Source organism: Ciona robusta, chromosome 10 (genome assembly GCF_009617815.1).
Source record: "Ciona robusta chromosome 10, ASM961781v2".
NCBI classification, from domain to species: domain Eukaryota; kingdom Metazoa; phylum Chordata; class Ascidiacea; order Phlebobranchia; family Cionidae; genus Ciona; species Ciona robusta.
The window spans coordinates 2731985-2873379 of NC_143244.1; the positions used below are offsets into that span (position 1 = coordinate 2731985).

The 141395-nt window shown below is 34.9% G+C and overlaps 16 protein-coding genes, 3 long non-coding RNA genes and 1 pseudogene across 29 annotated transcripts in view; 7 read left to right on the plus strand and 13 right to left on the minus strand.

Moving 5' to 3' along the window:
• Window positions 1–4993: 4993 nt before the first annotated feature.
• Window positions 4994–28917, minus strand: LOC149729523 (nitric oxide synthase 1-like). Of its 2 annotated transcripts, XM_089886707.1 has the most exons (31): window positions 28746–28917; window positions 28068–28178; window positions 27423–27599; window positions 26844–27042; window positions 24332–24488; window positions 23785–23933; window positions 23290–23452; window positions 23115–23206; window positions 22718–22859; window positions 19083–19148; window positions 16021–16166; window positions 15361–15532; window positions 14848–14949; window positions 14145–14339; window positions 13769–13851; window positions 13399–13543; window positions 12963–13067; window positions 12684–12733; window positions 12296–12430; window positions 11917–12091; window positions 11479–11617; window positions 10692–10770; window positions 10340–10449; window positions 9817–9900; window positions 9395–9564; window positions 8862–9072; window positions 7820–7907; window positions 6775–6896; window positions 6440–6588; window positions 6089–6283; window positions 4994–5695 (listed from the first exon to the last, which is right to left on the minus strand). In XM_089886707.1, exons 1-31 carry the CDS (start codon window positions 28879–28881, stop codon window positions 5582–5584), a joined length of 4161 nt encoding a protein of 1386 aa, XP_089742833.1. In that variant the 5' UTR covers window positions 28882–28917; the 3' UTR covers window positions 4994–5581. The 2 variants fall into 2 exon arrangements, with proteins under 2 accessions (XP_089742833.1, XP_089742834.1); XM_089886708.1 differs by lacking the exon at window positions 19083–19148 and having other exon boundaries at window positions 28746–28916.
• Window positions 28918–33600: 4683 nt separating this feature from the next.
• LOC149729524 (uncharacterized) lies at window positions 33601–36449 on the plus strand. Its single transcript, XR_016385848.1, has 2 exons — window positions 33601–35739; window positions 35809–36449. It is a non-coding gene; the product is annotated as an uncharacterized LOC149729524 (long non-coding RNA).
• On the minus strand, window positions 36377–38049 carry LOC149729525 (uncharacterized). 4 transcript variants are annotated; one of them, XR_016385847.1, is made up of 5 exons: window positions 37675–38047; window positions 37395–37605; window positions 37165–37339; window positions 36992–37067; window positions 36377–36787 (listed from the first exon to the last, which is right to left on the minus strand). XR_016385847.1 is itself a non-coding variant. In XM_089886759.1 (5 exons), exons 3-5 carry the CDS (start codon window positions 37222–37224, stop codon window positions 36577–36579), a joined length of 378 nt encoding a protein of 125 aa, XP_089742885.1. In that variant the 5' UTR covers window positions 37225–37339; window positions 37395–37578; window positions 37675–38049; the 3' UTR covers window positions 36377–36576. The 4 variants fall into 4 exon arrangements, 3 of the variants coding, with proteins under 3 accessions (XP_089742885.1, XP_089742884.1, XP_089742886.1); XM_089886759.1 differs by having other exon boundaries at window positions 36961–37067; window positions 37395–37578; window positions 37675–38049; XM_089886758.1 differs by having other exon boundaries at window positions 36961–37067; window positions 37675–38049.
• A 3676-nt stretch (window positions 38050–41725) lies between these two features.
• On the minus strand, window positions 41726–43969 carry LOC149729526 (uncharacterized). The gene is made up of 2 exons (XM_089886914.1): window positions 43760–43969; window positions 41726–43519 (listed from the first exon to the last, which is right to left on the minus strand). Exons 1-2 carry the CDS (start codon window positions 43967–43969, stop codon window positions 41726–41728), a joined length of 2004 nt encoding a protein of 667 aa, XP_089743040.1.
• A 1212-nt stretch (window positions 43970–45181) lies between these two features.
• Window positions 45182–75844, minus strand: LOC149729527 (uncharacterized). Of its 3 annotated transcripts, none has more exons than XM_089886765.1 (3): window positions 75465–75844; window positions 72871–73035; window positions 45182–45294 (listed from the first exon to the last, which is right to left on the minus strand). In XM_089886765.1, exons 1-2 carry the CDS (start codon window positions 75594–75596, stop codon window positions 72901–72903), a joined length of 267 nt encoding a protein of 88 aa, XP_089742891.1. In that variant the 5' UTR covers window positions 75597–75844; the 3' UTR covers window positions 45182–45294; window positions 72871–72900. The 3 variants fall into 3 exon arrangements, with proteins under 3 accessions (XP_089742891.1, XP_089742890.1, XP_089742889.1); XM_089886764.1 differs by lacking the exon at window positions 45182–45294 and adding an exon at window positions 56939–57285; XM_089886763.1 differs by lacking the exon at window positions 45182–45294 and having other exon boundaries at window positions 72255–73035.
• LOC149729528 (uncharacterized) lies at window positions 45243–54238 on the plus strand. The gene is made up of 4 exons (XM_089886746.1): window positions 45243–45494; window positions 53041–53185; window positions 53543–53631; window positions 53844–54238. The coding sequence occupies exons 1-4, from the start codon at window positions 45243–45245 to the stop codon at window positions 54087–54089; spliced, it is 732 nt and encodes a 243-aa protein (XP_089742872.1). The 3' UTR covers window positions 54090–54238.
• Window positions 54362–56272, plus strand: LOC149729529 (uncharacterized). Its single transcript, XM_089886747.1, has 4 exons — window positions 54362–54693; window positions 54867–55011; window positions 55507–55598; window positions 55943–56272. The coding sequence occupies exons 1-4, from the start codon at window positions 54442–54444 to the stop codon at window positions 56180–56182; spliced, it is 729 nt and encodes a 242-aa protein (XP_089742873.1). The 5' UTR covers window positions 54362–54441; the 3' UTR covers window positions 56183–56272.
• LOC149729530 (vascular endothelial growth factor A-A-like) lies at window positions 65416–70677 on the plus strand. Of its 2 annotated transcripts, none has more exons than XM_089886745.1 (5): window positions 65416–65840; window positions 68743–68936; window positions 69011–69093; window positions 69155–69397; window positions 69593–70677. In XM_089886745.1, exons 1-5 carry the CDS (start codon window positions 65573–65575, stop codon window positions 69621–69623), a joined length of 819 nt encoding a protein of 272 aa, XP_089742871.1. In that variant the 5' UTR covers window positions 65416–65572; the 3' UTR covers window positions 69624–70677. The 2 variants fall into 2 exon arrangements, with proteins under 2 accessions (XP_089742871.1, XP_089742870.1); XM_089886744.1 differs by having other exon boundaries at window positions 65422–65840; window positions 69155–69439.
• Window positions 75845–76267: 423 nt separating the features above from the next.
• LOC149729531 (glutathione S-transferase 1-like) lies at window positions 76268–79038 on the minus strand. Its single transcript, XM_089886750.1, has 4 exons — window positions 78903–79038; window positions 77595–77797; window positions 76733–76828; window positions 76268–76469 (listed from the first exon to the last, which is right to left on the minus strand). Exons 1-4 carry the CDS (start codon window positions 79036–79038, stop codon window positions 76305–76307), a joined length of 600 nt encoding a protein of 199 aa, XP_089742876.1. The 3' UTR covers window positions 76268–76304.
• A 10823-nt stretch (window positions 79039–89861) lies between these two features.
• On the minus strand, window positions 89862–91170 carry LOC149729532 (glutathione S-transferase 1-like). Its single transcript, XM_089886749.1, has 4 exons — window positions 90962–91170; window positions 90651–90853; window positions 90365–90463; window positions 89862–90289 (listed from the first exon to the last, which is right to left on the minus strand). The coding sequence occupies exons 1-4, from the start codon at window positions 91089–91091 to the stop codon at window positions 90122–90124; spliced, it is 600 nt and encodes a 199-aa protein (XP_089742875.1). The 5' UTR covers window positions 91092–91170; the 3' UTR covers window positions 89862–90121.
• Window positions 91171–98136: 6966 nt separating this feature from the next.
• On the minus strand, window positions 98137–99820 carry LOC149729533 (uncharacterized; annotated as a pseudogene).
• Window positions 99821–99963: 143 nt separating this feature from the next.
• On the minus strand, window positions 99964–103973 carry LOC149729534 (large ribosomal subunit protein eL34-like). The gene is made up of 3 exons (XM_089886761.1): window positions 103815–103973; window positions 100343–100484; window positions 99964–100097 (listed from the first exon to the last, which is right to left on the minus strand). Exons 1-3 carry the CDS (start codon window positions 103891–103893, stop codon window positions 99983–99985), a joined length of 336 nt encoding a protein of 111 aa, XP_089742887.1. The 5' UTR covers window positions 103894–103973; the 3' UTR covers window positions 99964–99982.
• Window positions 103974–104251: 278 nt separating this feature from the next.
• Window positions 104252–113024, plus strand: LOC149729535 (clathrin heavy chain linker domain-containing protein 1-like). Of its 2 annotated transcripts, XM_089886723.1 has the most exons (12): window positions 104254–104605; window positions 106161–106364; window positions 106664–106806; window positions 108533–108660; window positions 108925–109069; window positions 109281–109366; window positions 109648–109814; window positions 110272–110400; window positions 110799–110900; window positions 111401–111558; window positions 112015–112159; window positions 112406–113024. In XM_089886723.1, exons 1-12 carry the CDS (start codon window positions 104391–104393, stop codon window positions 112737–112739), a joined length of 1956 nt encoding a protein of 651 aa, XP_089742849.1. In that variant the 5' UTR covers window positions 104254–104390; the 3' UTR covers window positions 112740–113024. The 2 variants fall into 2 exon arrangements, with proteins under 2 accessions (XP_089742850.1, XP_089742849.1); XM_089886724.1 differs by lacking the exon at window positions 106161–106364 and having other exon boundaries at window positions 104252–104605.
• Window positions 107626–109048, minus strand: LOC149729536 (uncharacterized). Its single transcript, XR_016385850.1, has 2 exons — window positions 108910–109048; window positions 107626–108696 (listed from the first exon to the last, which is right to left on the minus strand). It is a non-coding gene; the product is annotated as an uncharacterized LOC149729536 (long non-coding RNA).
• Window positions 113025–113252: 228 nt separating the features above from the next.
• On the minus strand, window positions 113253–118180 carry LOC149729537 (WD repeat-containing protein 43-like). The gene is made up of 9 exons (XM_089886755.1): window positions 117990–118180; window positions 117651–117740; window positions 116753–116881; window positions 116162–116302; window positions 115716–115834; window positions 115411–115474; window positions 114022–114199; window positions 113750–113805; window positions 113253–113570 (listed from the first exon to the last, which is right to left on the minus strand). Exons 1-9 carry the CDS (start codon window positions 118143–118145, stop codon window positions 113505–113507), a joined length of 999 nt encoding a protein of 332 aa, XP_089742881.1. The 5' UTR covers window positions 118146–118180; the 3' UTR covers window positions 113253–113504.
• A 4178-nt stretch (window positions 118181–122358) lies between these two features.
• Window positions 122359–126920, minus strand: LOC149729538 (WD repeat-containing protein 43-like). The gene is made up of 6 exons (XM_089886743.1): window positions 126709–126920; window positions 126013–126147; window positions 125122–125243; window positions 124904–125024; window positions 124508–124656; window positions 122359–123035 (listed from the first exon to the last, which is right to left on the minus strand). The coding sequence occupies exons 1-6, from the start codon at window positions 126901–126903 to the stop codon at window positions 122867–122869; spliced, it is 891 nt and encodes a 296-aa protein (XP_089742869.1). The 5' UTR covers window positions 126904–126920; the 3' UTR covers window positions 122359–122866.
• A 695-nt stretch (window positions 126921–127615) lies between these two features.
• LOC149729539 (mitochondrial import receptor subunit TOM20 homolog) lies at window positions 127616–128819 on the plus strand. Its single transcript, XM_089886754.1, has 4 exons — window positions 127616–127788; window positions 127916–127962; window positions 128060–128284; window positions 128530–128819. The coding sequence occupies exons 1-4, from the start codon at window positions 127659–127661 to the stop codon at window positions 128620–128622; spliced, it is 495 nt and encodes a 164-aa protein (XP_089742880.1). The 5' UTR covers window positions 127616–127658; the 3' UTR covers window positions 128623–128819.
• Window positions 128760–130537, minus strand: LOC149729540 (endoplasmic reticulum membrane protein complex subunit 7-like). The gene is made up of 3 exons (XM_089886748.1): window positions 130309–130537; window positions 129747–130005; window positions 128760–129312 (listed from the first exon to the last, which is right to left on the minus strand). Exons 1-3 carry the CDS (start codon window positions 130461–130463, stop codon window positions 129100–129102), a joined length of 627 nt encoding a protein of 208 aa, XP_089742874.1. The 5' UTR covers window positions 130464–130537; the 3' UTR covers window positions 128760–129099.
• Window positions 130538–131027: 490 nt separating this feature from the next.
• Window positions 131028–141395, plus strand: part of LOC149729541 (uncharacterized) — a 17977-nt gene continuing 7609 nt past the window's right edge. The window contains exons 1-2 of the long non-coding RNA XR_016385851.1: window positions 131028–134932; window positions 135037–141395. The exon at window positions 135037–141395 is cut by the window's right edge and continues 7609 nt beyond it. This is a non-coding gene — a long non-coding RNA (uncharacterized LOC149729541). The remainder of the gene's footprint in view (window positions 134933–135036) is intronic.
• Window positions 133313–141395, minus strand: part of LOC149729542 (unconventional prefoldin RPB5 interactor-like) — a 14671-nt gene continuing 6588 nt past the window's right edge. The window contains exons 4-9 of one of the 3 annotated variants that reach the window (XM_089886734.1): window positions 141305–141395; window positions 140860–140997; window positions 138654–138730; window positions 136462–136537; window positions 135649–135825; window positions 133313–135557 (exon numbers count right to left, since the gene is read on the minus strand). The exon at window positions 141305–141395 is cut by the window's right edge and continues 56 nt beyond it. In XM_089886734.1, the coding sequence (XP_089742860.1) occupies window positions 135450–135557; window positions 135649–135825; window positions 136462–136537; window positions 138654–138730; window positions 140860–140997; window positions 141305–141395 (667 nt within the window). In that variant the 3' untranslated portion in view covers window positions 133313–135449. Of the gene's footprint in view, window positions 135558–135617; window positions 135826–136329; window positions 136538–138653; window positions 138731–140859; window positions 140998–141304 lie in introns of all 3 variants that reach the window. The other 2 variants (XM_089886732.1, XM_089886733.1) reach the window with 2 other exon arrangements.

Here is a 141395-nt window from a genome sequence, read left to right on the forward strand (position 1 = left end):
ACCTGTACAGTTATTTGTTTTAAGCAATAAAAAATTAAAATTTTAATAAAAAAAAATTTTAACATTAGTTTTTACAACAATTTTTTATTTTTTTGCAAAAAAATTTTAAACAAATTTTAGGTTTAAAAAAGAACAATTACATTTTTTATGCAAAAAAACAAAAAAAAATCAATTTTTTCATATTTTCCAAAGGAATTCAAAAAAATATTTCAATTAAAACTGTACAGTTATTTGTTTTAAGCACCAAAAAAATTAAAAAAATTTAAAAAAATTTTTAACATTACTTTTAAATTTTTCTTTTTTTGCAAAAAATTTTTAACAAAATTTTAGGTTTAAAACAATACAACTACATTTTTTACGCAAATAAACAAAAAAAAAACATTTTTTTCATGTTTCCCAATGGAATTAACACCGTACAATTATTTGTTTTAAGCAAAACAAAAGTAAAATTTTATTAAAAAAAATTTTTTAACGTTACTTTTTACAACAATGTTTTTATCTTTTCAAAACATTTTTAAACAAAGTTTAGGTTTAAAACAGTACAACTACATTTTTTATGCAAAAAGACAAAAAAATCATTTTTTTCATGTTTCCCAAAGGAATTCAAAAAAATGTGTTAATTAAAACTGTACAGTTATTTGTTTTAAGCAATAAAAAATTTAAATTTTATTAAAAAAAATTTTTAACATTAGTTTTTACAACAATTTTTTTTTTTTTGCAAAAAAATTTTTAAAACATTCTTAGGTTTAAAACCGTACAACTACATTTTTTATGCAAAAAAACAAAAAAAATCAATTTTTTCACGTTTTCCCAAGGAATTCAAAAAGATGTTTTAATTAAAACTGTACAGTTATTTGTTTTAAGCAATAAAAAAATAATTTTTTAAAAAAAAAAATTTTTTTTAACATAACTTTTTACAACAATTTTTTTTTTTTGCAAAAAATTTTATACAAAAATTTTAGATTTAAAACCGTACAACTACATTTTTTGTGCAAAAAAACATAAAAAAAACATTTTTTTATGTTTACCAAAGGAATTCAAAAAAATGTTTTAATTAAAACTGTACAGGTATTTGTTTTAAGCAATAAAAAATTGAAATTTTAGTAAAAAAATTTTTTAACGTTAGTTTTTACAACATTTTTTTTTGGCAACAAATTTTTAAAAAATTTTAAGTTTAAAACCGTACAACTACATTTTTTATGCAAAAAAACAAAAAAAATCAATTTTTTCACGTTTTCCCAAGGAATTCAAAAAGATGTTTTAATTAAAACTGTACAGTTATTTGGTTTAAGCAATAAAAAAATAATTTTTTAAAAAAAAAAAATTTTTTTAACATAACTTTTTACAACAATTTTTTTTTTTGCAAAAAATTTTATACAAAAATTTTAGATTTAAAACCGTACAACTACATTTTTTGTGCAAAAAAACATAAAAAAAAACATTTTTTTATGTTTACCAAAGGAATTCAAAAAAATGTTTTAATTAAAACTGTACAGGTATTTGTTTTAACCAATAAAAAATTAAAATTTTATTTAAAAAAAATTTTAACATTAGTTTTTACAACAATTTTTTTTTTTTTGCAAAAAATTTTTGAAAAAATTTTAAGTTTAAAACAGTACAACTACATTTTTTATGCAAAAAAAACAAAAAAAATCATTTTTTCATGTTTCCCAAAGGAATTCAAAAAAATGTTTTAATTAAAACTGTACAGTTATTTGTTTTAAGCAACAAAATTGAAAAAAAAAAAATTTAACATTAGTTTTTACAATAATTTTTATTTTTGCAAAAAAAATTTAACAAAAATTTTAGGTTTAAAACAGTACAACTACATTTTTTTTATGCAAAAAAAACAAAAAAAATCATTTTTTTTATGTTTCCCAAAGGAATTCAAAAAAAGTTTTATTTAAAACTGTACAGTTATTTATTTTAAGCAATAAAAAATTAATATTTTATTTAAAAAAAATTTTTAACATTAGTTTTTACAACAAATTTTTTTTTTTTTGCAAAAAATTTTTGAAAAATTTTAAGTTTAAAACAGTACAACTACTTTTTTATGCAAAAAAAAACAAAAAAAATCATTTTTTTCATGTGTTCCAAAGTAATTCAAAAAGATGTTTTAATTAAAACTGTAAAGGTATTTGTTTTAACCAATAAAAAATTAAAATTTTATTAAAAAAAAATTTTAACATTACTTTTTTTAGCATTTTTTTTTTGAAAAAAAAAGCATTATTTCCTAGGAATTCTTAAATAAAGCCAATTTAATAGAACGATAAGCCAATATTTAAATAATTTCACTTGTAGCAGCACTAGCAGAGTAGCAGGCCACTGAAATTTGTGGTTACCTACATTTGTTATTGCTGTTACTTAAGCTGTTAACATAGTTTAAAACTGTACAGGGACTTGTTTTAAGCAATAAAAAACTAAAATTTTATTAAAAAAATTTTCAACATTAGTTTTTACAACATTTTTTTTTGCAAAAGAAATTCAAAAAAAATTAAGGTTCAAAACAGTACAATTACTTTTTTTATGCAAAAAAATCATTTTTTATATTTCCAAAAGGAAATCGCTAACCATTATGCCAATATGCCACGGCGCTACGTTATTTGTGATATTATCCAAAATACTGATGTATGTGTGCAGTTAAGTAACAAATGTGCAATAAGCCAACATACATAAACATTTTATGTATTCTTTGTCAAACTATAATGTCCCAACCCCCAATAGGTTTATTTGCAATATAGTAGGGTGGGAGAAGATAGGACACTTTGTCAGCCGAGACTCTGTTTTAATTTTCTTTTTACGGACTCCCATTTAATGATAATCAGGAAAATAAAGTTACAGAATTATTCGACAGTATTATCACCACTTTATAAAAACGCCCGTCATAGCTGATCACTGTTTTTTATATTAAAAAAAATATGTAGAATAGAAACAAAATACTTTGAACAGGTAAAAAAATGCGAAATAGTAAGGTGCTATTCTTTAATGCTCACTAAATCATAGTAAAGCCAATGAATTTTTTAGTTTGCGTGTGCGAACGATTAAACTAGTTTCATAGCTTTATAAAAACAACCTTAAATATTTCGTACAGGTTGATTTTGTCTCATAAAACTAGTTTTAGTTTTGTAAAAAAACACTAAGATATAAGCATGAAGAAAATAGGTAGGGGTCAAGATGACTTTAATTTGAGATAAAAACAACAAAAAAATATCGGTTTAACCTTATATATATGAAGTTTACACGGCAAAGAAACTAGCACAGCCTGTTAAACTCGGTAGGTTAACTACAAGTTGCAGAATACTGCTACTGTAAATATATTTCAATTTAGAGTCCCATCTCCCCCCACATTGTAGTTTTGTATGTTTTCATTGCGAAACTTTTAAAGATTTGCTTTTAATTTAGTAATTTATACTTCATGGGATATTCAACTATAAGATACTGATATAATAAAAAGATAATATTTTGAAAATATATTCGAAATTTGATCATTTGCACTTGGTGATAATTTAAAGGGAAGTTGCTTGTGCCAAAAAACAGAGTAGTAATACTCAATTTGTAGCAAAAATAAAAACTATTAATAGTAATAATCAATTTTTTGTTATTACAACTTTATATACACTTGTTGGATACAATATTTATCCATTGATGTTCGAACATTACCCATTGTCGTTCAAACAATACCAATTGTTATGCAATAATATAATGTATAAGTAACATGTTAAAAACTATAGCAGTAAGCCGGAGTAGGGCAAGAAAAAGATTGTTTAGACTTAATTTTCAAAGCGTACAGTATTATTTCGTGTTATTTACGTATATTCCTATTTATAAATACACTTAATAATCAAAATTAACAATGATTTTAAACTGTCCCATCTTATCCTGTGTGTTTTCGAATTTGTAAAATTTCACTTGTTGTGCGGGAAATTAAATAACTTCTCGTGTGATTTATTATATTTTATTAAATTGGTGTCAATTAATAAAGGAATGATGGTACTAATTCGTGGTATTACCAAAAAAACGTCATCTATTTTGATTTTGAAAATATTTGTGTGTCCTATCTTCCCCCATTGTACTATATAACAGCAGTGGTGTCGATTCTATAAAAATGTAGGGGTTGCGACATTAAAATACGTTACCTGGAAGTCGGTTTGTAAACCACGAATTATTATGTTGTAGTAAAAGTGTAAATTATTGCGATCTATAAAGATACCAAGGTAAAATTCCATAGAAAACACAAAACAAATGTATTCTTTACAAAGGGTACCGGGCGAATATTTTTTTAATTATACAAATACACTCCCAATTTAATTGAATTTGAAGTAATCAATTTGACCTAAACTATTTTGTGAGGTAACTGAAAAATTCAGATTTAGGATACATCTACTGTTTATTTTTGCAACATCTCAATAAAAATCCCCAACAGCCAATAGAATATTATGTAAAAAGTAAATTGAGGTAAAACTTGGACTGTACTCCACAAATTATTTTGAACTAAGCATAGTTTTTTATGACGAATATTAATATTTATAGTTAACATAGCTTTGAATTGTTAAAATTTTATTTTAGAACTGGTACCGCTGGGGTCTAGTTAGTACAGTGCTCAAAATTTATGTTGGTAACACCAGTAGAAGGTATCGAAAAAGGCCGCTGTAGTTTTTGTATTCTAGGATCACCTTCGTTATTATATTGACAAACACCGTCGCAAACCTACTATGCTGACATTTTGAGACAAACCTTCAGATGCAAGTATCAGGTCATTAAATGTTTCAACAGAACTTTTATATTGATAGGACATTACACTTTTTAAAAATATCTCAAATGCATATTTAACACACAGTAATCTATTCGCCCTAATAACCTATACTAGCCAATTTAATAGTCCAAACCAATTCATTGTCTACATTGATCACTATAAATCAAAAGAGTAATCTACAAATGTCGATATGTCACATCCACATGCCTCATCGTGTTAGGTAAGTATTCTAGTCTCTACTGGAATTTGGCAAAACATATATTTTTACAAATTGGTATAGTGGGTCGGCATTAAATTGATAACGATGTAAAAACTTGTGTTAGTGCAGTAACAAATATTATTTAATAATAAAACAGAAGCATTAAAATGGTCTTTATAACAGTTAGTGTACAGTCAAGCATGTTTTTCTAGTGATGTTGGTGGTGGTATGATCTAAGATTGTTGTTTCCTTTTATTATTTTAAAAATATTTAGAACCACTGGGGGATGCAGTAGCGGATTAGGTATTGGTTCATGTACTGGTTTTATAATATGTGTGATAGTTACCAGGTGATAAGAGTTAAAAAAGTGATACAAACAGTATTACAGTATGGAATTTACATTTGTCCAAAACATCTATTATGCAAATTAGGAGTTACAGGTAATTTTTATTAACAAATGAGAAATTTATGTACTGTTTTTGTTTAGTGTTTAATATATTATACAAACCAATGCGGTGGTTGTAGAACCAATTACCAAACTTATAAAAGCAAAACTTAAAGTGCTTGCTAATAAGAAGGGTTTCAAAATAAGTTTTAATACAAGTGGTAATCTCTCAAAAACGTATGATTCACTTATGCGACAGGCTTTCACTCTTTTCCTTTCCCTTGAGTCTCACACTTCTGTTGACTTCATAAGTACGAAGCGTGACTCCAAATATATCTTCGTGATACCTCTCTTCCGTCTGTTATGAAACATAGCATTTATTTTGGAACACATTTGTCAAATAAGAAATCAACAAAATACTTGTGCAAAACAATGCATAGCATGGATCATTATTGTCTACTTAAAATGTTTTTTATTTTTATTTTTTAAATAAAGTAATAAGAATCAGAAATCATATTAGTTGAAATTACTAATGGACATAAAAAATACTGGCAAAATTACCATTTTAATTAGTATGGAAAAATCTATTCATCCAATTAATCAAAAAGATTGTATTTCGATTGACTCGTAGTTGCAAATCGTGAAATATATACAGCAATACAGTCAGAAACATGATTACATAGGTATTTCAAGCTTATGTCACTAAAATTCCTTGAACATTTTTTACACCATGTTTTATTTGAATAATTACCTTCATTGAGTTGATAAACTCCTGAGCTTTTTCTTTTGTCATCTCTCCTTTTATACAAAGGATTTTTAGAAGTGTTTTGTTTACTTCTGTTGCCATTGTGACATCACCACACACATAAAAATGGCCTTTCTTTTCATGAACAATGTCATAAACAAAATCTGGAATCTCACTCATAATCACATTTTGGACATATCGCTGAAAAAACAAACAATTTATTGAACAAAAATAAACGGCTTTGTTTGCCACCTTAATTAAGGACATATTAAAGATAAAAACTTTGCAAAATCTTGTAAGTTACATGTAAACAAAGGTAAATGTGTATATTAAGCAAAGGTAATTTATTAACAGTACCTTTGGTTTACCCTTTTCCCTTGAAAATGCAGTGTAAGCATGAGATATGGCTCCTTCTTTCATGGCAGCCGCAACTTCTTGTTTATAGAGGTGATCATGATTTGGATTTCTGCATCCGAACAACAACGCCATCGTGCAGCCATTGTGAGCTACAAGATGTATGGAATTAACTTAAAATATTGGTGCCGATACTGCCATTATGTTTCTGGAGTAAAAAATGCATTTCACATTATAACATTTTTTTAAACTCAAATAGTAAACTATGTATTTTTTATACACAAACTTAAATAAATCATTAAACTTTTTTAAACTTTTTAGGGACATATTGGCATTACCTCCTTTTCTTATCTCAGCTAATCTCTGTTGCCAGAAACTTCTAAACGGAGCAATTCCAGTGCCAGGTCCAACCAGAATGCAAGGGATGTTGTCTTTAAGTGGAAGGTGAAAGGTTGGTGCCCTGGAGTATATTAAGATTTCAAAATATATTGAGTTAATGAACAGTGGTTTATTTGGCAGAGGTGTATGTATGCTATCTTAAAACATTGTGTGAACACAGTAGATTCATTCATATGAGATCGAAAATTACTTTTATTTAAAGCATGAGTATTCTATTCTGTATCGGTAAGATCCTCGGGCTTGAGGACCTGGGATTTAGGCCAGATTCAGCCCATTACCCAACACCCTCATGCGTTCAAAAGTGAACATCACTTGGTGACACATTTAAACACACTTTCGCATAATGTTTATTCTCCTCTGAACAACAAGTCAACACATGTGTAACTTCGTGGATAATTTTTTCTTTGTATGACTGTTAATTTGGACATCCTGTTTTGTGACTCCTGAGTTGAAGCAATGTTCGTTGGGTGTTTTGCCCTAGAACACATACGCCCACAATGACAGCAGTGAGCATTAAACACGGCACTGTTCCACTACAATGCAAGTGCCTAAACCACTAAGCCACTACGCCCGATTAAAGCAGAGTAAGAATAAAGTGTCACGACTCTTGTCGTTCAATGTTACAAAACGATTGTAATTCATGGGTGTTTTGATTGATGTTGTTTTAAATATAAATATTACAAGCGCTAAGTATACATAAGAAAATAAAGATTGGCCAACTCTTTCCAGCAACCCAGACATTAAACCCTTTTATAGAACAGCTGAATAAGATACTTCCTGTTGCATGATTTACACTTAGCACTAAGCCATACATCAAACTTACATGGGAATAAAAGATTAACTTTTACACAGTTACTCAGTGCTTTTTCATGTGTATTTCATTTTAAAGCAGCTATATTAAAAGAACTTTTATTAACGCACAGCAAAGGTTCAAACTTTGGTCTAAACTTAAATTTTCAAATAATTTAATAACATGGGGCTTACGTGCGAACAAAACATGCAACTTCCTCATCATCAGTTATTGAGTTAAGATAAGATGAACACACTCCGTGATGAAGAGGACCTGTTCCTCCTGGGGGGATAATTGATAAAAGTTTCATAACGTTACAGTATTGCAAAGAAAATATCAACTTCATATCAAAAAGGAATTCTTTCTACAACAAGTTACACAAACGTCATTAGTGCGGTTATCCATCATCATATGGTCCCATTTGGTTAAATGTAAAAAATTTTGAGCAATTTTGTTGTGAAAGTTCATAATGATCTTTTGGCATATTTAAGTGTTGAATGTGAATGTAACTTGCTTTATCTTTGCACGGCTTAAAAAAGACAGTTATAAAAACACTTATGTTTTGTTTTGTACACCTTGTGCCAGCTTACGAGTTATCATTTATGTAACTTTGTGGGTGATAATATATTTTGGACAACCCATTATTGACCACTGGGTTGGGGCATTTCTGTTAAGTGTCTTGCCCAAGGACACATGCACCCACAAAGTTACCAGCGACGAGCCTTAAAGCCATTACTTCAGGGTTAGAGGCATGCGCACTAACAAACTGTGCTCGCTAGTGTTACTTAGAGTTTGGTCCCCAGTTTTTCCACAAAGCTGTTTTGTACATGAAATTATGTAAGGACAGGTATCTGAGGTATGTTGTACAAAGTGTACGGAAGTCGTTCAGAAACTGATTAAGTTTGTAATACATTCTTTTTTTATATCTCTATTTGTGTTTGAAATATTTAAATATCTAAGATTTCTTATGACATCAAAAGGTTATAATATTTATATTATTTTGCTTCACCCAAGCTCAAATATAGAGAAAAAGACTACTAATGTATGTTCACCGACTAATCCACATGGACTAATCTTTATTAAATATGCAATCCTTTCCAAAGTGACATGTTACTTATTTCAAGATTCTTTAAAGCAAGTTGCAATAATAGTAATTGCAAAATAATAATAATTGACAAAAAATCCTGCTAAGTATATTACTTCATAACAGTAAGTTATTACAAATCAGTACATTACCTCTGGTATGATAGGTTACTACACTAACGGTGCAGTGAATTTCACCAGGAAATATTTCAGGTGAACTGCTAATGGAGTAATATCTTGCTTGAAGAAGTGGGAGTTGTTTTAATAGAAGGGCAGCTTCAAGTTGAATGGATGGAAACTGATTTAAAACTTCAATAAGGTTTGGGTTGTTCAGAAACTTCCAATCTTCATATTCAGATTGTCCCTGGTAGTAAACATGTTTAATATTATTCCATGATATTCTGTTCCTCATGTTAGGTACACTTTGTTCCACAAGAGTAAGTGTTCCAATTAGCAACTGACTACATATCACCTTGCAAACAGAAAACTACAGTGTTACACGGTTTACACAATACTTACACCACCAGGTTTAAAGCATTAACAGAAAACTGTACTACTGTATAACAAAAACAACACTATCACAGCGAGTTTTGAAAATTTTAACATCATTAATCTTAAAGAAAGGTAAGACTCTTAAGGTTTGGTGAAAACTTTAACACTACCCTTGAATAGAATAAGCAAATCACCTGACTTAAAACTTCCAGTCTCTTGCTTTCCTCTTGGTTTACGTCACACTCTGAGAACAACTTGAGAAGTTGTGGAGTGGGAGGTGTTGTTATATCAAGATACCTTGAGAAGGCCATGTTCAACGTGCAAGGGGGGAGTCGTGTGTCTTCTTCCCAGTATTTTAAGTTGCCTGTAGAAACATCACGTATCTTTATTTAAGCAATCATGTGAAATACTCACTAACAGAATAGGCGTACTACTTAACAAATATAAATTACCGATTTCTCGCGAAAGGAAAATTAAAAATACTTGGTTTTCCTAGTAAAATGAAGTCAGATCGTGAAACAAAATTGCCAATTCTACATTCATTTTAGGTATATATATATATTTGAAAGACACACAAAGTTACTGGTTGTAAGTGAATTTTGTAAGTAATAATCACCAATAATGCTTCTTTTTTCTCTCTTAGCTTCCAACACAACAACAGTGTTTTCATCAGTTGCGTCTCGAATTTTTGAAAGAAGTTCTTTTATGAAAATAAAATGCTGGTAATAAAACTTAAAATTTAATCCTAAGATTCACAGCAGCCAATTTAATTAATTTCTACTGTTGTAAACTTGCAATAATATACCAAATGCTTTGTTTATCTTTTAGAACACAGTAGCTAAGATTAATTTAATGAAAACAATGGAAATTAGCACAGAAACTACAAAATCGTGGTCATTAAAACTGCTATATGGACAACATCTTTTTGAGTAAAAGTGTCACATAGGAGCGTCGCTGCTATACCAACCATAAAGTTTATTTAAACTTACACTAAGAAAACAAATTAAGATTGAATTGGAGGTAAAATGTACATAGAAACATCAATTCCGTAAGATTAAATTAAATGCAGATTGCAAATGGTGATGCAATTTACAGAGATGGTAAACAAGATACAGCTTTATATGCCGTTCTTTTCTTACCTTTAACTAAGTCTGGATCATTGCGTGGATAGATACCTAGATGATCTCCAGGGCAAAAGTTTAAGTTTTCACAATTTTTTGTTTCAAGTTGGATTAGGATGGTGGAACGACTAAATAAAAATATAAAAAAAAATATTATGGTATAATTATTTCAGAAAAAAAAATTAAATTAAAAATAGTTGTAATGAAACATTTTTTTATAACTCATTTTAGACTATGTTTCTTCCTTATTTAAAAAAAAGCATTTGTTAGGATCTACATATGATATAGAAAACTCCCATAAATTAAATGACATATATAATCAGTAATGATCACATTTCAGCAAGCAACAAAATCTATAATCCTAATATACCCAGATTCTTCGGATTGTAAATTTTTCCGCCTGATTAATCGACAAGATGATAATTTTTTTCTATGCATCGTTCCAAGTGCTGCAACAATCAAATACAACTCTGATTTATAGAAATATACATACTTACATATGCACGTCAGTTGTAACTTTTTCACAAGACTAATACCCTTTTGCATGGTCACTTTTATGCGCGTAAGTACTCGCATATTTACTCGCAAAACAAAGTTAACACGCATAACGTCATAAGCGTGTTACCTGCTGTAGGAGGTTGGTTGTTACTCGCATTATGCGAGTAAAGAAAAGTATGGTGGAAGTACAGTTTCACTTTTAATAGCCTAATCTTTTTCGGGTATTATTTTTACAGGATTTAGTTGGTAATAGCACCATGAGGTGTTAAAACTTATTTTATAAACTAGATTTAACAATATTGCGCTAAAATAAGCTTACTGAATGTTGATACGCGCATAAACAAAATGACCATGCAAAATAACGCCGTTAGCGAGTTATCATATGACGAGCTAATGCGGATCGCTATTCGCATTAACTTTTTACCATGCAAAAGGGGTATAATTAAATTTGTTCATAATCTTACGCGGGGACTAAGACGTCATTTTTACTCATGTTTTCACAAACTAATTATTGGTTATTTTTTAACAAATAAAATTGCCACTATTTTTATATTTATTAAAGAAAAAAGTAGTAACGGTATTAAATAATGCAAATAGTCTGTTGCTGTTGCTTTTTTATTACATTACTATGTTTAACATACTATTTCCATGTTACATACTTTTAATAACATTAGGTTGCACTTGTTTGTCATGAACAACAACTCGGAAATCTGTTCTCTCAAACTTAGAGGTTGACAATGAAGCGTTTGCATCTTCTAGGTTTACTTGCTCACGCAAACAAAATGTGTCACAAGCAGACTAGAATTAAAGAGCATGGTTTATTGCTTTTGTCCAGTTTATTTTTATTTAAGGAACTTCATGTGTATGGTTGTTGCTTTATCTTTATTTCATGCATCTTTAGTTACAATCCCCATACTCAAATTTACACATAATAGTTAAGTCTTTTTTACTGTTTTACATAACTTTGGACTACATGCAATGCACATTTACAAAGCTTCTAGAACATCTTATTCTTATTGCTAATACTAGACATACTTAAAATAAAAACTGTATTAACCATACTTAAAAACGAGTTTAAGAAACTTTTCTCAACATACAGTGAAAACCTCTTGGGCCCATCTCCGAAAACTTTCTTCCTGTCCACATAATTCATCTCCCTCCCCAATCTCCATCAACCTTTCACCCTCTAGCTCCCCCAAGAATGTGTCCATTGCATGAGCAAATGCGCAGAAATGTGGATATGCACGAGACCCAAGACCAAACACAGCAAATCTAAAAAGTAAATAAACCTTAAACATAAATAATACAGCACTATAATAGTATAATAGAAAGGGTATAAGTGCATGCAATAAACCATAGAAAATTAAAGATATTATTTAGTAATTGACTTTTACTACGTTGGTTAGATTGCTTGGTGTAATAAATTAGTAATCATTTACACTACAGTTATAATTTAACTTTTATAAGCTCACTTACTTTACATTAGCCAGCACCCCTTGAGTGCTGGATTGGATATCATTGGAAAATGAGTTTTGTTTTGTTGAAACTCTTCTAGACATAGGAGTAGCAGTTGCAACACTTTGAAAGCGTCTCTTTGTTTCCGCTTTTTTCCTGTGTTTCAATTCAATAAATAAAAGCCCAGATAAATAAATTTTAATCACATAGGCAAAAAAATAAGATACATTTATGTATCTTATTTTTTTCATTTAAACCAAAGTATATTTAGATAACTGTTGTTCTGCTAATACTACAAATTCTACTACAAAACATTTGTTTAAAATATTATACGAACTCTAATGCTGATCATCCTCACTTAACAGAATTGTTCGTTATAAAAATTAGAATATTAGTATGGTGTACATACTGGTCTTCCTTGCTGTCTCTCACTATTTTCTGCAATGCTTGGGCCAAATACTGAAAAAAAAAAACAATAATAAATTTAAACAGTACAATTAAAGGTACAAATACTTTATAATAACATAAAAATAATGGATAAAGGTGTGATTCTATTTGGTGATATTTAAGAGCACGTAAAGATACACTGCGCATTTTTGTAAATTCTAAATTGTACAGGTCTTAGCAGAATAATAAGGGAAAAATATATGATTTTGGTGACAAAAAAATACTATACACATAGGCCTACTTCTCCATTTTCAGGTGGATCTCCATTTCCAAATGTACTTGTAACAATAAGGACTAATGCTTCGTATTCCAAGTTACAAATGTCATATTGGTCCATGGGTACAACCTGGTTAAATAAAGTTGCATGAAATGACATTGATTGCCGTTCAATAAAAATAGTGTATAGATTACAACACGATTTTGCCTAAAGGGTGCTGCTATACCCGTAATTTGGTATTTACTAACAGCATAGATGAGGGCATGGTTTGTATAAACACCTAATACATTGGAACAAGCATAATTTGAAGCAACCCGTGCTTTAAGGTCAATAGACATATTAGGAATCAATAGACCATTATATTGTAACTCGACAAAGGTTATGATGTGTGTAAACTGATGCCATAATAATGGGTATATCTACCACGTTCAATCAATGTTTAGAATACGCAGTCACTGACCTTTGCATCAAATGCATGATTAAAGATCTCCTGCAGTGATTTACTATAAGCGTAAGACTTCCCTGTCTCACTCGCGTACAGTATTGTTGCTTTTATTCGATTTGCCATTGCTTTTGTCATCATTCGTGATGTCATAAGGACAGATCTGTTGGGAAGTTTTAGAATTAATTTAAAGAAAACATGGAGAGCATGAATACACAATAACTGCTGCTGTGGTTTTAAATAGTATATATTGTTCATACCGGGCCGGCTTTGGTTTAACCAATTAGCCCAAAACCAGGAAAAAGTTCAAAGCTCGATGCTGCTAACCTGCTACCATACCGCGTGTAAGAATAATAACAATAACTTTGAACCAATGACTTTGATATACCTTGCCAGTTCTTTAAAATGAAGTTTATTTTTTCTTTTTTTCATCACAGAGTCTTTCCATTTGTAGTAGTGCCAAGGATCAGGCTGGTATTTATATATGTTAACGTTAAAACCCAATTAAAGCAAGCAGCTTTAAAATAGAAGTCCATGGCTAGAGTTTGGTAAGAATGTCATTCCAAAGTCGCAACAAAAAAATTGAATTTGCATGTAAAAGTTTTATAAATTCAGTACTTGAATACCTAATACTAATTTAATAAAGCGTTGTACTGCATTAGTAAGGAATCTATAGAAAACATACACCATCAAAGGCAACATGTAGTTACAAATGAATCTATCAAAGAGCAAATTCAAGCAACAAAATTAGTAAGTTGACTGACCTGATATAAACATGCAGGGTTAAGCGTATAGTTCAATATCTCTTGATGAAAAATTGGGGTCGCACTGCCAGATACTGGGGGAACTAGCCACACCCAATCTCCAGGGCAACCCCCTCTCAATTTCATTTCATTTGAAAAATGTTTCATAAAGGATTCAGTTGCGACATGGTGGTCCATGATAGTAACGTTATCATCCTGAAATATAAAAATAAAAATAAACAAAAAAAATAAACGGAAACAAAATAAAACGAATAAAAATTAAATACTCATATTATAAATAATAAACAAAGGAAAATCATAAAAAAACTGTGACCATATAAAAATTTAGCATTTTTAAAGTAGTTATTATGTCAAATTGTAAAGAAAAGTTCCTTTACATTGGCGGTTCTTAAACTATTTTGTATGCTTTACCCTTTTAACAAAGATGCTTATCAGATTTACCCAAAATATGTAATATGGCGCTCATTCATTAAAAAGCAACTAATTACATCGGTTATATTTAATGCGACGGATGCGCTTCATTTTTAGCAACAAATTGTTTAATGTCTGGTAAACTACTTAAATTGGCATAATTTTTCTTTTGGTAGCTGATTTACCCTCTAACAGAGGAATTTACCCCCAGGAGTAAATTTATCCCAGTTTAAGAAACACTGCTTTAGATCTTAAATGAAACTAAAACAATGAAAACATTTTACTATCCCACCTGGAAGCTATGTAAAACAGCAATATTCAGCTCCAAAATTGCTTTGTCTTTCCATAATGAAGCTGTTTTTTTTGTATTAAGACCCATAGCCTCGGCAACTGGCTGTTAGGTAAAAGTTTGGAAAAATTAAGTCACTTAGTAATAATTTTGCTTATATATATAGGTTTAAAATTGATCATTGTAAAACAAAAGTTTTAATTAAAATACATTATGTCTGATGCCGGTGGCAATAATTTAAAATAAAATTATTTGATATAGTTTTCTGGGGTAAAATGGATACCTTGGCAAACAAACTATCATATTTTCTAAAACTGTTTTTAACAAAAACCTTTGTTTTTTGAAGTCGCAAGGATACAGATATATAGTTCTGTAAGTATTGTTTCTTTACTACCAAATAAAATGATAAAATAGAATGAAAACATAGAATATCTTAAGCTAACCTAGAACCTAGTACCATATATATATATAACAACCTCGAATGCACGATAAATAATAAACGGTTCAACAACTTACAAGAATCAAATTATATCTCGCTGTATCCAATAAATCTCTTCCTATTTCTGTTCCCATAAACCATCCATTAAAGGGCACACCAGGAAATTCCACCCCACCAATGTTAAGCATTATGTTGCTCACTGCAGGCACAGCATACCATTTCAAGTTCATCTTTTCAAGCCATTCCTGCCTGAAAATTTAAGACTTAACGGTTAAGGTTTAATTAAATTTTTCTTTGTTAAAAAATAACTGTAAGTTTTCACTTTTTGACAGATTTCACAAATGAGATGGTCAGATAGATACCATTAGCACATTATATCTCATATGTCCTTGTTGTGTTTTTAACCATAAACAACGACTTTTTATAGCTGCGAAGATAGGGTTATTTAATTTACTTTTACTGTATAACTTTTATGATTTTATACATCCACAAGACACCACCAATGTATCTCAATTAACATCACATGAGACATATAGTAAGTTGGACAATGTTTATATTCTCCTGCATCTTCCTAATCGGCAGTAAAGAAGTAATATTTACAGAAACATATATCCTCACAAATCTAAAAGGGCGTTGTTAATTAGTAAAAACGCGATAGGTAAATATACGATTTTTGCTCATGGTATCCATCTCAGTTCACAGGAACTAATATGTATAACTAAGTTCATATGACTTACCCAGCGTCAGGGTGTCGAAGTTTAACTTCAAGCACAAGATTAGATGGAAGTTCATAAAGTTCAGGATCCTCACCGTTTGCTTGTAGCAGCAGTGGAAGAAGATCAAACCTTCCACCTTTACCTTTCCAACCCAAACGTTCGCACAGCTAAAATAGGAGTAAAACTAACTGAATAAATAAAATTTATTTATCCTTGCGTGGCAACGAATGTTCTGTCTTATATACTTTATTTCACACGAAACTCCCTTTACTGTTATGCTTTATAAACCTCTGTCTGGTTACAAATTACCACGTATGTAATTTGTAGATAATATTTTGGGGAGGATTTTATATTTGTTTTGTAATGTATGGCTGACTATTTAGACAACTTGTAAGGACCGACGTTGGTAAGGACCACTGGATTGGAACAAAAACTTTTATCCCGTAAGGGTAGACGAAACACTGAGGCAGGTGCGTTAACCTGATCAACAGTGCACGTAACTCTAACAGTGATTATAACACGGGTGTTCTGATCCATACAATTACCTAACAAAAATGTAACTTACTTTATTCTCTCGTGGCCGGCAGTCGTTATAACACGAGTGTTCTGTTTCATGCTCCTCGTGCCAGCTAACGAGTTACCAACTATACACTTTGTGAGTAATAATTTTTGTCATTTTTTTCACTTTTATGTGTGGCTGATAATTAGGACAACTCATTAGTAACCATAAGTGTGTTGAAGCAATTGCCATTAAAGGCCATACCAACGTATAATCTAAACTCGTATAGATAAGATAGATATGCTCAAATGTGATCTAAAGGTACCATCAAAGTTTTAAAATACAAAACAGCTTTTAAACTATAGGTTAAAAATTAGTTTTAAAACCGCAAATTCAACCGCTTGAGTAAAAATGGCAGTGGCGCAATGCATCGGATTTTCCATAAGAAACTCAACCATAATCGTTTTTAGTTTCCAAAAATCCGAAAAAATCAAATTTTAATTCTGGTTTTGTATAGTGCAATGGGGGAAGATGGGACACTTAAGCACATACTGCCAAATATTTCCAAAATCAAAATAAATGACGGTTTTTGGGTAACACCACGAATTAGTCTTATCATTCCTTTATTAATTGACACCAATTTAATAAAATATAATAAAACACACGAGGAGTTATTTAGCGATCCGCACAAAAGGTGATTTTTTTTCAAATTCGAAAAAAACACAGGATAAGATGGGACAGTTTAAAATCATTGTTAGTTTTATTATTAAGTGTATTTATAAATAGGAATATACGTAAATAACACGAAATAATACTGTACGCTTTAAAAATTAAGTCTAAACAATCTTTTTCTTGCCCTACTCCAGCTTACTGCTATAGTTTTTAACATGTTACCTATACATTATATTATTGCATAACAATTGGTATTGTTTGAACATACCATGGGTAATGTTGGAACATTAATGGATAAATATTGTAACCAATAAGTGTATATAAAGTTGTAATAACAAAAAATTGATTATTACTATTAATAGTTTTTATTTTTGCTACAAATTGAGTATTACTAATCTGTTTTTGGCACAAGCAACTTCCCTTTAAATTATCACCGCAAATGACCAAATTTCGTGCGAATGACCAAATTTTGAATATATTTTCAAAATATTATCTTTTTATTATATCAGTATCTTATAGTTGAATATCCCATGAAGTATAAATTACTAAATTAAAAGCAAATCTTTAAAAGTTTCGCAATGAAAACATACAAAACTACAATGTGGGGGGAGATGGGACTCTAAATTGAAATATATTTACATTAGCAGTATTCTGCAACTTGTAGTTAACCTACCGAGTTTAACAGGCTGTGCTAGTTTCTTTCTCATGTAAACTTCATATGTATACCGTTAAACCGATATTTTTGTTGTTGTTTTTATCTCAAATTAAAGTCATATTGACCCCTGCCTATTTTCTTCATGCTTATATCTCAGTGTTTTTTACAAAACTAAAACTAGTTTTACGAGACAAAATCAAACTGTACGAAATATTCAAGGTTGTTTTTTGAAGCTAGGAAACTAGTTTAGTCGTTCGCACACGTGCAAACTAAAAAAATTTTCGGCTTTACTATGATTTAGCAAGCATTAAAAAATAGCACCTTATTATTTAGCATTTTTTTTACCTGTTCAAAGTATACTGTTTATATTTTATATATTTTTTAATATTTAAAAACAGTAATCAGCTTAGACGCGCGTTTTATAAAGTCGTGATACTACGGTCGAATAATTCTGTAACCTTATTTTTCTGATTATCATTAAATAGGGTCCGTAAAAAGAAAATTAAAAAAAAGTCTTGTCTGACAAAGTGTCCCATTTTCCCCCACCCTACTATATATTGTAAATCGGGCGTAATATTAAGTTTTTTTTATTTAAAATGTTTAATATGTATTACTGGTACCGGCTGTACCATTTTCTTTATAAAAAGTCAGTTTTTCGTGTTGAACATTAGGTTTGAAATATTACTAAGTCAGCATAATCTGGTATGTAGCTAGGTTCAATCGAAAAATTAAAACATAATACAATTAAAATTTTTATTTTAGGCCCATTTTTTATATATTCGCAAAGAAGAAGCATTTATTATACCAAATCCAAAAATAAAATTTGAATTTTCTTCAGTAGTTTAGAAACTATAGAAACGGTCAAATTTCTGCGTCTTTTGTTCTTATATGGGAAATCCCACGCATTATCGAAACAGCCGAACAGTACCTTTAGATCACATTTCGGCATCCCTATTCATATACAAACTTTCATTTTTCGTTGGTATGCCCCTTTGAGTGTCTTGCGACTCTTGCCCACAGAAATAAAAAAGCCTTGAACATATTACTTCTGGGTTCCAAGCAGGCGCGCTAAGCAACTGTGCTGTGGCGTTGGCACATGTAACTACATAGGTGAATTTTTTATATATAGTATCCAAGAGTGTCAAAACTACGAATTTTACCACAGGTTAAACAGGTATATTACAGCTTATATACGATTGCCGCAGTATAGCATTTAGCAGATCGTTAAAACAATGAAAACTCGCAATAAATACCCACCTTTAGACTTAAAATGTTTCTCACGCTATTAAGTGGATTTGGTTGATCTGTCAAGCATCTGGAAATCTAAACCCAAACTAAGAGGTCACGACACATGCGTGTGACGAATAACTCTATATATGTTACACTTCTGTGGTTTCCAGGTTCGTAAAACACCCGTGGTCGGATAAAATCGTAATGTAACGTAAAAGCAGCATAAAATACAAGGAACGTCCGAATCTTAACACAACACAGTACATACTCGCTTTACACTTTGACCACGTCCGTTTCCACGTTACTCCGTTGGAGACTAAAAAAGTAATTAGCGTGGGAGATTAAGGCAGCAGGAGGAGCGCATACGACTCAAGGCATATAGGGCGAGTTTCACGAGCAAAGACATTGTAACATATATAGTGGGTGGAAAATAGGGGACACCTTTAGCAAATAAAATCCAAAAAGTCTGACCATGTTTTAAACAATTAACTACGGTCTATGGCAGTTTGAGAATTGTTTACTACCAAATCGAACAAAAAAAAACTCTCCCGACACTACTATACAATTTACCAGCCCAGTGGTTTGTAAACCAACGATAAGCAAACAAATTGTCGGATATGTTACAAGCAAGGCACCGGATCCTTAGATAAGCAACAGTCACAACAGACACTGCACCAAATCGTGAAATGAACTCATAAAATAAACGGGCGCACCATTTGCTTTTTAAATGAAAGTGTACAAAAAGGTGGAATTGAAGTTTTTACACAACATGTTTTCATTTCAAAACATAAAGAAGTGTGTTATGCCAGCTGGTACTACTATTGTATTGCTGTACGTAATGTGATGAGTAATGGTATTATTATTTTATTGCGATTTAAATAATAATACACGTTGGCCATTAAAATTGAAGCATAGCAACGAAACTCAAAAACTCATTTGAAATTTTATTATAACCTCAAGGCAAGGTGGTAACGCGTATAGAGTCACGTATGCATTTAACTGACTTAACCGAGTTGCTTTACAATTTATGGCATATGCGACCTTTTTATGAGGTAATGGGAGTATTCAGTCGCCCTTTATCCAAATAATACGTTAATTGCTGCTCGTTGTAACAGAGGGGTGGTATTTTATTCATTCGATTTCAAACCACAAAGTTTCGCAACAAGTTTTAACAAAGAAACAAAACCAACTAAAGCAATCAAAATTTCGGTTTTAAGATTTTGGAATTCCACTCTTGCATTTTACTACTCGTGTTGTAAAACATTACGACGTAAATCAAAGACCTATAGCGTTTGCTCAATCGTCTTTTTAGGGTTTGGTTTTTTCAATTCCGGTTTACTTCTGATCAATTTTTTAAAATCTACTGTTTCGATTTCGTTGCAAACAATTCAAATCTGGTAACATATATTCATTTTTTATTTCCTGATTCCATTATTTCCTGAAATATTTTACCAGCAAATGTGACGAGAATAAAAATAAAGTGCGTGCCCTATCCTACCATTTATGTTATAAAAACAACGAAGATCAGTTAGTAAAATACAATTGTTCTGGACTTGCTAAATCGCGGGTTTAATCATGTCTTTTTCGCGTTTTTAATTTGAGCACCGGTAATAAATTAAAAACCTCTGTTTAATAATGTATGAGTATAACACTGCGAGAAATGACAATGTGAGTAATAGGTATAACGAACCGTGAATGTACTGACGTTTTCCATCCATATATAACGTGTTAATTTTTTCTTTGAAATTTATTTAATATGATATGTATGAAGTATTGATTCTTACGTCACATTACGTCACGAATAAGAAACAAATTAAATATTGTATCCATAGTTTACAAAAGGGGCTTGCTCGAAACATTGACTCGGGTATAAGATCACAATAGCCGACAAAATATGCCACAAGCAATCAATATTGGAGACACATTGCTGAACATATATAGGCTACGTATAACAACTGGTAATACCATATCCGCTCGCGAAATAACAGATAAAAATATATAGGCTAAACATCTGTGTATAATATTGCCTTATATCCATAGGGTGGGAGAAAATGGGACACTTAAGTACATATTGTCCAATATTTTCAAAATAAAAATATATGACGTTTTTAGGGTGATACCACGACTTACCAAATCATTTTTTAATAATTGACAACAGTTTAAAAAATATATTAAAACACACGAGCAGTTATTTAGCGATTCGCACAACAGATGTAAATTTACCAAATCGAGAACACACATTGTAAGACGAGACAGTTTAAAACCCTTGTTACTTTAATTAATAAATGATTTTTTATGAGAAATACTCGTTAATACCACGAAATAATATTAAACGCATTGAAAATCAGGTTTAAATATTCTTTTTCTTGCTCTAATGCTATATGGTTTTTGACTTGTTATCTATACAGTATGAAAAACAGGTATTGTTTGAACGGTGATAGGTATTGTTCGAACACCAATTGATAATTATTGGATCCTACAAATGCATATGTAATGAAGAAAAATTGGTAATACATGTTAACAAAGTTAACATTTTTGCTACGAATTGCGTATTGGTACACTTTTTTTCGGACATATATAGGTTATATTCCAGTACAAGTGACTAAATTTCGAATGTATTTTTCATATATTATCTAGTTATTGTATCCGTATACTATATTAACCCTGGAGGCATAAATTATTGAATTAAAAGCAGAAATATCAAAGTTTGGCAATAAAAACCTACAAAACTGCAATGTGGGGGAAGATGAGACACAAATTTAAGATATTTTTATATTAAGAGTATTCTGCAACTTACAACTAACCTACCTGTAAACGTTATATGTATACCCTTAAAACGATATTGTTTTGTTTTTCATTCCTAATTAAAGCCAAATTGATCCCTGACTGTTTTCCTTATGTTTATATCTCATTTTTTTCCCAAAACTAAAACTAGTTTTATTCGACAAATTCCACAAAATATTCTAGTTTTTTTATAAAGCTATAAAACTAGTTTAATCGTTTACACTCGCAAACTACAAAATGTCATCGGCTTTACCAAGATTTAGCGAGCATTCAAAGTTAGCACCTTACTATTTCGTATTTTACCCTTTCAAAAAATACTGTTACTATTAAACATATTTTTTTCTGATTACCATTAAATAGATGTTCGTAAACAGAAAATAAAAAAAAGTCTCGTCTGACAAAGTTTCCCATCTTCCCCCACCCTACTTTAGTAAAAATGGCAATAAACATATCCCATGGTTTATTTGCGGATTGTAAGTAGCAGCTACGTCACCGAGATACAAGATCCCGAACAGGCATAGCTTATCTGGACAATGTTTAACGCCTTACGTTAACATTTTAGCAACGTCAATGTCGGTGTGTTTGACTTAGCAGTGATAATTCTTTTCAAAATGCTTACTAGATTCCGACATGATTCCTTACAATGTATAGTAGGGTGGGGCAAGATCAGACATCTGTTCAATCTATTTTCTGTCTCCTTCAGTATTAAACAAAGAACATACGAAACCGTTTCTTTGCAACTCCGATTTTGTTGTTTATTGTTTAAAACACGATAGGAATATTCGGATATTGTGTGATAAAGGTGTCCCATCTGCCCCCACCCTATTATATACCATGACTAGATTATGCTTTATACCAGAACTCTCAGATTGTTTTACCTCAGTCAGTTCCAAATTTGCAGGATCACCGACCAAGCTACCGTCTTCCTGTCTGTAGCAAGCGTATCTTATTAGCTGCGAGTTCCAGACACGAAACTCAGTTTTGACGTCATTTCTCGGCGGGAAAAAAGTGATGCATGATCTAAATCAAACATTAAGCCAAAATAAAAACATAGAAAGGATATTTAATCAAAATTTACAAGAAATTTCAGACCGATTATTCTAGATTAATAAATCTGTCACGAACCTTAAACTCGAAGCGTAATTTTGGATTGTATAAGGCTTTAGGCACAAATCTCATATAATTACACAATATCAGTCAAATATCTATGTATTAGGGGCTTGACGCCAATTACGTGGTAAGGCGGTCGTCTCGTATTACACAGTTCAACAATACCTGATATTTCCTTTGTTCGTCGCGTATTTTAGATGGGAGCATATTGCTTCAAACATCTCGTACGTACTAGTCACTTTTCGGCAGTCGAATACCTTGCAAGTATTTGTTTATTAAATTACCCCCAAAGGTTAATAAATACAAAATTATAATACATATATGACGTCATGAAGCATACATGTAACTTGTTCCACTGAATACGACCGATGCACCGCGGTGCATTCCTCCAGGCTGTTTTTGCTCCAAATATCAACTCGTTTTTGGTAAGTTCGTAAGTTCCCGTAGAGTCAATTGAGTTCATTACTTCATCCAATCGAGCACCGTGCGCTTCCGAGTCGTTCCTTTTGAAAAAATGATAACATTTTCTCAAATCATCGCTTATCTTTAAAGTAGGTTTGAATAAGATGATATGTTCTAAACCTCTTGTATCGTTTCAAATGTTGGTGTTTAGAGCTAGGCCAAAACTCGTGACTGGAGTTAGTTTATAAAACGGTTTCTCTCGATTTAAATCTGCGGAGACTAATTTGTTGATGCGTGAAGGTTAAGCTTTCAAAAAGTAAAAGCAGTTTTAAACCGGTTTGTTTCTGTTATTCAAGTGCCAGTAAAGCAAAAACCCACTATAGCATATTTGACAGTATATACATGTGTACATACACAAAATCCAGGGTCTCACCTTTTCATTGAAGCGAAGTACTGGTCTATAAAATCTTTGGCCAGTTTTCTTACAGATTCGACACTCGGTTTTCCATCTCTGGGGTCACATACCATGTTGCTTGGTTGCATGAGGCTGCCATTGCATTTCTTAGGAGCGCAGTGATTTATCTAAAACAAATATTTACGTAAATGGTAACCGTACACGATTGAGTAGCTGTAGAAAACAGGAACTATAAAATAATTTACCCGTAGGCCTAAAAAACATAACATCTTTCCAGCATGATTGTTCCTATTAGTTATACCTTATCTTTTTCGCTATTTTTTCGTTAACGAAACACAAGTTGTGTTAGTACACTGTTAAATTAATACAGTTTCTAGTATATAGTTCACGTGGTAGGAGTAACGATGTCCCAAGCAGCCATATACATATTGTATACATGCATATCATGCTTATGCAGAATGTCAAACATCTACATAGAGCCCAACACTCAGGTAATGTTATTTATATATAACATACGACTGAAATATCTTTTAAAAATGCCGTTTCGGTATATATACTATCCTACCGGGCATGCTTTTAAATAAAGTGTTTCTCTGTGGTTTTGATCCGTCTCCCAATTTTTGAGATTCGCAAACTCCTGTTTGTTGTTCGGAATCTGAAGCATTTCTGACACAGGTGTTAAAGCGACTTTGTTTCGAGTATTCGTATCTTTATCAACAGTTCTGTGAAAGCTAAGATATGTTATCTCGTTCCGGCTATAATGTTATATCCACATACACGAAATGCAGGGTTGTCTGCTACAAGTCTGCTACCATGACAAACGAACAGCGTTTTGGGACCGAAAAAACAAAAAAAACTTGTAAGCTCGGCAGTGCGTATCATTTCTAACACAAAACTAAACTAAATTTGAACCACACTTTATACTGTGCTGTGTATCTATTTATTTACTTTTACTTGCAATAAGCTAAGTATGCGCTATTCTAAAAAGCATGTGCTTCGATTTTGAACGTAAAATAGCAAAACCTGTGTTAGCGCCGAAACAGCAAAAATCGTGCACTGTCTCTTACACACTTTATAATACAGTCAAAAACTAACCGACACTGGCGGTCTGTCGGGCCCTGAAAAACCAACAGTCCGAGTAACGCAGTAACTGTGCTTTATAAAAACCACTTGAACAATTTAAAAATAATTAAACATACTAGCAAACACTTCAATGACATCAGATAATCTGTACACAGGGGCCCAGGGCCAAATGTATAAAGGCGAAGGAGTTGTCGTTAACCACAGCGGGTCCTTCCGAAACAAACACAACGGTAAAATATCACCGTGATTGTAACATTTGCGTGACTTTTACAGCTTAGATTATAAATTCATAAACAACTGTATTTTTCATGGAATATATATCAGTTTAAGTTTATGTTATATTATATAGGAGGTCGGAAGAAGATAGGAAACTTTTTCATTTTATTTTCTCGTCCCATTAGCTAGTAAACATTCAAAGAATTATAAAACTGTGTCCTCACGACCCCCATAGACAGCTATTATTTGCTTATAAATGCGGAATATCTACGTGATGGAAGTAACTATATGGTAACGTTTCAATCTGAAAGAGAAGCAGTTCGGTTTACTGCAAACAGTACCTGCCATTAGCGTTAACCCAAAGGTTCAATTTTGAAATAGTTGGCGTACATATAGTAACACTTTTCCCTAAACTGCCAAAAAGCAAGCCGTAACACAACCCTGTATATCAAGCTCTTAAACTAAATTCTTGCTAACCGATGTAGAGTAACTGCCCTAACCTCTGTAGTTCAAATAAGGTGTACTTGGAACATTATGGGTTTAGTAAATGTATAACGGTTATAGCAATTTCATTTGGCATGTTGGCCGCCATATATATCTCATCTTTGTTTGCGGTTTAATAAACGGCCTTTATAACGTATTGTCTATTCGCTATTCAAGCACGCAAGTAAACTTCGTCATAAATTTGCTTTACTAAAGAAAGGCATACAAGGCAACAGCGTTACAAAACATAGGTTTTGGTTGAATTGTTACGAAAAATCTCGGTTATGTACCATTGGCAAGACTACCTTAATTGCCTATAACCAATTGCATAAAGACTAAAAACAAAATTTACTTGGTATTGCCCTATCTGCGCTGCAATGCCTAATACAACCTTATATATACTCGGAAACGTTATAAATATGAAAATTTTATACAGTTCACTTCAATTTCTGTTTCTTACGTATCACGGAAACGCGAGTTTAAGAGATACTATTGTGACGTCATCAAAACGTGACGCGAGCTTTTAAGTCAAGCGCCTTACATTTTACAACATCTTTTTTAGAATGCAACTGCTGAAAACTTAGAACGAATGTTAATACAGTGACCGACAGTCAGTATAAATTTAGACAACATGTTAACATAGACTTAAAATAAGCCAGTTCTATTTATTATCGCGTACAATAATGTCAAGTTTTAGAAGAATTACATTTCATCATATTTTCGTCATTCTTGTTTATCCGCACACTCTTGTCCAACTTAAGTGCCACTTATACTTTATTAACACAGTAAACAAATCAAACTGGAAACGCTTTTATATTAACTTCTTTTTATTGTAGCTAAATAATGCATGCAAATTACCTCCTTTCTTCAGTATTGGCGATGTCTAATCAAATGTAATACCACTAAAACTAATATATTTGTAAAGTCTAAATGGTCGAACAAGGCGCTAACTTTGTGTCAAAGCTTTATTTTTCTAACTCATGTCTAATGGATCAACACATTAAACTGCAGCCCTCCTGAGAGACAATTTTGCTCCTTTGGCTAAAAAACTAATTTTGATTAAGCGCGAGCAGCCTATCTTATTATGATATATCCATACACGTGACATGCCAAATAAAGTATACTCGCGCGCATTGTTACTAATGAATAAATCAAAGATTTTGCCGTAGATAAACAGACCATGAATGTTAACACACAGCTGGTTGAGTTGAACTTTACGACCAACGTTTTAAACTTGCCCGAAGTTCAATCACCAAATTTAAAGTAACCTTTAAACAGTTATAAAGCAGGCTTACCCAGTATTTTCCGGTGATTGTTTATCAGTTGGTACATCGCAAATTGGTGGTTTTATTCGATTATGATGTAGTAATTGGAAATCAATAGAGCGCTTGTTTTGGCTAGGAGAACATGACAATTGTGACGTTTCTACTAATTGAGTAGACTTGATCATATTATCGTCTCTATTGGTGACACTTGGCAATTCTCTTAAGCCGCCTGTTACCAATGCAAATTAATTATAGTTCTGGTTTGTACTTTTTTCCTTTATCAACAACCAGCACAGCAGAAGCATAAACGACAATGTAGCAGTGTCTGTTATAATGTATAGTGGAGCGGGGTGAGATGAGACATGTTTTTATTATGTTTTCTTGTCCCAGTTGATGGTAAACAAGTAATATTTAGTTATATAACTGTAGCCCGTGACTCTAAAAGGCCATTGTTAGTTGTTTAAAACCAATCGGGAAATAGGAAATCTATGTGCTAGCGCTATCTTACCCTACGGTACTTTATGAAAGCTAACACACTATATGAACTAGAGAATCATAACACATAATACTATACCAAATTGTAACTACGAAAAATACATGTAAGAGCACCTGATAATTTGTCAGGCCGTTTTGCTGAATGGAACGGTGTTATGGGGGGATTGGGGTTGGGATGGCTTATTCTAACAGTTCGTGGCTGGCCCTCCCTTGTAAATGTTGTTTGCAGATGTGTTTGAATTCCTTCTGGGCCCTTAATAATTAGAACGGCCTTTCCTCCAACCGGGATGGCTGTTTAAACAAAATTGTGCTTTATGTGTTAATAATTGATTAATCGTGGTATATATAGTATTACGAATATAAGCAACGTTAGTGAAATATGATTTTGGTACATTAAAAGCTTATAAACCAAAGTTCGCAATAATTACATCTCGAAAAAAGTTTAGGGCTTTCTAGTGTATTTTAATCTAATATCGTTATTTTACGATACTTTAAAAGATCAAATATAAATAACAGATCCATAATAAAACTGTACATTGCAAAGTTTTAGATTTAGCAAATTTGGTAGCATTCGATTATAAATTAAAACGACTACAGGACGAACACAAGTTATAAAGACGGGCGTTTGTTTTAACTTTTACAGCTACCATTCTTTAAAACTATTTATTAAAACCACCTACCACACCCCTATAAAAGTTATGAATTGTCATGTTTGAACAACGAGTTTATTGGTAGTATGTACAAAACCCTTGCAATTACCTCTTAAAGTTTTTAAACTTTCTCTATAGCTCGTCGTGGTAAGATCTACCCCGTTTACAGCTAGTATGACGTCACCAGCTTGGATCAAACAACTGTGGAACGCCGAGCCATCTAGCGGAAAAATACAACATGGAATAAATGAAAATTTGTTTTACTCTCGTGTAGCGGAAAATGGTAGTTGTTTTGCTTTATATACACATCGTGTCCGCTCACAAGCTCATTCAAGTTCGTGGACTGTTGGTTCTTTATGGCTGATAACTTAAACAACATAAGTGACCACCGGGTTAAAATAGCGAAATGTCTTACGCCAAAGGGCATATACATAAGGCAGAAACGACATTTTGGAAAGCATATAGGAGTTATTGAATACAAAGAATTATACTGCTCAATTATGGGCGGCGGAACTACACCTGTCAATATTTATACACACTCGAAAATTATTTAGTGAATATTTGAACTTATCGTTTATCATAATAACAGATATTAAGTGCAACGTCATATTGCGGTGGAATATAAAAACATCTGCCGCATTATAAACAAATATATAAAACAACGTTTACAGCTGGTTACCCTCCATCATAAACTCATTAAAACGTCATAGTTATGGCGTCATATATCAGAATAATGCTTTGTCAAAAATTCTTTGTTACACGCTGTTTAAGAACTTCAATAAATTACCTTCAACTAGTTCCATAACTTCAACTTTGGGTTTAATCTGTCTTTCTCTCACAAGAAATCCTAACCCAGTTTTGTGTCTTTTCGTCAGCACCACAGAAATAGCGTTTGCCGTAAAATCAAACTTATTTTTCCCCATTTTGAACGCCGACCAACAAAACCTGGACAACGCCAGTAGCAATACGCTACAAACGTGCGACAAAGTGTGTACAGTTTACAAATAAATTATGCAGAACTAAATTACTCATATAGAATATTCAAAACAGCTAATAGCTGCTAAAATGTACAACGATAACGTAAACAGGACAGTTGTAAATAATAGCACGCTTTTTTGATTATAGTTATTCAGTATTGTGGATTTGTGGTAATAGGGTAACATTCGCTTATTTTATTTGTGATTTAAAAGCTCGTTCACCGCAGCAGAGATTTTATTTAACACAATATCTTTTAAAACTTTTTTGGAAATATAGTATTGGTTTGGGGTGAGATGGCTCATGTTTTATTCCTCGCGACTTTAAAAGAGCGTTAAAAAACACGAATGGAAAATCGTGAACAACGCGTGCCAAACTTGGGCATGAGTGATTACTAAGTGTTTTATGTGATGCGTGCTTTACTTTACGTACATTCATTTGATTAATGCGTTAACAGCAAGATTAAACAGCTATCATCGCACAATCAAATTTAAAGAGCCCAAACACACCCAAATAAACATCGCTTTATTAGATAGAGTGTGTTTTCTAATTCCAACGACACCATACTTGTTTTATTCGGTTCTGTAAAACCAAAGAAATTCCAGCTCAAACACCGTGAAATTCATAAAACTGATTTGAAAGCATCGTGGCGAAAAAATCGAAAAGTGTACTACCCTTGTGATAAAATACGTCACAAAATTGTTTAAGCGTGGCCGCGCTTATTCAGAAAGGCGAAAGGCAAAGTTTTTAACTAAAAATGAGAGAACAAAAAAACGCGGGTTCCGCTTTGACGAATGAATCAGTCACGTGACTAGTAAGTTCCTACGCACAATCACGAAGCTCGTAGTAAAAAAAAATAGCGCTAGAGATTACTGTTTGAGGACGAATATCTCCGCCCATACTGGACCAATTTTATTAGGCAAAGTATTTTTGGAATCAATAAAACGGTCACTTTCTGAATTTACCACAAAAAATGAAGGTGATGTGGGGGGTGTTTACGCTCTTTAACTCATCCTATAGTTATAGCATAAACGTTATTTTAATGAAAAAAAATGCGTCAACAGAGTCAGTATACTATAACCATAGTAAATGCAATACCTCCACCGCCTAAAACAAACTATTGAATATATTCCAGCTCTGATCCCTATTAGCGTATAACGTACATGTGTTATTTCTGGTGTGTACACCTGCTGCTCTCTCACATATAAATTTGAAGCAACGCGATAAAACGAACGTTTTTGCTTCTATACTTGAAGCTATAATGATTTCTACATGCAGGCAAACTAATTTTACTTGCTAAATGTGTGTAACAGTATTATGCAAATATAAGCTCGTTTATTTGCACGCTTCTTTTGTGGCTTTTACGCAACAAACTAATTGAATATATCAGAGTAAGTTGTAAAACCACATATATGTTGTGTAACAACCCTGTCCCTATCCGATAAGGAAAATAAGTTACTTTTAAATAAACGGTAGTGTATCTTAATTTAATACTGCAAATAACTTATATTAATCAAAAAGTATTACTAGTATATGCATCAAATCACAATACTAAACTCTGCCCGGCAAATGTCTTTTTTCTAAACTTATCTTTATTCGTTATGTCAATGTTAAGGACTTTCTAAATATGCCAATAAACGTTTAGTATAGTAGGGTGGGGGATGATGGGTCTCTTAAGCACATATTGCCAAATACTTCCAAAGTTAAAATAGATGACGATTTTGGGGTAATACCACGAATTAGTACTATCATTCCTTTATAAATTGGGAACAATTTAATAAAATATAATAAAACACACGAGGAGTTATTTAGCGATCCGCACAACAAGTGAAATTTTACAAATTTGAAAACACATAGGATAAGATGGGACAATTTAAAATCTTTGTTGATTTTGATTATTAAGTGTATTTATAAATAGGAATATACGTAAATAACACGAAATAATACTGTACGCTTTGAAAGTTCAGTCTAAACTTGGGCCTAAAAACAAATTTAAAGGTTGAAAAGTGTAAAAAACATGTGTTATTTCTTTTCTGTATCAAAAAAGTCAAAAAAATGGAATTAGAAGCGGTTGATTTGTGACATTTTAGTCATTTAATGAGGGTAAATTTATATATTTTTTCAAAACAATGTTTGGTAAGGTAAATAAAAGCTGTTTTACGCCTTTCCACAAAAGGAAATCGCAAATAAAACTCAACAAGTTCGTTTAAACTCATTGCGAAAGTCACCGCTTTTGCTCTATTTTGAACACACATAGACGGCAGTTGGACTACTCGGTGTTTCTAGGACTCTGGTTACCTATACATTACATTATTGCATAACAATTGGTATTGTTTGAACGACAATGGGTAATGTTCGAACTTCAATGGATAAATATTGTATCCTACATATGTATATAAACTTGTAATAACAGAAAAATGATTATAACCATTGATAAAGTATTTATTTTTGCTACAAATTGGGTATTACTACTCTGTTTTTGGCACAAGCCACTTCTAATAAATTATCACCAAGTGCAAATGACCAAATTTCGAATATATTTTCAAAATCTTATCTTTTTATTATATCAGTATCTTATAGTTGAATAACCCCTGAGGTAAAAATTACTAAATTTAAAGCAAGCCTTTCAAAGTTGGCAATGAAAACATACAAAACTACAATGTGGGGGAAGATTGGACTCTAAATTGAAATATATTTACATTAGCAGTATTCTGCAACTTGTAGTAAACCTACCGAATTTAACAGGCTGTGCTAGTTTCTTTGCCATGTAAACTTCATATATATACCGTTAAACCGATATTTTTGTTGTTGTTTTTATCTCAAATTAAAGTCATATTGACCCCTGCCCATTTTCTTCATGCTTATATCTCAGTGTTTTTTTTACAAAACTAAAACTGGTTTTATGAAACAAAATCAAACTGTACGAAATATTCAAGGTTGATATATGAAGCTATGAAGCTAGTTTAATGGTTCGCACACGCAAACTAAAAAAATCCTCGACTTTACTATGATTTAGCGAGCACTAAAAATTGCATCTTACTATTTCGCAGTTTTTTACCTATTCAAAGTATACTGTTTCCATTTTACATTTTTTTAATATTTTAAAACAGTAATAAGCTTTGACGGGCATTTTATAAAGTCGTAATAATACTGTCGAATAATTCTGTACCCTTATTTTCCTGATTATCATTGAATAAGGGTCCGTAAAAAGAAAATTAAAAAAAGTCTGGTCTGACAAAGTGTACCATCTTCCCCCAACCTAGTATAATTAAATACATATTTAAATCTGTCGATATCAAAAGAAATGATTTAAAAGACCGGCAATCAACATAAGCCATTAGTTTTACTTGCTGCATTTTTGTTAACCTGTATACTTCACCAAATAAACATACAAACACAATTGGTCAGCTCGAATAATGCCAATTGCGGCCTGCGATTATAGCAGGCATTATGGAATTGATTTTTTTTTCGCCGTAGTGGCCAGCCATCAATCAACGACAATTTTGACAGGTATTAAAAAACCATGTGCATTTCCTCATATGTAGAAGTATAGATTTATTGTTTAGGGAAAAGTAACTAGGTTATTGCAACATATTACTTAAGCCATCATCTCTTTGATTACTTATATAATAAATACGAGAAAAGTATTAGTAAACGTTCTTAGAAATTTTGCTTTTAAATTTAAATTACTGAACCACTTGTATAGGTTGGATTAAAATGGGATAAGTTTTTCATCTTTCTTTTCGTTACAATGTAGGTGGTACGAGAACGCCACATGAACCAAAAAATGGTACGTGAGTTGATAAAGTTTTGGGAACCACTGGTCTATACTAACTTTAGCAATGTACCCAATTTTGGAGCAAAAGTGTGAACTTCAACAATAGTTAATATCAATTTTTGGTTGTTAGGAGTTTATACGCATTTGTGAGATACAATATCAATTGATGTTCGAACAATAGGTATCATTGTCCAAATAATACCAGTTTTCATACAATAAAATAATAAATGTAAAATGTTAAAAACTGTAGTCATAGGTAATAAAAAAAATGTTTAAATTGTTATTTACATGTATTCCTATAAACAAATTCACTTATTAATCAATGATGTTAAACTGTCCTGTCTTACCCTGTGTATTTTTGAATTTGTAAAACTACACCTGTTGTGCGAATCGCTAAATAACTCCTCGTGTGTTTTAATATATATTTTTTGAATTGTTGTCAATTAATAAAGGAATGATTCTAGCAATTCGTGGTATCACCCAAAAACCGTTGTGTATGTTTTTAATTTAGAAATATTCAGCAATATATGTGCTTAATCTTCTCCCCTTTTTCTCCATCTCTTATATAACCAAGATCTCTACTAACTTTGAATTTAACAAAAGCGTATTTTCGCACTAACTCGACACATATATGCTCATGTTGCATTTATATATCTTATATGTATTTGGTTGGGTTGTAACTCTGCTAATAGGTCGAAACTCGTATTAAATAAAACTTCGTAAGATAAAAAAAACTCGGCAAACGTAACGAATATATTTTAGAAAAGAAACTTTACCTACAAAAACAACTTAATGGTTCAATTTTCTTTTTTTTTTCTTCATCTAAAGGTCGCCACAAAGTCAAACAAATGTTAAGGATAAAACACGCGCTCGTAAATATTTCATTAAACCAAAGATCAGAGTGTTAACGTAATGGGAATATTTATCCATTACTTTAAATAGTGGGGACCTACTCCTGATACGTGAGAAATGCTATACTTGCGGACTTAGTATTAGTTTTCATTTTAAATTCTTTCTCTTTTACAGTCCCCGCTGTCCACTAAAATAAATTGACATTTAAACGAATCGCTAAATAGGAACCATGTGCAAAATGCTTTCAATATAAAAACTAACGGAGGATTAAAGTTTGCGCTTTTATTTCGTTTTGGGATTTATGACCTTAATTTCTGTAAACGTAATATGGATGCCAGCATCATATATTATTCAATAGTTTCTAATTGTTGTTTTAATAACTATAACAACAATTCCAGTCGTGAGAATGTGATTATATAATTCTGTAAACATTCTGTGTTTACTATAACTAAAAGAGAATAAACATATGGAGCATTTTAGGCCAACCTACTATGAATTGTTTGTAAAAACTTGTTTTTGTAATGTATTACACAAAAAGTGCACATATTAGATCGATTAGTTACTAAGATATATAGGCTATATAGACACGTTATAGATTTTAGTTATACGCACACACAGATGGATTTGGATTGCTATACATATTCGATTACTCGCATATACATTCCTTTGCGATAAGCGGCAACAAAACAAACACAATCTATAGCCGTAGAAATAACCCAAGTACCTCACATTTAACTGCAACTACCTAAACCTTATACTTCAAACTCCGTCGTTGATAAATATATGCAACGTTAGTCTATATACCACAAATCTTTGCAATTGGATATCTTTTCAAATTCCCAACACTAATAAAGCAATGTACAGACCACCCATGTGTGCTTTGATTCATAAAATTGGCGGTGAAAACATTCATGAAATAAATCTTCCAAAACTTAACGACCGCTCCATAAGGTCGTTGTTTGTCTGGTAGGTTATATTGGTAAACAAAAGATTCTACCGCAATGACAGAATCGACAGACTACATTAACTGAGATTTTCTAGAATTGGTCGTATATTATAGAAGGTCGGGGTAAGATGAATACCGTTAGAACATGATAACTCGTATTTTCTAACCGTGTTTGAAACAAAAAACAAGTTTTTTAAAGTCACAAGGATACGATATAATATTGCAAATAGTCTGTGTTTACTAGTTTTGTATATCGAACCATTGTGAATGCATAATGCCATATGACAAAGCTCAATGGCTATATATAGTATCTGTTTTGTAGTGCGAACCTTGACCGCAAATAACTTTATTAAGATAAAATGATTAAAGTCATGGTCTAATGTTTCGTGTTTATACCCAACATCGCTGCAAAAATCAAACACATATAATAAATATAACCTGGTTTACCAAACAAGTATAGTAGGGTGGGGGAAGATGGAACACTTTGTCAGACGCGACTTTTTTAATTTTCTTTTCACGAAAATCTGTTTGATGGTAATCAGAAAAACAGAGTTATTCGACAGTATTATCACGTCTTTGTAAAACTCGCGTCATAGCCGATTACTATTTTTAAAATATTAAAATGCATATTTAATAGAACTAGTATTTTTAAACAGGTAAAAAAATACGAAATAGTAAGATTTTAATTTTAAAGGGCCTAAACACACCCCAAATGTACTTCGCTTTAATCGATAGAGTGTGTTTTTCTAATTCCAACGACACCTTACTTGTTTTAATCGGTTCTGTAAAACCAAAGATATTCCAGCTCAAACACCGTGAAATTCAAAAAACTGATTTGAAAGTTGCGTGGCGAAAAAAATTGAGAAGTGTACTACCATAGTATACTGAAGTGATAGTACGCTAACGAGACCACGTGACCACTTTTCACGCATGAGTGCACAGTTGCACTTCGCCCGACAGTTCAGCCAGACAGTGCAGTATAACAGTGCAAGGCAGAGTCCGTATATAAGCATTTTTATATGTTTATATACGGAAAAGGATCGCGAAAATTGTTGTATAATGTACAGTGACACATTTTTAATAGTTTAGCGAATTTGACTGATCGTTTGCGTAAAGAAATTACATTTGTAGCCAGATTGGAAATAATCATCATAGAGTAGCATATATACAATGGCCTCTGCTTAAACGAAAGTTTTCTGGACGACCTATTTGCTGATTCACTAACCACAGGTAGCACCAGATATAAGAACTTTACAAGTAAAAATATCAGAACTTATGCATTGAGTTCTGATCTGGCAGATATTCAACCCACTGTAATTATTGAAGATTTCGGAAACAATTCTAATGCAATTATTGACATGATGGAGAAAGTGCCTGGACTGCTGAAATGCCCATATGCAGACTACCTGTATGTGCTCCAGCAAATCTACGTTCTTGCTGTGAAGAAAACACACAAAAATCCAAGGGAAATTGATTTTAATGCAGTGTTTCATAAAATATGGGAAACTACATTTATGAAAATATTTATCGATCATTTGCTGGATATACATGGTGATAGGGATGAAGAGGACAGCAGTTAATGTAGTATTTTTAACTAAACAGGAGCATATAAAATTATAAATAACACAATTATCGAGAATGGTCACGAGGTGTATGAAACAGAACACCTGTGTTATAAGTTATAACGACTGTCGTTTTCCCGGCACACATTTGTAAATATATGAACGCTTATATTTTATTTTAACACATTGCTTTATTTTTTCTTTGTTCTTTTCCTGCCCTTTTATTATTCTTGTTTGAACTGTATTTCGAAAATTTTATTATAATACCGACCTTTAAAAAAGAGTTTTGCTCTGGGTGCGATCAGTTAGTGCAGTATAAATGTTTTATTTATTATTCAGCTTATGCTTATCATGTGTATACAGTTTAAGAAGCGAAAAGTTATCCATAAATTTAAATAGCCTTTTGCCTCGACTGTGTCGATCTGCCCTGCTATCCTACCCAATACATCATTTCTCAAGGTTTTTTTTGATAGAGCAGGACAGAGGCCCTTCCTTGAGATTAGGATTATAGAATAAAAAAAACGGTAAAAGAAAAAAAGTTACAACTTTTTTCTTCTGGGCATCGGAACATCACATACAGTGGTCCACATATTTTTGGTTCCGAATGTGGTGTTCCCACCTTTAATTTTTTTGATAACTTTTCTTTGGGTATAGTGTGCAACAGAATATCCAAACTGATGTATATCTGGGTCTTGCATTCGTCTGCCCATTTCACGCTAAATAAAAACATTCTAATTAATATAAAAATATTTGACAGAAAAAGGGTACTTTGATATATCGTTTTGTTTCACATTCATAATTGATGTTTATTTTAAGAATTTGGGAAAATTACTGTAAAATTTGTAAACTGAGTAAGTTACAGGAAATTTGTAAATTTACTGTAACTTACTCAGTAACATGAGCCACAAACATTGCTGTACCTTTAGCTCCCTGGACAGAATCCAAGTTTTTTGCCACCTGTAAACTGAAGATATCTTTCGCCAGCTTAAGATTCATCTTAAAAGATATAAAAACTCCAAGTACAATATAGAAGGTGCAAGTTTAAAACACCATTAGTCACACAAATGGAAATTGCACGTTATTAAATATCTACCTTGGAGAAAGGATTTAGATGAATATGTGCCTTTGTTAAACGGGTTCGAAATAACAACATGGTTGATTGTTCTTGTTCGTATAGCTGGTCAATGTTGCCATAAAATATCCATGCCTTTATAATTCATCAACCGAGTACCAGTAAAACCTGATGAACAGAGTGAATTTCTGACAGTCTGCAAAAAAATATTTGAATATTAAAAATTAGAAATAAGAAAAAAAGTAGTTTACCTTAAGCAAGTGTGGTGGATCGAACAAAGAAATATAGGCCGTTCTTCTGAAAAGGGATTTGGGGCAACCAGAACAGAATCGTAATCCATGCTCCAAGTTGAACTTACAAGTTTAAAAAATACTCTATTGATGTTTAATCCATCTGCTACAACGCAGTGAATTGCATTAGAATTGTTTCCGAAATCTTCAATAATTACAGTGGGTTGAATATCTGCCAGATCAGAACTCAATGCATAAGTTCTGATATTTTTACTTGTAAAGTTCTTATATCTGGTGCTACCTGTGGTTAGTGAATCAGCAAATAGGTCGTCCAGAAAACTTTCGTTTAAGCAGAGGCCATTGTATATATGCTACTCTATGATGATTATTTCCAATCTGGCTACAAATGTAATTTCTTTACGCAAACGATCAGTCAAATTCGCTAAACTATTAAAAATGTGTCACTGTACATTATACAACAATTTTCGCGATCCTTTTCCGTATATAAACATATAAAAATGCTTATATACGGACTCTGCCTTGCACTGTTATACTGCACTGTCTGGCTGAACTGTCGGGCGAAGTGCAACTGTGCACTCATGCGTGAAAAGTGGTCACGTGGTCTCGTTAGCGTACTATCACTTCAGTATACTATGGTACTACCCACGTGAGAAACACGTCACAAAATTGTTGAAGCGTGGCCGCTCTCATTCAGAAAGGCGAGAGGCAGTGTTTTCAGCGAAAAACGAGAGAACAAAAAAAACGCAAAGAAGCACAAAAAAAACGCAGATTTCGCTTTTACGAATGAATCAGTCACGTGACTGGTACGTTCCTACGTCACAATCACGGAGCTCGTAGTAAAAAAAGATAGCGCTAGAGATCACTGTTTGAGGACGAATATCTCCGCCTATAGTGGACCAATTTTAATAAGCAAAGTATTTTTGGAATCAATAAAACGGTCGCTTTATGAATTTACCATAAAAAATAAAAGTGACGTGGGGTGTGTTTAGGCCCTTTAAATGCCCGTTAAATCATAGTAAAGCCGATAAAATGTTATAGTTTGCGAGTCGCGGGTGTGAACGATTGAACTATAGTTAAAATTGAGTAAAAAAAACGAAGAAAACTGAATACAAGAGATCACAGATCTAATGAATGAACACGTTTTAAACTAATTAGCATAAGATAGTAGAGTCGGGGAAGATAGGACACCTGTAACACATATTATCCAAATAGCCTGATCTTGTTTTAAACAATTAACAACGGTCTGTGGAAGTCGTGAAGATACGGTTTTATAATTCATTAAATGTTCTTTGTTTACTACCAAATGAAAAGAGAAATTAAAATGAAAAGGTGTCCCATCTACCCCCACCCTGCTATATTAGTCAATCCTTTTACTGCAACGGTCGACTGGGCTCGATCAAAAACAAATCTGAAGTAACCAACAAAACGGGTTCTAGTCGCCATCGGTGACTGTGGAGCAGTAGGCAGAATGTATTTATACATGTATTATAACTAATGAAACTTATGACGTATGAGGATTGAGTGATTGGTAAAGAATATGTGTAAATACGCTTTGTACAACTCCTGTACCATGTGTTTATTGTAAACTGACACTAGTTAACGTTGTCGTCGCTTAAAAACGTTTGTTTTCATAAATTTTAACAAACCGTAATCACGCAGTAATTAGGTAATGTTAGAAGTTAATATTAATCATATGATGTTGAATTAAAAGTAATGTTTCAATTACGATTAATGATAATACGGTATAAGAGTAGTGCATTTAATGCGTCCCCACTTAAATGCTAATAGTTTGATTCAGTCGTGAATCGTTGTGTGGATTTCTTATCTTATATAATACGTGCCGTCGTTCCCCGCCAAACTGCAGACAGTGTTTCCGCTATGTAAAGTGCATGAGGAAAGTAATCGTTAATTAATCGCTCATCGTGCGGTTTTAAATCTAAAAATTCAGTCTAAAAATTATAAATATATATTACGATTTGATTTCAATCAAGAGATTAAAGAAAAATGCTGGAATTAAGAATTAGGATAAGTGCGGAAAATAATCGCCCTATCAGCAACAACATCAACAACAACAACAAAGCCAAGAACAACTGTTCGACGAAAAAGGATCTATATGACCACTAACGTGTTCAAAAATACACTAAATCCCATTGACTACAATACAGTAGTAAACGATCGACTTGCGGTCACGTGACCGTTAAAAGAGAGTGTGTCAGCTCTTTCTTTTACCCACAGAAATAAAAAAGAGTAGAACGCGCAACTGCCACAGAAATAAAAAAAAGAATAGAACGCGAATTTACAATGTTGGCAAAGAAGAGAGGTGATGCACTCTCTCTCTTTCGCGGGTCATATATATTTCCAACTAATCGTTTGTTTGAACGTTTTTAATTAGAGTTTTTAAATAAATTTTGTTATTGGCGTGCCGTTATTTCACCCTAACTTTGATTTCACCCAAAAGTATATATATCAAATTGATTTATGTTACAGTTCTTTCGTTTAGTTACGCCATTGCTTTTTTTTCTTACAACCTCTTTGTTCATTACGTGGCAATTTTAGTACAGTTTATACTTAAGGTGGATATGACACGGTCAAATAACTTTGCCTAAAATTAAAAGTATAAGTATATGAAACACAAATACAATTTATTTAGTTAATTTATTAGCCTAATTAACTAAATAATTGCAAAACAAGTAGCTGTGTCGAAAAATCGTAAGAGATTTTCACTATAGCGAAGTGTGACGTCATCGAGGGTCAAACGCGAGTGGGAAAGACTGTGTTTAGATACGAGGACCAAGAAAAGACTTTGTTTACATGTGAGAAGCGCCTTATTTTGAAGATGCCGAACCGTTGCGCTGAAGGGTGTTTGAATAGCTACAATGATAATGTGAAAATACTTAAATTTCCGAAAAGCCCAATATCAAAGCAGTTGGTGAAGTCTGTGCAACTGTACAGGGGCGGATTTTGAGCAATCTTTCAAGAACATTGGTATATGTGGTAAACATTTTAAACCCGACCAATATTGGAAGAAGTTTGAATCTACTACTGAGATGCTGTTTGAGTCTGATATACCTACAGTGACTAGAAGAGGTAATGCATATAAAGCACTTTATGAAGTCAGTGAAAATATGTCACTAGCTCAGCAAACAAGTGGTGTAGAAGCTTTCAACTCTTTATTAAAACACTTTGCTTTAAAAATGCTACATTTTTCATTTGAGGGGATTTATTGAGCACGTTAGTGGTCATATAGATCCTTTTTCGTCGAACAGTTGTTCTTGTTGTTGTTGTTTTTTTTTGTGACTTTTTTCCGCACTTATCTCAATTCTTAATTCTAGCATTTTTCTTTATTCTCTTGATTGAAATCAAATCATAATATATATTTATGATTTTTAGACTGAATTTTCAGATTTAAAACCGCATGATGAGCGATTAATTAACGATTACTTTCCTCATGCACTTTACATAGCAGAATACTGTTTGGGAGGGAACGACGGCACGTGTTAATGAGATAAGAAATCCTCACAACGATTCACGACTGTATCAAACTATTACCATTTAAGTGGGGACACATTAAATGCACTATACTCCCATACCCTATTATCATTAATCGTAATTAATTCAACATTATATGATTAATATTAACTTCTAACATTACCTAATTACTGCGTGATTACGGTTTGTCAAAATTCATGAAAACAAACGTTTTTAAGCGACGACAACGTTAACTAGTGTAAGTTTACAATAAACACATGGTACAGGAGTTGTGCAAAGCGTATTTACACATATTCTTTACCAATCACTCAATTGTCATACGTCATAAGTTTCATTAGTTATAATACATGTATAAATACATTCTGCCTACTGCTCCACAGTCACCAATGGCGACTGGAACCCATTTTGTTGGTTACTTCAGATTTGTTTTTGATCAAGCCCAGTCGACCGTTGTAGTAAAAGGAATAATTAATATAGTAGGGTGGGGGAAGATAGGACACCTTGTCATTTCGTTTTCTCTTTTCATTTGGTAGTAAACAAAGAACATTTAATGAATTATAAAACCGTATCTTCACGACTTCCACAGACCGTTGTTAATTGTTTAAAACACGATCAGGCTATTTGGATATTATGTGTTAAAGGTGTCCCATCTTCCCCGACTCTACTATATTACGCTAATTAGTTTAAAACGTGCTTATTCATTAGATCTGTGATCTCTTGTTTCTGTGAGTTTAATGAATGCGAAAAAGAGAATAGATAGATATTTTTTTTATTTTTTTTTTATTGGAATAAAATAATACAAACAATGGCAACTATGCGGAAGCAATGTACAAGTACACAGTTCAGGTGGTTGCACCCCACTTAAAGAAGTGTGTGGACGTTCGCCCACATGCTTTAGCAATATAAAATTCCGTTATTTGAGCATTTTCTGCGTCATATTTAAATATATTAAAATCAGGTGGTTTCGCTTGGATTCTAGATCGGTATATACAGAAACGTGCACACAATAATAAACAATTCACAAGAATGTCAGTAGTACCAAATAAAAGGTGCCTTAAGTGAAAACTAAAGGGCCTCCAGATACTTGCACAAATCCAGTTGTCAACCTTATACCAGAATTGCTTAACTTTCGGGCAATAATAAAACGCGTTTAATAAAGTTTCTATTTCTGTTTTGCATGAAACGCATCGGTCAGTGTCTTTAAATCCCCATTTGAAAAGTGTTTCATTTGTTACAATAGCGTGGTTTTGTAATTTTATTTGAAAAGATCTTAATTTTGTTTCCAACGTGCAAAAATAATTGTTCTTGTAAACTTTCTCCCAGTCGTCTATGTTCCCAATCATTGCGCACCATTTTTGCTGCGTTCCGAGAATTGGTTCCTCCAACGCCGCAACAATGCTTCGGTGCATCGAGCTTGTCGAATTTAATTCTCCTATGCCATTTAACAATTGTTGCACCCTACTGGCGCTGTTATTCTCTATCACAATATTGCCTGTGTCCCAGCTTTCAGGTGTAGATTTAATGAGTTCGTTATAGCGTTCGTAGTCGCTCTTATTATCTTTAACGTTGTATTTTGTAACAATTTCAGTATAGCTCATATAGTTTCCACCTTCATTTATTAGTTGATTATAATTTACTATGCCGACATTTGCAAACTCTTGGATGAGAAAGGAACGAGATCGGTATTTAATTTTCGCGTTTAACCACAATGTTCTCGAGCTATTAATTTTCTCCCCCAGTGCACCACAGTCATATATCCGTTTGAGCATTAGTAAAGTGGTTCGGAGCGCTCGGATAGGCAGTATACGCTGGAAGTCAACAGATGTTTCACACAGTGATGATTGTAATGTTACGATTAACACCCCCGTGTTAAAGTAACGGGATTCAATTTCTTTCCATGGCGATCGATATTCTGGGTTTAACAGAAATTTTAACCATTTAGATTGTAAGGCTAATATGTAAGCATCGATGTTTATCATGTTCGTTCCTCCATGTTTTATTTCGCGACAGAGTGTTTTTCTCTTTATGCGTTCCCATTTTGAGCCCCAAATGAACTGAAAAATCTTTGTGTTTAGTGATTTCACTATGTATTTTGGAATTGGCGTTGGGAGAACGCTTGCTTTGTAAGTGAGTATCGGGATTATCAGAGATTTCACGACCGTAACCTTTCCAAGAATGGTAAGAGGCCTGCAGGACCAGATGTTTAGCAAAGTTGCTATTTTCTTCAGCGGCTTTGTCAAATTTAGGTCAATTATGATTTTAGTGTTTTGGTTGTGTATTGGGAACTCAATGCCCAAATATTTTATGTGGTCTTGCGGCCACAGGAGGCCCAAATCCATCATAGGTTTACTTAAACATTTTCGTTTACTACCAACGTAGAAGGCTTGTGATTTTTGGAAATTAATCACGCATCCAGCTCTTAAGCCAAACTCGTTCAAAATCTTAAAAATCGTATTAAAACTATTCTCCTCATCGTTGGTAAATATCACGGTGTCATCAGCCAGAAGCGATATCTTAATTTCCGTATCATTAATTTTGACGCCCTTAAAGTCAGCTAGGCGAATTTCCGCGGCTAACGTCTCGATGGCGAGAACGAATTGATGGAGATATCGGATCTCCCTGCCTGCAACCTCTGCCTATTTCGAAGAGGCGAGACACATGACCGTTATTTGTTATTACACATCGGGGCTTTCTGTAAAATATACTAATCCATTTTTGTATGTATTTCCCAACCCCCCAGTTTTTTATCATTTCGTGGACAAAATTAAAGTTCAGTGTGTCAAAGGCCTTATAAAAGTCTAGGCTGATAACTGTGCCTGGTACGTCTTCTAAGTCACAACAGTCAATTACATCAAATAGCAATCTAATATTATCACCGATGAATCGACCCTTAATAAAACCATTTTGGTCCGGGGGTGTATTAACTCGGGTAAAGTAGATTTTATTCTTAAGTTGATAATTTTGGAAAGTATTTTATAATCGACGTTTAGAAGCGTGATCGGTCGATAATTGGTAGCAAACTGCGGATCTTTACCGTCTTTTGGGATCAGCGATATTATGCCTTCTGTCTGTGTGTTTGTTAACATGCCGATAACTTCAGTGCGCCGAATTGCGTCGACCAAGAATATTTTAATATCTGGCAAAGAATAGATAAATTTTTTTTTCAAAGAATAGATAGATACTAAAACCACAGAAATAAAAAAGAGTAGAACGCGCAACTTTCCAAAACCGTGATATATTCTTTTTTCTATTCACGTGACCGCCAACTCCGTCCCCATTTCCCTTCGTCTCCATTGTAAAAGATAGGCGCATAGTATTTTTGGACGGTTTTAGCTGTTTCTTTTAAAAACTACACCAACTATTCAAGTTTGTTAGGCTAGTTTAGTTATTTGGTACGTTAACGCTTACAGTTTACCACTTGTTTAGGAAATTTAATTATTTAAAAAAATTAATTAAAAATTTCAAACAAACGTTTTTTTAGAAATATATATGTATTAGGAAATAGTTTTTTTACACAATAACTTTAAATTAAGTCAAAAAACGAAGAAAAACTACACAAAACGTCATCGACTCCATTGACTACAATAGTAAACGGGAACGACCCGCGAAAGAGAGACAGTGTATCGTGCTCTCTCCTTTGCCGACATTGGAGATGCGCCTTCTATTCTTTTTTATTTCTGTGACTAAAACATGTAAGATCAGGCATAACCATGGCGCGGTCTATAACAGGCATAACCTAAAGTTATAGAGGGCGCCTTGGGCATAACTTTTTTTTAGATATTTAAGTGTTAAATGTTGGTGGTTAGAGGTTGATGATTAGGGGGTAAGTGAGTACTACATATGCAAAGCTGGATCGGGAGAAAATTCTATAAGTTTGTTTTTATGACGAATATTAATATTTTTTAAGAGGAAATAACATTACAGTGACCAACATAGACGTATGCGTTAGTTGTATTTCGCGAAAAAAATCGAAAATTTATTATTCATATGAATTAAGTTATGACCATACTTTTTTTATATTTAACACCCATCCCCGCATTTTTTTAAAAAACATAATGTTTTATATTTTAGGTATGACCATAGTACTCTAGCGCTATAACATATCCAAAGCTGGATCCGGAGAAAATTCTATAAATATTTATTTATGATGAATATATTAATATTTAATATTTTTTTGAATTTTTAAATATTTATTTTAGAATCGGTTCCGCTGGGGTCTAGTTAGCACAGTGTCTAAATTTTAGGTTGGTGGCACTAATAGATGGTATCGAAAATGGCCGCTATAATATCTGTATTCTAGGTACTCTGTATTCTATTCTCACCTTGGTCCTTGGACTCCTTGCCTTGGTGTTGTCCAACATGAAGATCATAGTAGCTGGGTTCTCTAAGACAGGCACCAAGACAATGCAAGCTGCATTGAAAGAGCTTGGTTATAATGTATACGATTATATGGAGAATTTTGAGTTTTTGGAAAAAGAATGGAAGCAGATATGTACGATTGGAGGGTCGACTAAATTGTTTCGTAAAATGTACGAGAACATTGATGCAGTAACTGATCTACCAGGATGTATATTTTGGGATGAAATTTTAAAAGCATTTCCTGATGCTAAGGTAAGACATTTGTATGAAATACCGAAATTGCATTGTAAATATTAGCAAGTTTCTTAAGATTTGTAAAGATGTTTAAAAGATAGAATTATATTACCACTAGTTACACATACAGTGGTTCAGTTCATACAATAAAAAACAGTATATTCTCATTTTTCAGTATAACTATGTTTAGTTCATCCGCAAAACTCGTCACTGAACACATAAAACCTAGCGTCACGTCAGGAAACGGCGCTTGTGTCCACTACGGATCCCACAAAGCGTGAATCGCACATACAAATGCATGGTCGGCGTGTATTTATTTGGTTCTTCTAAGAAAATCTAAGGGATACACGCCACTTAAACGGCGATTCTGCGTTCATTTCTCCATTAACGATCCCAAATTTGGTTTCATTTGAAAGAGGAAGCAATTTCCTTTTGATTTCAGCAATAAAAAATATATCAACGTATTTAAAAATTTTGAGTATTGTTTTGTCAAAGTTTTTAAACATTTTTAGCCAAATTTAGCCATTTTCCTTTAGTTATGTCCCCAATTTTGCTGTAATCTCCTCTTCGCGCCAATTCGGAGTTGCAGTAGGGGATTCCTCTTGTATTTAAGCGTTGTTTAGGCTTTGCAAAGCATTTTTAGCTTTGAAAACACATTGTTGGGGTACTAGAACAGAATTTTTGTACAAAGTAGCTCAAATGGACACTGGGACATAAAGGCTTGCATTTTCTTTGATTTTAGTTGTTGAATTAGCTGGTATTAAGTCCAAGACACACTCAGCATCACAAAGTGGAATACTGACAGCGTAGAAGAATTCTTGAACGAAAAATTAATCAGAGTTTAAATAGAAGAATGTAACTGTATCACATTTCATTATTTAGTTAAAACGCTTTGGACTGTACATTGAGATACAATCATGTTTCGCAGTTGTTTTTGTAAAATATTTATTATTTTTTCTTCTAATTAGTGTGGTTTTTTGGTTTATATGTACAAATTAGTGTGGTTTTTTTGGTTTATATGTACAAAATAAGCAAATCTGTTTGAAAATTAAAAATTTCAAAAATTTATGACTATTTTGCCTGACCACTTTTTATGATATTTGTACTAAGGTTGATGGGTAAAAAATATATATATATTTCGTTTTGAACGAGATTTGATGTTGTATTCAGCAGGAATAGGACCTATAGGATATTCAAGTGAGGAAACTTTACTTCCTTTCAATGAAAATCAAGCGAATCATCCTGAGGACATTTCAAACTATGTTTGATGTTTCAAAGCTTTTTTAACATGTTATTTACTTTGTTTTGTCATTGAATTTGTGTTTTCTAGAGCCTCATTGATGAATACAACCGACCACAATTTACTTTATTCACTGAAAACAATAAGTTTGTCCATAGCACCTGTGAAGCATTCCACAAACGGCAACACTGTGTGCGGCGCGCGCCGCTAATAATTACTTTCGTGTGTTCCTTCTTTTGTTCGCCACGTTTCACCATTTGTTTTAACTCCCGTCTTTCAGTTGCAGTGTTACTGTTTGAATTAGCTTACTGAGTTAGTGATATCATTTCCGTTGTTATTTTAATCTATATCTAATATTCTATTTGATTAAGGTCGTAGTTACGTTATGTTAAATAAAGCCTAAGTTTAGTTTAAATAAACAAGGTCTCGACAATTTATTTAACATAACGTAACTACGACCAAAGGAGTTGTCGGTGGAACCCTCGTCAGTAGATGCAGCTAAAGTTTTTAAGTTTTGGTTACGGACGGTTGAAGATTTCATATCATCGCTAAGTGAAAGTCAAAGTTCTTCCTCGGCGATTAACAAGAAGCGGATAGTCATAAGTTGTTTGTCGCCCGATGTCTATCCGTATGTTGAAGAAGCAGAATCCTATGAAGAGATTATCCGAACCCTCCGAAGTGTCTACATCAAAAAGAAAAACAATATATATTCGCGCTATTTGCTTCTCAGTAGGCAACAATCGCCTGAAGAAAGTATTCCGGAATACATACAAGAATTAAAGTCGCTCTCAAGACAATGCGAATTCACTGCAGTAGAAGCCAATCAGTATCGGGAGGAACTGACTCGAGATGCCTTTATTAACGGACTTTCTTCTTCTGTCATCCGACAGCGTTTACTGGAGGTAGATTCCTTGGACTTGATGAAAGCGTTTGAACTTGCGGATAGTCTGGACCGTGCGCAGAAGTATTCCACATCTATGGGACGAAACGCCGCACCCACGCCGTCTTTTGCTGCATCTGCCCCACAGCACCAACACGAACCAAAACGACCTGCCCCACAGCACCAATACGAAGAAACTGTATGTCGACAGCAGGTCCGAGGTAAATGTATCTTTTGCGGTGGTTTTGCGCATAGTCGGACCAATTGTCCCGCCAGAAATGAAGACTGTTTTAAATGTGGAAGACGCGGACATTTCTCTAGAGCATGCCGAAGTGCACGATATGGGAACCGAGTTAGGATGATGGCTATGGATAAGCAAGATGAGGATCAGCCATATCTTGCTGTAATGCAAACTCCTTCAGTAGTAGCTGGGGCGCCAGATTGCCTTGGTCCCGCCGTGGTAGATGCGATTGTGAAAGGTCAATCCATTAAAGTTCTCCTCGATTCCGGTGCCTCCGATAATTTCTTGAACAAAAAAGTAGCTCACCGACTTAATTTACGTGTAGAAAAGTCGTCTGCGGTTATCGGCATGGCCACAAATGGACTATCAGCTACAACTCAAGGAAGGGCATCGGCCTCAATCTCTTTGTTGGGACGTGATTACACAAACGTTCCATTCCAGGTACTAGACGGTTTGTGCGCGGATATTATCTTGGGTCACAATTTTATGTGTCGGCATTCTGAAGTTATTTTTAAAATGAATGGCCCGCGACGTCCTCTGACGATCCCTCCTCTCCAAAAAGCAGTGTTAGGTCTTTTGGCTGCAAAAGTAGACCCTCCTGACCTCTTTAGGTACATGCGGCCAAACTGGAAACCGCTGGTAACCCGATCACGTCGATATAGTAAGGAGGATCTAGGATTCATCAGCCATGAGGTGAAACGGTTGCTTGAAGAGGAAATTATTGAACCATCCAATTCACCATGGAGAGCACAGGTTCTGGTGGCTCGCGAGGGATCAAAGAAACCAAGGATGGTAATTGATTATTCACAAACGGTGAATGTATTTACAGAGCTAGACGCCTATCCCTTGCCATCAATCGAGTCCATAGTTAACAAGGTGGCTCAAGATAAGGTTTACTCCTCCTTGGATCTGAGATCTGCGTATCACCAAATCCCGTTGAAAGACTCAGATCGACCCTTCACCGCCTTTGAAGCAGAAGGTCAGTTATATCAGTACAAACGCCTACCTTTTGGGGTCACAAATGGAGTATCTGCGTTTCAACGAATAATAAATCGATTCATACAAGACAATCATTTAAATAAGGTATATGCGTATTTGGATGACATAACTGTTACAGGAGAGACATTGGAGGAGCATGATAGAAATTTAAAGAAATTGTTAGTGGCTGCGAAAAGGCATAATCTAACCATCAATGAAGAGAAGTCCAAACTTCGAATGACCAGTATTGACTTTCTCGGCTACCGGATCTCTTACGGTGATGCACGTCCTGATCCGGAACGCCTACGCCCTCTCCTAAATCTACCGCCACCAGATACACCCCGAGAGTTGAAACGTATTCAAGGTATGTTTGCTTATTATGCGAAATGGATCTCGAGGTTCTCACACAAAATAAGACCTTTACTTTGTATAAAGAAGTTTCCACTAACAAAAGATGCACTTGTTTGTTTTGAAACCTTAAAAACAGAGCTGGCGGCTGCAAGCTTAGGAGCCATTAGAAGTGAAGAGCCCCTACAAGTCGAAACGGACGCATCGGATTACGCAATTGCTGCAGTTCTTTCCCAATCCGGGCGCCCAGTGGCGTACATGTCTCGAACTCTAAACACGTGTGAACGGAACTATCCCGCGATCGAGAAAGAGGCGACGGCGGTGGTAGAAGCGGTTCGGAAATGGTCACATTTTCTTAAAGGTAAATCTTTTACGTTGGTTACGGACCAGAGGTCTATTTCGTTTATGTTCGACCAAAGAAACCGGGGTAAAATAAAAAACTCCAAAATTCTAATGTGGCGATTAGAGCTGAGTCAGTTCGCCTATGACATAGTTCATAGACCGGGACGTGATAACTTCGTCCCAGATGCGCTGTCCCGAGTGAATGCTCTTAATCGTGATTTGAAGGAACTCCAAACGCTGCACAATAATCTAGGGCATCCAGGTTTTTCAAGATTGTACCACTTTATTAAAACTCGTAATCTTCCCTTCTCTAGTGAAGAAGCTAAGATTATTTGTCGGCAATGTAAAACGTGCGCAGAAGTTAAGCCAAGGTTCTACAAACCAGCTTCTCGGAATCTGATTAAAGCAATGAGACCATGGGAGAGATTGAGCATGGATTTTAAAGGACCTGTCAAAGGTCGCAATAGCTATTTACTTATCATCGTCGATGAGTATAGCCGCTTCCCGTTTGTATTTCCTTGTAAAAGAATGACTTCCGCGGTTGTCATACAGTGTCTCACGAATTTATTTTGTTTATTTGGCTTTCCAGCTTACGTACATTCGGATCGTGGATTGTCGTTCATCAGCCATGAAGTGAAAGTTTTTCTGACGGAGCGTGGGATTGCAACCAGCAAATCTACACCATATCACCCTCAAGGTAATTCTCAATGCGAACGCGTCAATCAAACCATTTGGAGAACTGTTAAACTACTTCTGCACGGGAAACTTATGGCCGAGGAACAGTGGGAGGAAGTCTTACCCCAGGCGCTTCATGCCATTCGGTCTTTGGTGTGCCTAGCCACCAATGAAACTCCACACGAACGTTTTTTTAATTTTTCCAGACGTTCAATGACAGGGACAACGCTACCCACATGGTTGCTGACAAAAGGTCCTGTGCTTTTGCGAAGATTCGTAAGAACGAAGGGTGATCCGCTATGTGACCAGGTCGAGTTGTTGGACGCCAACCCTACATACGCGAACATAAGACATCCGGATGGACGGGAAACGACTGTTTCAACTTCTGACCTCGCCCCGTACCCCAGCATTGAGCCAACGGATCCGGACAGAAATGAACATGTAACGAGTGAACGATTCGAAACTCAGGAAGGGACCGCCAATGAACAAACCGGTGACAGTGAAAGATCTGAAATCATCGAACCCAGCAGCGAAACGACGTACGAGGTGCCATTACGTCGATCGACACGGCAAAGAAAAGAACCCCAGCGCTACGGGTTTTAAACCGCGTATTAATCCTGTAATTCGTATTGTATTGTATTGTAATTTGTTAAAACAAAATTTTGTGGGGAAGAATGTGAAGCATTCCACAAACGGCAACACTGTGTGCGGCGCGCGCCGCTAATAATTACTTTCGTGTGTTCCTTCTTTTGTTCGCCACGTTTCACCATTTGTTTTAACTCCCGTCTTTCAGTTGCAGTGTTACTGTTTGAATTAGCTTACTGAGTTAGTGATATCATTTCCGTTGTTATTTTAATCTATATCTAATATTCTATTTGATTAAGGTCGTAGTTACGTTATGTTAAATAAAGCCTAAGTTTAGTTTAAATAAACAAGGTCTCGACAGCACCATCATTAGGAGGTTCGAAAGTACGACACCAATGGCTCTTTATGAGATGTTTACCTGTATGAACATGCTAGAAGTACATTTTATACATCAAAAGAAAGATAATTTGATACTTATTAAGTTTGCAATGCATTATTTTTGGATATTTTTGTTCATTCCTGAAATATTCTATATTGAAAAATGCATTATGACGTCATCAAAATTAAATTTAAAAAAAAAATATATGAAGTTAAAGAGAATTTTTTAATTAATTAAAAATATGAAGTTAAAGAGAATTTTATACTCTTCAAACTTTCTATAGCATGTTTTGCTCTAACTGCCATAGTTTGGCTACAAAATCTAATTAGATGAGACCTGGTCAAAAATTAAAAAAATTGAAAAAATAGGCGGTAGTTAAAGGGTTAACCCTTTAGGTCGAGATTGTCTTTCCTAATTTTTCATTTTTTGACCAGGTTAATTCTTCCGATTTTGCATTTGAAGAGGTTAATTGTTTTCGTAATTTTCACTTTATTTTTTTCACTATTTGACCAGGTTAATTGTTTTTTGTAATTTTCACCTAATTGGATTTTGCAAGCAAAGCATAGCAGCTGGTCCAAAACTTTCTTTAGGAAGATTGTGCAGTATGAAATTATCTTCATATTCATCTTTTTGTTTTTTTTATGCTGTCATAACAAATCTTAGATTATTGAATATTTCAGAAAAGAACAGAAATATTAAAATATAATGTATTACATACTTGATCAGTATGTAAAAACCTTACTTTTGATGTATGATTTGTAAAGTTACCTGCATCATAAAGGAAGAAAATTGCAAAAACCTTCGATATGTCAATTCTAAACCATGTACTTTTTGGTGTCTGAGCAAAATTTTTCAGACAGTACCTGTGCAGCATACTAGTTTGAGAACTTATCAGCAAGTATCAAAGCTAAACCTACAAAAACTGTAAAGATAAAAGCTAGGGTGTCTATTTTATACATTTTGTACAACATACCGGTCCTATTATTGTTTTCAAGGCTAAAACAGTTTTGCGAAGACCAAATCCATGCCAAAACATGTACACTGGGGTTTCCCTATCACAGCTATTCGCACGTTTAGTTCGCGCGAAAAAAACGAAAACGGGGAACCGAACTCTGAGCATAACTTAAATGTGCCGAAACATGTACACAAACTTTGGCAAAAAAATGCTTTTTTTTCAAACACGTTGACATACAATTTATTGCTGAAATCGGCAGGAAATTGCTTCTTCTTTCTTTTTTACATTTTTTATATATTCTTAAAGAAGAAACATTCTTTATACCAAATCAAAAATAAAATTTGAATTTTTCATACTATTTTAGAAACTAGAAACTGCTAAAGCTGAATTTTTTTACTTCAGCAGTTTCTTATACGCGTTTTTTTAAGAAGCCGTATTTTTGCCAAATTTTGATTGTACTTTTAGGTTACATTTAGATTTGAGCATCTCTATCCATACACAAATTTTCAATTTTTCTTTGGTAAATTGTCCCTTAATTTTATGGGTGTTTGTTTGTATTTTTATATTTTAAACATGTTCTTTTATGCTTTTGGTTAGTATACTTGATATTTTATGTTTTATTACTCTTTAATCGGTTGAGTGTTAAATAAAAGTTGATTATTCATGTGAGGTTTATTATTGTGATAAAATATAACGTTAGTAGAAATCTATTTTTAAGAAGTGCTTGGTCCTTAAAAATTTGCAATATTAGATGAAAAAAATCACCCAGCAATGTTAAAATGCTATGCCTTGGGATCCGTAATGGCGGGGAATATGATGTCACAGACGCAGGGGCAATGGAAAAGACGCAGGGGCAATGGAAAACAAGACTTATTGTTTTACAATCCGTTTCCTAAATTGGTCAATACTAAACTTCATAAAACCTATCTGTTACATCTCAGGTAGTGCTCACAATGCGCGAAAATGAGGATGTTTGGTTTGAAAGTTTTAAGCAACAAATGACAGAAAACCTAGCATGGAAACACAAAATTCGAATCATGTTTTCCTACACAGCATACAGATTCTACCTATACAGCTCAAGATTATGTACTTGATTAACGGTTCAAATTATTCATGTTTTAGTATTTGTGTGTATAATGTTACAACATCAATAAAATTTGTATATATAATGTCAAAATTGTCCGTCGCCGTAGTACAGTTGGTTACTGTGCCTGCCTCTAACCCAGAGGTAAAGGGTTTAAGACAATCCGCTGCTACCATTGTGGTTATATGAGTGACAAATTCTGACAATGAATGATAACACTATGAATAAGAATGCTTCTGTAGTCTGTAGTTACCAAATCACATTAAAAACTAAACCAGTTACTCATAATATTAGGTTTTTGTATCAAATATTTATTCTTTCTTTTCTCTATTTATAAAGATAACATAAATGTGTTTTAGGTCAGTTCAGCTTTGGTACTAAATTCGGAAAGGTCAACGAGACCTTAAGTAAAATGTATTATCGACGTCATAATGCAAATGTGATGCAGGTTGGTTTATTATTATCTGTTAAAAAAAATTTAAATACCTTATAAGTGTACCAAAAATGAATGTAATTTAGTATATATTTAAAATGTATTTCAGACTAAATATATAATACAAATATATAGAGGGGTTATGATGCATCATGAAAACTAAATTGATGTTTAGAGCTAATGTTTTAAAAAATCTTGTTTCAGTCATTTGCAATGTTAACTTACAGAATGCACCGAAAGATCAACTATTGGTGTTTAATATTAAAGATGGTTGGGACCCATTGTGTAAATTCCTTGACCAGCCTGTCCCTGGGACCCCTTTTCCACACAAAAATAAAAAAGCTAGCCTAACTGCAGACATCATGAATACTGATTCAATCATGTTAAAAATGCAAAGAGAAACAACACTATTTTACTGCACTACTCTCATGCTCGGCACAGTTTCTGCAGCAATGTGGTACTATTATAAATGATATTATTAGCTGATATAGTTAGATGGAAAAAATGTTTCGTGTCTTTCTATGTTGTGTATTTGTATTTATGTTAGGAACGGCAAGCTGTATATTCTCCAATTTTGTATTTAACGTTATTACTGTGATGTGAATAAATACTAATAATTTTATGTGTAGACAACATTACATTGATTAAGCTAGTACGCATCCGTTAGGGGTTGTCTAGCTGTAAACAATATAAAACGGAAGAAGGCTTGTCGCTCTCATGTACTATTGTGACGTCACACCGCGCGTTACGCCGTAAGCAAAAGTTTAATTACACCATATTATTGCCAGCGTAACTCAGTTAGTTTATACTGATAGACCGATTAATATGAAGGTTATAGTAGCTGGGTTCTCTAAGACAGGGACTAAGTCAATGCAAGTCGCATTGAAAGAGCTTGGTTATAATGTATACGATTATATGGAGAATTACGAGTACCTTGAAAAAGAATGGAAGCAGATATGCACGGTTGGAGGGTCGACTGATTTGTTTCGTAAAATGTATCAGAATGTTGATGCGGTAACTGACCTACCTGGATTTGTTTTCTGGGAAGAAATCTTAAAAGCTTTTCCCGGTGTTAAGGTACGAGAATAAAGTTATTCATAAAACTTAGTTATACTGAAACATCTTGTAAGATATGTTCTCAGAAAAAACAACCACTCTGTAAATATTACTTGTTCAAACAGATAGCTTATAGTGATGCACACATAGGAAATCCAAATATTTAAACTTTAGCTGTATATTTGCTTCTTCAGATCGTCCTAACCATGCGCGAGAATGAAGATATTTGGTACGGAAGTTTCAAGCGGCAAGTCAAAGTGAATGAGTCGTGGATTAATAAAATAAAGATGATGTTCTCTTATACAACCTACAAATTCTATCTATACAGCAAGATGCAATGTAAGGATCAATCTTTGACCTATTTTTTAATATAATTTCATGTATGTACGACGTACATCATCCTGGCGATGTGGCACAGTTGGTTAGGACCATTATTTTTAGTCCAGAGATTATGGTTTCAAGGCCCGTCGTTGCGAACATTGTAAAAATTTAAAAATACATTCACCCACAAAATTACTTCATGGTTACTCTTAAACTGGCACGGGGCGTGGGAAAGACCACCGTGTTATAACGACTGTCATTTTCCGGGCACGCGAGGACAAAGCTACATTCCTTTATTTACATTCAAAATAAAAAATATTACTGTTACATATCATCTGAATGTAAAACATGACTCATGGTTTTAAAATATACCATATCAAACAACGAAAAATATGGCAAACCTTCTGGCAACAGTTAACTTCCGTTACTTAAGATTAAACTGATAAACTCCATTAAACTGCATACGCAATTGCTACATCCCCAGCTACTAAAAACAACAAAACTATTTTACAGTTAAAATTGCGTACGGGTATGATATTGGAACAAAGTTAAATGAGACTTTATGTAAACTCTACTATCGTCGGCACAATGCGCACGTGTTACAGGTACTATATACGAGCTATGTATGGAGTTGTGTATTGGGTCATTTGATATAGTAGGATGGGGGAAGATGGGACACCTTTAGCACAGAATATTCGAATATCCTGATTGTGTTTTAAACAATTAACAACGGTCTATAAGAGTCGTGGGGATATGGTTTTATAATTCTTTGAATGTTCTTTGTTTACTACCAAATAGGACGAGAAAATAGAATGAAAAGGTGTCCTATCTTCCCCCACCCTACTATATATATATACCTTTACTAAAGTAATAATGTATATGTTGCTTTACGTGTGAAACTGTTGACATTTTGCATAGACAAACTTTTATCTTTTATATTTATATAAAGAATGCACCGAAAAAACAGCTTCTGGTCTTTAATATTAAAGACGGTTGGGACCCATTGTGTCAGTTCCTCGGTCAGCCTGTTCCTGGGACCCCTTTTCCACACAAAAACAAGAATGCAAGCATCACAAACGAACAAATGAAGACGAATGCAACGTTTTTGCAGATGCAATTCGAAACGAAAATGTCCTACTTCGTAATTCTTTTTCTGATTGTTGCAGTCATATTTTATCAATTGTGGTAGCATGCTGCCGGTGCTTTCTTTTAATATGTAAAGGCGGTTACAATTTTTTAAATACCTCCACAACCAATAAACCTATTTAGATCTCCGGTATATTTATTGTTGGTGTATATAGTTAAGTGGGGGAAGACGGGACTCTTAAGCACATTGTAAGATCGGCAGTTATATATAATATATATGTTTAGCGTTCCCGTCCTGGTTACATCGTCGGTTAATCATTTTCATAACCTTCTTTCCTCCTGTTGTCCTATCGGCATCGCATCGCAGAGCGAATATGTCCCCCTTCGATTCCCGCAAACCCAGTAGCTCCCATTTCTGCTATAAATTATGATGCTTTTTCCCTTCACCCAATCTAAACTAAACGAATTAATAGCGTTCGGACGCAAGTATTGTTTGAACCGGTTTGCGTTCCGAAAGGGTCGTAACCTCTAGTTCACGATTGATATTTTAAGTGACAAAATAACATTCGCCGAGGTATCGTGCCGTTGTTGCTGACTGTTGTACACAGTGTCGGGTATTAAACAATTCAGAACCTCGGTGGCTTGTAAGTTAGACTATTCAGATAGAAGACGACATGCCACCCCTGATGTATAACATTAAAGGGGCATACCAACGAAAAAACAAAATTTGTGTATTGATAGATATGCTTAAATGTGACCTAAAGCTATAGTACAATGGGGAAAGATAGGACACTTAAGCACATATTGCCAAATATTTCCAAAATAAAAATAGAAGACGGTTTTTGGGTAATACCACGAATTAGTACCATCATTCCTTTATTAATTGACACCAATTTAATAAAATGTAATAAAACACACGAAGAGTTATTTACCTATCCGCACAACAAGTGAAATTTTACAAATTCGAAAACACACAGGATAAGATGGGACAGTTTGAAATCATTGTTAATTTTGATTATTTAGTGTATTTATAAATAGGAATATACGTAAATAACACGAAATAATACTGTACGCTTTGAAAATTAGGTCTAAACATTATTTTTCTTTTTCCTACTCCGGTGTCGCGGAAATCTGGTTCCCCGGAAATCTGGTTCCCATTGGCTACTTATAACTTATTTTTTGAGAAATCCAAAACTCTGGTTCCGACTAAAAATAACAGTTAATTGTTGGATGCAACATATTTTGTACATTTCTTTTTAAAGATTTATCTTCTTAATAAAAAAATTGATGCTGTATTTTACCTTAAATTATACATTATGACGTATGACCATCAGTGATCTCTACTGTTAACACGTCATCAATAACAAAAAAGGACGATAAAACATAAATTTTCACATTAGATAAAATAAATTATCTAAAAACATGTATATATTCAAGTAATCTTCGTTCGAAACCAGATTTACAGATTTCTGATAAAAATGTCCTGTGTCTGCGCATGCGCAGTAGCCGATGGGAACCAGATTTCCGCGACACCGGCTTACTGCTATAGTTTTTAACATGTTATACATTATATTATTGCATAACAATTGGTATTGTTTGAACGACAATGGGTAATGTTCGAACTTCAATGGATAAATATTGTATCCAACAAGTGTATAAGAACTTGTAATAACAGAAAATTGATTATAGCTATTGATAAAGTTTTAATTTTTGGTACAAATTGGGTATTACTACTCTGTTTTTTGGCACAAGCCACTTCTCATAAATTATCACCAAGTGCAAATGACCAATTAGAGAATATATTTTCAAAATATTATCTTTTGATTATATCAGTATCTTATAGTTGAATATCCCCTGAGGTTTAAATTACTAAATTAAAAGCAAAATTTTAAAAGTTTGGCAGTGAAAACATACAAAACAACAATGTGGGGGAAGATGGAACTCTAAATTGAAATATATTTACATTAGCAGTATTCTGCAACTTGTAGTTAACCTACCGAATTTAAAAGTTGTGCTAGTTTCTTTGCCATTTAAACTTCATATATATAACGTTAAACCGATATTTTTTGTTGTTTTTTGTTCAAATTAAAGTCATATTGACACCTGCCTATTTTCTTCATGCTTATATCTCAGGTGTTTTTTTACAAAACTAAAACTAGTTTTATGAAACAAAATCAAACTGTACGAAAAGTTTAAGGTTGTTTTATCAAGCTATGAAACTAGTTTAATCGTTCGCACACGCAAACTAAAAAAAAAACATTGGCTTTACTATGATTTAGCCAAAGTTAGTATAGACCAAGTTAGGAAACGGCGCTCGTGTCCGCCATTACGGAGCCCACAGAGCGTGAATCGCCTATACAAATGCATGGTGGGCATGTGTTCATTTAGTTCTTGTAAGCGATACAAAGCTAGAAAACACGTATAGCGGTTGTTTTAACATTTAAAATATAATTTCTAATATAAATCTTGTTGTATAATATTAAATCTAAGAATTAATGTGAAGTAAATTAATATTTTGACTGGTTTTCAGCGTACAGTGTGGTTTAACAGGATACTTAACGTTGGCAATTAATACTAGCAGCAATCAGCTTAGTTTACATAATAGTATATGATCATACCTACGAATCTGCAGAACCAGTATATACTACATTTATAATTCAACATGAGTGGCCATGCAGCTCCAAACTGCTTAAGTACTAGCAGATAAGGTGTTCGCGTATTCCGATTTCATAAAGACCAAGAACGCAGAAAAGGCAGCTTATTAATTCAAGCAGAGGATCAAAAATAGTAACTCAGTATTGTTTACCACAATGCCACTTCGATATTAGGCAAATTTTACAAAGATACCTTAAGTTTCGTTGCCGGGTATACGTGTTAAGTTTGTAAGCCAAAAAGTAAAATCACGGCAATTTACATGTAAAACTGCAGCTAGATACACTAGTATATGTTAATGTTATGCGTTTTTGTTTGTATTTTTATATTTTAAACATGTTCTTTTATATTTCTGGTTGGTATACTTGATATTTTCTATTTTTTTACTCATTAATCGATCGAGTGTTCAATAAAATTTGATTCTTTATGTGAGGTTTATTATTGTGATAAAATATAACATTAGTAGAAAGCCATTTTTACGCGCAAAAGTGCTTGGTTCTTAAAAAATCGCATTATTTAGGCGAAAAACAGCACCCAGCAATGATAAAATGCTATGCTGTGGGCTCCGTAATGGTGGCGTCTATGACGTCATAGACGCGCGACAATGGGTAACAAGACTCATTGTTTTACAATCCGTTTCCTAACTTGGTCTATACTAACTTTGGATTTAGCGAGCATTAAAAATAGCCCCTTACTATTTCGGATTTTTTTTACCTGTTTAAAGTATACTGTTTTTATTTTACATATTTTTTTAATATTTAAAAACAGTATCAGCTTTGACGGGCGTTTTATAAAGTCGTGATAATACTGTCGAATAATTCTGTAACCTTATTTTCCTGGTTATCATTAAATGGTGGTCCGTAAAAAGAAAATTAAAAAAAGTCTTGTCTGACAAAATGTCCCATCTTTCCCCACCCTACTATATACTGTTTCTATTTTACACATTTTTTTAATATTTAAAAACAGTAATCAGCTTTGACGGGCGTTTTATAAAGTCGTGATAATACTGTCGAATAATTCTGTAACCTTATTTTCCTGATTATCATTAAATGGGGGTCCGTAAAAAGAAAATTAAAAAAAAGTCTCGTCTGACAAAATGTCCCATCTTCCCCCACCCTACTATAATAAAAGATAATATATGGAATATATATTTGAAATTCAGTCATTTGCACCTAAAGATAATTTCTGAGAATTCGCTTGTGCGAAAAATAGTGTAGCAATTTCCAATTTGTAGCAAAAATTTCATTAGTAGTTAATTGATGTTCAAACAATGCCCATGATCGTTCAAACAATAACAATTGGCCAACTTTATTATAATGTATAGGTAACATGTTAAAAACTATAGCAGTTGGAAAATAATATTTAAGCTGGTTTTTCAAAGCGTACAGTATTATTTCGTGTTATTTATGTGTATTCCCACGGCCGACTGGAGATATATCTCTAGTAGGCTGTGGTATTCCTAATATTAAATACAATTATTAATCAAAATTACGATGATTTTAAACTGTCCTTATTCTGTGTATTTTCGGATTTGTAAAACACAATCTGTTGTGCGAATCGCTAAACAACTCCTCATGTGTTTTATTGTAGTTTTTTGAATTGTAGTCAATTAATAAAGGAATGATAGTACTTATTCGTGGTATCACCCTAAAAACGTCATACATTTTTCTTTTAAAAACATTGGACAATTTGTGCTCAAGTATCCCATCATTTCCCACTGGACTATATATTAACTCAAATTTGAGTCAAATTATATGGCTATATTTCTATAGGGCAGGCTATTAAAATGCATTCTTTTGCTATCGGTTTGATTTAATTTCTGCTTACTAAAGGTAAATGTATTGTGCCTATACGGCGTAAATGAGTGACTACTAGAACATAGAAGATAAATGTAACAGGACGGCGACAAAGTAAAGTACTTGACTACCCGGTGGCGCCAGAGCACGACTCACAAAGAAAGGCACATTTCAGACAACTCATTTCAGAAAAAATGTGGGATTTCGACTTTCGTATTATACTGGGAAGTAGGCCTACAGTCAACGCCCCTTTAAATCCTAACCAATCCTAGGTGGTACCAGTGGCATAAGAGCATTGTATAACCAAAACTCTAACACAGTTGTTGAACTTGATTGGCAACCAAAATCCAAGCGTGAAGTTTGACAAGTAAAAGTGATTACAAAGCTGTTGTTTTACTGCCTACGGCGTAAACAGATCTGTAGTGTTAATTTAAACGGGAACCCATAGGCCATAACAATACATTATTTACATTTTGCATATATTTTATTTATGAACAGATGTTTATCGGGGAAGTTGAAACAAATATTGATCGATTGAAGAGTCGAACTCAGTAACGGCGGTTGAATTTCTACGCTTGACGTCCGCGTAAGCCTTTAAATACACGATACGAATCAACTGTTTCAATAAGTCTGCGGTCGCAGCACAGCTGCAAACCATTTGTTTTTGAAAACTAAGAATGTTTGCAAGCCTATACAACATTTTCCCAGTCGTTCTAATTCAACTATCAGCTTGTTTCGAAGAAAACCTCGTCGTATTTGTGATAAGAGGAAACATTCAAAATCTCGAAGAAAAGTAGTTCGATTTTGAAAAAGTTTTAAGGACTCTCCCAACACTTTCAGGATGTTGCGAATATATTTTAATTATTGAACTCGTTTTCAAAATTATTCTATTGCGTCACAACCACGGCTTGATTTATGTGGTCTAAAACAGCAGTTTCTGAAGTTTTTTTACCACTAAATTACAACTGATTAGTTTAATTATCCACACAGAAGGAAATTTGGTAGAAAATAAAACCAAATTGGGAATTTGAAAATAAGGTAACGATCACCTGCGGCGTAAACATTTTCAGTGGTTAAAATGTGTTTGTTGCATATAAACTATAGGCAATGTTCTTTTATAACTGATGGAAATACGGTTCTGTATGACATCATTAGGATGTTTTAAAATGAAACATGAACAAATTCATTTACTAAAATTTGTATTTTAAGTTTAGACGAAGTTTTTTATAAGTTTAGTTATAAACGCTAAATATGCTAATTCTAAGGTCTTTAATTGTAACTTAAATTGAATTTACGTAAGATAATTGTCGAGCCTCTGTACAGTTTTCAATGTTGATACTACCGAAGGAACCTTAAAAAATTAATTGATCAAACAATAACACTTTTCTACTGTATGTTTTCTCAACGCCAAACGAATTAAAAAAAAATTCTAAGAACCAAAGACTGTGAGAATAATTTTTATTGAAGTCTAGATGTTTAACTGTAAGTGTAAACAGTACGTCAGTCAGATCAATAATTTAGAAACACTACGATAATAACAAAATACTAGGATCGTTTTAGGAATTTCCAATTTATCATTTAATACTTCGTTACGCTAAAACTTGAAGCCGCACCCAAATGTTCGTTTATCGTAACAACGTAATTAATCCTGTTTTATAACCACCGCATAAGAAGACGGCACAGTTCAACTGCTTCGATGGTTTCGACCATTATGATGCGCTTTATTTTGATGCTGGATTAATTCAGTGATATAATTTTAGCCGTAAAACATCCGGAACGGAATATGCACTAGCGGGCGATGATGGAAATGTTTAAACCTCGAAAAGAGGGGAAATAACTTTTATCTTAAATCTAAAACGCGCTTTGTTCCGTCAATCGGTAAAACTCATTATGGTCCCAAAAGCGCGTTAAAAATATTGTTTGGCATTCAAGGTTATGACGTAATACAAAATTATAGTAAAAAATTTAAACAGTCTATTTTTATATGATAAAATTCCTTCGTTTTAAGGTAATCCGACTTTGATCACTGTTGCGTCATATAAGGAGTTTCGAAGTTGATATTAGAATCAAATGCCTTTCAGATTACTGAGTGACGGCAAGTGAATTATATACGCGCACAAGGTATATTGTTATATTAACAGTTGCCACAGCGTAACCGCGTACTACGCAAAACGGACACTTGGGACAGCCAGGAATTTAATTCAAACCGTTTGTACTTTGAACGAAAAATTCCATTCGTATAGTATTGGTGGTGTTGTGTATTTTTACGGCCAATGTCGTAAGCAGCAGTTTAAAACTACTATACGAAGCGCGCGTTGGTCTTGTAACAACATTCTTCGATCAGGTAGAGGGTAGGGGTCATATACCGCGTATGTTGCTATAGTGGGTTATCTTATGATGGATATATTGTGTAAGTTTGGTTACAAAATAAATAATGTCGTTAGGAAATTCGATAAGATATGTATTAAGGGAAGCATTGTGTGATAGCCAATTGCGGGTTCGTAACAAAGTGCGTCTACGTTGTAAATTTATCGTTTCCTAAATTCAATAGGATGGTACCCCTCAGTGATATCTTCCAACCGAGAATATCTAATTTCGAATATAAAGTTTATTACATCACACGTACGCCCACTGCCACACCTCTTTCTTTTCGAATATGATTGGACAAAGCAGGAACCAATAGGAATCGCATAGGAATAAATTACACGTCCGCAACCAAAAACAGGTATACTACGCCAAACCAACGCATTCTAGCAAAAAACACAGGGGAGCTAATATTGTAGGTATTTATCCAACTTTTAACTGAAAATGAATACTTAAACTATATACGCTTAGATTGCTATAGTTTGTCTTCTCGTACATAATGTCACAACATTTACAATCCAAACCAGGATGGGTAAATCCTTGATGTTTTGAAATCGTAGTACAGTATTAACAAATTTACTTTAAAATTCCATTTTTAGACTAAATAATGTCCCAAAACATGAATAATGTTATAGAAGAGATGTTTTACAGATACGTGATCTTGGTCCATTTTTTGTCTTTCCATTTCTCTCTACTATAAATCATACTTAAAATATTTTTGTGTAACGAACCAGATAGACCGGCATATGATTGTAAGAAAGCGGGTTTCAGCACACACCTATATTACACCCCCGGAAAGTGATGCCTATACGACTTCCGTGTTGCGCCAGAATAAAACCACAGGCCCTTACGTACCTCAGTGTTACCAGCTACAAAATTATCAAAGACAACTCTAGTACAGTCATGTCTTATATCGGTCAACACTAAAATGGTTGTCATTTTTGCCAGAGTCAAAGGCAACACCTCGAGGGCTGCCTTGGTTTGAAATGGCATCCTCGGTGAAGATGATGCAATATTACAAATTTAATCTCATTGATGTGGATTAGACGATGCCCACGTCACAGCGTCCCTCGATTGTGATTGGATAAAACAAATTCTACGTATGTATATACGAAAATAATGATGACAACCTGCGACTGTCACGTAATAATTACGACGTGGACATTCCCTGGGCATGAATATACAAATTAAGAAGTCTAATCAGGAGTGATTTGACCCACGGAATATCCATCTTTCCGCGTAATTTAATAAATTCGTAAAAGAACTAGATCAAACTGGGAGGTTTTTATGTGTGTGGTCCATGAAGCATGGTGTTAATACACGTAGGCAGATTGGGCGTTAACTTTAACCTGGAATATACCTGGAATGTACACACGTAATAAGAGAATAAACGAAATAAACTTCAGAAGTGTGAAAGAATAGAACCATGAATGATGGTTTGTTTGTTCTTTATATGCGTCATATGCGCGTATAATATCCGGGGTGAAATCTCCCGCCAATATTTGATCCTTTTTTAAGTATGATGGTATTACATCAGAACTATAGACAACGATGCGCATGTGACTCATGAGTGCACTAATGGTGCGAATTAACGTAACCTAAGGTTTTCGTACTTTTAACAATGTAAGACTATTTATATAAATGTATTAGTCAATTAAGGTGACGTCACAATCAGCGCAGAAAAGAACATCCTTGTTTAGAAATTGTGGTACAATACATACAGGATACACAGGTTATGATATATAGGTCCAAAGTTTTATGAGTTTGTCAACTAAAAAGTCGAGCTTAATCGTGTGTGTTCACTCAGAACTATTTCTGAAAATATGTATTCTACTTCATCAGTAGATCAAAAAGGCGATGTGCACAGCCATGTTTTTACAGTTCAGGCGACAAAGCAGAAGTAAAACCAAATCATTTAGACAACCGAAACCAGATACATACCAAATCGTTGATGGTTAACAACTAACGATTAACTAATATTTTTAGACTATATAAACTATAAAATTTTTGAGGTTAACAACACCAGCAGTTACGATCAACCGATTCCCTCTTGGTCAAATAGAATAACAAGGATTAGCATTAGAACAATTTAGCATTAGATTGGCACCATGAACATGTACCATACTAAATTGCTGCATTGGATGAGCAACGCTTACACCTGTCCACCAGAAAACATATTGTTAAAAGCTATAAAGTTACATATTCTGGCTCGTAGGACGCCACGGATCAGACAGATAGTCAGATAAAGTAGTCGAAAAGCATCCAATAAAATCAAGTTATGGTTCGAAAGGTGGCAAAGAATAAGCCACAAAGTTACAAACTGACAGCAACGAAAACACTCTGTGTTTTAATATTTTAAATTGAGTACTTTAGATATTTTATCATTTCTTTGCTTGAGTTTATTCCGAGACACGCTAAATTATACCCATTTTACATCCGCGTGTGAAATTTAGGCTTTTTTTCTTTTCACGTTTATAAATATATCTCGCCATCGTGCGAAGGCAGTATGCTTAAGCCGACAGGGCACACAGCGAACGAGAGTTGATTAGGTAGTAAAGAAGAATTTACGAGTCCTATTTCTGTTTGCAGATATTGCCGTAGACGCTAAACCACCTTTGTTTACCTTCGAAAGGCAAATTTGATTTTGAAATAAGTTTTAACCAGAACGATATACTGTAAACATGCACCAGGATTCAAGAGTCAAATCTCCGCAGAGATTCTCAATACAGAGTCGATGTACTTCCAAAGCGACCGGGGATTCTCAAAGTGATATCTCATCAACTGCACTGTTTCTTTCAAAGTGTTTTATATCTGGCAGCCTGCGACACAACTCGTTAAGAAGCAGACAAAACGACAAAGCATTTTTCTACATGACTGCCATTGTTACAGGCTTGTTGCTATGCACTGTGGCTAAGGGGGAATTCTCACATAGAATACCTGCATACCAAGGTAAGGGAAACGAAATTTAAAACCGGCCCAATGGAAAAGCTAGCCTAAAATTGTTAAGTCAAGAGAGTAACAGGTTTAGTAAAACTATGCTCTCAAAAGTCTAGACTATAGACCGTGGAGAGATTCACACCGCGTGTTTGTACCACGAAATTGTATGCCTGGATAGAATCGATCATTTGAGCCAAAACCATATTTTCGAAGCATCGTACGCGAAAACTATATGTCGCCTTATTCTGAAAGCGGTCGAAATTGAATCGCTGCAAACAGGCATGGCATAACCATGAAAACAGCAGTTGGCAATGTGAAGGTTATACATGTTACGCTGATAAATTTATCAACCACACTAAGCGTTGTGCACAACTGCTACAATGATAGTAAGACATGACGAATTACCACCTGTCATCAGGCGAGACAGGAGAAACTCGGGACTTTCTCGATTCAACGGACAAACAGACACTGTCTTCACCATACGACGTAAATATGTTTGTGTACAATGCGCCGTCGCGATTTCATTCGTTTTACGTCTTACCACTATGGTAGTCCTCATTTTTGAAGATCTTACTGAACAATCAAAACAATGCCTCCTAAAACGCTCGATTGAGTGGCCATTGTATTCGAATAAAGGTGCTTATAAAAATGCTCCTAAAGGCATATGGCCGCTTTATGTGGCAAAAGGTTCACGACCACACAAAGATACAGCAATATTTGAAGTTCGTGCGTCTTTATAGAGAAATCATTTAAAAATCACACGCTGGGCCATTCACGCATAAATCTATTGTATTTGGTTAATGGTATAGAAGTTAAGAGAAATGTTACAGCTTGGCACGGCTTATATTCACTTGAAACTATAGCAGCAATGACTAAATAAACTCGGAATTGGATTTCAAGTGGGTCTTCCAGCAAAAGAATCCCAATTTCGGAAAGAATATTTTTTCAACAAGTCCTTGAGGTGTATGCTTGGTGCTTTTTGTACTGAACTTCGTTGCAGCCAAGTCCCAACTCTACACACCCGGTCAGGTCATCAGTACAACAGAATTTCACCTGCCAGGTGTTCGAACTGCTTGTCTATCTCTACCAAGTGAACATATAACGTCATCTTGCGCAACTATCGATGTGAAGCAGAGCTCTTGTTTTATCGCAGTAACCTAACTGTGACGTAATAAAGTATTAAAAGTGGCCACTCAAGTGTCGAAGATTATAGAAGTGATAACTATTTTTTACGTATCCAACTAGGCTTGGTTGGCGCCGTTACAAGTGTATGGTTAGTACCAGCAGTTCTGTTTTTGGAGGCAAGATTAATATAGCAGAATTATAACAAGCTTACGAGCTACACACCGGAGACATGTTCACATCGAAACCGGATGCCTCCTACACGCGCAAAACCACAGAGCAAATGTCAATTTGAATTTCTATGTAGCTTAGGGATTCAGGCGTGTTTCATATAATGTACATGTGTCACACTGAAGTCTGGTCCTAATTAGCGTCGTGTTTTTTCTGTTTGTAGTGACAACAGTGCTTATAGGTAACTAACACATCGTTACGCACCTGTGGCGCTATTGTTGCACGCCAAGACGACGTTAAAATACCTGTCATTGCGCAATGATGAGACTCCATACTCGTTTCACCCCATTAAAGACTCCACATTTATGTGGGGTCGTAGGGAAAACTTTATTTTCTGTTTGCTTTAAACATCGTTCACCAACCACACGTTCCCCGTTGTAAATGCAAGTATCGAATTAACGCATTGCCTGTCGGCTTGGCGCTAGACACTGGCGCCCAATTTTCTGCACGTGGTTGATAGTTAATATCTGCTATCCATTTTAGCTCATGGTGGTGCATTACGTAGAGATAAAAGTATTGTAAAAACTCGCAGTATGTCAATGCTTTGCACAAAGCGCGGTTAGGTGTCAAAGAGCGTAAAATGAAACTATATGTCATTGATTGATTGGCTACAGACAAGATTCTATTTCACGTTAAGATGTGCGTTTAATGACTATGCAACACTTCATGTTCCATGAAACAGTGTGTAATTAAGAAGATTAAAATGGCAACGCGGAACCAGAACGGATATCGACTAAGCGAGGTGTTATTAAGCACGTGTAATTATATAAACCCATTCAAGTTGAAAAGCACTGAGTCAAAACGGAAATTGGCATTTCACGAAAAATTCATAGGGTGTCATCCCTGCGAAGTAATCATACGATGCATTTGACATTGGCGATGAGACTCGGTAATAAAACTATAATATAGGAACCGCAACTGGAAAGTGGCACTTTATTGTGTGACCCGTTTCCGCCGTTGAGACCCTAGTTTTCGCTCCAACGCGCTTTAATATTGATGGTGTTCGGATATTGGCTTCAGCATGTTCTACGATCCTAAATTCTAAGAATTTGTTCCAACAATAAAAGGCACGTTGCCTAAGAATAAATACCAAACTTCGTCCATTCACACATTCCACTACGACTTCCGCGTGTCTCGACTTTTGCCATTGTTAAGCATTCAATAAAATTGTGGCGTGACCATCGGTAGTGTCAGATGTTAGAAGGTTACTACAGGTCAGACATGACGAAGCGCTCTCACCAAGCTTGGCACGATCAACTACAAATTAAATACTGGAGTATAATACCGTTAATTCTAATCGCAGGCTTTGGTCAGTCCGGTAATTCAAGGCAGAAATGTCGTTGTTATTGCCTAAGGCATAAACACTACTTGTCTATACTCGATATGCCTTAATCTCGATCGTCAATCGGGTGATTAAAGCGAAGCGTGCACCTTGTACGTCCAACACAAACCTCTAATTCAATCGAGAAATGAACTTTTCACTTATAATTACTGATCGTGCATATTGAATTGAATTCACAATCTCGAGTGATTTTCCACTCAATTTCTGGTACTTTTCCAGACGTGGAGACCGCTCTACGATCAACTAAGTGCGCGGTCCGGGAAGAAATAGTTGACATCCGGGACATTCATCCTCATCTGCCTCCAGACGTTCTCCTACTTCCTTCCTGCATCCTGATCCGGAAGTGCTCCGGATGTTGTCAGAATTCGAGACATGTCTGTAAACCGACAGCCATCTACGTCACACGGGTTGAAGTAAGACAATTGTGACGTCACAGTTTCGTTGTTTATTACACAGTGTTGACATTCAAAATATTTTTCCGTCTCAGGTTTCCCAGCAACACGTGGTAAGAAGAAGATTAGATTACATCACACTAAACTTTACTCACCACGATGAATGCGAATGTATGAGGTAACAAACATTGCTGTAGCGTGTAAATAACACAATATCAAACTCATACCATGTATTACAGCCCTATAGAACCAACATGCATACCTCGCGCATGCGCACGACATGAAGTTTGGAATAAGGAAGCATGCGAATGCGAGCCAAGGTGCCAACCGCAAGAGTGCGGACATGGCCAAGTCTGGAACCCAAGAAAATGTCGGTGCGCTTGTAGCCCCTGTCACCCCAATAGACTGGTGCATTTGCGGTTCGACCAAAACGACGTGACATGCATATGCGCTTGTCGACATGAGTTGAGGCATAGAACCATGTGCGTTAAACGAAGAGCGAATTTTAGCCAAAATAGCTGCGCGTAAGTTTCATGAAATGGTTGCCGTGAGAACGCTTCAGGCATTGCATTTTATCGCGTCATAAACGCACTTTTCGGGTCATATAAACCACTTTTATTGTGAATCACATACATTCACCTGAATGAGATACAGTGTAACCCAATGTTTATACACAGGTGTGTCGGACATTTCGCCAGGGGAAAATGATCGGCGAAAGACTTTAGTTATCATCTCATACTCTGCTGTCCATTTTAATACGGCACACCTTTATATCACGATCATGCCAAGAGTACGGCATCGGAGAAAAACACTTCAATTGATTTCAATTTATCCTCCATCAAAATTACATTGGATTTAAAGCCAAATAAAGGTTTACTTCCATCATGGGAAAAGCCAAGACGGATAAAAACAAATCATTCCAAAAACCATCTGTCTCCTTCAAAATTAACGGTAATTGCTTTTTCTTATCCGAAACTGTATCAGAAAAAGATAAGGCTCAATAGCGAGCATTCCTGGCGGGCGAAACGAGTCAAATTAGGAATCTGTGATCATAGAAATCGCATTAGCGGAGCACTAAAAGCGAAAATCAATAAACTTATATTAGATCTTGTAAAGCTGTTACGTCAAAGACAATAAGGATAAATTTTAAACTGATTTGGAAACATCAAGCGCTTCATTTGTGTAACGTCACACTTTATTACACGCATAAAAACGACAGTTTATAGATCAGGATGAAAAATGCTCAATCGTAGCGAAAATAGTTCGGCAGTACACTCCATTGTACATATATCCGAAACAAAGAAAACTGAAGAAAACACTTTCCGCATCCCCACACAAGACCCATTTCACCTTAATAATCAAACCATTTGGACGTCACAATACTCCGCAACGGATTCACGTCATTAACGATCCGAAATTCCTTAACCCGAAGAAACAAATTAAAACAACCAAAAAAATACTCTGTTTTGCCTGCAACAAAGTTGAATTTGCGAAAACTGTATGTTCGCAGATGTTCTCAAAAATGTTACGTGCGTTTAAGTTATACATTTATGTTATGTTGCGTTGTCGCCTTTCTTGTCATTTCATTTACCTTTGTTTTAGCTACCGGGTAGCAGAGGTAATGTTTTACCACCAGGATAATAGCATATGTTTATAAGTTTTCGTACGTGTGCTTGAGTGCACGACATACGCCTTATTTTATGCATTGTAACTTTCCAACTTTATATTAGACGAGAAAAAATTGGATGTAACTGCATGAGAGTGATACACTCTATCACCTAATATGAGTCAAAATTCACTTACATTACGACAGGGCACTTAAATCCTTATACTTTAAAGTTAACAGCATGTGTTATCTATTCTTGGTTTGAAATATCATTTTATTTAAAATTAATCGTTTTTTCAATAATATGACATTCGTTACCGTTTACGAAGAGATAAATAAAAACAGATTATTATTTTTTAAATATTCTAAGACTCTAATTTTGTTAACAGTTTCATCGTATGTACAATTTCGTGTATCGTAAGTATATAACTTTATTATATTTATCGTTATTTATTGCAATGTAGCTCTCTTTTGTTCGCATCTAGTTATACAGAATCCAAGGTTCATAGAAACTCGTCATTGTGCATTGTTACGAATTACGATAAGAACTGATAACTAATGAGACAGGCAGCCAACGCGTGAACAAATTACTGGAAACAGGAGAGCTTAATAAACGAAATAAAACTCACATTTTCCATAACCCTGAGATTACAATTGAAGTTTCAACGCAAAACATGGTATTTTCTTATACGTTAGTAAATACCTTTCAAGAAGTTTTATTACCCAGCATACCCGTTTGTACTTGGCCCGAGGATATGACCTCAGATTTTAATATAAAGCTGCGGTTTGTTTGTTGATAAAAACGCAAGCTACGTGGAAGGTTAGCTCCGGTGCATTAAAACCACACGTTAGGACCCTAATAGGACGTAAATACAGGCATGCCGATACCTGTGTTGGTTGTCAAATACCACCTTATTTTCGATATAAATGACATGACCAGAGCGTACATTTTAAAGTACAGCTGTTTCACTAGTGTTGCACGAATTCAGAAGCAATATACTTCAAACAAAACCAGCCGTTAGTATTTGTACAGTCCGTCTGCAAGTGACACTCAGTCCTGGACGCGTAAGGATAATTGGACGCGTGCTGTGAGATGTCTGCAGTATACAAATACAATGCGCGTAATATGTCTCTACAGCGCCACCAAGGGAGTAGGGGCACAATCTTAGAAAATAAAATGAATAAACCCAAACTAAAAAACAAGTTTTCGACCGTTTTACTCTACAGATTGGTTATTAAAGGGATATAACATATGACTAAGGCAGAGGGTCATCACGTTCAAAAAACTGATACGAAACATACAGAAGAACTTAGAAACTATTGTAAAAGAGAACAATTTATCCAAACACCACAACTTTGTTACTAGGTTTATATTCTAGAAACTACAAAAAAAACGTTACAAATGTTACATAAAAATATTAGATGCAGAAACCTAACAAGCGCCATAGTACGGTTAACTGGTGCCGTAGGGTAGCATAGTTCAACAGTTGGTTAGCGCGCCTGCCTTTAACCCAAGGGTAATGGGGCTAAGGCTCTTCACTGCTACCATTGTGGGCGTACGTGTCTTTGGGCAAGTCACTTAACGGTAATTGCTCCTACCTATTAGTCACTAATGGGTTCTCCAAGTTATTAGCGATACATAAAAAAAAATCTACCAAACAAACTCCTACACTTATCAGCTACTGAATAACCTTGGCTACAAAATTGTCTACAACACAAAATCTAAATAAGACCTGGATCTACAAAAATAATGTAATAAAAATATAAACCATTTACAGCCATCTAGTTTTAAACACAAGAACTGAAACAAATTTTCTAAAGAATAAACAATAGGAACAAAGTAAATTAATAACTATGTATATATATATTTAATATTTTTCACAAGAACATAATAGAAAACACATACCTGGCATAAACAACAATGTCTGATAGTGACACTGATATGCAAACCATAACATATCTGATATACACTATGACTTTTAGTAAAAGATAATGAATTTCTTGATATATACCAAGGGTTATTAAACTTTTTTAAGCACGCTCCCAATCAAGATTTCAATTTACTTTTTTATTTTAACTTTACGAACACTTTATTTTATAGTTTTTAGCGCCAAACCCCATCCCCCCCTTCCGAGTTCTACACGGCGCGCCCCCTAGTTTAAGAACCACTGATATAGATCATGGAAGACTTATATAGTACACACAGATATAGCTATAGAGTACATACACGTGCCTCACATGAACTTGTTTACTAGCAGTATGTTAAGTGTTTTGATTTGAAGCAGTAAATCAAAATGCCCATTATTGTAGTATGCACGTTGAAGAAGTGCTGTTTGCAACCTCACTAACCTTGGCAACACAGATTGCCTCTAACCAAACTTAAGCACCTAACCCTTCTTCAACTTTAAAGATGTATTCACGTTTTGATGTTCGGCACTGCAGGCGAAAGGTTTTGCCATTGCTTTCCACATCAGTAATAGAAGTTCCATCGAGCTTTATCTTCTTATATGGTCCCTACACATATACGTAATAAAAATGTGAGCCTATACTTAAAGGGCCTAAACACACTCAAATGTACATCGCTTTAATAGATAGAGTGTGTTTTTCTAATTTCAACGACACCTTACTTGTTTTAATCGGTTCTGTATAACCAAAGATATTCCAGCTCAAACACCGTGAAATTCATAAAACTGATTTGAAAGTTGCGTGGCGAAAAAATTGAGAAGTGTACTACCCACGTGACAAATCACGTCACAAAATTGTTGAAGCGTGGCCGCTCTCATTCAGAAACACTGAGAAAGGCGAGAGGCAGTGCTTTTAGGGAAAAACGAGAGAACAAAAAAAAACGCAAAAAAGCAAAATTCGCTTTTACGAATGAATCAGTCACGTGACTAGTACGTTCCTACGTCACAATCACGAAGCTCGTAGTAAAAAAAAGGATAGCGCTAGAGATCACTGTTTGAGGACGAATATCTACGCCTATACTGGACCAATTTTAATAAGCAAAGTATTTTTGGAATCAATAAAACAGTCGCTTTATGAATTTACCATAAAAAATAAAAGTGACGTGGGGTGTGTTCAGGCCCTTTAATTCAAGCTGTATGACGTTTACAACAAAAATATATGAATATAGATATTCATACTACCATAGGGGGAAACTATGCCTTGCCAGGCCAAAAAGAATTGGGACTGCATTAATTAGTTATATGACTTACAACCAGTGGTGCAGCCACAGGGTTGAGGAGGTTGGGACCACCCCTCCCCTTTTAAACCAAAAAAAACTAAAAAAAAAATTGATTAAAACCCCCTCCTTATTTTTTTCTGGCTGTGCCACTGCTTACAAACAAAATAATGTTTTTCATGCACTTGTGTGTCTTATTATTTACTGCTTCACCAACATTTATAATAGTTTGGCAACCATGCCTATTATTTTATATTAAGAGTAAAGCAGCTTTTTAAATTCAAATATTTATATATTGTTCTAATGATTTTTCTTTGGTAGATATAGGCCACAACTGCATTGTTTTTAGGAGATTTGCAAAAAAATTTGCTTGCATAAATCTTTCTGAAATTATAAGGCTTTTAAGGTTAACATATTTATATTAGTTCAAAAGCCAAGAAACATTTAAAGAAAAGTATTTAATAGGCAAACTAATAGCTACATATGATAAGCCTTTATAAAAATCATATTGAAACACATTCATAAAGTTTCATAACATAATTTCTATTTATCGCTTGGAAAATGATAATGGTGTTTAAAGAAATGGTAAACAACGGCAAAATAACAGTTGTTAAAACACACTTTGGATAAAAGTGTGAAAAAGAGTTTCAATTAAAAACCAGGGCTGTTGCACGTAACATATAATAAACTCATAGGGAAAAATGTGTGTAAAGACACCACTTGTACATTGGTGGGGCGAAGTTGGCTTGAGGATTGACCAAAGGTTTGGGTCATGATTACAAGGCAAAGTCGTATGTAACTGAATGAATGTAACTAACTAGCTTTATTTTCATTAAGCCTGAAAACGACAGTGGTTATAACATGGGTGTTCTGTTTAATACACCTTATGCCAGCTTTCAAGTTACCACAAAAAGAAACTTGGTTGAATTGTTTTTTATGCTTTAAGGTATATATGTATATACATAATATAAATATAAGTAGTATGTTCCACAAATGTGTCTTGATACAAGACTAGATGAGAGTGTATCCATTTAATACCACATCAAAAGGAATAAACAATCATATCGATTTGAAATAATAAAACAAGTTGCAGCAATGTTTATTTAACACAACTACTAGGAGAAGAAGGTACACAATTTCCGCTAGGAGCCGATGACAAATTCGTTTCTCTATTCTATGGGGAGCAGTTAGTTTTACGGTTTATACAAATAAGATTTAAACCCCCAACCCTTAACCCTTATTAACCCCTGCCCATAACCCCTGTCCATAGCCCCTATCCCCTAACCTTAGATTCGTGCTAATCAAACAAAAAAACTTTTAAAAAAATAATAAAAAAAGTATTCCACTGTGCGGGACTCGGAAACCGGTAAGAATGAAACAAAGAGAGTAAACAACCGCACGCTAACCGTTAACTGACAGACTCGACGGTAGTAAACAGAACGAAAGAACATATATAACCTACCTAATGTGGAGAAGACGTTTTTTTCTTACTAGTGTTTTATGTATTTATGTAGATATTATTATTATTTAATTAATTTGTTTTACACTTTTTAACACTTTGTAGTGTTGTTTTGGGCGTTTTTCCGTGTTTTTAAATTTAAATAATTATCGACACGCGACACCCAGCCGTAAAAGTGTAGCTTCTTCATCGTATAGTGTCATGTTTATTAAGCGAACACAAGGTAATAAACATTTTAAGACCAAAATTTTCACTGGTCATCAGCGGCAGTATTACCCAAACACATACATACCCAGAACTTACCGTCTTTGATTTTGAATACAAAACTTCACCTGGTTGTACAGAAATCCATGTTTTCACCCATTTGTGGGAATATTTTGACTTTTTATCAATCCAGCCAGTTTTCGGCGCATTTTCAGTTTGAGCGTCTACCATTGTAAGACTAGCTCGCAAAAAATGTGTGCTTATACGATCATACACCAAACAGACTTTGGAATTGGCGGCAATAGCGTCTATTGATACCAAGTTTTTATTCTATGTAAAGTTGTGACAACTGTGCATTTAACTTGTAATAAAATGATCTCTTTGACACGCATTAAGATTAAAATAAACAAATGAATGAATAAAAGTAACTGACTTTATCCTCGCGTGACTGGAAAACGACAGTCGTTATAAAACGGGAGTTCGTAAACCCAGCGGCAGCTTACGAGCTACCAAGTATGTTACTTTGTAGGTGATTACGTTTTTGTGATATTTTAATTTTTTTATGTGTGGCTGATAATTTTTTAGTTAACTCATTATTGACCACTGGGTTGAAGCAATTGTGCTTAAATGCCTTGCATAAGAACATAGGCCCGCAATGGTAGCAACGACGAGCCTTGAACCCATTACCTCTGGGTTCGAGGCAGGCGCTGACCAACTGTGTTACGGAGCCGTAAATACTTTACGTTGCTCTTTTTTTAAATCAGACTATTCTAACTATTTTCACTTAGTTTATACAATGCCTCATTATTAGTTCATACAACGTTGCTGTCGACTTTTATACAGAAAGGTAAAAGTAAAATTGCATTGTCTATACTATATGACCACAGGCGCGGCCCCATGCGTTTAATATATTTGTTTTTCTTTTATTCAAGCAAACATTTACATGGCGGTTTGAGGTCGCTGTGCCAACCACTTGGAAATATTTGGTAGTTCTGTGAGTCTTTTGTACAAGGCAGTTGACTTCGGGTAAGATGCAAGAGCGTTTGGGGCCATCGCAAGAAGATTTGGTGTCACGTAGAGAAACACAATATCAGCCAAAGACATCTGAAACGATACAGGTATATTCGAATATTCGTTTTACAGTTTGTATTATTGGTTAACACCAACAACTATATACATATTCTATAGTTCTTAAATACCACACAGATTATGACTTCAATTTGTTCTCATGCGACTCAAATTTGTTTAATCTGTATAATGGGATTGAACAAGCAGTGGCTGAACCGTTCTCTTATAATAACTTTCGAATAAATGTGTCCCTTTCTTCGTATAGTTATTACATCCTCATGGCTGCGTAATTGTCCCACCTCTCCAGTAATGTAGTCTTTTCCATCCAATTGCTTTTCCAGAATATCGTAGACCATCTTTACCTTTCCACCCAATGCCTTTTGTAGTTCTTCAGCCTGGAGAGTTTATTTTCTAAGCAACACTTAAATATATACGATAAAAAATAACCGAACTAATGATTATTATTAAGCAACTTGTGGTAGGAAATAGCCAACGGGCGGCGGTCGCGGTCTAAAAAGGTTTACCTATAAACTCCTATATATATAGTACAATGAGGGAAGATGGGACACTTTGTCAGATGAGACTTTTTTCAACTTTCGTTTCACCTGTTGTGCGAATTGCTAATCAATTACTCGTGTGTTTTATTATATTATTTTTGAATTGTTGTCAATTAATAACGGAATGATAGTACTAATTCGTGGTATTGCGCAAAGACTGCAACCTAGTTTTCGTTTTTGGAAATATTTGGCAATATGTGCTTAAGTGTCCTATTTTCCCCCATTGTACTATACCTAATAGCGAGCGGTAGGTGTGTGATAAATATGTAATAGGGTGGGGTAGAAACAGCATGTTCATTTTTGTTTGCTCTGTGGTAACCAAAGATTCATTACAGAATTGTATAACCTTGACAGAAGCCGACCGACCCCATTAAATCGTTGTTAATTGTTTAAAACACGATCTGCAAATATGGGATTTAGGTGGTAATGGCATTCCATCTTACCTAACAGTGTTATACGCTGTAGTCAATTAAGAAGTTTCAAACCAATTGTCTGAATTCTTATTAGTTGTGACATTAACACATTAACACAAAAATTCTATACTGAATTTAGTAAGTTGTAAGTTTAAAACTCATTTTAACACGTTAGAGATTTGGGTGTTAACCTTTTGTTTTTCATCTTTCACGAACAGTGGTAACTTCGTTAACACGTCATACATGAGATCCGAAAACATATCGACCACAGCGGCCTCTTCATCGGTCTTTCCCATCATGTTGAACTTTCGAGCCAAGTAACGATTGATTGCAGCACTTTCAGCAAACAACTGATTGTCAACCTCAAGAACAGGCATCTGACCAAATGGCATTTCTGAAAAGTATAGGTGTTTGAAAGTGAATACTGGTGCATATAAGCTGTAGGTTTGCTTTCAAACCCAAGTGCTATCACTAGTGTTAACCTAGAGATATCTCTACTAGGTCGTGGTGCTATAAAATACGTATAAGCGACCAAAATCAAAGCCAGCGATTGCATTTTGTGTTCAAGTGAATGCAATTCGTTAAAGTCATTTTTCTCTGTTACGCATTTCGTGGTACTTAAGGGCTAGGTTAACGGGGCATACCAACAAAAAATAAAAAATTTTGTATTGATAGATATGCTCAAATGTGACCTAAAGCTACTATCCAAGTTTTAAAATACACAACAGCTTTTGAAAAAACGGGTTTCAAAACAGCAAATTCGCCCGCTGGAGTAAATAAAAATTGGCCGTGCCGCAATGCATGGAATTTCCCATAAGAAAAAAAATACTCAACTTTGATCGTTTCTAGTTTCTAAAATATAAAAAAAATCAAATTTATTTTTGTATAATGAATGCTTCTTCTTCAAAACTATATAAAAAATGTAAAACATAGACTTTAATGTGCTTTTTATTTTCGATTGAACATAGATACATAATATACTGACTCAGCTAGTACTTACTGTAACATTTTTTTTAAAGTCATTTTTTGTGTTAACATTAGGTTTGAAAATATGCTGAGTCAGCATAATCTGGTATGTACCTAGGTCACAGATAAGAGAGAGGCCAGTGGCCTCTGTCATCTGTGCCTATGTTTAATTCTAAAATCAAAACATAATAAAGCATATATTTTACAATTTTTTTTTGTATATTCTTGAAGAAGGAGTATTTGTTATACAAAATCAAAATTAAAATTTGAACTTTCTTTAGTTTTTTGGAAACTAGAAACGATCAAAGTTAAGTGAATTTTTTTCTTATGCGAAATCCCATGCATTGTCGAACCAGCCGAATTTTTTTTTACTCCTGCGGGTTATCTTCACGCGATTTTTTTAAAAGCCGTATCGTTTTGGGAAATTTGATGGTACCTTTAGGTTGCATTCGAGCATATCTATCCATATACAAATTTTCATTTTTCGTTGGTATGCCCCTTCAACGAAACTTATCACAGTTACAGTACTTTACTTGGTTTGATTTCTTCTTTCCATTTTTCACCTCCGTGACGTAAGTCTTCATAGGCCACACCAGCGGCAGCAAAGAGCAACCTGGTCGACTCACCTCTTCCTTTTACGTTGAAATAATGAAATTTATAAGACGGCATCTTAAAAACAAACTATCAAGACAAAAAACAAACTTTTCAAGCGAATCTTACCCCTACAGTTCAGACAAAAAAGCATTAGTTACAAGTAATTGTTAATCTGGAAATGTATGTAATGAATGAATGAATAAATAAATGAAATTTGAAAATTTAGTCGAAAAATTAAAAATATATATTACGAATTGATTTCAATCAGGAGATAAGTTCTAGAATTAAGAATTGAGATAAATGCCGGAAAAAGTCACGTAAAAAACAACAACAACTGTTCGACGAAAAGGGATCTATATGGTCACTACGTACCCAAAAAGAGTAGAATGCGCATCGCCAATGTCGGTAAAAGAGAGAGCTGATACTCTCTCTCTCTTTCGCGAGTCGTTCCCGTTTACTATTGTGGTCAATGGAGTCGAGGGCGGCAGGGCGTTTTTGAGCACGTTAGTTGTCATATAGATCTTTTTTCGTCGAACAGTTGTTCTTGGTGTTGTTGTTTTTGGAACGACTTTTTTCCGCACTTACCTAAATTTTTAATTCTAGCATTTATTCTTTATTCTCTTGATTGAAATCAAATCATAATATATATTTATAATTTTTAGACTGAAATTTCAGATTTAAAACCGCACGATGAGCGATTAATTAACGATTACTTTCCTCATGCACTTTACATAGCGGAAACACTGTCTGGCAGTTTGGCGGAAAACGACGGCAAGTGTTGTATCCACACAACGATTCTGAATCAAACTACTAGCATTTAAGTGGGGACGCATTAAATGCAGTACTCTTATACCGTACTATCATTAATCGTAATTGAAACATTATTTTTAATTCAACATCATATTATTAATATTAACTTCTAACATTACCTAATTACTGCATGATTATGGTTTGTCCAAATTCATGAAAACAAACGTTTTTAAGCGACGACAACGTTAACCAGTGTAAGTTTACAATAGACACATGGTATAGGAGTTGTACAAAGCGTATTTACACATATATACTTCACCAATCTCTCAATCCTCATACGTCATAAGTTTCATTAGTTATAATACATGTATAACGCACACTTTTGTTTCTATTAGAATTTAACTTAATTAAAATAAATGGCTCGTATGTCCGCTAGGTGTAGCGACCACGCTTATTTTCTTCCAAATAAATGTAAATATGTTTTTAACCGTGTTTTAACAACTGTTGTTTTGTCGCTATATCCTGTCTTTTCGTTTAAAATATTTTTAAATCTTCGCTACCGTAATCGAAGAGACAAATAAAAGTTATTATTATTATTATTCTAAATACATTCTGCCTACTGCTCCACAATCACCAATGGCGACTAGAACCCGTTTTGTTGGTTAATTCATGTTTGTTTTCGATCGAGCCTGGTCGACCGTTGTAGTAAAAGGTTTAATTAATATAGCAGGGTGGGGGTAGATAGGACACCTTTTCATTTTGTTTTCTCTTTTCATTTGGTAGTAAACAAAGAACATTTATTGAATTATAAAACCGTATCTTCACGACTTCCACAGACCGTTGTTAATTGTTTAAAACACGATCAGGCTATTTGGATATTATGTGTTAAAGGTGTCTCATCTTCCCCGACTCTACTATCTTATGCTAATTAGTTTATAACGTGCTCATTCATTAGATCTGTGATCTCTTGTATGTATTTTTCTTCGTGTTTGACCTGATTAAAATTTATACGAAAAATAACCGTTTCTAAATATACATACATATATAAATATTATTATATATTTCTAACAAACCGTTTGTTTGAACGTTTTTATTTTAAATAAATAAAATTCCAGAACAAGCGCTAGACTGTAAGCGTTAAGCTACCAAATAACTAAACTGACCTAATAAACTGGTATAGTTGGTGTAGTTTTTAAAATAAACAGCTAAAACACCTAAAACCACTGTGCGCCTATCCTTTACACTGGAGACCAAGCGAAATGGGAACGGAGTTGGCGGTCACGTGAATAAAAAAACAATGTATCACGGATTTGGGCAGTAGCTCGTTCTACTCTTTTTTATTTCTGTGGTTAGACTGGAAGGTTTAAATTACAGTGGTTCCCAAACTTTATCGACTCGCGTACAACTTTTTGGTTCATGCAGCGTTCTCGTACCGCCTACATACTAAACTACTAAAGGCTCGTGAAGAACTAATTTTAAATAGTGAAATTAGAAAGCGCACACATACGTCTTTCTTTGGCGGAAAATCAAAACACAAACTTGGCACTGCATTCTCACAGTTACGTAGTGTAAAATAAATGTAACTTGCTCATTACGAAATGGTAGGAATTCACACGTGGATTCATTTCATCGTAATAGCAATTGTTGGACCCGGCAATTGATTACGACATAATAGAAATTTAAACGCTGATTATTTGCATCATAATAGCGATTGACTCTTGAATATTTACAAGTGCTTGAAAAAAGGTTGGATATTTGCCTTATTTACGTATGCGCGAAAGTGAAGTCTATATATATCTATAGTACAATGAGGAAATATGGGGCACATATTGCCAAATATTTTCAAAATCAAAATAAATAAAATGGTTTTTGGGTAATACAGTACCACGAATTAGTACTACCATTCCTTTATTAGGTGACACCAATCTAATAAAATATAATAAAACACACGAGGAGTTATTTAGCGATCCGCACAACATGTGAAATTTTACAAATTTGAAAACACACAGGATAAGATGGGACAGTTTAAAATCATTGTTAGCTTTAATTATTAAGTGTATTTATAAATAAGAATATAAGTAAATAACACGAAATAATACTGTACGCTTTGAAAGTTAGGTCTAAACCAGAGTCCGTATATAAACAGGTCTAAACATTCTTTTTCTTGCCCTACTGCTATAGTTTTAACATGTTACCTATACATTATATTATTGCATAAAAACTTGGTATTCTTTGAACGACAATGGGTAATGTTCGAACTTCAATAAATAAATCGTGTATCCTACAAATGTATATGAACTTGTAATAACAGAAAATTGATAATAACTATTGATAAAGTTTTTATTTTTGCTGCAAATTGGGTATTACTAATCAGTTTTTTGGACAAGTCACTTCTTATATCACCAAGTGCAAATGACCAAATTTCAAATATATTTTCAAAGTACTATCTTTTTATTATATCAGTATCTTATAGTTGAAAACCCCCTGAGGTATAAATTACTTAAAAAATTGCTAAAGCAAATCTTTCAAAGTTTGGCAATGAAAACATACAAAACTACAATGCGGGGGAAGATGGGACTCTTAATTGAAACATATTTACATTAGCAGTATTCCGCAACTTAGTTAACCTACCGAGTTTAACAGGCTGTGCTAGTTTCTTTGCCATGTAAACTTCATATATATAACGTTAAACCGATATTTTTTGTTGTTTTTATCTCAAATTAAAGTCATATTGACCCCTGCCTATTTTCTTCATGCTTATATCTTAGTGTGTTTTTTACAAAACTAAAACTAGTTTTATGAGACAAAATTAAACTGTTTAATCGTTGGCACACGCAAACTAAAAAAAAACATTGGCTTTACTATGATTTAGCGAGCATTAAAAATAGCACCTTACTATTTCGCATTATTTTACCTGTTCAAAGTATACTGTTTCTATTTTAAATTATTTTTTAATATTTAAAAACAATAATCAGCTTTAAAGGGCGTTTTATAAGGTCGTGATAATACTGTCGAATAATTCTGTAACCTTATTTTCCTGATTATTATTTAATGGGGGTCCGTAAAAATAAATTTAAAAAAAGTCTTGTCTGACAAAGTGTCCCATCTTCCCCCACCCTACTATATTGATAGGTTTGCAGAAATACTTTACGCGCGTAAAGCGTATCGATTTAAAACAGGTTGAAAACCATTGTATTAGCGAATACAATTTATTCGAATTAAAATAATGCTTACGACAATCGATTTATTTTTGCGCAACAGTTATTTGCGATCGTTTAGTGTGAACTTAATAAGTTGCTCTCGTACCACTGGTGGTATACGCGTACCACAGTTTGGGAACTACTGGTTTAAAATCATTGTTAATTTTGATTAATAAGTGTATTTATTATTGAGAATACACGTAAATAACACGAAATATTACTGTACGCTTTAAAAATAAATTGTTTCTTAAACATTCCTTTCCTAGCCCTACTGATATAGTTTTTAACACGTTACCTACATTACATTATTATACGAAAATTAGTATTGATTGAATTTTAATGGTTATTGATCGAACATCAATTGATAAATAGTTTATCCTACAAAAGCAGAACTTTAAATAACAGAAAATTGATAATTACTACATGTATTGATGCAATTTCCATTTTTGCTACAAATAGGCTATTGCTACACTATTTTTTCGCACAAGGCACCTCTCATAAACTATTTCCAAGTGCAAATGACTGGATTTCACAGCAAAAAAACTCTTTTGTTAGAAACCCCGCATTTCCAACAAGACGTTGCAGCCGTGACAGACTGCCAATCTCCATCAGGCAGACGCGTAAGCAGTGGCGACCTCGAAAATCTCAAAAAAATGATCAAAGACCTCAAGCGAGAAATCGAGGTTTTGCGTCGTTCATCGGTCGGTAATCGTGTCGGGTTTGGCCAACGTAGGCCGGTCGAACACGTGAAACGGACGTGTTATTGCTGTGGTAAGGTTGGCATTTTAGTCGCAATTAAACTTCAAGACAAGGCCGTAGAGTTTCATTTCAACAGACATCATACAATAACCGACACAGAAGAGACGATTGCCCTCCTGCACATCGCCTTTGTACTATGATGGAAGCCCAGTCTACGCGCTAGTTGATACCGGTGCATCTATAACTGTTATATCAAAATATTTGTTTATACGTCGCACTAATCGGCCCACATTGGATGGACGCGTTGGAAAAAGGTTCATTGTAGCAGGCGGAAGTCCAATTACGATGGCGGAAATTGCCACTTTGAACGTCCGTTTTGCTAAGATAGAAAAAATGACGAAGGTCTACGTTGCCAATGACTTGACGGAAGACGTCATTCTTGGTATGGACTTTTTGGAGGATAATCAATGCATCGTTGATTACGAAGCCATGACGTTATCAGCAAGAGGTGGTGTGGTTTCCCTGGAACATAACCAAGGTACGGTTTACGTCTGTAACGTTTGTTTGCTGGAAACACTTAAAATACCCGCCTATACACTGAAGTCTCGCTTCCATGCAAAATTAACTCAAAATCTAACTTAAAACAAAACGATGTATTTATTGAAAGATGCCCTCTTTTTGTCCAAAAATACGAAGTACTAGCCGCGGTATGCGTATCCAGGGCTATTGCCAATGTGGTGGAAGTAAGATTAGCTAATTTCACGAACAATGATATTAAGTTATCCGCTGGGACCCCTGTTGCGAAGGCCCCACCTATCGTTGGTGAAAATGTCAATTACAATAACGTATGTTCGATTTGCAGTGTCACAAACGTAACAGCAAATAACGATAAAGATACATCAGACAACGTGTCCAACTATTAAAACAACTGAACGTTGACTCTATACCCCTCAGTCAAGTAGAATGTCGTCCCTTATTGAAATATTAATAAAAAGATCAGCCACGTTTTCATTATCCGACCGAGATCAAGGAGTGACTCACACATCATGAAATATCACATTGACACTGGCTCTGCAACACATACTCGACAATATCCACTTTGCATGTCGGAACACCATAAAAAGGAAGTAAGTAAATTGGTTGATAAAATGCACAAAAATGGTATAATTAACGAATCTAATTCACCATGGTCCAGTCCCGTAGTACTGGTGCGAAAAGAAAACGGGAGCACCCGATTTTGTGTCGACTACAGGGCATTAAATAACACAACAAAAAAATACAGCTATCCTCTACCCAAAGTGGACGACAGCCTTGACCAGCTTTCTTTATACCATTTAAACGCTAGGTTTATACCATTTAAACGCTATGCCATGCCTAGCACCTCATGCGTATCGTTTTAAACGGTGCCTTGGCGTATCTCAATGATGTCAACATATATGCACGATGGTTTCAGAACCGCCTTCGAAGTTTAGATCCATTACTTGCTCGTCTTGTTGCAAGTGGTCTGAAGTTCAAAGCGTCGAAATGCGAACTCTTCAAGAAGAAGGTGAAGTTTCTTGGACATATTGTTTCAAGTGAGGGAGTAGCGTGCGATCCCGAGAAAATCAGCTGCGTGTCAACTTGGCCCGTACCAACATCGGTAAAAAAGACAATTTCTCGGTTTAGCTTCCTATTATCGAAAATTTGTACGTAACTTCGCACAAATAGCGGCCACATTGTACGACATGAGAAAGATTCAGAACAAAAAGATTTCAGAAGTTTAACTGGGACGAAATAAAAATGGCTTCCTTTTCCAATCTAAAGAATGCGCTTACATCTGCCCCTGTCCTCGCGTATCCAAACCCCAGTAAACAATTTATAATCAATACCGATGCCTGAAACCTGGCAATCGGTGCTGTGCTGTCACAACTTGTAGATGGTGATGAGCACCCAGTAGCATACACAAGCCGTTCTCTAACTAAACCAGAACGTAATTACTCAACAACAAGAAAAGAACTGCTGGCAGTAGTACATGCGGTCCAAAAACTTAGATGTTATCCAGACAAGCTATTTTTTATTTCGAACACACCACGCATCGCTACGGTGGATGTGGACTGCTAAAGACACTTATGTACAGTGCGCAAGATGGTTTGAAATCCTAGCACATTTTGACTTTAAACTTATACACAGAGCTGGTGACAAACACTTAAATGCAAATGCGCTCAGTCGCCGACCAGCAACCACCGTTGATTCAGAAGTGGTTCAGTGTTTGAAAACTTCCCATTTAAAATTAACGAAAAATACCTACAACACCAAAACAGTGACGAACTGTTTGCGCCACTGATTTGCGCGGTTGTCTTGGTTGGTCCAACCAAACAAAACATTATTGGATAATTTTGGGGGAACTTTTAATTCACGAAAAATGTTTATATCGCAGATGTGAAGACACACTGGACACGACGAGACAGCAGGTTCTGGTACCCGAGTCAATGCGACCAGCAATAATGCGATTCGTGCACGACAACGCCCATGGAGGAGGTCACCTGACAAAAGAAAGAGCAGTCTGCCGGGACGCTAAACGATTTTTTTTTTTGGCCAAAATGGAGACGTGATGTCTTAATCTATTGTGATAAATGCGGAACGTGCAAAAGACGTAAACTGCCTCCCAAGACTCTTAGGGCTCCACTTTTGACGGAACTCGTATCCATGCAACGAATTGAGATCGATATCCTTGGAGGACTTCCGATAGCACAATCTGGTAATCGCTATATACTTGTAGCATGTGACATATGTATAAAGTTTATACAGGCATGGCCGAGATCCCAGACGGGCAAACTTTTTATCATCGTTGGTTTACCGTTTATGGAGTTCCGGATCGTGTACATTCGGACCAAGGTGGCAATTTTAAAAGTGGAATATTCCAAGAACTGACCCAACTACTTAAATGCAAGAAAAGCCGCACTTCCAGCTATCATCCTTCTGGGAATGGCGGAGTAGAAAGAAATAATCGAACGATTATTTCCATGCTACAAAATTATGTTCAGAACGACCCACACCTGTGGGATGAAGCACTATCGTCGATATGTGCAACTTACAATGCGAGTCGACACGAAGAAACCGGTGTTTTACCGCACTTCCTTTTGACAGGAAGAGACCTACGGGTACCAGTGGACCTGATGAAAGGGAGTCCATCATTTATTCCAACGACCACACTAATGTCGGAATTACAAGACAGAATGATCCTAGTGCACGATGTGGTACAAAATCGAATAAGAAAACGGCCCTAGTCAATGAAAGAACGATGGTATCGAAACGCTTCACCACGTTCTCGGTCGGGGAATCTGTGCTTTTACGCGACACTGTGCTGAGAAACAACGAAAAGAAAAGTTTCATCTGCCTTAAGGGTCCATTCAAGGTGGTAGAGGTTGTCCCACCGGTTCATTACGTAATTATGGACAAGGATTTCCAAAGTCAGACAGTCCATTTGAATCGCTTGAAGAAAAGTCATGGTGACTTTTAGGAGAGAGAGTTTGACAGCGATCAAAACCGAGCCGAAATTTAGAACGGCCACAGCGAAGAAACTTTCCGCTACAGAATGACGCTTAGTACTATCATTATCAGTGTTCGCATCAGGTTTTGGAAGCACAGGGGCGGCAAAGTCAACACAAGCAAAAAAGATCACGAAGAACATAATGAAGACCGGCTTATTACCCCGAAGTAGAAAGACGTTGAAACTTATGAACTGTTATATAGTATTCTCACGTCACCGTTTAAGGTTTGAACGCTATGCTTTTTACATTTTATTTACATTCGTTTTTATGTTTTAAGAAAAATGTTGATACTTATTTCGTAAGTTTTGTAAATGCTACTCTTTGTTTGTTGTTTTGTGTCCTTCAATTCAGTTAAAGCCCACTTTGTTTGCACGAGTTTTAATTAATTCGAATCCGTGTAGTCGTTACTCGCTACCAAATCTTATGTTTAATTATGTGTTTTTGTTGACGTGTTAATGTGCAACTTAAATTTATAGAGACCTAGTGTGTCTGTGTGTTATTTTGTGCGTGTATTATATTTTTTCCACCTATGTGTATACGTTTTCTTATTTGTGTTCACGTAACTTCCAGGTCTGTGTCAGGTGACACAGACATTTGAAGAGGGGGAGAGTGTTACAATGTCTTCGCTCGTATTGTTTTGAAAACTCGTCCTATGTGCCTTGAGCCGTATGCGCTCCTCCTGCTCCCTCAAATTCCCTCCCACGCTAATTACTTACTCAGTCTCCAACGCAGTGACGTGAAGACAGGTGTGGTCTAAGGGTAAAGCGAGTAACCTGCTGTGTCGAGTTAAGAGTCGGACATTCCTTGTTTTTATGCAGTTTTATATTACAATACGATTTTATCTGACCACGGGTGTTTACGAACCTGTGAAAGCTATACACAAGTACTTAGTACTTAGCACTGTATAGATGGAGTATTTATATATATATATATATATTTACGTAGAACATAACCTGAAATCATTATTAAGACGGCGTTTTCGTTTTTTTTTTTAAATACTACAAATAAACACTTGAATTCTTCATCACCGACCAGATAGCTGGATCAGAATAACAGAATATAAATGTGTTCCCATAGATAACATTTGTGAAATAAAACAACAACTGAAAAACCTTTGTACAACACACCTGCTGCTGCACAATTACGTACGCTACACCCTTACAGCACATTCTCTTACCACATCTGCCAAAAAGACTGTCTGTTTGTATAAAGCTGCTAAAATGCTGAAATAATTGGCTTCTTGCACAAAAAGCATAAAACATTAACAGTTTATATGCCCATGTCTTCACAGTACGCTTCCCACGTATAGATATGCCTTATTTCGCTTCTGTCGCTTACCTGCGGCTTTATATTGCAGGAGGCAATGAAGGTGAACGAGAAGGCGTTTATGCTACAGGTTTTTCTTTGCCGAGGGCGGCCATGATTTGTTTCACCACCATAAACAGCGTTAAATTATGCGACCACAAAAATACAGCCAAATCGCAAAATTTTATGTTTGAAGTTTTTCCGTGCGGGTCAAGTTACAATTATTTTCGACAACAATGTAAAGAAATTGCCGAGTCATCGACAATAACGAAGCGGAAAGTTTTCAATTTTTCACGGCACGCATGCCATTTTGTTTCGAAATATTTAACCACGAAAGCATCATATAGGTACTCTAGGAAGTGTACAGTATAAAGTTTTACAACGAAACAACTCAATGTACATGTATAGTGCAATTACTCAAAACTTGATGGGAAAAGCTAACACGGGTTACTGAGTGAACGTGTCGTACAATATTGGTGTAGACTTGTAGAGTGTATAGGCCTACAGTCGCTACAGACAGCGTGAATAAGTACGTCAATGCTGTATGGGATGTCAGTGAGCCGGAAAAAGCTATCGTTCTATTAAAGTGACTCTCAATAGCGAATTGTTACCTGTAACATTTATTGTAATATACAGCAGTAGCCGTATCCGTATTCCAACATCAAAGTGACAATGAACCTCTCCTAATCTTACACTGTTTGTTTTAATTTTAAATTAGCTAATATATGGTACTAGATAATATTGCCAGTACCAACAAAATAAGTAAGGAAACAGAGTTATATTGGTATAAATGATTGAATGTAACTTGCTTTATTCTCCCGTGGCCGGAAAACGACAGTCGTTATAACAATGGTGTTAACCTCGCGCCAGCCTACGAGTTACCATGTATGTTACTTCGTGAGTGTTTATTTTTTTGGAGTTTTTATTTTTATATGAATGGCTGATAACTTGGACAACCCATTTATCACCACTGGGTTGGAGCAATTGCCGTTAAGTCTCCCTCCCAAGGACACATACTGCCACAATGATAGCAACGACGAGTAAACGTAGAGGTGATACCGTTCTAAAATGTAACAACAAACCAAAACAGTTTGCATAAATAGAATTATATATTTGTGCAAGAAATGTAACCTGCTTGCCATGCAAAACCCATTGTAGCGTACAACAAATAAAGAAACAGCTTTCTATTTAAGTCAATAAGCCATAAGAATTAAAAGGGACCCTTTCTTTTTTTAAATAGATTTTAAACGTTTTCTAGTACCTTTGTAATGCTAAGCGAACAACAAAAGATGGTAAATAGATTGTTTAAACATAAACCACGCTGAATCAGGGCGTTGGTGGCAAATCATACACGATGATGTGATTGGACAAGCAGTATTTGAAAACAAACAAGATTTGAAAATTAAACCAAAGATTTTACTTAAATGCACCGTTTATTGAACCAATTTTGTATTTTTTTCAAAATCAATAATTTACAGAAAAAAGTATTGGTGTATTGCAATAGTATGCGGATGTACAGTAACCAGAGTCCGTATATATAAACATTGTTACCATCTTATTTCGTTTTCTCTTTAGTTTAAACGCTCCTGACTTTACAGTGAGATTTAATATTTTGCAGTATATTTTGTAAAACATTGTTTAAGTGGTTCGCCTAACAGTAACATGAGATTATACTTAAAATGGTGTTTGGGGTCTTGTTTTCAGGTAGGCCGCAATTTTAGGGCGAGCACAAGTGTCGTTGTACACTTTCTTTAACTTGGGGAAATTTTCAAAAACTGTTTTGTCAAAATCATTGATCGAATCTACGACAGTGAGAAGCGCCATATCAGCGACAGTGAACTCCTGTGTAAAAATATTTGTGGTGATTTCAGTTATTCAAAGTTGTTTTTATATTTACTTTAATATTTTATTACTTACCCCCAACAAAGTTGAAGAGCAATCAGGAACAAATTTCTCCTGAATTTTCGTAAAAGCTGGAATAATTTTTGTGTTCACTTGTTCTGCAACAGCCGCGGCCTGAAATGAAATTAAAGTTTTATAATAGCGGTTTAATGTGCATAAATGAATGTAACGTAATTGTTTTATCCTCGCGTCGCGGCAACAGCAGATGTTATAACAGTTAATGTAGTTTATATTATTAATCTTAAACTGTATCTTAGTAGAATATACATTCTGAGCTATGAGATGCAGGTAAGTCATATACCTTTTTCTTTTCGTCCTTTTCAAAGAACGGCAATTTAGCAAAACAATCTCCGAAAATGCCAATGATTTCTTGCACTTTTCCATTGGTAAGATCGTCCTCAGATAAAAAGTTAAATTTCTTTGCCAAGTAGCCGACAATGGCAGCGGTTTGTGACAGTTGTGTACCATCAATTTCAAGAACTGGCAGCTGGCCGAAAGGAAACTCTGCAAACAGAAAGTAAATATAAAGAACATTTAAAAGTTGCCTTATATATTCGTTTCGTAAAAATACGCAGAAATTTTATACGTTGACAACTTTAAACCCGTGCCCACCTGCTTTCCTCTTTGGCCAGTTATCTGTGATCCGATCATCAACAAATTTAACCCCAGCCTCTGCGAACATGATCCTGATCAGCTCAGCACGGCCACGGCCGTTAAAATAGGACAATTTGTAGGATGGCATTTATTTGGTTTTAGAAAATCGTGCAAACAATCACTTAACGTTACTTATAACCTGTGCCATAAAATGTTACAATTTCTAAATACAAACACAGATGATCTAGAAATTTGCCGCGTGACAATCTCGCAATCGTTTATTAATGTTTCAGTAAGCCAGCGTACGTTTTTTTTACTGAAACAGTACACCATACACCGATTGATAGATCTTTACATACGCTGTCTTTCTGTTTGTGTTCCAAGATATGAGCACTGCATACAAAGGCATGAAGTACTGCAGAAGACGCGCTGCCTATACTTTTCGTTTCACGCAGCCGCATCGCATCTGATAATAACGCTCTCGCTGTGGGCTTAAATAAAGTCAGAACCAGCATGATTCAGCAGAAATGATCAGCAGTTTCAATCGTGCGTCACCTTTTTGTTCCACCATCGATTTTCGTGAACAAATACTTACCGAAGGCTGCCAATCAAAGACAGCAAGTGGAAAAGTACTGAACGGGTCGGCATGACGATGCAGTTTAAGCGTGACAAGACACTCCTATTAACGTCATAGATTTTTCATTCTAGAACATTCGACGTTTAGTTGCGATGAAATTTGTCGCAAATTATGAACAAAGTGTATTTATTTGTATTGCGAATAACCCTCGTTTATTGCACACCAACACAATAACTGCGTTTTGCTCGATCAATACAAACAGCGCCTATGCCTCTCCTGAACGAGTTAAAACCAGGGTTCATGTGGGTTTAATCACTTGTTGGAGGGAGGCGCGCTTTAAGGCTGTGATGTTTCTATTTCAAGTTCTGATTGCTTCAGTTTCTTATTGGCACAGCATCCCTAGCAAGTTGTTGTTGCTACTAATAATGGGGCGTTTAAAATCGTTTCGTTGGTAAAGCATCGCAAACAGTTGCGCAACGCTGTGGAACACTGCAAAACCATTTCTTTATAAAAACGTATTTTATACGTCGAGTGACTTTTTTTCAAAGCAAGCCACAGACCGCTGCTCAACGTTATGGAACACTGCAAAACCATGTTGTACCCGAATCGTATTTAGTGGAACTTTGTTCATGGTAAAACTTCGCGAAACATTGTGAAACACTGCGCAGGCTTTACAATGGTCATCCATCATAAAAGTTCTATTTGCGTTCAAATGAAAGTCCCAATGTTCAAATAAAAATGACGCTTCAGAAACAAGATCTTGCTGAACGGTAAAATACTACGAAACCGCCCTCTGATGAATGAAAACGAATAATGATCGAATATATGTACTGAAAAGATTTTTTCTGCTACTGCAATTTTAATTTTAACCGACAGTTTTACCTGTTTTCATCGAAATTACTAAAGGAAAAGACTCGGTTGGCATGCATTGTTGATTTATGTTATTGATATAGTGTGGGGGAGATAAGACACTTAAGCACATATTCCCAAATACTTTTAACATCAAAATACATGGCGTTGTTTGTCCTAATACCAAGAATTAGTACCATATCATTCCTTTTTTTTAATGACTACAATTTAAAAATATATAATAAAACACACGAGGAGCGTATATAGGTGGGTTATTCCCTGTCGACTTGAAAGGTGATTAGCCGGAAATCCGGAAAGGAAGTGTCCTTATAAGGACCTTACAGTTTGTCACACTGGGTGACATGTTGTTGGTGCAGAAGGTTGAATTTAACACCTCCGCACGGTTCTCTGTCACAAAAGTGGGTGTGTTGCAGTATTCTGCAACTTGTAGTTAATCTACCGAATGTAACCGGCTGTGCTAGTTTCTTTGCCGACGTTGATACTATTATGGGCGCATGTGTCCTTGGGCAAGACACTTCACGGCAATTGCTCCAACCCAGTGGTCACTAATGGGTTGTCCAAATTATCAGCCATGAATAAAAAATATGAAAAACTCCAAAAAAAATAATCACCCACAAAGCAACATACATGGTAACTCGTAAGCTGGCACGAGGTGTTTAACCCGTGTGATAACGACTGTCGTTTACCGGCCACACGAGGATAAAGTAAGTTACATTCATTCATTCATATTTAGTACAATGGGGGAAGATGGGATACTTAAGTACATATTGGTAAATATTTCTAAAATTAAAATAGATGACGGCTTTTGGGTAATATCACGAATTAGTACTACCATTCCTTTATTAATTGACACCAATTTAATAAAATATAATAAAACACACAAGGAGTTATTTAGCGAGCCGCACAACATGTGAAATTTTACAAATTTGAAAACACACAGGATAAGATGGGACAGTTTAAAATCATTGTTAATTTTGATTATTAAGTGTATTTATAAATAGGAATATACGTAAATAATACGAAATAATACTGTACGCTTTGAAAAGCTCTACTGCTATAGTTTCTTGTTCTACTGCTATAGTTTTTAACATGTTACCTATACATTATATTATTGCATAACAATTGGTATTGTTTGAACGCCAATGGCTAATGTTCGAACATCAATGGATAAATATTGCATCCTACAAATGTATATGAACCTGTAATAACAGAAAATTGATAATAACTATTGATAACATTTTTATTTTTGCTACAAATTGGGTATTACTACTCTGTCTTTGGCACAAGCCACTTCCCTTTAAATTATCACCAAGTGCAAATGACCAAATTTCGAATATATTTTCAAAATAATATCTTTTTATTATATCAGTATCTTATAGTTGAAAATCCCCTGAGGTAATAATTACTAAATTAAAAGCAAATCTTTAAAGGTTTGGCAATGAAAACATACATAACTACATTGTGGGGGAAGATGGAACTGTAAATTGAATTATATTTACATCAGCAGTATTATGCAACTTGTTGTTAACCTACCGAGTTTAACAGGTTTTGCTAGTTTCTTTGCCATGTAAATTTCATATATATAACGTTAAACCGATATTTTTTGTTGTTTTTATCTCAGAATAAAGTCATATTGACCCCTGCCTATTTTCTTCATGCTTATATCTCAGTCTTTTTTTACAAAACTAAAACTAGTTTTATGAGACAAAATCAAACTGTACGAAATATTCAAGGTTGTTTTATGAAGCTATGAAACTAGTTTAATCGTTCGCACACGCAAACTAAAAAAAATCATTGGCTTTACTATAATTCTGCGAGCATTAAAAAATAGCACCTTACTATTTCTTAACTGAGTTCAAGAACTGAGTTGACTAGAAAGCAGCTGATAAGCAAATACAGCTGTAGGCCTAAATAAAATACAGTTTACGAATTATACATAAATACGGTAAACGGTAACAAATGAAGGTTTTAGAGAAGACCTGGCCATTTTAAATTATTAAAAGCAATGATGCGTTCAGATCGTTTAACAGAGGCGACTAGATTAGTAAACGAAAGTACAGAAGGACGGTGTTTTTGCACTTTACTACGATAAATAACAAATCTAGCGATCAGAAGTAAGCAGTTTAAAAGAACGTCACGGCGAACACCAAACAATAGATTATCTCGTCGTAACGCTAGGGGCTGTCTTAGTTTTGCTGCTATCCAACCTTCAACATTATGCCAATAAAGTTTAGTATATGAACAATTGTAAAACAAATGTATGAGTGTTTCTCGAGCATTACTACAAAAAATGCACAAATCAGAGTCTGTTATTTTAAATCGGTGCCTATTGACGTTTGTTACAATTGCCCGAAGGTTAAATTTCAGTTGATAGGACCTTAGGCGCGTTTCAATCGTTGAAGTAAGCGTGTTTCTGTAAATGTCGGACCACGCGGCCTCTTCTATGTTTGTATTCATGTCTTCTTCCCAATGTTGCTGGGCTTTAGTTGGTTTGGTCACTTTGAATTTTAAAATCGACCGGTAGAAATCTTTCGTAGAGTTCTTGTTGTCGAACCATTTTCGGCTTCTTAACTCTTTGGTTTGTGGTTTAGTTTCCGGAGAGGTTTGAAACCAATTGTTTGGAATCGCTGCGACGAGTTTTACGTATCTGTTATACTCCCATGCTGTTTTGTGCAGGCCGTATTTGAATGCCATTGAGGCGAATGTCAAGACGTTTCTATTGTCTGATAAGATGTCCCCATATTTCATTATACCCCTTTCTGCCCATTCGTCGTAGAATATTGCTTTTCTTTAGATTAATACCTGTTTGTTTAACCACAGCGGTTGATGTTGTGTTGGACAGTTGTTCAGTTTAACCGTTTTCATCCATGTTAGCAGGTCGGCTTGCAATGCTTGAAGCGGAATGAGCGATTTGTACATTTTGTTTTGCTGCGACAAATTAGACTCAAGAGCTGCTGATAACGTATGTAAGGGAACAACGTGAGTTTCAATGTCTTTCCAAGGAGCACTATAGTCTGAATCAAGTAGCTGTTTAATTGATCGACTTCTGAGCGCAGTTATGTAGGATCCTACATCGATCATGTTGGTTCCTCCATTTTCAAAATCGTTTACTAACACCGTTCGTTTTATTCTTTCCCAACTCGATCCCCAGAGGAATGTGAATATCATTCTATTCAGTTTACGCACGAATTGTTCTGGGACGAGAGCTGGTACCATGCTGAGTTTGTATAGTAGTGTAGGGATGATTAAACTTTTGATAATTGTGACTTTTCCCAGAAGTGTAAGTCCACGTCGCGACCACATGTTTATAATTCGTTGAGTGTTCGCTAGGCTATTGTCGAAATTTAGATTAAACAGTGTTTCTTTAATGTTTCGTATTGGTATTGTTACTCCTAGATAGGTAAAGTTGTTAACCGGCCACGTTAGTTTTCTTTCATTCAATGGTTTTTCGGTGCATTCCCCTTTTAAGCCAATGTAAAAAGCGTTGGATTTGTTGCTGTTTAGTTTGCATCCAGATAGATCTCCGAATAGTCCTAGGATTTCCATGGCATTTGTAATTGATTCTATTGAGCCGTCAGTTATAACTAGGGTGTCATCCGCATACATTGACACCTTGTAGCTGATTTCATTGATGTCAAAGCCTTTAATTTGTTTACACAGTTGCAATGCTAAGCCGAGTGTTTCAATCGCGAATAAGAATAATGTTGGCGAGAGTGGGTCCCCTTGTCTCACCCCTCTTCTAACTTGAAAAGATTTAGAGATTTTATTGTTGTTGATGACAACTCTATTTGCATTGTTATATAAAGTAAAAATCATTTGTAGAAACTGTGGTCCGAAGCCAAAGTTAACCAACGTCCGCTGTATAAATTCCCAGTTTATTGAGTCAAACGCTTTCTTCATGTCGACTGCGAGAAGTGCTCCTGGTAGGTTGACTACATCTGCATAGTCAACAATGTTGAACAACAGTCTAATACTGTTTACGATATAGCGCTGTTTCACAAATCCGTTTTGCCAGGGAGAAATGACCGAGGGTACGATGGCTTTGAGTCGATTATTAATAACACCTGATAGTATTTTGTAGTCCACGTTCACAAGTGTAATGGGGCGGTAACTATCAGCGGAACAAGTGTCCTTTCCTGGTTTCAAGATTAGCGTAATTAATCCGGTTCGCGAACTTTCCGGAAGCGTTTTGTTTTCCATTGTCCAGTTCAGAGAGTCCATGTAAAGATCCTTTAAATCGCCCGAGAAAGTTTTATAGAATTCTGCTGTGTAGCCGTCAATACCAGGAGATTTATTGTTCTTCATGTTCATTAAAGCTGTATAAAATTTCTTTTCTGTTACACTTTCTTCACACCGTTGTGTTTTGTCTTTGCAAATTTTTGGTATAGGTAGGGCATTGACAAAACGTTGCATGCTGTTTGCATCCGCATTAGATGGGTTGGAGTACAGTAGTTCAAAGTACTGGCTCAGTAAGTTTAAAATTTCGTCCGAATCTGTGACTTCCTCATTTTCCTTCATCAGGCAGCGTATGGTTTTACGTTTTGCTTTTTGCTGTTCTAGCCCGAGAAAGTATTTTATGTTTTTCTCTCCGTGTTCTGCCCATTTTGCTCGGCTTCTTGTGATAGCTCCTTTGGTTTGGTTTATGTTAAGATCATCCAGTTGTTTTTGGAATGATCTAACTTGATCGTTGATGAGTTCTCTATGTTCTGGTTGAACGTTACTGAGTTGACCTGCCAAGCGTGAAATTTCATCTTCAAGTTCAAGTTGCTTTCTTTGGGTATTTCGACGAAATCTCGAGGTATATTTGATGCATATTCCTCTTATTACCGCTTTCATCGTGTCCCATATTGTTGCTGCTGATACTTCACCGTTTAAGTTAAATCGTTTAAAATCGGCTATTTCTGTTTTAATTGTTTTAACAAAGTCTTCGATTTTTAGAAGCGAATTATTAAATTTCCAGTATCCGGCTCCACGGTTGTTGGATTCTAACTGAATCTTGGTGTACGCAATTTGATGATCAGAGTGAACACCTGGTACAATTTTAGCGAGTATTGTCGTATCGGCTAAGCTTTTTGGTATAAGGGTAAAGTCTATCCTGCTGCCAATAACCGGTGATCTGCTGGAGATCCGGGAATATTCTTTTTTATCTGGATGCATTATTAGTCTATATATATCATACATGTCAAACTTAGTCATTAAATGTAGAACATATTCTCTTGCCTTGCGGTTGTGGTGAACTGACGCACCACCTATCTTGTCCATATGGCCTGAGAGAATCGTGGTAAAGTCACCAGCCACGATTAAATCACGAGACGAAAGTGTTGAGAGTTGTTCGGTCAGGTTTTTCCAAAATGTTTCTTCGTATTGATTTTGCCCGTACACGTTAATAACTGTGATTTCTTTTTGGTTGATAGTGACTTTTGTCAGCAGATAGCGGCCTCCCGGGTGACTGATAGCATTAGATAAATGAAATTTGCAATTCCTCTGGAACATGGTAGCTACCCCTGCTGACCGACTGATTCCATTAGAGAATAATATTTTCCCACCCCATTTGAGTTCCCATTGTTTGATCAGTTCATTTGTACAGTGTGTTTCTTGCAGTAAAATAATATCATATTGTTTATCCTTCTATTGTTATACCGTTAGAAATTTAAAGACACTTCTTCTTTTTAAGTTTTTCCATCCACGTTGAAAGAAGCTATTTGTATAGACATATTCATATATATAATGGTATATACCAGGAGGATTATTCTTCTTTATTCCAATTGACTTTACTCCCGCATTGACACAGATCAATGTGTTCTTCGCTCAGAGCTTCCGTGGTGATGGTGTTACACTGACAGTGTATTATTTTGCGTGTGCAATTCGTGTTGTCGCAGTTCCGATTTAGTGAACATGGGGGTACAACGTTTAACTGGCCGCAATAGCACGATATATACTTTTGCGTACATTGAGGGCAGTCAAATAATGCGTCTGGTTGCTTGCATTCGGAAATGAACTCTTTGCAGCACGGCAATCTTAGCAAATCTTCTGCGCAGCATGCACATTTTGATATCTTAGCGGTGGAAAGTTCTAGCCATCGGTCTTCACTGTCACCGCAGCAGGGCTTCATGACGATTTGAGTTTCTTTGCAGCTTAGACAGAAGAAAGTTGTTGTGTCATCCAAAACAAGGCCGCGTCCCTTTTGCAAACCTTACAAGTAACCGCGTATTGTTTTTTACTTAAGCTCACTGTTTTTGGTCTCGGTTGGTTAGAACTCGGGCTTGTTCGGTCGCGCTTTTTAGGTTTGTTTCTCGATTGTAGTAAGTCTTTACCAGGGGCTGCGTTTGCAGGCAGTTTCTGATCAGCTATATTTTGATCTTCTAACGAATCCACCAGTACTTCTTTCAAAATAGTTTCAGAGTGACAAACGTTTTCAAAAGCTGCTGATTGTCCCCAACTTGAGGCTGCTGATTGCCCCCAACTTTAGAGTAACTCGTGGGCGCAGGGAAGTCTGCGTCTCTCCTCGGGCAAGAAGCGATTTTGTGGCCGGTTTCGTTACAGTATTTGCAAGTCTCCTTTTGTCCGTTGTACTTAACATATAATTGATAACCATCAACCGATATGTAGCTTGGAATCGGATTCTCTTTCAAAACATATTTTGCCATAACTACAATACGTAGACCTGTATCCATTCCCCGTTTGTCTTTTCTCCTTTTGATCGCATGAACTTTACCGTAGTTTTCTTCAAGATAGCGCGTCAGTCTGTCATTTTCGAGTGGTATTGGCGTCCATTCTATTGCAACCGTTGTTTTGTCAGTCACAAATAAATGTACAGCGTAAACGCATTCTACTTTTAGCAATTTTTCTTGCAATTCTAGAACGTCAGTCCTCGTTTTGCATGTTGCCTCAAGCAGGTTCCCTTTTCGTTCTGATATGCCTTGTAGCTTTGTTGTTGAAAACTTTATTTTATCCAACAAATCCCATATTCCTTCACGGTTTATGAGAGTAGCTGTTCTGAATGAGATGCAATGTGGTGTAGGCTTAATTCTGCTTGTTGGCCTGGTCACTAAGTCTTGGCTTATCGCAGTGGCATAGGAGCGTCCGCTCTCCATGCTGTCCTGAATATTATTTTTGCGACATTCAAAATTAGCACCTTACTATTTCGCATTTTTTTACCTGTTCAAAGTATACTGTTTCTATTTTACATATATTTTTTCATATTTAAAAACAGTAATCAGCTTTAACCGGCGTTTTATATAGACGTGATAATACTGTCAAATAATTCTGTAAATTTATTTTCCTGATTATCATTAAATGGGGTCCGTAAAAAGAAAATTAAAAAAGTCTCGTATGAGACAGTGTCCCATCTTCCCCTATACCCTACTATATATTTAAAAACTAAACATTTCATTCTATATAAACCTATTTGAACCAATATAGCAGCAGCGAACAATAAGCCATTTTGCCCACAGTTTGTTTCGTATTTTTATTGTGTATGATTTGTGTAAATAATCTCTCCTTGCTCTTTATAAACAAAATTAAAAGCCTTTCTTTCTCTGAATTTTAACAACTGCATATAAAACCCAGAATATCCAAGGGAGATTATTTATTTATTTCTTAGCTTGTGCCTTCAGCACTCTGACAACAATTTTCTGCTCTTCTACAAGAAAAGCGCGAACAATTCTGTCCCGGACAGCTTTTGAGCTCAAACATCCACCATATGCTCTGGGGAGAATTGATAAATGATATTATTACACCTTTTATCTGGTCTAGCAAAACTGTAAAAAGGACCAACAAATCAATATGCCAGTAACAAAGTTTACAGAACAACAAACAAAATGTTGCATTATATACATGAAGCAAAAGGCAAATAACAAATTGACACACAAAGGGATAAAATATGAATAAGACATAAAAGATTTACAAAGATAGAAAACAAAATTAACAGCAACTAGAATTACAGCTATCACCTGGTAACATGCTTCTTCCGTTTGCACATGGACATAAGCTCCTTTGGCCGAGCAGGTTTAATACCAAACAATTGTCTCTTAGTGTCACCACATTTTGGGATGGAACCAACTTTCTTAGTGTGGAGGTATACCAAACGACCACCTAAATTTAACAAATAAATTTACATTAATATTTAAAATATAAAATTGTGTATTATTTCAATATAAAAAAGTTATAGAAATCATGCTTTTTTATTAAAAATCAGTCTAATCAGATCGAAACATCGGGCGCTCGTGTTAATCGAAACCGACTGTAATTTGATACGAGCTGTAATTCAGGCGGGCAAACTCGCTGACGTTGCGACTCGTTATTTTCCAGAGAGCAAGTTCACAACAAACGAATAATAATAAAAAAAGCTATGCTGACTAGTCTCGTTATCTTTTAATTTAGTTGCTTCACTTTTTTCATTAAACAAACTGCGCTTTTATTTGTATGCTGAGTTCGTGATTAAACTCCAGCCTGTTTCTAACCGTAACCTAATAAACTCTGTTACGAATAACATGTTTAAGATCTATACCATGACGTTGTCATTGTTTATTATGCTAAAATTGTGTGATTTCACTTGTGATGCGTAGGCGATGTGATGTCACACCTGGGCCGCGTCTTTTAAATCGTCGACATATTGCCGAGGTATTTTAAAAACCGTCAGCAACTGATCGTAGATGTACTTTTATCAGAGTCTCCAGGGCTGCTTAGGAAATAAAGGAAGACGCATTCGATAGCCTACACATAGTAAGCGAAGCAATCGTTGTGAATCTGTTCTCGTGAAAAATGACGTAATGAAACTTCAGCGTGCAGCCAATGTTTTATAAATTATACAATTTATTTAAAATGTTTAAACTTTCGGATTTTTTTACAAAACTGGTTCTCGCGTGGTGCCAACGAACAACATTTTTTGGCCTCTGTCTAAGCTTAGCCGGGACGATATTTACGCAGCTTAACCAATGCGCCGGACGTAAAAAAGTTAATTTTATCATTAATAGGATTTCTTCCTATTATAAAAACTTAACGTGTTTTCGACGATCCGGACGGTGACATTATCACTATCAAAGGGGTATTTCCACAATCCTGCCTTTTTTATAATGAAATATTAAAAACTGATGCAACAGTTATAAACAATTTTTAATGAAATATATATAATATATAGTAAAGTGGGGTAATAAAAAACAATGGGCTACTTGGGGTAAGAAAGGACAACCCTCCTAGCCCGCAAAAAAATCATTTTTATTGCAAACAGCTTCTGTGGGAAAAAGGACATTTATTTGGCTAATTTTTTATCCTAACTGTCCTTCTAGGTGGTAATTATTTTTTCAATAAAACACAAATTAATAAATCAAACAAAAGAATTGCAAAAAAAAAACTTTTTTTTGTAAGAAGGCCTTTCGTGATAAATTTATTATGAAGGCAGGTATTTGCTACATATTTAAGTACCCTGCTGCTGGTATATTTCAAATTTAAATTTTACGAACATTAGATACTTTTTTCTCTTGTTTTTTCATTACCCCAAAATCGCCTTATGGTAAGGGGTAAAAAAAACAACTGTGTTTTTTTGTTTTTATTTTTTCTTCTCCAACCAATATCAACTTTGTGATAAAATTAATTTTAAAGTTATGTATGTAAATTATTTTAACTTAATTAATGATTTAATTGATTATAAAGGTAACCAAGTATCAAAAACAAATATTTTACAGCTTAGCCTACATTTTATGATATTGTAATTTATGTTTTTAAGACTGTTTAGATATTGTAATTTATGTTTTTAAGACTGGTTTTTTTTTATGGTTGTGTTGCTGAACTTAGTTTAGATAGTCAAGATGTCATTTTACATTTTTAGGGGCCTTTATAATTTAGTTATATCAATTAAAATGCTCTGGTTACTTCTTGTGCTTTATATAGGTTATGAAACTTCTGGGCTAGGTTTTTAGTCTAATAAAAGTGATAAATTATAAAAGAAAAAAAAGCTTTAGAACAAGGCTGTTAAAAGTATGTAGGAGATTTTTGGCTTAGGTGGAAAAAAGAAAAGTTGAGGTTTCTGAAAAAATATAGACTGCATAATACCTAAGTTGTATGACTAATATTTGTATTATTACCCTGTACTTCCATTAATAATTTTTTCTTCTTTAGATCATGTTAAGTTGCTTTTGAAAACATTGTTTTGTTGTTTTTTTTACCCCAAATCCTAGGAAACAAAAAAACAAAACAAAATTTTGAATAAAATTTTAAGTAATCCTAGAAATCCTACAATCTTTTTTGGACATCAAGGTATGATGAATATTGTTCTTCCAGACTAAAAACATTTTTTTTTAGTTTATTACTTTGGGAGAAATTTGAAAGCTTATATTTTCTGTTTTTATCACCCCGCTTGACTATAATTTTTTAATTTTACATTTTGCAACACCGAGAATTACAAAACGACTCTCTTTTACCGCAAATCTCGGCGTCTCTTTTACCGCAAACCACGTCTTCTGTAGTATTTTGATTAGTGACGCTTGTCAACTGAATAGCAACGTATTCTTGTACGCCTTTCTCCTTGATGATGTCATAGGTGCTCGGTATCGTACCCAGCTTTTCTTTTAAGCTCAGCGCTCGGTGAACCCAACTTTTACAACTTTAGCACATCCCTAGTGTTCGCCAACCAAACAGTGATGCCGCCACACGTTTCTGACGTCACACAGACGACGTGTGCTTTTATAAACAGGAAATATAAAAATGTTTTGCAAAGTTTGCCTAATCAAGATTATTGCTAAATAACAAATATCTGCTGATTATATTAACCCTGAAACCTAAATAAAGGTCATTATACCTAGCGCAAATACGCAGCGTCTTTCGAAAGAAAGTCATAGTTAGTGTGGAATTTTTATTTTCAATAAGGGGTACCCTGGATTTTAAAAGTTAGGCACCTGTGTTAATGAGTCACATGTTACTTTGTCGAATGACATTGACTAGGGTATTTTCGATTATCCATTTACATCGTGACGATAACAAAATTTATTTTACAGAAAATAGCCTACTCTCCGGCGCGTCTTTGCTGTTTTGGTACCTTTAGTCAACGGCTTCAATTTCCGCATAAAACACATTTCATCGGAGGTGGTAATATATGAAAGTTGAATTTACGTGTGTTAATTATGGATATTAAAACAATCCCGGTGATGATCTCCCTAAAGCAACCAATCGAATAACTAACAACCACAGGGGGATTTATGTATGGCTGACAATTTAGACAACCTATAGCGACCTCTCGGTTGTAGCAATTTCCGTTGCAGTGTCTTGCCCAGGCACACAAACGGCCACAATGATAGCAGCGACGAGCCTTAAACCTATTATCTCTGCCCTGTACATGTTAGATACATTAGCGCTAACCAACTGTGCCATGGCGTCGGACAATTTTTTTTAAAGCTCCTGCTGATTACTATAAAAAAAAACTATCCTTACCTGGTGTTTTTGAGATACGTCTTCTGTTAGAAGATGTATTGTAAGACAATCTTCGTCGGTATGTTAGTCGCTGCACCATTTTTAACACACACCTCAACACACTCAAAAGCAAAAAGAATGTGGACACGAGGTTTCGCTTCCACAACCCTATTTAAATGACGTCACAATTAAAAATCGCGGGGTCGTCGCGAAATCAGAATTAGAATATTAGGACTTAGATTTAAATGGTATGGTAGTAAGGCAATAGTGAAGTATATAAATAAAATGACAATCAAGACATATTATATACGGTTCGGGACTCTGATACTGATATTCTTATCTGATTTAAAACCAAACATGTATCTTTATTTTTATAAAGCTATCATATCTTGTTTTATTTATTTATTCATTTATTTATTAACTAATGTAAGAAAAAAATGATGTACGCTTTGTAGACAGTTCACCCCCCACAATCCCCCTTCCTCTCCCGCTTAATTATGATCCTCTGGGTGACGCCTTAGAGTTCTTGGATTGCCATGGAAAAATTCAACGCCAAAACTTCAATTTCGGATTTTTAATACTTTGAAATAAAAATCTATGTCTGGAAGCAAAAGACGCAACTTAGAATCGATAACGCCAGAGGCAATATATACTTCCAGGCCTGGAGGACAAAAACGACCAGCATTACCTCCAATATTATGCGACAGAGACAAACAAGTCGTGGCGAGCGTAAGAAAATTCATTGACGATGAAAAAGAGAAGTTACAATACACAAATCAAGAAACTAACCCGGAAAGATTTTCTATTTTTAGGTACTATTAACAAATTAATCCTATAAATTTTAAACACACACAAGAGTAAATCCATTGTGGCAAAGTAGTTATAAGAGTACCTGCCTCTAACCAAAGTTAGTATAGACCAAGTTGGGAAACGGCGCTCGTGTCCGCCATTACGGAGCCCACAGAGCGTGAATCGCCTATACAAATGCATGGTCGGCATGTGTTCATTTAGTTCTTGTAAGCGATACAAAGCTAGAAAACACGTATAGCGGTTGTTTTAACATTTAAAATATAATTTCTAATATAAATCTTGTTATATAATATAAAATCTAAGAATTAATGTGGAGTAAATTAATATTTTGACTGGTTTTCGGCGTACAGTGTGGTTTAACAGGGTACTTTACGTTGGCGATTAAGACTAGCAGCAATCAGCTTAGTTTACATAATAGTATATGATCATACCTACGAATCTACAGAGCCATTCTTTACTACATTTATAATCCAACATGAGTGGACATGCAGATCCAAACTACTTAAGTACTAGCAGATAAGGTGTTCGCGTTTTCCGATTTCATAAAGACCCGGAACGCAGAAAAGGTAGCTTACTAATTCAAGCAGAGGACCAAAAATAGTAACCCAGTATTGTTTTCCTCAATGTCACTTCGATATTAGGCAAATTTTACAAAGATACCTTAAGTTTCGTTGCCCGGTATACGTGTTAAGTTTGTGAGCCAAAAAGTAAAATCACGGCAATTTACATACAAAACTGCAGCTAGATACACAGTTTATGGTAATGTTATGCGTTTTTGTTTGTATTTCTATATTTTAAACATGTTCTTTTATGTTTTTGGTTAGTAAACTTGATATTTTCTGTTTTTTTACTCTTTAATCGATTGAGTGTTCAATAAAATTTGATTACTTTTGTGAGGTTTATTATTTTGATAAGATATAACATTAGTAGAAAGCCATTTTTACGCGCAGAAGTGCTCGGTTTTTAAAAATCGCAATATTTAAACGAAAAACAGCACATAGCAATGATAAAATGCTATGCCGTGGGCTCCGTAATGGTGGCGTCTATGACGTCATAGACACGCGACAATGGATAACAAGACTCGTTGTTTTACAATCCGTTTCCTAACTTGGTGTATACTAACTTTGCCTCTAACCCAGAAGCAATGGGTTTAAGGCTCGTCGCTGCTACTATTGTGGGTGTAAGTGTCCTAGGGCAAGACACTTAACGGCGATTGTTTCAAGTCAGTGGTCACTAAGGGGTTGTCCAAATTATCTGCGATACATAAAAAAAGAAAAATAATTATATACCTCGTAAGTCGTAAGATGAAACAAAACATCCGTGTGATAACCACTGTCGTTTTCTAGCCACACGAGAATAAAGCAATTTAACTACATACCGTATATTGTGGTCTTTTGTATGAATATTTAATTTTGAATAGATGCCTCCTATATTATAAAAACTTTTGGCAACTGTAGACTAAATCTTAAATGTCCTGGTGTGCTTTATTTTGGTCCCTCACTCATATACAATAAAATGCATGTTGCTTATCAAAACTGAGAGAACTTTTCCTTTCAGTGAGGCACTCAACCAAATAATCAGCAATGTAAATGTATACAAAGACATTCTTGCTGATGTAAAAAGAGAGCATGACGAATGCATTACAGCAATAAAGAACGGACAAAAAGAAACTTCTTATCTACAAAATAAAATAAAAACCTTGTCAAACATTTCAACCACAATTGCTGGGTATTCTAGAAGAAAAAGGGATTTGGAAGAAAAGTAATGACTTTAAAACAACATAGTAAACCTCTGTGGTTATACAACATCTACTACTACTTTTCCTGTATTGCTTACACCAATGCCCTTTTTTGTCAACGTTTTGTTGGCATTTTCTTTAAAGCATTCATTTAAATTTCTGACACATATTAATATGTTTTTACTTTTTAAACCAAAACATTTGAGATCATCTTACATGTCATGTTTGTATCAAAATTAATCAGAAAAACTCTATTTATGTACCCAAATTAAAACAGTTTAAAGATCAAAAAGTAAAGACTAAACATGCTATTAATTCTCAGGCTTGAAATACTTGAAGAAGATAACAAACGTCTTGAAGACGAATTGGAAGATTTACTGAAATCCGACGAAGAAGATGAAGTTGAGGAAGAACCGCGGTTGGTTGAAAGTCCACAAGAAAAGGAAGATCGCCGACCAATCCCAGGTGAAAATCCGATATTTTATTGATAGTATTAATAGAAAATTGTCTTAATCTAAATATTTAGTTCTTATCCTGGTTTGTGTCATAGAAAAAGAAATCTCTTTAAGTATGAGATCGTATTCTTGAGAATCTATTCTCATATAACGGGGTAACCATAGTTTCTAAAATGTGTGTGCTCACCTTGTGCTCACTTACAAGCTATCCTCTGTAACTGAAATGAATGTAACTCACTTTATCCTCGCATGGTCTGTGTCGTGATAAATTCGTTCCAATTGAATATTTGTTGCGGGGGCCATTGCACTTGCGCCGAAACGCTACTGCACCGTTTCAAGGTACATTTTTACCAAATGTACTGTTGGCCTTGCAATGATTTATTTGTAGGTATTACGCAGCGCAATAACCAATTGAAGCTGGATCGGCAGAACATTTTATAAATATGTTGTTTTCCAAGATGTATATTAATATTTTTTCGAATTAATAAAGTTTTATTTTAGAATCGGGTCTAGAGTACAGTCACAAAATTTTATGTTAGTAGCACGGGTAGAATGTATCGAAAGTGGCCGCTATAATTTTTGTATTCTAGGATCACCTTGAACCACCAGCACTTGTAAATTATAAGTAAAATCTGCCTAATGAACTAGCATAAATTAAGTTTGTTAGTGGTACTGTGGGCGTAGAGGTGCGGCGCAGGTGGTTCCTCAAGTCACCTGCCGTATACTCGGCTCGGGACCGTGCTGCCCTCACATGTCTCGGGCTCTGTACTCGCACCTCGCGCTTAACAGCTATCCGACTCCAGCAGAACAGTAACGACTCCGCAACAAGTCCAGGTTTACAACTCAGTTTATTCGACATTACAACATTTACAGGACGATTCAGATAACAGTGAGAACAATGAACATTGCACGTCCCACTCCTGCCCTGGCTCCGACTGCCTTGTTATACAGTACAGGGCAGGGCTATATAATGGGGAAAATGCAAAATGCGAGAGGAAGCATTACACACGAGATATATATTAAATACGAGAAGAAGGTTATAACTTGGTTTCGTCAGTTACAACATTATGCGGCAGGGCTCCGTATTGTCACAGAGCAAGATCTCTCGGCATTGTCCTAATATTACGGATTCCTCATTAATGCGTTTGTGCGCTGGCATTGGTTATATGTGGGAAGGGAACCATTAAGTCCCGTCCGCGTTGCGCCAGCTGGCAACTTTACATGCCACACAATCTTTATGCACATAGTGAAATTTAGATAATTATATATGTTAAATATCTGTGCTTGGAGCACAATTAACCGCTACCGTATTTACTTTTTTTCTAGGGTACAAATAACATATTAACTCAGTTCTGTTTACTTTAAATCAAAAACTTGTTTCCAAAACAAGTTTTAACGTGTAAACGTCATGCCTGGAACGTTTTCATCGGAGGGTCGAAATAAATTTGGATAGGGGGTCATTGTGTTTGTTTTGAGTTACTGCGCAGTAGAGTTTCGTAGTGCTCGGTACAAATGTATTAATCAGAAGGAATATATTACGACACTGGCAAATGGAAGTCGTTAAAACACGAGTGTACACCTCGTGCCAGCTTAGGAGTTACCATGTATGTTACTTTGTGGGTGATTATTTTTTGGGTATATGACCTGTGACAGCAGTAGGCTTTCCATCAGACAAACGAACGTTCTAACCACTGTAGAACATACCGAACAATTGTCTTTAAAAAATTTCGTTACAGGAATATCTGTGGAAGATTGGACCAATGAAAAGTTGTTGCAGGAGTTGGTTATAAAACTTGACACAGCAATTGAGGATGTGTTTAATAAACAAAAATGTTTGTATGTTCCAATCAGTAGGAAGTATGAGGTGGGTAAAATATAATGTCCCCCTTGTTATGGTAATCTGTAACAGAAAAAAATAGCAACATTTTATAACCATGTAGCATTTGCTAGCCTGAGTGTGTCAATAGAATTTAAAATAGTTTATGAAGTTTTTATATCACCTGTATTTACCTCACAATTGTCTCTATTTCCTTATTTGTCAGACAGCTTTCTATCAACTTAAAATGGTATTTAAGCCATGCGTTTTGCCAAAATTTAAATGCTACTAACTAACATGTTTCAAATCCAGGTAGACACATTACTGCAAGACAGAATAGAAGCAAGAGACGAATTACTCGCTGAAGGAAAATTACTTCGACGAGGCAATGCTGTGTATAAGATAGCACTTGATGCTGTTAATGATTTCAATTCATCTGATGAAATTATAGATGAAGGTAGTCATGTTGAGATACTAAGTTGTAAATAATTTGCACAACTTATTTTGTTTATTTCATCTAGTGAGCCAATGTCTAAAATAAATAGAAATTAAAACAAATTTGTCAAACAATCATAACAAGACAATTTGATAGGTTAAAAAAATAATGGCTGTGTTTGTATTTTTAAAATATGCATAGAATAACACAAGCTAACATTTTCTGTTAACAGATTTAGGTGAATACCTGATTAGAGTTTTACAAAATGAAAATTATCTTGAGCGAAGATCATCATCGGTTACAAGTTTAACAGGACAGGTGGGAAAAAATAAAACTTTTTGTGCATTAATATCAGAAACAAAGTTTCTCTTGTTTGTAATAATAAAACAGTTGTAATATTTTTAGTTTCTTACTTTTTTTAAGAGCAAACTTGGGATTTGTGCTGGTAAACACTGCACAAAATAGTTTTTTTATGTTTTATGTTTTGCACCATGACACAACAACTTTAGCATTCACAAACTAATGTTGATGCTTACCACGCAAGTATGTTTAAGTTATATTCATTCATTTTAAAACATTCTAACCTTATCACACCACAGTCCATACATGAAGATGATGATCCAACAAAAGAGAAAGAAGCGGAAACTATCCTCGAATACATCGATAAATTTAATGAGTTGTTCGCAGATGGTTTGTTCAATCAAGCAGCTGTACATGCAGCTAACAGCCCACGGGGTGTGCTAAGGTCTATTGAGACAATGGATAGGTAAGAATAAATATAAGGTCATTTTGATTTATCTGTTTGGTCACAATAACATATATCACAATAATTGATACAATGAAGAGATGGAACTTAAATCCACAAATGTTAAAATCCTTTTAACCAAGTAACATGTATGAGTAAGCGACAAGCGTAGAAAAAAATGAATATTGTAATTTTCGAAGTAAAAATGACAGTGTGTATGAAACTTAGTTGAGCTGCCTTAATAATGTTCATGAATGATATGTTGTGGACATATTTTGTTTTGGTGTGTTACATGTATACATTTATAGCCAAAGTCCATTTTATAAATTGGACTTTTGCCATTAACTTTGCTTTGGTTGTTTTTTAATATACTTTCTTTTCATAATCAATCGAATAAAAACTTATCCAGGACATGAAATCACATTGTACACTCAGTATATGTACCATGTGTAGTTGATTACTTGCATATCACCCACAGGTTTAAAGAAGTGTCCAACAACTACCAAGGCACACCCACCCCACTACTAATGTATGCAGAAGCATTGATGCATGCGTCCAATGCACAAGATCATGTGGCTGATGCTGAGATGTCAACTGTGCTTTCAAGGTTCAATTTACTTAAAAAAAGATATATAAATATAGATGCTTGTACATATAACTGTCATCATGTTTTTGTGTTGAGATTATAATATTTGTCTCTCTGCACAACATGCACACATGCAGCTGCATAAAAATTAAAATAATTGTGGGTGGTAAGTTGTAACTAATTCATACGTCTCTTTTTCGTGTTTAATAAATTTTACCCTTGCAAATAGCTTGTTTTTAAAATACTTTTTATTAAGAAAGACCAACCCTACTTTGCTTCTTGATTTCCATTAACGCATTGGGGACTTTTATGCATATTTCTCAGTTAAAACAAGAGTATAATACCAAACACACATCTTATACCCATACACTGGACCTTATGCCAACTACCAAAAGATATGTTTATTTTATCACCCATAGATGTGCACTGAATGAACACCGACCAGACTTAGTTGAACACTGGACGATTAAAAGATGTATCACACCTTGTGCTGAGGTAGCACACGAGTTGGTTGCATACAGGTAAGCTGCCATGCTTGTATGTATGTGGTTGCACAGCTGTGTGAAATAAAAAGGTTGTTAGGATTTGATGGCGGTTCGTAACTTGTGCTAGATCTATGGTAGAACTGTAATTTATCCCCAAGTGGCCAGGCAGCGGTAGTCAACATACCGTGGGTGTTCTGTTTTATATCTCATACTCCTGACATGTTACCACATGCATTACTTTGTAGATGATTATTGTTAGATAAGTGAAATTAAGCCTTTTAAAATGAATATGCAATGAACTAAGTTAACAAACTTTTGAAAAATTACCAATTGGTTTACACACTGTATGGTTTATAAATGTTGAGAACCAATGTTATTAAGTCTGTTTTAAATTTAAAGTCTTAGGGTTTTTGGAGTATCAGATCCACTTACTTTTTCATTTTTACAAGTTTCCAAAAGAGCAAAGTATCCTGGATAATAAGTCCACCCTTGACCCTTCCACACTGGTAAAAGTTATACCTTGTCTTACAATGCAGTGAAACGAACCCCCAGCATCAAGCACTTTGTCTCTTTACTGCTCAAAGTATTTTCACTGAAGTTAAATCTCATATGGACGCCTGTGTTACAATGTATAAGCTTGGTCATCTCGGGGGTTTGGTGGATTATGCAAAGAATGTTGCACAGTTTACTCGAAGTAAGACAAATAATATACCTTTAAGATTTGGTATTTTATACTACTGCAGCTATTTTGATCAATTCTTTTGCTATCGCATACTATTTATAAAAAAATGTATTTTTATGTATGCCTGATAACTTGGATTTTTGAACAACAAATTTGTTACCACTGTGAAAAGCAATTGATGTTAGGTGTCTTACCCATGCACACACACAGTGATAGCGGTATAAAGTCAAAACTGGTATCTTCTTAATAAGATGTGCACTTACCATTGGTCATGGCACCAGTTTGGTGTGCTAAATATGTTTTAAATGTGCACCACCATTCCTTTTAAAAACAATTTTGTTCATACATATTTACTCTCTTGCAACAAACAAACTAACTTTTGCAACAAACAAAATATTTGGAAAGCAAACCACTTGTACCTTAAAATACTATTTCTATTAAATCTAAAAAATATTATTTCTATTGTAGTGGAATTCCTTAACTTGATCCAGCGATGTCCCAACAGCTCCCTCATGTGGAGCTTGTGTCGTCCACCAGCGGAACTAACTCCAGATCCTCAGGAACAAAGGGACCCAAATCTTCCTATTTATCAACTCTATGCTCTTCCATTGAGGTGAAGATAATCATAGATATGTTTTCTGAATGACATGGTTAAAATACAGTTGTACACATATTTGTCCAACCAAAACCTCCTTGATTATTGTGGTGAATCGAATATACTTTTTGGGTAGGACATTTATCGGATATTGCTCCAACCAAGTAATCACTAATATTACATCACCCACATGAATAGAACTAAACAACAATCATTTTTATCTTGTATGTTATCATGTCATATTGTTTTGTAATTTTTTTCTAGAGTTGATCAAGCAATTGTGTCTCTCATCTCATCTAGTGAGGTTGGGAAGTCGGTAGCCGTGGATGTAATTGATGATCTTTATCAAGGAGTCATTGTATCTGAGGATGTAGTTACCACGGAAACGTTATTCGAGGTCGTCTATGATGAAACAAATGGTGATCTTCCGCCAAATGATACAGATGACTGGTCATGCGTGATCAAATTCTGCTCATCCAATCAGCTTATAGACGCAGCTTTAGAAATTCAAGCTTCAAGAATTGTTAAAGTTGCCGTCACAAAATCTCTTCAGGCGATCGCATTGGATGAAAAAGAGGAATTTGATTATTATACTTAAACTGTTGAAGTATACAAGCAAAGAGTTAACCTATTTACCTTCTTCCAGTAACAGCACGATTTTCACTTTTTTAAAAGAATTCCTAATACCAAACTTTATTTGTATTTGTACTGTTTTCAGCAGTCAGTTTGCTGACACTTGAAGGTTTGGAAATATAATAAAAACTCCCAAAATGCTGCCAGTTTAACAAGTTGTTTTAAAATACAACTCCATACTTTTCTCCCTTTAATTTGTCTTAACAAAGTATAATAAATTAGGTCATAATGTCACACCAATTTAACAACATTTTAGCGTAATAATCTTACTGCAATTTGTTGAAAATATGTCTCAAAATCTATCGGTTTGTTCAGCCAGGAACCCAGAAGGAAAAAAATGAAAGAGGCTTTCATATAGAAGGCAAGGGTTGCTTTTTTAGCATTTCGTAATTTTGGGTTAAAATTGTTCAGCTGTTAAGAGGCCATCCACTTCTTAACCAAGTACGCCAAAGCTTATTAGTCACAACAGAAGCACAAATAAGACCATGTCACCACAATTTATTTGGTGACGTTCAGAAAACATGATTCCCTACAAACTTATTAAGCAGTATCAGACTCACTGGGCGAAAAACAGAAAGAAGATCGTCAGAGCACCGGCAGTTTTAGAGAAAGCTAAAAAATGGGATTTTACGAAACAGTTTCAAAATAAAAGGTGAGATAAAATGCTTAAAACAACTTTTATCTCTCAGGCTTTATTTGGTTGAATAAATATTTAAAAACCAAATAACTTTCATCCTTGCATTTCAATGGTTTCCTCATTAGTTTCATGTTCGTCTTCACTTCCCTCATCCCATTCCTACAATAGAAATAACATAAAATCTTATCTGTAAATAAAAATAGCATGTATAAAAACATATTAGAGTTCTGCCCATACAGCTAAGTTACTTACACATCTGTGCAAAATGAAGAGCCCATCTATAAGCTAAACAATTATTGGAAAAAAGTTACGCTACATAAAACATAGAAATCACATACATCAAACGACTCCGGACTCATCATATTTATATCTTCATCATGGTCATCCGAAGAATCTACAAATAAAGGAAGTTTTATAAAATGATTTCTGTTCCCCCAACATGCATAATTACAGTCTTAGACAGCTTAATTGTTAGCTATACTAAGTTACATACATGGTAACTCAACGGGTATGGGTATGAGATGTATGAAACAGAACAACTGTGTTATAAAAACCGTTTATGGCTATGACCCTCTAAGCCAGGTCAAATAAGCTATGTTCATTCTTTCACCTTCCTCCACCACAAACAAAGCAGGTTGCTCGGAAATTTTTTCAGTGGTTTTCCGTGAAACGATTTGCGTCATGATCAGGTCTAGTTTGCCCTCAAGTTTGGTCAAGCGCTCGTGAGTTTGAGTTCGGACAGAAATTAACTGGTATAAGCCAGTTAAAAGTGGTACAACTTCTGGCAGCTAAAAACAATATTGTGTTATTCTAATTAAAAATGTTTTATTCTAATTAAAAATGTTTTAACTCTAGGTTTACTAGTTATTATAGAGTAATATTACAAAACAATGTCAGTTGTTCTTTTGCTATATTGGTGAGGTCCTTAAGTATTAAAAGTACAGAATGGATACCAAAATGCAGGGCTCGACATTTACGCTTATCCGCTTGTCCCGGACAACCAAAACAGTCCATGCGACAAGTGAATTTGGTTAGGCACTTGTCCGAAGGTATGTTTAAGCTTCACAAACGTGTTGTGTCAAAAAGTGAAGTAAAATTAAGAAATTGTTGATACACACCGGCTCGTGCATTCGTCTGCTTGAGTGTTTGTGCGAGTGTATGTTCGCCAGGCTACACTTGTGCACTCGTCTGTCTGGGTAAATGTGGGACAGTGCGAGTGTGTGTTTGGTGCGAGGTTATATTTTTTTTGGCGGGAATGAAATCAGCTTGCAGAAATTAAAATTTATTTGTAAGTTTTTAAAATGACCGAGACAAAGTTAATGTCTTTATAACTAGCTATTTAATAGGGCTATTAAAATAATTACCCGATTTTTCTATTTTTTAATATATGTATTTTTTATTTTTTTTCACACGTCATTTCATTATTTTACATGTTAAAATGCACTGGCTGTTAAACCATTGTGTTACATATTTCGTAACAAAGATTTAGCTTGGCTGCCCTTCTCTGTAAACAGATTTGAGAAGGCTAGTTCTTTGTTTTAAGGGATTTATTCATTTATTATTATTCTAAGCTTTGTCAGTTAAAGTGTGAAAGGGAAGAAAGTTTTTTTTTTAATTTCACACCCTCCGGCGCATTTGAAACCTTTATATTATATAGCTGCAACACTGCTTTCAACTTTTGCGGGTGTTAAAATCTAGCTGATGCTGATAGGGCAAAAATATGCACTATTTACGTTTGTAGTTGCAATATGGGTAAATAGGTTTCACACACTAAATAAAACCGAGTTTGATAGCTACTGCTTTTAAGACGTGGACAAGCATATTAGCATACATTAAGGTTTGAACATAGCATTTATAATGCATGTTACATAAAATGTTGCGTTTGAAAGAATTGTTCACTTCATTGCGACAAGTAAAAAAATTCCAAGCGCCTAAAAGGCTAAAACAGGTTAATGTAGAGCTCTGAAATGCCAAGTAGAACAACAAACAATAAACTCACAGTCATTAAATATGATGCATGTTGGCTTAACGTTGTTCGCGTCCATTTCATGAAAATCAAACACCTGTAGCAAGTATTATGTGAATAATAAAAAAAAATATTTTTATTCCGTTTATGCAAAACAAATTAAAACTATATTTGATGGAAAATCATATGAAAGATTATAACTTATAAATCTGATAAAATACCCCCCTTTCCCCACCTTGAAAAGACTTTTTCACAGTAAGTTTTTTAAATCAGTATCAAATTAAAATATATTTTTGTGATATATTCAAGGTTTATTTGTAAAATATTAATTTACTTACTTTTCTGGAGTTCCTTTCAATCTTTCTGTTAATTCTTTAAGAAGAGAAACAACATAATTTATTGGGACTTGACGAACTGTGTTCCTAATAAGGTTATCATTGCTGTGTTGAAGTACTTGCTGTGGGATAGTGATGTCATAATGAGGGTTATGATAAGATACAGTAGATTAGGCAATTACAAATTGTAATTGCTTTTTGATTGAAGTCCTTTAGTGTGGCACATTATAGGACCGGAGATATAGGCTGTTTAAACTTTACAATGGAAGTGCCTGACCAGGAAACAACAGCGCTAGATCGAAACGATCTTTACATTTATATTAATAGGCAACCTTATTGCTTCTAATAAACCATAGAAGCGCAGATAACAAACTTTTTAATATCAATATTCAAAAATTTAATCAGTAAACCACATAAGTATCACAGTTAAAATATAAGTTACCACTCACATTAAGTACGTCACGGTCGTTGCTTTGCAAACCTTGCGAAAGAAGAATAGCTAAAGAATCGGCATTTGGTGGTGCTTTGTAGTCTCCATTTGGAGAAGCTGTATCGACGCTCATCGCGGTCAGTCGTTCTTCCAAGGTAAGCTTAATGAAAAATAAAAATGAAATAAAACGTAGATTGCAGTTCATCAGCTTAATATATTTGATATTTGTAAATGAAAACAGGTAAATACAGCATATTAAGACAGATGTCATAGCCCACAGTCAACTATTAAGTAACATAATATGTTTTATCATTCAAGTTTTAAACTTAACACAAGCTTTACCCTGCTGTTAGGTGTTGATACAAGCAAACAAAATTAAATTATATTGCATTTGTCACATTAATCAATGAGGTTCCCTCAATAAGGACTGTGGATGTAACTGCATTTTAAATTTAACCCAGGATTGAAAAAAGAAATCACAAAAAATGTAGCGCCTGTTATATACAGTGTTTGGTACAGTCCTATGCTTTATCTAAGATCAAAGTGAATGAAATTGTAAATTAGTGGATTAGACCAATAATGATAATTTTTTAGTAAAATAGAGACAAACCTGTGCTTCCCCAATAGAAGGGTTTTTCTTTCTTTTTGTTCCAGATTTTTCAACAGCCAACCTGTTATGACCCGGCACACCAGGCACGATGGTCGTCACATTCTCCTTGTTTTTCAATGGTTCCTTTAACTAATGATGTCATAGAAGGAAATTTTAAACAAAGAACAAACGAATATGTAAATATATCTTGTGTGATGAAGCAATAAAAGTTGTTGTAACACAGGTGTTCATGTTGTTAATAAATGGTTTATTATCCCGATGTTGTGGTTGATTAATATTTTAGTACAACTGCCGGCATATATAAGTTTGTGCGTGTTTTTTTTTACTATAGGACTGATGAATAAGACAACTCATAAGGAAGTAAAGAGCCCACCGAGTTGGAGCAATTGCGTAAAAAGGGTAAATACCAATGGATACAAATGCCCACAATGGTAACTGTAGGATCCAGACTACAGGCAGATGTGCTAACGCGATGCCGGTTTTACGATTTTATGTTACACACACACACACATTTATAAAGGTTTAACCTTGGTATTATCCGTTATGCAGCACGTTAATCATAAACGTCAAAGTAGCGCTTGTGTCCTATGATCTTGTTTTAATCACAATGAATTGTGAACTACTATAACATCATACGTTAGGATTACACAATACGTAAGTCACAATAAATGGATTGCATCACAATGCCGCTTGTGACAGGGTGAATTGCCAAAAGTTTGCTATTTCGTAACTTTTTATCCTGGGATAATGGATGACATCATAATACAGCAAGTGATGTAACAGTTTATCGGTGGGAATACAAAATTGCGCAAAATAAGATGACAATAAACTTTTTTGTAACTTCAGAAAATAAATATCCAGGGCTAAAAAGGAAAGTTTTAACATATTTTTTTCTCACCTTTAATTTGTCTTTCTCGATTAAAACATGTACTTGAGCTGGATCTTCACGAATTAAACAGATTTCCGAACCAGAATGTTCTTTTATTTTCTGTAATGATTTGATGAGACAAACCAATCACTTATGATTTATGCTGCACAAAAGGCATGGGCCAAAAAACAGTAGGTCCAAAATGTTTCGTAAAAAAAATGATAATGTTGTGTTTTTATTGTGATTGTAACCTAACGAGAAATCCTTTTAAAATCCAACATTTTACTATCCTTAAACATATTTATTTGAAATAAAAAGCATTAAAATAAACATATATACTTAAGAATTCACGTTAAAATTCCCACCCACCAAAGTTTCAAATGCGATCCCTGCAGTAGTGCCATACGCCAGAACAATGACGGGATCTTCATTTTTCTTGTCGAACGTGGCAGAAATCACAGAAAGTTGTTCGGCTGTTGGGGTAACTACTCTTATATTGTAAATGGGGGTAAGAGGTTTCTTCATTGGTCTAAAATGTAGAAGGTTAAGGTGTTTTGGGGAAAGTAACTTTAATGACAAAAATACAAAATAGGTTCTGTAACATTGCCAAAACACACACTTAAGATTATTTATCACATAGAATGCCTTGTCATTTAAATCATCATATTAATTCGGGATGTGCTGAAGTTGTAAAAGCTCCGGTTCGCCGAGCTTCTACCAAAGGCTCTGCGAAGAGCTGAACCTGCGCACCAATAACGTGATGAAGGAGAAAAGCGTACAAGAATATGCGACTGTTTAGTCGAAAAGGGTCGCTAATCAAAATAACAGAACACATGGTTTGCGTTTAAACAGACATCTCGTTTCGTAATTCCCAGTGTTGCAAAATGTAAAATTCCTGTTAAAAAATTTAACTAAAACTTCTTTATATATAGTTGTTGTAGCACTTTTTTATTATTTCATTATAAAAATAGTTCAAGAGTTTTTAGCTTTTTACTTAAAACCAGATACGGAAACATCGTGCCCACGTGAAATTCGATAACGGTCGTAATTGGGCACGGACAGAGCGACGTGTCGCCGTCGCGAAACCAAGATTCAGCGCAAGCCATTGCCGCGGTGTGCAGTGTCGCCAAAATCTACTGCAGATGACCCATCTTACGCAACTAAATGCTTGTCTTAATTTATGCCAGTTAGTAAATTTTGTCGCTTTTCCTTTGTCGATTTACCGTTCCTGTTAATCGACAGACTCGGGAGACGAGTGATCTTTTCGTCAGCATGTAGATACGATAATATAGATAAACAATTACAACAATTTGCGCAATCGTTCACATATATTAAAAGCAGACGTATTGTAGTTTGATTTAAATCAACTACAAACGATCGTTACTTCGACGTGCGCCGTTATTCGTTTAGAGCTATGAAAATAGGTAGAAAATTTCTGAAGGGGATGTTCAACTCCCAATCCGCCCCTCTAGATCGGCCACCAATGTGACGTATTATGACGTCGGAATGATTAATTTTGTCGCGACAATTTGGAAAACCTTATTTTGAACCCCAGTCTAAAAACGTGTAAACCGCTTAATTGGAGAATATTTGCCATAAATTCGCATAATATAAACACACAAGATTCCAGAGGTGTTTCTCAGACCCGTTAGCTAGCTAGCGAATTCTCCTGCTGACTGCTACGTTACCCGTATACAGGACTTTATGTTTCGTAACAATGAACAGTCTACGTCACCTTGCGAACTTCCGGTATTGCATATGGCCGAAGGCCATGGATAAAAATTGTTACTAGACATAAAAAAAGTTTTGATGTAACACTTGTTAGGGGTGCACACACACACACACACACATTCGACAATGTCAAACCAATTTTCTGAAAAAAACTTTGTTGCTCTACGATCTGGACCGCACAATAAATCGTTGGCTTATAGCCAAAAAGCGCTTTTAAAACCTGTTAGTGGGGTTTATTTAATAAAAGTATATGCTAGCGCGAATTAATAACTTTAGTAATTGTAACTAAACGTTTCAAACCATTAGCGTCAGATTGCACGTGTGACCTATGTCGTCATAGACAATGCGCACGATGTCCCGCAAAACATCGTTAATATACAGCAGTGCAAATTCTGGACAAATTTTGTTTGCTTATTACAGCCTGATTAAAGGCTAAATCCCTTCATTTTACACGCAAATGAGAGGAAAGCATCGCCCAGTTTATGTTGCTAATTCAGGACCAGTAGAATTACGAATATGCCGCACGAATCCCAATGACCTATGTCGCAGCACTGAAGACTCACGTCGGCAACCGGCAATTGCCAACGGTTTTGCCGACGCATTTGGACAAACCGTCAGCAGTTTATTGCCGACGATGTAGAAAAAAATTTAAAAAAAAAATTTTTTTTAAACAAAATATTTTATTGCAAACGCGAAATTGCAAAAATTACAGGCGATAAAAGCTAAAAGTGAGGTAATATAATACATATAGTAGTGGTATATAGCAAATAAAGTCAGGTGCACCGATTTCCTAACGCACCTGCGCGTTGACTATGACGTCATTAACGTCCTTGTATACAAGCGGCGCATACGTTTTTTTTTCGGCGGGAATTGGTAACACGACCTTTCTCACAGCTGTGTGTAAAATAAATGTAATTTGCGGTAATAAATAGCCTAGATATGTTCCAGAAGTAACACTGCTGTATATTTAGGATGTTTTCCTCAGCCAAGCGTTATGTTTATTACGAAATAGTAAGGATTCACACGTGGATTCATTGCACCATAATAGCGATTGTTTGACCTGGCAATTGATTATAATAGCAATTCACACCCTGATTATTTGCGTCATAATAACGATTGTCCCCTTGATTATTTAGCCAGCAGGAGGTTGAAAACAGGTTGGATATTTGCCTTTTTACGTATGCGATCAAGTAAAGGATTGATACATTTGCAATAAATACTTCGACCTGGGCTATGAAGCAGACGATGTTGGTAATGTTTCGCCAATTTGGTGTTAACAATAGGAATGTGTTGAAGTTGTAAAAGCTCAGGTTCGCCGAGCGCCGAGATTCAACCAAAAGCTCGGCACGAGCTTATGACGTCATTAAGGAGAAAGGCGTACGAGAATACGTTCCTTTTTGGACGAAAAGCGTCGCTAATTAAAATCATTTAGAACACGTGGGTTGCGGTGAAAGAGAAGCTGTAATGCAGCACTTTGTATTATTTCAATATAAAAAAGTTTAGGAATTTATGGTTTTTTATTAAAAATCCGTCTAATCAGATACGAAACATTGGGCGCTCGTGTTATACGATACCGACTGTAATTCGAGACGGGCAAATTCGCACTGACGTTGCGATTCGTGACCTCACGCCTGGCCACGGGTCTTTTAAATCCTTGGCAATATTGCCGACGTATTTTGAAAACCGTCGTCAACTGTACTTTTATACGAGTCTCCAGGGCTGTATGTCGTCATAGTCAACGCGCACGTTGTCGCGCGAAAATTGGTGCACCCCAAAATTAACAAAGATTGATAAAAAAAATCGACGTCTATGCGCGTGCAACATTATAGAAATAGCATAGGGCTCAGCGCTCAGCCAATTTTCAGCAGAGCATCAAAAATAGAGACGTTCGGGCACAAGCTTTTGAGTTCAGGCTTAACTCGGCACTAGGGATGTCCTGAAGTTGAAAAAGCTCGGGTTCGCCGAGCGCCGAGCTTCAACGAAAAGCTCGGCACGAGCCCGAGCCCGAGCACCTATGAAATCATCAAGGAGAAAGGCGTACGAGAATGCGTTCCTATTCAGCCGAAAAGCGCCGCTAATCAAAATAATACAGAACACGTGGTTTGCGGTTAAAGACGCGTCTCGCTTTTCATAATTCCTACTGTTGCAAAATGTAAAATTCATACAAATAATATTTAATTAATCAATTATTTATAACTGTTACAGCCAGTGGCACAACTAGCAAGTTTCTACGCAAGTTCATCTTGGATAATGTAACGGTATTTACGTCAGAATAAACCTTTACGATCGTTACATCACAAACGAGATTGTTGGAAAACAATCGTGTTTTATTCGCTTCCATACGATCTGTAGTTTGTGTATAATTTTTGTTTCTGATGATTAGTTTAATGCAGGTAAATCGCGATTATGTTAATTTTAATTGGTGCAAATATAAGAGCGAGGAGCGACGCTATCAGTAAATTAGAACCAACATAAATTGTAATATGATATTACAAAGTATCGTCCCGGTCGAGCTTGGACAGAAGCCAAAAAACATCGTTTGATGGCGCCGCACGAGAACCAGAGTTTCATTACGTCATTTTTCACGAGAATAAATTCACAACGATTGCTTCGTTTGTTACGTGTGGAATGTATGCTACCGCATGCGTCTTCCTTTATTTCATACGCCGGCGCAGAGTTTAAAAATGTGACGCTGATACACGATGTTTTGATCTCGTGGTTGGTTGGGCTGCCCAACTTGGGCAGTGGGCACATTCCTCCCGATTGTTATATTATAAAACGTCATAATTAATAGTTACGTTGCGATAGGACACGTGACGTAACAATTGAATGAAAAATTGTTCTAATTCCAAGCGAAGGAATGTTATATTGAATGCAACGCGTGTGTGTGCGTCTTAGCACTTTCTGGCTGCGTACGTGTCTGCGGTAAAGGTGGCTTAGAGGTTGCAAAACTCTGTGGTTGCAAAACCGTGGTTGCAGCAATTTATATTATTTCATTATAAAAAAGTTTAAGAGTTTTTGGCTTTTATTTAAAATGTGATACGAAAACATTGGGCGCTCGTGTAATTCGACAACGGCTGTAATTCGATACGGGCAAATTCGCTGACGTTGCGATTCGTTACTTGCGAGAGAGCAAATTCACAACGAACGAAAAATAATTAAAGAGAAAGCTACGCTGACTAGTCTCGTTATCTCCTCGTAGTAGCTTCACTTTTTTTTATTTTTAATATTTTTCGCTCTCGCGTGCAACATTATAACATAAGGCTCGGCGCTCGGCCCAGTTTTCAGCCGAGCGCCGAGCGTCAAAAAAGGAGACGCTCGGGCACGAGCTTTTGAGTTCGGGCTCGGCTCGGCACATCCCTACTCGGCACATCCTCATCCCTAATACAATTTAGCATGCAAATTTTAAATTAAAAACAACAAGCCATTAAATTTAGGATTCAGTAATTCAGATATAAAACCAAGTACAAGTAAACATGTTATACATTCCAAAACACACAAAGATATAAAGATTTTTACCCAAGTGTATGAGAAAACACAAGTACATCACCATCTAGTGTGGTAACAAGGACATAGATCGGATCGTCGCGAGAAGAAGGCGACAAGACGTCGAACATTAAGGCATCGGATGGTAACGAGAATGTGGTGATCGCATTTTTCTTTGGTTTTGTTGATCGGATTTGCCTGGAGATAAAAAAGGGGCATCACTTTCAATTTTAGATGTGTTTATGCTTAATTTGAATACAAGAGTCGAAGAGTGTATGATTAATTTTTTTTTGCTAAGTGACTATTCATGCCCTGGAAAGGTCCTGCCAGATGGCAGATGAAAATAAAATTAACATTTTTGCTTTTGGTTCCAAAAAAAATTGTATTACATTATGCCTGGTGGCAATTAACAGAATATTTGTTGAACATCATTACAAATAAGAAACTTCTACAAATAAGTTACCACATACCACATCCTACAATTCCATTATTTTAAATTTACTTTTATAGCATAGAACTTGATACAGCAACTCATTACATTGCCTTTAAATTTATGAAATGCTTATTGTTAGAGGTCGACCGATATATCGGTCCACCGATATTATTGGCATATATTTACGTTCTACCGCTAATCGGTATCAGTAAAAAAGTGTGATACTGTAAATAGTGCGAAGCACTGTGCGTCCTACTTGACTTTTATGTGCGCCGTAGTTTAGCCGCTACGTGCGTGCTACTTTAACGTCCATGTGCGTCGTAGTTAGGGATGCACTGCGTCGTAGTTAGGGATGCACATTACAGAATAATTAGGTATTCTAGGAAATCCTAGAATACTTAATTTCGAATCTAGAATTTCAAATCTTTTTATATTTATAGGAAAAAATAATTTTTATCCACATAAGTTAGTTTATAGACTTTTTCATAGTAGCCTTGTTGGATCATGAACTGTAAAATGATCAAAAACTGTATTATTGGGTAGTTTTTGCGTCATGAAACGTATAGCATGCTATGAAAAGACGTTGCGAAACGTTTACTCTCAAAAGGTCCAACAAACCCAAAAATATTTTTTTTTATATTTCAAAAATTTGTTAATATAGTGTATGAGATGACGTGTAATGACTAATGACATCATTAAACAGAATACCGAATCCCGTAATTAGATTCGAATACAAAAGGATTCGAATCTCACGAATTCTAAATTCTGTAATGTGCATCCCTAGTCACAGTTTGACTTTTATGTGCGCCGTAGTTTAGCCGTTAGGTAAGTGCTACTTTAACGTCCATGTGCGTCGTAGTTTGACCTTTGCTTGCGCCGTAGTTCGATTTTTACATGCATCTTAGTTTAATGTCCACGTGCGTCATTGTTTCACCTTTAGGTTGGTCTTAGTTAAACAATCATGTGCGTCGTGGTTTTCTAAGAACATGCATATGCATACCAACCTATTTTTTCTATAACTTGTAATAACTTGAATACAGGTATTTTTACTATTGAATAAAACTTTTTTCATTTCATATGTTTCGCTATGATGACAAATATTGGTAAAATTTTGGTATCGGTATCAGCAAAAGCTAAAAATATCGGTATCAGTGGAAATTATTGATATCAGTCGGTCTCTACCTATTATATTACATGAGGGTGTCATTCACACAGAGAATCATTTAAACTCGCTTACCAGGCATTCAGTGCGTGACCATCAGAGGCAGCAGAGAGAAAATAAGTTTCGTCAACAGCTTCAAGTGCTGTTGAATCGTGGCTAGAAATCTTGGCCGGCAATTCAACAAACAACATAGAAATCACAGGACTTAAATGTCCGTTGAACCTCTGAAGATAAAGTTTAAATACTGACTATTGGTGTAATGGGCCGAATTTGCAACAGGAGTTGTAACAATGTGCAAATAAGCACATTTCAAGGTGCGACCTGCACTTTGTGCACGCACCCTATGAAAATGAGCACATTCAAAAAAAACGAGTACTACAGATTGTTCTGTGCTTATAGGTCTAATACAGTTACAGCAGCACGTATGAGAAATTGGAAATTTAATAAATCAAATAAATCATGTTATTTTACCCGAATAACTTCTTTAGTTTTAAGACTCCACAACTTAATGGTCTTTCCGGCAGAAAGCAAAGTTTTGCAGTGAGGTCCAACCTTGATACTGTGTACCTCCCATTTGTCAGCTTTCCATTTGCTAAGTTGGGTAAATGTAAATTTCTTATTTACATTAGCGAAGAGAAATGATTAATTTTGTTTTAAACAGAATGATGGACTAAAACAAAAGAACAAACCATTTGTGCTTGGAGTGTGATGCATCCCATTCAATAATATGGTGATCATTTGAACATGTGAAGAAAGTATTGTCGTCCGATTTCCAACATATATCGTTTATTCGTCCATTGTGGCCCCCAGTCTGTAATAATTAAGTATGAACTAATTATTGGACCAATTATTATGTAAATTATATAGAGAGATAAGGTTCTTCCCGATTGTTATATTATGAAACGTCATAATTTAAAGTTCTGTTGTTATAGGACAAGTAACGTAACAATTAAACGAAAAATGTTCCAATTCCTACCGAAAGAATGTAATAATGAATGCAACACGTGTTTTAACACTTTCTGTCTGGGTGCGTGTTTGCGGAAATGGGGTCTGTCATGACACCAAAACAACTCCCATGGTTGCAGCAGTTTATTTATTTTATTATAAAAAAGTTTAAGAGTTTTTGGCATTTTATTTAAAATCAGATACAGAAACATTGCACGTTCATTTAATTGAACACCGGCTGTAATTCGATACGGGCAAATTTGCTGATGTTGCGATTCCTTACTTGCGAGAGAGCAAATTCACAACGAACAAGACATAATTAAAGAAAAGGCTACGCTGATTACTCTCGTTATCTCCTAGTAGCCTCCCTTTTTACATTTTTAATACTTCTTGCAAGCAACATTATAGCAATAGCATAAGGCTCGGCGCTCTGCCCAGATTTAAGCCGACCGCAAACTTCTATAATAGCATGAAAACACCTAAAGTACCTTAAACTAACAAAATTGTACTCAAAAATTATTTACTTACAAAGTTACATACATAAGAACTCGTACGAGAGCTTCTATGGCAAGCATGAGGAGAACATGAAAAAAAATCCTTTCAAGCATTAAAACATGAAGTATACTTTAACTTACAAACTTGCACACTAGGTCACCAGCAATATTGTCATACAACAAAGCATCTCCAACTTCCGTTCCAAGCGCAATATATTCAAAGTGAGGAGAAATGTTCTCAGATTTCCTTGCCTTCTTCTTTTTTGGTGTTGTAAGCTGTATTGTAAAAAAGTAAAAGTAACCTACTTTATCCTCGCGTAGCCGAAAAACGACAGTCGCTATAACACGGGTTTAACACCTCGTGCCAGCTTACGAGTTACCTTGTATGTTACTTTGTGGGTGATTATGTTTTGTGGATTTTTTTAATTTTAGGTTTTTATGTATGGCTGATAATTTGGACAACCCATTAGTGACCACTGGGTTGGAGCAATTGCCGTTAAGTGTCTTGCCCAAGGACACATATGCCCACAATGGTAGCAATGTCAAGCCTTGAACCCAAAACCTCTGGGTTACAGGCAGCCGCGCTAACCACTTTGCCACAGCGCCGGACTATATGAACAGTAAGATTTATGATAATGTGGCACTCGTAATTGGCCACACCCAACAAGAAATTTAGGCTAATAATGCTAACTTAAGCGAGAATGTAGAAACTAAACTTTTTACTGAACATGTTAAACAGGCACATAGGTAATATGTATAGGCTATATCTATAGTACAACTATCATTATGCTTAATCAGGTGATATGAGGATGTTATATATATATTTATTTTTTATACTTTGTCATTGTTACGATGGTGTGCTATTTTCCATGATAAACAAGTGAATGTAGCAGTCAGATGGCTGGCTGGTGTGAACTGGTGTCTCTCCACCCCGCTCTTCACGTCCCAAACATGCAACACGCCATCCAATGAACATAAGGCTAATTTATCTTCACCCGAAAATGCGGCTTTGCAGCGACCTACCGCTGCCATTGGATTGGATTTCTAGCCTAATTTTAAATTAAAAATGAATTAATAAGTGTTTTTGAAAATGTACATGCGGTTTTTAATATACTTTAACTGGCTACACATTTTCAATGTGTTATTATTAAAGTTCTCTGCGTGTTTTACATGATTTTATGGTTTATCATAGTTTTTGCGACATTCAAAATTTAATTTATAAAAAAATAATCCTAAACATAGTAAAAACCCTGCCTTTATACAAACCATCTAAATTCACACGTGCAACATAAGAAAATTTCCCCTTAGCTCTTTGTCGCCCCCATCTGGGCATAAATAATATTTGCAATCTATTGAAAGGGCAACAATTCTTATTTAGTTGCGCAAATTAATTATAAAAAATACGTTGAAATAATTAAATAGCAGCTTCTGTATTATATATGTACTCTTTTTACGCATTTTTATTATAGTCTATATTCTATAGTGAATATAACTATAATATTTAACGTTTGTCACATGGCACAATAACAATCGGAATTTAACCTCGCGCTATCGCAGCATTGTTCGTTACCTGGCAGATGTAGTTTTAGTAAAGTTGTACAAAATCCGCTCTTTACAGTTCGCCCGGTAGTTCCTAGGAAAATTTCCTGTTCTTATTCACACAGTTAAAAACAAATATGAATGACAACAAGTGGATTACTGTGTTTGGGTATTGCTAACTTATGTTATGTAATCAAAATGACAGATTTACAATTTGTTGTTTGTTTAACAGTAGCGTACTTATAGATATGATTGACATGAATAGGAATACGGCATTTGCAATAGCTGGAATTTGTGGAACTGCATTTCTAGGATATTGTGTTTACTTTGACCGAAAACGAAGAAATGACCCAGATTTTAAAAAGAAACTACTAGAAAGTATGTGTTTAATATTTTTGGGCCACATTTCTCTGTATTGCAAAGCAACCTGATGCACTAAACTTCTGTAGTTTATTTAGACATTTACATGTAATAAATATAAAATAATCGTCTTTTTTTATTTCAGAAAGAAAGCAGTGGCAAACAAAGTCAAGTGGTGGAAATACTACTGTAGTGAGTCCTGTAAATCTTTACAAAGCCTATTAAAACTACAACTTTTTGTTTACTGTTTTTAAACACCGGGTTTTTTCAAACAATTTTTGTTTTATAGATGCCAGACTTGCGTGATGTAGAGGCAGTCCAGAAATTCTTTCTCAAAGAGGTCCAGCTTGGTGAAGAATTACTCGCAAGCGGTGACCATGAGGGTGGTGTTGAACATCTTACCAACGCTGTTGCCGTTTGTGGACAACCCCAACAGCTCCTACAAGTCTTACAGCAGACACTTCCACAACCAGTGTTTGCCATGTTGCTCGAAAAACTTCCCTCCATAAGTCAGGTATAAATTAATGCATGTATTGATTTTTACTACTAGAAATAGAAACATGCTGTTTTAAATGTATTTCACAGTAGGACCTCAGATTTATGCCAGAGTTGGCTCAGTACCTGGACACCCAACGTGCTACAACCCACTAGTAATCACAGGGGTCGTGCAATGTCCCATAAGTGTGGACACATAGGTTGCTATTTAATTTACAGTACATACATTATTTTACAAAGTATTACAAATATTTATCTTTACAGAGATTGGCTACCTCGCCTGCTATGTCTTCTGCTGTTCCCAAACCAGAGGAACCATCATCTGCAACTATTACTGACGTTGATGATTTAGAGTGAAATATAAACTGTGTTACAACTTTATACAACAGATGGGCAACAGGCCTTATTTTTAAGCGGACATACACTGCATAACTTTACTTAAACATATGTACAAATCTTTAATTTGATAAATCATGATTTAAAATTTAACAGAATTTGTACGAGCAACAATTCATTTATTGTTAAATAAAAACACATACGGACTCAAAAGCAAAGCTTTGAATGTAGAAAGCAGAGAAAAATGTTCCCCAGATTTCAGTTTGACAAACTATTATCATACATCAAGGCAGGAGATAACTAGAAGTACCTTTTTGAGCAGCATTAATAAAAAGGAGAATGGTTCATGTTCATTTAGCAATTAAAAACCAATGATATAGGAAACTGTCCTTGGTGAGTTGTTAACCTTTTAAAATTAAGTTAAAGAATAAATAGTTCATTATACAAACAGATAAGTAATACCCAGATTCAAAGAGCAAAAAAAACGTTGTAAATCTATCATTTTTTCTTGCTGGCTTTGGTCCTTGTTGGTTTTGGTTTCTTACCACTGAACATATTAGCCAGCATTCCTGCCATGTCTGGCATTTGACTTTGACCAGGATTAAATTTTTTCATTGATTCTTCCATCTCCTTTTGGAACTCAGGGTCTTGTGTGTTCATTAATTTAGGCAGGACAACCAACATTAGCATGGGTAATACCATCATTAAAACCTACAAGGCAATTTCGTTAGATTGTATCTTAATGTATAGGTTTAATGATTAGTCTTGCATATTAAAGTTCAAGTATTTTCATAATTAAACCTGAAAAGCAGAAATAAAATTAAGTTTTCTTCAGTATCTTAGAAACTACAAACGATCAAAATTGAGTGATTTTTTTATGGGAAATCCCATGCATTGCGCCACAACCTATTTTTTTCTAATGGAACCTTTAGATCAGATTTGAACATATCTATCAATACACAAATTTTGAATTTTTCTTGACATACTCCCAAGTTTATAGATGTAGATTTTTAATGTTTAATCTGACACATTAAAGTTATGGCTGTCAATTGATAACTTGCATCTAATAGATAGACCCAAAGAACTGTTTGGTGATATTGTCCAATTGGTCCCAACCATTTGCTGAAAAAAATAATTTTTCTTACCATTGGGTTTTTAAGCATATCGAAAATGCTAAATTTTTCCCTTGTCTGAAAGTATTTTACCAAACCAAGTGGTTTTAAATCAAGTGGGTACTTGACCAATGATACTGAGCTTGGTTTCAAATTGTTCAGTTTTCTTGCACGGACGTTACCCTTAGAAGAAACATCTACTCGCACAGGCTCAAACATATACTTTGGAGATAAGACTTCAATAACATAAGATCCAGACTGGACATTGTGGAATGTGAACGAACCATCTGGTCTAAAAAGTACAATTTTTGAAACAGATTAGCCATTTAATAAAGAATCAGTACAACATATCTAAAAAAAAATTTTTTATGGCACACAGAGAACAAAATTTTAAAACTTTTGTAATTACTCTGTCGCTAAAGGATAAATAAGCTTGAAATCATTCATCACCATGTGTTTATACAACAGCAAAGTACAAATTGGTGCTATTATAAATAAACTATTAAGTTAGCATAAAAACTACAATATATCAAACAAAAATACCTTTTATAGCTAATGGAGAATACAACGATTATGTCTCAAAAACAAAACTTACTTAATAAAACTTCTGTACAGTCCGCCGTCCATTACCAAATTTGTTTCTGCAAAAGCATCACCACTGGGAAGGTACACACGGCCATTGACTTTATAAGATTCACATATTAAAGGAGATAATACAATCAGTACAAAACTAAGAACTATCTTTAACATTATTGCACACCGTGTATCTACAAAACGGTTAGTTTAATTAACAGTCTCTTTTGTTCCTATAAGCGCCTAAACTACTGATAAACTTAACGTAACAACTTTAAACAATAGAAACTTCGGTTATACAATTACAGCGTAAAAGTGACGTCAAATGCCGTCACCGATTCAACTTATAAAGATAGGAGAGCGCTGATTTTGAGCAGTTACGCGTTCTAGGCACAGAATTAAAAAGAATAGAACGCGCATCTCTAATGTCGCCAAAGGAGAGAGGTGATACACTCTCTTTCTTTCGCGAGTCGTTCCCGTTTACTATTGTAGTTAATGGAAGCCAGGGCGTTTTATGTAGTTTCTCTTCGTTTTTTGACTTAATTTACATTTATAGGGAAAAATAACTATTTCCAAGTATATATATATATATATTTCTAACAAATCGTTTGTTTGAATGTTTTTAATTAAATTGATTAAATAATGAAATTTCCTAAACAAGCGCTAAACTGTAAGCGTTAACTTACCAAATAAATAAACTGGCCTAATAAACTTGAATAGGTGGTGTAGTTTTTGAAATAAACAACTGAAACCTACTAAAACCACTGTGTGCCCATATTTTACAATGGAGACAAAGCGAAATGGGGACGGATTTGGCGGTCACGTGAATAGAAAAAGAATATATCAGGTTTTTGGGCATTTGCGCGTTTTACTCTTTTTTATTTCTGAGAAATAAAAAAAGAGTAAAACGCGCAATTAACTGCCTAAAACCGTGATACATTGTTTTTTTCTATTCACGTGACCGTCCACTCCGTCCCCATTTCGCTTGGTCTTCATTGTAAAAGATAGGCGCACAGTGGTTTTAGGAGGTTTTAGCCAGAGCCATATAGAAATACCGAGTAGAGTAGTACACCAACCCAGAGCCATAGAAATACCGAGTAGTCCAACCCACTGTTACGTAAAACACAAATTGAACGGCAATTTGGGTCCAAAATAACACAGTAGGTATAGGGAAAATGTATGTTTTTGGATAAATTACAGAAAAACTTGGGCCTAAAAACAAATTTAAAGGTTGAAAAATGTAAAAAACATGTGTTATTTGTTTTCTGTGTCAAAAAAAGTCAAAAATTAGAATTAGAAGCGGTTGATTTGAGACATTTTAGTCATTTAATGCGGCTAAATTTATACATTTTTTCTAAAAAATGTTTGGTAAGGTAAATAGAAGCTGTTTTACACCTTCCCACAATAGGAAAACACAAACAAAACTTAACAAATTCGTTTAAACCCATTGTCAAAGTCACCACTTTTGCTCTATTTTGGACACACATAGACGGCAGTTGGACTACTCGGTGTTTATACGACTCTGCACCAACCCAACGTCACGTCAGAAAACGCACAGAAATAAAAAAGAGTAGAACGCGCAACTGCCCAAAACCGTGATATATTCTTTTTTCTATTCACGTGACCGCCAACTCCGTCCCCGTTTCGCTTGGTCTCCATTGTAAAAGATAGGCGCATGGTAGTTTTAGGAGGTTTTTGCTGTTTATTTCAAAAACTATACACCAACTAATCAAGTTTAATAGACCAGTTTAGTTATTTGGTAGGTTAACGCTTACAGTTTACCACTTGTTTAGAAAATTTAATTATTGAAAAAAATTAATTAAAAACCGTTGAATAAACGATTTGTTAGAATATATATGGGTTAGAAAATGTTTGTTGTATCCTATAACTTTAAATTAGGCGAAAAAAAAACGAAGAAAAACTACATAAAACGCCGTCGATTCCATTGACTACAATAGTAAACGGGAACGACCCGCGAAAGAGAGAGTGTATCACCTCGGCCACGCTTCAACAATTTTGTGACGTAATTTGTCACGTGGGTAGTACACTTCTCAACTTTTTCGCCACGCAACTTTTCAATCAGTTTTATGATTTTCACAGTGTTTGAGCTGGAATATCTTTGGTTATACAGAACCGATTAAAACAAGTAAGGTGTCGTTGCAATTAGAAAAACACACTCTATCTAATAAAGTGATGTTCATTGTGTTAAGGCCCTTTAACAAAATCTAGGGTGACGTGATTAAAATGCATTTACGATCGCAGTGCGGCGGTCCGGCGGCGTGGCATATAGTGGTTCGCGCGCCTGCCTGTAACCCAGAGGTAATGGGCTCAAGGCTCGTCGCTGCTACCATTGTGGGCGTATGTGTCCTTGGGCAAGACACTTAACGACAATTGCTCCAACCCAGTGGTCACTAATTGGTTGTCCAAATTATCAGCCATACATAACAACTAAAAATAAAAAAATCCCCAAAAAATAATCACCCACAAAGTAACATACATGGTAACTGGTAAGCTGGCACAAGGTGTTAAACCCGTGTTATAACGACTGTCGTTTTTCGGCTACGCGATGATAAAGTAAGTTACATTCATTCACATTCATTCATTCATTCATATTGAATAATCCGCAGTTAAATATTTCATCTCTCCAATGCTCAGTAGTAAGTACCAAGCTCATTTTACGATGTAAACTATTCTTGACAAAATTACTACTATATATCACTATTGTTTCAGAGCAAAGATAAATATTAGTGCATGTCAGTCTTCGGGTGAACCCATGTAGGTAACCACAAATTTTAGTTGCTTGCTGCTCTGCAAGTGCTGCTACAAGTGAAAGTATGTAAACATTGGCATACCGTTCTATTGAATTGGCTTTATTTAAGAATTCGTAAGAAATGAATTGTGGGGGGCGGCTAATGTTGAAGTTGTGGGTTCGCGCTCCGAAGCCTCGCGACGACGCTGTTCCATCCTGCCCCGACGCACGCGCTATCCGACTCCGCAACGCATTGCACACCGATGTAAGACACTAGTACGGCACATCTCAGTTTATTGTACGGTGAAAGTGCGACATCGAGCTTAGAGACAAAGTGAGAACAGCAGGGTATTGCAAGCCCCGTACTGCCTCACAGTACAGGAAAGTGAAAGGTTTATATAACGAAAAACACGTGTAGCAAAACAATAAAACGCGTCATTGGCATGTGGCAATTGCCTCGCCTGGCATACACACAACTGGGTAATTGTTTTATTATCACGATTAGAATGACGGGAAAGTAGATGTTACGAAAGCAGCGAAACTGCATTCCATTCCTGTCATGCTTTTGTTTTTGCTATACAACGTTGCTTTATATTCAATCTTTATACATTAGTGTTAAATTTAGCTATCTTTATATCATTAAATCTGTGCTAGAGCACAATCAACCGCTACAGAATGCTTACTGTTATAAACCATAGAATACTACAGTATACTACAGTATTCTATGTATAGTAGGGCGGGGAAAGATGGAACACATTTAGCACATAATATCTAAATATCCTGATCGTGTTTTAAACAATTAACAATGGTCTATAAGAGTCGTGAGGATATAGTTTTATAAATCTTTGAATCTTTTTTGTTTACCATTAAATGGTATGAGAAAATAGTGTCAAAAGTTGTCCCATCTTCCCCCACCCTTCTAACACAACCAAAAATGGCCAATAAATAATTCGCCATTAAATATTCCATCTCTACAGTGCTGAGTATAGTAAGTGCCAACCTTACTATACCGAGCACTGTAAGTCTGAAAATTTACTCCAAAAATTATAAATAAATATAACAATTTGATTTCAATCAAGAGAATAAAGAATAAATACTAAAATTAAGAATTGGATGAATACAGAAAAAAGTCACGAAGAAAACAACAACAACAACAGGAACAACTGTTCGACGAAAAAGGATCTGTATGACCACTAACGTGCTCAACAATGAGTTTTGTTTTCCATTGTCCCCGCGTCCGTGACGTCATAGTTGCCGCCGTTGTAATGAGGTGTTTCAAACCCAAAATACAACTATAAAACATTTGGCCCCCACCAAAATTTTAAGCTGGCTAGGCCCTCGGCTGCATGTCCACTCATACTGGGTTATTGAGCACGTTAGTGGTCATATAGATCCTTATTTCGTCGAACAGTTTTTGTTGTTGTTGTTGTTTTTTATGTGACTTTGTTTCGCACTATTTTATCTTAATTCTTAATCCTAGCATTTATTCGTTAATCTATTGATTAAAATCAAGTCTTATTATATATTTAGAATTTTTAGACTACATTTTTAGAATTAAAACCGCATAATTAGCGATTTACCGATTACTTTACTGTTTGATCAAATGCGCCAAATTCAAAATGCACCTTAAACTTTGATAAAATGATTGTACTCTATTTTAAGTGTTAAAACAATCGGTATACGTGTTTTCTAGCTTTGTATCGCTTACAAGAACCAAATAAACACACGCCGACCATACATTTGAATAGGCGATTCACGCGTGGGCTTCGTAATGGCGGACACAAGCGCCGTTTTCTAACGTGACTTTGGTTCCCACAGGCTATTTATAACTTATTTTATGAGAGATCTAAAACTCTGGTTCCGAATATAATAACAGTTGTTAGATGCGTCATATTTCGTAAGTTTGTGATTTAGGATTTATCTTTTTAATAGTAATTTATGCTGTATTATATATTAATGCGTATAACCAGTGACCACTACCGCTAACACGTCATCATTAAGGATAAAGTGCGACAAAACCTACATTTGCCTTCAAGGACAAAACGCCGGAGTTTTTTCAAAAAAAATTATACTGCGGGTATCAGAGAGACGCAAGGAACATTTTAAGACCAAAATTTTCACTGGTCAACAGCGGCAGTATTACCCTATAGATCCAGTTAAGTAAAACTCTAACTGGTTATGGTAAATTAAACAGAATTTTGTGTTTGCCACTTTGCATTTTATGGGACTAATTACTTTGCATCATGTAAATCAGTACTACTAACATAAGCTAAAAAATAAACTGTTTTTCCATACACACCCATTCTTCTAATTTTAAGATTACAACTGATAGCTTTTTATTGTACTTAATAAAAAAGAAGGATATATGAACAGTTAAACTCCTTGTACGATTATAAAATAACAGTAGGGCCAGTTTATTTTATTCGGGAACTTTTAAATTTAGAAACGGGCCGTTTTGTGATTGGCACTACAGGCTGTTTGATTGTTTCTTTATGCTCTTGTACGTAATCTGATATGACAACCTGCAGAAAGATACATAATAAAGACACTACCTGAATGAATAAAGAAACACCAAATATTACTTGAATGAATAAAGAAACACCAAATATTTACATCAAATTTTCGTTCCGCAGTTCTGACAGTTGTTATGTTGGATATTTGGCTACGATCAGGTAATATTGGATTGGAATCATTTGATTCAGGTTTAGGACCAGAAGAAGTTGGTTTTAAAATAGACTTCGGCTCTGAAGTTTTTCTTCCAATATCCGCAGGAGAAGTAATATCAGATGTCTAATAAACAACAGTATAATTTTATTATAATTTACCAAGACATGGTGTATCAAAATTCTAAACCATATCCTAATCTATATGAGCTCCTGGAGCACGGCACACTATGGTACAAAGATTACCCCAACATGTAGGATGCTAATTTATCAGTGACTAGGAGTTAAGCAATGTCCAATAGTGTCTTGTACAAGAGAACACAGCGCCCCCTTTTTTGTTGGTATGCCCCTTTAACGTCCCCCACATACCAAGTTTATAGGTAGCACCCACAAATTGCTCAGATTATTGACAGTGCTCCCCAATCGCCCGGTTTATAGCTAGCCCCTTATTCGTGAGCTTAAACGCACCAAGACGCCGCCCACTTTGGAAACCAATGGTGCAAGGCATGGGACCCAGTATACTTCATTTACGAAGCAAGCGCCATATCAAATATTTCCCAACGTTTTTAAGAGCAATATGTAAAAACCCGAAAAAAAAACTGTTATAACAGTTCTCCAAAACAAGTATTACCCCTTGCTTTGAGTTGGAAGGATGTGATGTGACATTCGTGTGGGTAATTTTGATGGTAGTAGTGTTTGTGACATCATCAGAATCATCGCTGTCAGCATCATGACCTTGAATAACCTTTGAACTCCAACTTACTCTTTTCTTGGAGTCAGATGTTGAAGTTTGAATTCTAACATCAGGATTCTCATTGTCTTCTAATAAATTGCTTTCTCTGAAACAAAAGTATATAACAGAAGATGAATATGAACCTTATAACTGCTGTTCTACAGTATGTTTAAAAGAAAAAAAAGCTGCTTTACCATATTTTTGTTGTTTTATCTAGTTATAGGCCTTTTTCCCCTTTTTTGGGTGAGGTCCTTGTCAAGTACCTGGGATTTAGGCCGGATTTGCCCCATTACCCTAAGACCCGGAAGGCTTATTTAAGTTTTTCATGCGACCGGTGCCGCGACACCGCCTCACAGCCAGACTCCACTTTTTTTTCTTTGGTTCTGATGCTGGGGTCTAAACCACTGAGCCATGGCGCAGACTAGTTATGGGCTTAGTTATCATATTCAAAAATAACAAATTTATTGTTACATATCTTTGAAATTATTTTCTAAATATAACTGATGTATGGTGCAGGTGAACAGTATTCCCCACTTGCCTATAGAAAAATGTAAGACCAAAAAAAGAAAATCATACAGAGAAAAACATAAAAAATACTTTCTCAGTCTAGAACGCCTTTTGATAGACCTATTCCATCGTCGCTGCACCTAGTGAAGTCAATTCCCTCCATACACTAAAAGTGGTGGCTGCTAAAATATTAACAAAGGAAAAACTAGTGGCGGTATTACCCCAATTTTTTGATATGTTTTGTATGTTGCTATACATCAACACATGTCAAAATTTTGTTATTTTTTATTAGCGATTTCTTTATTTTATTGCTTGTCAAACTTTCACTAAGTTTGACGGTTTTCAGCTAAAAGTACTTTAAATATTAAATATGTGTTTTGATACGTAATGGAAGTGTCGCTTCTTCTTTCTAGTGACACCAAGATTGCTGCTCCAGGTGTACAAAAACTCAGGATATTTAATACTATATGATATGCTTATTATTATGCGACTTTTATGTGAAAATACTGTTACGGTCTAATAATTTTCTTTTTTTGGTCTTGCGTTTTTTTTCTATAGGCAAGGGCAAAGTTAGTATAGACCAAGTTAGGAAACGGATTGTAAAACAACAAGTCTTGTTATCCATCGTCCCACGTCTATGATGTCATAGTCGCCGCCATTACGGAGCCCACAACATAGCATTTTATTATTGCTGGGTGCTGTTTTTCAGGTAAATATTGCGATTTTTAAGAACCATTTAAGCACTTCTGCGCGTAAAAATTAAAAATTCTACTAATGTTATATTTTATCACAATAATAAACCTCACATAAAGAATCCCATTCTATTGAACACTCAATCGATTAAAGAGTATAAAAAAACAGAAAATATCAAGTATACCAACCAAAACATAAAAGAACATGTTTAAAATATAAAAATACAAACAAAAACGCATAACATTAACATATACTGGTGTATCTAGCTCCAGTTTTGCATGTAAATTGCCAAGATTTAACTTTTTGGGTTACAAACTTAACATGTATACCCGGCAACAAAACTTGAGGTATCTTTGTAAAATTTGCCAAATATCGAATTGACATTGAGAAAAACAATACTGTGTTACTATTTTTGGTCCTCCGCTTAAATTATTAAGCTACCTTTTCTGCGTTCTGGGTTTTTATAAAAATCGGAAAACGCGAACACCTTATCTGCAAGTACTTAAGCAGTTTGAAGCTGCATGTCCACTCATGTTGGATTATAAATGTACTATATAATGGTTCTGTAGATTCGTAGGTATGATCATATACTATTATGTAAACTAAGCTGATTGCTGCTAGTATCGCAAATGTAAAGTACTCTGTTAAACCACACTGTACCCTAAAAACTAGTCGAAATACTAATTTACTCCACATTAATTCTTAGATTTAATATTATATAACAAGATTCAAATTAGAAATTACATTTTAAACGTTAAAACAACCGCTATACGTGTTTTCAAGCTTTGTTTCACTTACAAGAACCAAATAAAGACACGCCGACCATGCATTAGTATAGGCGCTTCAAGCTATGTGAGCTCCGTAATGGCGGACACAAGCGCCGTTTCCTGATGTGACGTTGGGCTAGGGGGGGATTTTGTTCACTAGCACCATCTATCAGTTATATTCAGAAAATAATTTCAAAGATATGTAACAATGAATTTGTTAAATTAGTACCAAAAAAATAATTCATGGATATTTACAACAATAATCTGTCTTCTTCTTCCTCAAACTTCTCAAGTTCATCCAAGCGTGACATGAATGCCCCATCATTAAAGCACTGCCAACATGGAAATATCAACTAATTATAAGCTAAATTGTTAAAAAGACCCCCACCACCAGTTAGGTAAGTTGATAGATCCTTGCAGAAGCACAAATGGACCGCTTTAACGGGTCTAAACACACCCAAATGTACATTGCTTTAATAAATAGAGTGTATTTTTCTAATTCCATTGACACCTTAGACCTTATGTGTTTTAATTAGTTCTGTATAACCAAAGATATTCTAGCTTAAATACTGTGAAATTCATAAAACTGATTTGAAAGTTGCGTGGCGAAACAATTAACAAAGTGTAGTACCCACGTGACAAAAGTGTGGCCGCTTCTATTCAGAAAAGGGCCAGGCAGTGTGTTCAGCAAGACTTAGCATACATGGATAAAAATATGTATTATCTATATTCTATGCAGCATGTAAACAAGCTTTGTGTTTTATAACGAGAATGAGTGACCATTTAACTAACAGCGAGGATAAAATAGATGTTGGCACTATGAAGCCATACAGTTTTAAACTAGAATATTCAGATGCTGAACTGGCATCTCGAATCATATAGTTCAACTCATGGGCGCCGTTTTATATGGTGCAGACGAGGCCGGTCTACTGTGGATATAAGCCCGCAAATAGCTAAAGAACTATATATTCAAACGTACTGAGTTATTACGCCCTCGATTGGCGTAACAACGATCATTTTCCGTAATGTTTTTCTCAACCACGCGTCCACCCATAATGCTTTGTTACGACATAGTAGCGATTCACACTTTGATTATTTGCGTCATATTATTATTTGATGCTTCGATTATTGACGTCATAATACGGTTTGAGGCGTTCATTATCAGCAATCCATGAGAAAGCAAACTGAATAGTCTACGAGACTGTTTAAAACTTTAACGAAAAGTGAACATACGTTAGTTTTATCAGAGTATACTAAACAAGTTTAGTATACCCTGGTTTTATACTTAAAACAGCTTGCTATGAGTATTTGGCTAGCGCCTTTGCAAATACGGTTATACAACGACTGTATTAAAATAAAACAAATAACACATACATTGGTCTGTATTAAACACACTAAAGCTTTAACTTAACGGTTTAATCTTTTTGCGTGGCGGATGTCCTTGGATTCAATTAAGTACTTTAACAGCCATCTGCAGACATAGGTGCTTGCTACATATTTTGGAACAAACTTTAGCTGCTCGTAAAATTAATACGTCATCGAAAGTAACGATTGACAGGCAAAGCCTATGTTGCGAATCGCTTAAAAACGATCTACAAACAGTTTTAATGATTTAAAAACCCCACAAACACTAGGTCTGTAAAAAATTAACACCTATGTAATAATCAACAGCATTGCTGTTTCTTGAGGTATCATTAATGTTCGTGTGCGTATCGTACGAACAACGTATTTCAAAGAACGGCGAACGAGTTTGACTGTGTGAATTTGCCAGTTTCATACCCGCATGAACGATAGGCAGCAGCATTGGCAAACTTTAATAGTCACCGTTAATGTTACTGCTGCCATGGGAAGTATAGCTTAATCGTGTTTTGGCGCGAGTGATAAAAACTCGCGTATACCGTATTTTCCTAATTTCTGCAAAACGAATGACGTCATCATAAACGTGGCCTCTTCTGCAATTTAAAAAAATCGGCGCCTATGGTTCAACTGATCACAGCTCGGGAACTTTTAAATCTATTGATTGCATTAATGACAGACACTTGTAAAGACAGCAAACGTGCATTATACAGCAACTTGTACTTGTAGACCAGTTAATAAAAAAAAGTGGGTACGGTTTTTATACATATAAAATCAGTCAGGTGACTAGAGACTAGTACGTTCCTACATCACAATCACGAAGCTTGTAGTAGAAAAAGAATAGCATAGAGATCACTATACTGGACCAATTTTAATAAGTATTTTTGGAATCGTAAAAACAGTCGGTTTTTGAATTTACCACAAAAAATACACACTTTAAGGGTGAGTCCTTCTAAGGTGTTTATAATTATAAAAACAATTAAACATGGGAATTAGAATCCAAAATAAGTAAGCTAAATTACAAAACTATATGTCTAATCCCAAAGTGTTAGCAAAATACACCCAAAAAATGATTTATAATAATTTTAAAAGAAATAAATTTTACTTTTTCTTTTATTCCTTCATCAACTATTGGTGGTTTAGTTGGATTCCTATCAACAACTTTTGACCGAACAGGAGACTTTTCCTTCACACGACTTATTCGTTTACGTCTGCTTGGGTGCAAATATTGATTTGAAACCTCCTATAATGAAATATTAATACATTTTATCAAGATTGTATATAGTATATATATATCTGTTTTATTTATAAGCAAGTTATAAAGACTGTTTTTACTGCTACTTTATTTTCTTCTGTGTGCTATTCTTCATTACGAGACCAAACAGACAGAATAATAACATTCATTCAAGTACAACAAATAAATTCAAAATTGTAACACCAAACACCCCTGTCAAGATTCGCCACTGAACTGAAAGCTGACCTCCATGATTTACAATAACAAAAAATATTGTGAAAAATATAAATAAAATCTAAAATCCAGCCTATGGTACCTCTTTGATTTCCACAGCATTTTTATCTCCATCATTATTTAAATGTTGGGAAAATTCAGATTTCTTCTTGAAATTTTTTACAGTGAAACCA

Coding starts and splice junctions, on each gene's coding strand:
- LOC149729523 (XM_089886707.1), bottom strand. CDS start 28,881: ATGGGGAAAAATAAGTTTGATTTTACGGCAAACGCTATTTCTGTGGTG. Junction 24,489..26,843: donor CAATCACCGGAAAATACTGG/GTAAGCCTGCTT, acceptor TAGCTTTCACAG/AACTGTTGATAAAGATACGA. Junction 6,897..7,819: donor GTTGCATGTTTTGTTCGCAC/GTAAGCCCCATG, acceptor AATATACTCCAG/GGCACCAACCTTTCACCTTC.
- LOC149729525 (XM_089886759.1), bottom strand. CDS start 37,224: ATGTTGTTATTTCGAACCCGTTTAACAAAGGCACATATTCATCTAAAT. Junction 37,068..37,164: donor ATCTAAATCCTTTCTCCAAG/GTAGATATTTAA, acceptor ATATCTTTTAAG/ATGAATCTTAAGCTGGCGAA. Junction 36,788..36,960: donor TTTGTGGCTCATGTTACTGA/GTAAGTTACAGT, acceptor GTTTTTATTTAG/CGTGAAATGGGCAGACGAAT.
- LOC149729526 (XM_089886914.1), bottom strand. CDS start 43,969: ATGTTAACAAACACACAGACAGAAGGCATAATATCGCTGATCCCAAAA. Junction 43,520..43,759: donor TATTAAGGGTCGATTCATCG/GTGATAATATTA, acceptor TCTTCGAAATAG/GCAGAGGTTGCAGGCAGGGA.
- LOC149729528 (XM_089886746.1), top strand. CDS start 45,243: ATGAAGATCATAGTAGCTGGGTTCTCTAAGACAGGCACCAAGACAATG. Junction 45,495..53,040: donor AAGCATTTCCTGATGCTAAG/GTAAGACATTTG, acceptor GTTACATCTCAG/GTAGTGCTCACAATGCGCGA. Junction 53,186..53,542: donor CCTATACAGCTCAAGATTAT/GTACTTGATTAA, acceptor AATGTGTTTTAG/GTCAGTTCAGCTTTGGTACT.
- LOC149729529 (XM_089886747.1), top strand. CDS start 54,442: ATGAAGGTTATAGTAGCTGGGTTCTCTAAGACAGGGACTAAGTCAATG. Junction 54,694..54,866: donor AAGCTTTTCCCGGTGTTAAG/GTACGAGAATAA, acceptor TTGCTTCTTCAG/ATCGTCCTAACCATGCGCGA. Junction 55,599..55,942: donor ACAATGCGCACGTGTTACAG/GTACTATATACG, acceptor ATTTATATAAAG/AATGCACCGAAAAAACAGCT.
- LOC149729530 (XM_089886744.1), top strand. CDS start 65,573: ATGCACCAGGATTCAAGAGTCAAATCTCCGCAGAGATTCTCAATACAG. Junction 69,094..69,154: donor GATGAATGCGAATGTATGAG/GTAACAAACATT, acceptor CATGTATTACAG/CCCTATAGAACCAACATGCA. Junction 69,440..69,592: donor TTTAGCCAAAATAGCTGCGC/GTAAGTTTCATG, acceptor GTTTATACACAG/GTGTGTCGGACATTTCGCCA.
- LOC149729527 (XM_089886765.1), bottom strand. CDS start 75,596: ATGGTAGACGCTCAAACTGAAAATGCGCCGAAAACTGGCTGGATTGAT. Junction 73,036..75,464: donor TGTATTCAAAATCAAAGACG/GTAAGTTCTGGG, acceptor GTATATGTGTAG/GGACCATATAAGAAGATAAA.
- LOC149729531 (XM_089886750.1), bottom strand. CDS start 79,038: ATGCCGTCTTATAAATTTCATTATTTCAACGTAAAAGGAAGAGGTGAG. Junction 77,798..78,902: donor GAAAGAAGAAATCAAACCAA/GTAAAGTACTGT, acceptor TATACTTTTCAG/AAATGCCATTTGGTCAGATG. Junction 76,829..77,594: donor TGAAAGATGAAAAACAAAAG/GTTAACACCCAA, acceptor TAAACTCTCCAG/GCTGAAGAACTACAAAAGGC.
- LOC149729532 (XM_089886749.1), bottom strand. CDS start 91,091: ATGCCATCCTACAAATTGTCCTATTTTAACGGCCGTGGCCGTGCTGAG. Junction 90,854..90,961: donor CTGGCCAAAGAGGAAAGCAG/GTGGGCACGGGT, acceptor TTCTGTTTGCAG/AGTTTCCTTTCGGCCAGCTG. Junction 90,290..90,364: donor GCTCTTCAACTTTGTTGGGG/GTAAGTAATAAA, acceptor ATTTTTACACAG/GAGTTCACTGTCGCTGATAT.
- LOC149729534 (XM_089886761.1), bottom strand. CDS start 103,893: ATGGTGCAGCGACTAACATACCGACGAAGATTGTCTTACAATACATCT. Junction 100,485..103,814: donor ACGTATCTCAAAAACACCAG/GTAAGGATAGTT, acceptor TGTTAAATTTAG/GTGGTCGTTTGGTATACCTC. Junction 100,098..100,342: donor CGGAAGAAGCATGTTACCAG/GTGATAGCTGTA, acceptor AATTCTCCCCAG/AGCATATGGTGGATGTTTGA.
- LOC149729535 (XM_089886723.1), top strand. CDS start 104,391: ATGTCTGGAAGCAAAAGACGCAACTTAGAATCGATAACGCCAGAGGCA. Junction 109,070..109,280: donor TGATGAAATTATAGATGAAG/GTAGTCATGTTG, acceptor TTCTGTTAACAG/ATTTAGGTGAATACCTGATT. Junction 111,559..112,014: donor TGTTGCACAGTTTACTCGAA/GTAAGACAAATA, acceptor TTTCTATTGTAG/TGGAATTCCTTAACTTGATC.
- LOC149729537 (XM_089886755.1), bottom strand. CDS start 118,145: ATGAAGAAACCTCTTACCCCCATTTACAATATAAGAGTAGTTACCCCA. Junction 116,303..116,752: donor CTTCTATTGGGGAAGCACAG/GTTTGTCTCTAT, acceptor TTTTTCATTAAG/CTTACCTTGGAAGAACGACT. Junction 114,200..115,410: donor ATGCATCATATTTAATGACT/GTGAGTTTATTG, acceptor TATTGTTTTTAG/CTGCCAGAAGTTGTACCACT.
- LOC149729538 (XM_089886743.1), bottom strand. CDS start 126,903: ATGGCAGCGGTAGGTCGCTGCAAAGCCGCATTTTCGGGTGAAGATAAA. Junction 125,244..126,012: donor GTGACCTAGTGTGCAAGTTT/GTAAGTTAAAGT, acceptor TAATTATTACAG/ACTGGGGGCCACAATGGACG. Junction 125,025..125,121: donor TCACACTCCAAGCACAAATG/GTTTGTTCTTTT, acceptor TACCCAACTTAG/CAAATGGAAAGCTGACAAAT.
- LOC149729539 (XM_089886754.1), top strand. CDS start 127,659: ATGATTGACATGAATAGGAATACGGCATTTGCAATAGCTGGAATTTGT. Junction 127,963..128,059: donor GTGGTGGAAATACTACTGTA/GTGAGTCCTGTA, acceptor TTTGTTTTATAG/ATGCCAGACTTGCGTGATGT. Junction 128,285..128,529: donor AACTTCCCTCCATAAGTCAG/GTATAAATTAAT, acceptor TTATCTTTACAG/AGATTGGCTACCTCGCCTGC.
- LOC149729540 (XM_089886748.1), bottom strand. CDS start 130,463: ATGTTAAAGATAGTTCTTAGTTTTGTACTGATTGTATTATCTCCTTTA. Junction 130,006..130,308: donor CTGTACAGAAGTTTTATTAA/GTAAGTTTTGTT, acceptor TGTACTTTTTAG/ACCAGATGGTTCGTTCACAT. Junction 129,313..129,746: donor ATATGCTTAAAAACCCAATG/GTAAGAAAAATT, acceptor ATTGCCTTGTAG/GTTTTAATGATGGTATTACC.